Source organism: Cetorhinus maximus, chromosome 17, assembly GCF_964194155.1.
Source record: "Cetorhinus maximus chromosome 17, sCetMax3.hap1.1, whole genome shotgun sequence".
Lineage (NCBI taxonomy): Eukaryota > Metazoa > Chordata > Chondrichthyes > Lamniformes > Cetorhinidae > Cetorhinus > Cetorhinus maximus.
Window position 1 is genome coordinate 58,257,999 of NC_135895.1, and position 140,227 is coordinate 58,398,225.

The 140,227-nt window shown below is 43.9% G+C and overlaps 1 protein-coding gene across 2 annotated transcripts; it reads left to right on the forward strand.

The window, feature by feature from the left end:
* The first annotated feature begins 43,678 nt into the window (after window positions 1-43,678).
* LOC144692425 (DEP domain-containing protein 1B-like) lies at window positions 43,679-114,571 on the forward strand. Of its 2 annotated transcripts, XM_078561257.1 has the most exons (12): window positions 43,679-43,883; window positions 45,485-45,750; window positions 52,993-53,140; window positions 74,963-75,084; window positions 76,625-76,755; window positions 90,047-90,094; window positions 92,362-92,502; window positions 92,861-93,946; window positions 99,529-99,701; window positions 104,211-104,387; window positions 104,546-104,731; window positions 114,159-114,571. In XM_078561257.1, the coding sequence occupies exons 1-12, from the start codon at window positions 43,836-43,838 to the stop codon at window positions 114,315-114,317; spliced, it is 2,685 nt and encodes an 894-aa protein (XP_078417383.1). In that variant the 5' UTR covers window positions 43,679-43,835; the 3' UTR covers window positions 114,318-114,571. The 2 variants fall into 2 exon arrangements, with proteins under 2 accessions (XP_078417383.1, XP_078417385.1); XM_078561259.1 differs by lacking the exon at window positions 92,861-93,946 and having other exon boundaries at window positions 43,681-43,883; window positions 114,159-114,564.
* Window positions 114,572-140,227: the final 25,656 nt, after the last annotated feature.

The following is a 140,227-nucleotide window of genomic DNA, read 5'->3' on the forward strand; positions in this document are numbered from 1 at the left end:
GGTTCACTAATGCCCTTTAGGGAAGGGAATCTGCTATCCTTACCTGGTCTGGTCTACATATCTCTCCAGACCCACAGCAATGTGATTGACTCCTACTGTCCTCTGAAATGGCCTAGCCAGCCACTCTGTTCAAAGGCAATTAGGCATAAGGAACAAATGCCCACAATCCATGACAGAGTAAAGTGTTCACTGCATTTACTTGTACCAACTGCAGAGGCATGGCTTATCTGAAAAAAGGGTTTTCATCTGTCAACCTTTTTTTTAGCCTCTTTCATGCATCTTTAGATGCTAGCCCATAATGTTGGATGGTACATCTTCCACCTGCTAAGAAAACCACCAACTGATATTTCTTACCAATAAGAAAATTATATGCAGTAATGTAACTTCCATCAATTACCTGGTGATTGCTGAACACTTAATGATTCATGCTAATGACTCATTGGATTACAAGATGGCAATTGCATGACAATGTCTGAATTCCAACAATTCACTTTTTATCTGTTTGCAGGAAAAAGCAGCTTATAACAAGATGGTACAAAACCAGTCGAGAATTTTTGGTTAGAGAAATTGACTGATATGGTCCCAGAGCCATAAAAGAAGCAGTATTTGGGGTTTTAACATCCCAATAAAATGGCACTCTACCAACTGTAGAGCCAATTAATAGTGACACACTGCTCCTTCCGTCTCCAGGCATTTTCTCCTCTTCTGACCTACCCATTTCTTGTTGAAGCTCCTCCCCTTTAAAATCAGTTCAAACTGGTACCATTCTTCCAACCCTTCCCTCACCTAGCATTCATTAATAAGATTGAGCAGGTTGAGCCTATGCTCACTGAAGTTTAGAAGAATGAGAGACGATCTTACTGAAACAGCCCGTGAGAGAAAACATTAAAAAAATTCTAAGGGGGCAAGACAAAGTAAATGCTGAGAGGATATTTCCCCTCATGGAACTGGAATGTAAAATAAAAGGTCTCTATCTCTCTTTGTCGCCACCTTCACCCTCTCTCTCTTTTTCTCTTCCCCCGACCCCATCCCCACCACCACCTTCCTCCTCTCTCTCCTTCTTCCTGTTTCCTCCATTCAAGCTGGAGTTCTCCTTTGTGTGTCAGATTTGGCTGAGTAGTAACGCTCTCACTGCTGAATCAGGAAGGCATATATTCAAGACCCGATCCAGAGACAAAGGTAATAATTTCTGGATTATGTGGACCACGAGCAAATTCGCACAGGGTAAATGAGATCAGAGAGTTGAATGTGCGGCTCAAAGATTGGTATGAGAGAAATGGGTTCAGATTCATGGGCCACTGGGATCTATACTGTGGAAAGAGGGAGCTGTAACATTGGGAAACCCTTCATTTGTATCACGCTGAGACCAGGGTCCTGGCAAATTGTATAACTAGGGCTGTAGAGAGGGCTTTAAATTAAATAATGGAGTATGGGGGTGTAGCGTTCAGTTGAGGGGAGATTTAGAAAGTTAATAAGAAAGGATAAGGCAATAGTGCAGGGTACCTATAGGGGTAATGAAAGCTAGAGTATGACAGGGAGGGACAGAGTGCAAAAACATGTTTGACAAATTTATTAGAATTCTTTGAGGATGTAACAAGCAGGGTAGATAAAGGGGAACCAGTAGATGTGGTGTAGTTGCATTTCCAGAAGTTATTTGATAAGGTGTCACCTAAAAGGTTACTACACATAAGAGTTCATGGTGCTGGGATGATATATTAGCATAGATAGAAGTTGGCTAACAATAAGTAAACAGAGAGTTGGGACAAATGGGTCATTTTCAGGTTGGCAAACTGGAGTGTCACAGGGATCAGTGTTAAGGGCTCAACTATTTACAATCTATATTAATGGCTTTGATGAAGGGACGGACTGTATTGTAGCCAAATTTTCTGATGATAGAAAAATAGTTGGGAAAGCAAGTTATGAGGAGAACACAGTCTACAAAACAGGTATACAACAGGTTAAAAGAATGAGCAAAAGTTTGGAAGATGGAGTATAATATGGGAAAATGCGAGGTTGCCCACTTTGGTGAGAAGAATGGAAAAGCAGAATATTATTTAAATGGAAACTGCAGAATGCTGCAGTAGAGGGATCTGAGTGTCCTTGTACATGAATCACAAAAAGTTAGCATGCAGGTACAGCAAGTAATTAGGAAGGCAAATGGAACGTTAGCCTTTATTGCAAGGGGGTTGGACTAGCAAGGGGCGGTGGACTAAAAGTAGCAACTGTACAGGGCAACAGTAAGACTGCACCTGGTGTACTGTGTACAGTTTTGGTCTCCATACTTAAGGAGGGATATACTTGCATTGGGGGCAGTTCAGAGAATGTTCACTAGGTTGATTCCTGGGATTATAGGGTTGTCTTATGAGGACACTTCGGGCCTATATTCATTGGAGTTTAGAAGAATGAGAGGTGATCTTATTGAAACATCCCATGAGAGAATAAATTTTTTTAAACTTCAGTGGGGCTTGACAGGGCAGATGTTGAGGATATTTCCCCTCGTGGACTAGAGGGCACTGTTTCAAAATAAAGGATCTCCTGTTCGAGACGGAGACGAAGAGGAATTTCTTCTCACAGAGGATCATTAATCTTGATATTGCTGCCCCGTACAGTACTGGACACTCAGTCACTGAATATATTCAAGGCTGAGTTAGTCAGATTTTTGATCTACAAGGGATTCAAAGGTTATAGCGGGTAGGCAGGAAAGTGGAGTTAAGACCACAATCATATCAGCCATGATCTTACTGAATGGTGGAACAGGCTTGAAGAGCCAAATGGCCTGCTCCTATTTCTTATGTTCTTGGTATGTTGGGTTAGACCCGAGAAACAGCACTATTTAGGTAGGATGCATCATACACTTTCATCAAGAAGAAACATTAGTAAAAAAGAACGAAAGTGGCAGATTCACTAGTTGATTGTATTTTAACTGTGTCCCAAAAGTTCTCCTCTGACAGGCAATAGTAAGAGGACAACGAATGAATAGATGGGTAATGATAGTCTACATGGGCCAATTGATTAGGCATATGGTCAATATCAGAAACCAGGACAATAAGTAAAGATCTGTGGAAGAAAATAGAGGCCTTTGAAATGCGGATGTTAAGACATATGGTCTGCATATGGAATTTTAAGCATAAGACAAACAATGAGGTATTTGAAATTTCAGAGCAAAAAGAGCTCTAAATAGTGACATCCAGAAAAGAAAATGTCAGTATTTTGGCCATTTGATCAGAGCTGAAAAGCTACAGAGATCTCTCGTAGAGGGCAAAATGGAGGGAAAAGTGGAGGGCAGCAGAAAAATAAGTCAACCTAGGAGCAGTTGGATGACAGACAGTGGATGTGAGAGGATGGCGCAAGACATGCAAGCGTGATCTACCATAACCATAGATCTTCTGGTGGGAAGCAGCAGCAGCATCATCATATAAGTACGTAATCAAATTGGCAAACATTGTCTATTACATTTTCTCAGGCTCATTGTTGTCCTTCATTTCCTGGGTATTCTGTCCCTCCCCTTCCACCTGCTGCATGCTGATTCCTCTTTTTTTAAAAGCAAAATTGTGCAGTATCCAAAATATCACCATGATTTTGAAAAGTTTTGAGAGGCTGTACTGCAAAACCCCCTCAGACCTTCCCAAGCAGCAGAGTCTGTGCTTCAGCATATAGATGCATGTGTCACTTGAATCCTTAAGCCTGTACCTCAGTAGCCTTCTTTTCTAATCATGGTATTTCCATACCTTGGAAGTGTCATTGATCATGCTTTTCTGTAGAGGCCACATTCTTGAAATAACAAAGGCGCAGAAAGTTATGAAACCATTGTGGCTGTTTCCAGTATACCTTGCATTTACCTACAAGATTTGTTGTCAATGGTTACAAACCAAATGAACATTGATGGAATGGCACAATTTTCTGTTCCTGAAAGCCATAGCATTGGTAGAAGATGTCTGGATGGCCACATGGGTTCCATCAATGAGAACCTACATTCTTGGGAAATAAGCCACCCTTATTGCTATCGAAAAAGTTATGGAATCATCTATCCTGACAGACAAAGCAGCATTGACCTGATTCCTAGTTTGTGCTAACTTAGCACATCTCAGTCAAGGCAGTGGGTGGGATAAAGGAAATTGTTCAGAATTCTGGCTTCTGATGTAACTTGGGAGCACACATCTATAAATGTTAGGTAATGACAGAATGAAGCTCGGATATAAGGCCATCTCTAGTCAAATTTCCCACGAACATTCACTGTCACATTTTGCACATAAAAATTGTCAGTTAGATGCCAGTGCTATGGTTGTACTGGAACAGCTTGGTTAGGGAGCAGATAGCTAGTTCTACTACCATGTTTTCTGCAATACAACCTACAGTAAGACCACTTTGGCTGTCTTGATAATGTGGCAGTACCACTTATTGGATATATTCTATGGATCTATTTAAATGGCCCCAACTTGATTTTCCTTAGCAACTATTGCTTTACATTGTGCATTTCAATGTCTAGTAATTACAACAACCAGATCATTTTCTGACACCTTATTTAAGGCATACTTCTGATTTTAAACTCTCATTTTCTATTTTTAGTAGCAAATTGAATTACCTGATATCTAATTTCAAGTTGTGTAAACCCGGTGGGAGCTTGGTCCTTGGAAGACTGTACACAATATTAGTAGTTCCGATAGCTCACTATGAAATCTTTATGAAATAAGTAAGAGCAGAAAATACAAAGTGGTTGTGACAGACCAAACGGCCCTACAGTGTTACAATATACATATATCTGTAGTTAGTCCTTAAAAAGCCCATAAATCTACCAAGTCACTGCCATAATAAACCATGCACTAAAATATATTTTAATCTGGATTACTAGATGGGTAATTGGTGTAGAGTGTACATAAATTCGATCAAAATTACCAACTAGGCAAATTGGGAATCGTTGAAATTAACCTGAAGAAAAACACAATGAAGGAGACCAAAAGAATCCAAGAAAATGTACCATGTTGCTATGGCATACCGTTTCACTATCTGGGGGGACTATTTGACTAAAATTTGGCTACCACGGCCATATTTAAAATAAAGACCCGCATGTATTTCCTGCATCTTAAATGTTACTGTAACACGTAAATCTGTATTTTTTCCTACTTAAACATTTTCATTGGTCATATTCATATAAAATGTTTACGCTAAAATTCAGCAAACCAATCAAAAGATTACGGCAGCACCTCCCAATCCGGGGACCCATAATCAGTTTTTAGACCACGATTTCCCCCGTAGTCTATTGATTAGCCTGATTCTTCCATATGAAGCGCACATACCTGCACCCTCTATTGCTCGTATAACATCTACAAAAATTATGTATCTAATGTTGCTAATTAAACTTTTGGGGCTAAACCTGCAATGAACATATTTTATAGATGCTAAACCAGATGAACCCACGTGGTTAAATAATTTAAACGGGATCAAGCCTACCGTTTAACGATGCTCTACATCTTTGTAGATGCTCCCAAGGTCGCTGCAGAAAGGTGTCTGACGTGCATGTCCCCCTCGATCCAAGATCATAACGAACCTGATTTGCAATTTTCACATGGCAATCATATAGTTTTGTTATTAGCGTTCATTTTAAATACACAGATTTTCCGTTTATTTTTCTGGATTTTAGCTTACGATTGATTAGTTTGTTAACGCGTAATGCGTTTTATAGGTGTGTTCTCAGGATTGCTGCGATATCGTGCGGCTCGCGGGAAAAGACACAACGTTCAACCGGAGTTAGGCTGTCAATCAAACCATTTATTCACCGAAGTCTTGCCCAACTCATGCAACGATTGGCGATTAAAAAGTAGCGTCATTCCAATGGAACTCCTCAGTGGCTACATCTAGTGTCATTTGAATGAGTTTTCACAGGGCTTCCTAAAATGTAGAATACGTCGGGGCTTAATATTTGTACACTTTAAACTTGAATATATTGAGTGTTGGTGGGGTATGTTTTATTTTTAAGGGGGTATATCTGGGTTCAGAACTGATACCCCGAAAGGCACCTGTTGCTAAGTCCCCTCACCTTTCGATGAAATTTCAATCATTGAGCCTATGCACAATGTTAGTGGTCGCCCTAATCTGTGAAATTGACTTACAAACATACATTTCTCAAATGGATCACTACTAATAAAGGGTCATTTTATTTTGCATTACGATGGAATAACGCAATTAACTTGCAACCCATGTCCAGCGAATTGTTCTTGCTTTGTGTTCTTTTTCATATGGTAACGTTTCCATTCTAGACTTGTAATAAAGAACTTAATCGTGTAACATACACTATAACTGTTTTGGGTAAAAATATAAAGGTTGTTTCTTACAACTGTATCATTGTTGCCTATTAAAAGGAACTCGTGAGTTTTAAATGCCTTGCAATTGTGAATAGAAGACTGGAGAGGCGATTTCTATCTCGGCCCGGAGTTGAAAACGGAACGCCATAGTTCACTACCCATAACTCTACAATTAGTTTTCTTCCTTGTTATTTTCTTAAAAGTAATTTTAATTGGTTACGTAAACGTAAAATCTCGGTGTGATCAATGGTCTACCAACTAAAACGTTTTAAATTTAATTTCAAACAGAGTAACTGGCTTGATATCCTGTCAGACTGACTGAATACAGCTACACATTGCTGCCACCTGCAGCCTCGTAGTTTCATGGGCTGTTAAAGTGAGCTCTGCATCAAAGTGTTAGTTCTCGCACAAGAGCAGAAGCTGTGACATTGGGCTCCAGTTCAGAAATGCTACTCCATAGCACTAGGCTTTTTTCTATGACCCCATAGAAACATTTTATATTTAAACTTTCATCCCTCCTCAAAATTTGTATAATGTAACTATTTCTTTTATCTAAGTAAAATGTCTGAAATGTTTAGAAACGATCTATATTCGGCAGTACTAATTTCTGGTTTCTTGGCAGACATGCCCCATCAGTCTACTCTCAATCACCAGCAAAGTAATGGAACAACATGTGTTATCAAGTGCCTTTTACTCAGCAATGACCTGTTCACTGACGCTCAGTTTGGCTTCCGCCAGGGCCACTCAGCTCCTGACCTCAAAACAGCCTTGGTCCAAACATGGACAAAAGAGCTGAACTCCAGAGGTGAGGTGAGAGTGACTGCCCTTGACATCAAGGCAGAATTTGACTGAACATGATATCAAGGAACCCTAGCAAAACTGGAGTCAATGGGAATCAGGGAGAAAAGTCTCCACTTGTTGGAGTCATACCTAGCACAAAGGAAGATGGCTGTGATTGTTGGAGGTTAATCACCTCAGTCCCTGGATATCGCTGCAGGAGTTCCTCAGGATAGTGTCCTAGGCCCAACCATTTTCAGCTGCTTCATCCAATGAGCTTCCTCCATCGTAAAGTTCACTGATGATTGCACAATGTTCAGCACCATTCACAACTCCTCAGATACTGAAGCAGTCTGTGCCCATATAGCAGCAATACCTGAACACTATTCAGACTTGGGCTGATAAGTGGCAAGTAATATGCGTGCCACATAACTGCTAGTCAATAACCATCTGCAACAAGAGAGCATCCAACCATCGTCTCTTGACATTCAATGGCATTACCATCACTGAAACCCCCATTATCAACATCTGGGAGTTACCATTGACCAGAAATTGAACTGGACCAACCATATAAATACTCTGGCTGCAAGAGCAGGTCAGAGGCTGTGAATTCTGCAGAGAGTAACTCAACTCCTGACTCCCCAAAGCCTGTCCACCATCAACAACACACAAGTCAGGAGTGTGATGGAATACTCTCCACTTGCCTGCATGGGTTCAGCTCCAACAATGCTCAAGAAGCTTAACAACAACCAAGACAAAGCAGCCACTTGACTGACACCCCATCCACCACCTTCAACATTCACTCCCTCCATCACCGATGTACCATGGCAGCAGTGTGTACCATCTACAACATGCACTGCAGCAAAAAAAAAGCTCTAATTAATGGTATCTCATTAAAACACATTTAAGATCTCAATCTCAGCTTTGGAAATGGGGAAATCTAATTTAAAATCTGCTTTTGACACTGATAAAGTTTGAAAGGATTAATGGTGGAGGAAGTGTAGCCTTAAAAAAATGACTTGCCATTGGGTCAGAGAAGAATGAATTTAGGATAATACATTAGACGCAATAATAGTAAAAGATATTGGAACCGCCAAAATGCCGCTGGTACGTTGGAATAGTACAATCTACATTTAAGATCACAGTCAGGTTCTCCAATCTCAGCCAACCCATCCCATACATTCTGATGAGTAGAATTTGGCACTACCCATAAGAAAGAAGAGAAAGGAAAATAGACAAATCAACTTGATAAAGCTTTGGTCAAAACCCACCTATAGTCTTAGGCAGACTCTACCTATCTAGAATGCTGCATTCTGTTTTGAGCACCCCACTTCAGAAAGGATACACCAGCCTTGGAGGGAGTACAGCAAAATTCACCACAATAATGCTGGGGCTTAGAGAGTTAAATTATGAGGACATGTTGCATAAATTTGGCTTCTATTCCCTTCAATATAGGGAGTTGAGCTGATGGGGCAGTTGGGCAGATGGGAAGGCATAAAATTGGATGCTATGGCAGCGACGCCATGTTCGTCAAATACCTGCCCTGCTTGCCCCCATGGGTATTTTACCTGCACTGGGGGAGCTGTCAGGCTGCCTGCTAACCCATTTAATGGCCATCTAAGAGACTCCTCCTGCCACCGCGGCAAGCACCCAGGCTGCTGGGTGGTGCCTCCTGTTGGGAAGCCTGTGCCCCATGTTCCCCCCTTCCCTGCCCTGTCGATTCTAGCCCCCACCCATTTGCCAGGGTCCCAGTGAGCCCCAGAATTACCTATAAGTCTGGGCTCCATAACTGCTTGTCTTTGAAACGAGATGCAGTCCCAGCAGTGGCCACCTCTCCCAGTGGTGCTGCTGGGAAAAGAGGACTGCCAAACATTTGATTGGCCAGCAGCTTTCGCAGGTGGGGCTTCCTCCTCAAAGGGGGCCAAAGGTCTGCTTCGAGCCAATTAATGGCCCAATGACTGTAATATGTCTCTGGGGCGAACCAGCAACTTGGAGGCAGGCTCGCCCATCCTGACATAGGTCACTGCCCTCCAAGTAACATTTAGCCCATTATTTCCTCTGACGGGAACACCAAGGGTAAGGGGGCATAATCCTAAAATTAGAGCCAGGCCATTTTGAAGGGAAATCAGGTGCACGTTTCACACCAACGTTAGTCCAAGTCTGGAATTCTCTCCCTCAGAAGCCTGAAGATGCCAGTACAACTGGAATTCGCAAGACAGATTGTTAGATTTTTGTTAGGTATGGTTATTAAGGAATGTGGAGCTAATTGAGGTAAATGGAGTTGAAGTACAGGTAAACCATGATTTAATTGAATTCACTTACAAAATCCCACATCCCATTACCTAATCATCCCCAAGCTTCATTGGCTCTTCATGCCCCAGCATGCCAAAGCCAAAAATTATCACCTTTCAAGTCTTTTTAGCCTCACCACACCCTAACTTTCTGATCTTCTTTTGCTTTCTATCTTCACATGCATCCTCCTTTCCGAGCTTCTCTTCCTACCTGCACTTTCTGCTCCATCACTGACAGTTGCTTGATTAGCCACCATGCTTCTGTCCACTTGAACTTTCTAAACAACATTCTCTGCCTTGGGACCCCACTCTCTGATTTCAAAAATATCTTCAACTGTTCTTTTGGTTTTCTAACCTAAACTCTTTTTTTTTCATTTTCCTATTTTTTGTGTCCAATGGGTCTTTTTCTTCCTTATTGTAAAGCACTCTGTAATGCCTCCCTACATGTGAAGAGCAGAAACTGAACTGGAATAGCTATATAAATACTGTGGCTACAAGAATAGGTTAGAGGCTAGGAATCCTGTGGTGAATAACTCACCTCCTGACCCCCCCAAAGCCTGTCAGGAGTCAGGAGTGTGATGGAACCCCCTCTACTTGTCTGGATGAGTGCACCTCCAACAACACTCAAGAAGCTTGACACCTTCCAGGGCAAAGCAGCCCAGTTGATTGGCACCCCTTCCACAAACATTCACTCCCTCCACTTCCAACGCACAGTGGCAGCAGTGTGTACCATCTATAAGATGCACTGCAGAGGCTCCTTAGGCAGCACCTTCCAAACCCACGACCGCTACCATTCAGAAGAACAAGGGCAGCAGATACATGGGAACACCACCACCTGAAAGATCCCCCCTGAGCCACTCACCAACCTGACTTGGAAATATATCACTGTTCCTTCACTGTCGCTGGGTCAAAGTCCTGGAACTCCCTCTCTAACAGCCCTGTGGGTGTACCTACACCACATGGACTGCAGCGGTTCAAGAAGGCAGGTCACTACCACCTTCTCAAGGGCAATTAGGGATGGGCAAAAGTTTGCTGGCCTAGCCAGCAATGCCCACATCCTGAAATGAATTTTAAAAACTATATAATAGTAAATTTATGCTGCATAGGTGTAGAATCTGGTGAAGGGAATAGCACAGATGTGTTTAATAGGCAATGACAAAAATTAAGCATTTTTATTTATAATCTACCATGATAGCGATTTATTTTGAAAATTTATCTAATACACATATTCATCTATAGAAAACCAGCCTTTTTTACCTTACTGGAATACACTTAAGTTGCACTCTTACAATTTCCTGATTATATATTTGGCATTATTTAAGTAAGAGGATCTTAACCAATTTTTTCCCCTTTATTTAATCTGGACAGGTCTCTTTTTTATATCACGTTTATGATTTACTGATTTTACCAATCAATCCCCTGTCCTTGACTTCTTTTTATATTCTTATATTGGATTTAATTATATTCTGGTCACTGCTTTTCAAATGTTTCCTCCTTTTAGGTCACCTACTTGATCTATTTCATTAGAAAGAACCAGGTCAACAGGCACTTCATTCCTTGTTGAATTAGTATATTGACTGAGAAAACAGTCCTGCAAAAAAACCTCCAGCTTCTTCACCACAATGATTTTCCCAATACCAGAATTTTTGTGGCAAATTGAGATCTCCTATAATTACAACCCTATTGTTAACATATTCTAATTTGTCAAAAAAAATTCCTAAGTTTACTTTCCACTATTTCATCATCTATAATATGCTATCAGCATGGAAGCAAACTCTTCCTAATCCTCAATATAATTCAGAGATTCCACTTAATCAATTTCTCAATTTAAATCCTTAAGATTTAGCACTATGATGTGTTAATGGTTTGTTGAGTATGTTGTTAACGATAAATAGGTGATCAGCATTGTTTGGTTAAGGACTGGAATCACTTATAAAGAGAGTCAGCTGGGACATTGGGGTAGTAATTAGGAAGCAGAGTCCGTAAGGCTGCATTTTGTGAATAAACCTACTTTGAAGGAAAATAATTGTATCTTGTTTTGTACTTCACCATTGGCTTGGAACCATTTAACATGGTAGTAGAGAATGGTTGCCTAAAGGTGAAGATTGGAAACTAAGATTTTTTTGACAGAAGACTGTAATTGGAGTTACTTTTGAGAAGAATGGCTAAAACCACGTGTAAAGTGCTAGGGTGTGATTTCCCACCGATGTTCTCTGAATATGAACCTTCTGATCAATGGAAAAAATGAAATAGATATGTGTACACAGGTTACATCGTTACCAAAGAAAAAGCAAGGTATGGCCTTGGCACTGTCGCTTCCTGCCAAAAGCAGGATCAGGTGCAAAGCATTTTCAGAGCTAGAGGCTTGTCAGTTGAACATGAAAGGAGCTTTGGACATTATTAAAATTTATAAAATTGGCAACATTTATTTAAATCTGTTAAGTGCATATAAGGCATGGTCAGACTTTGAAAAAATTAGAAAGATGGACGGTTATTCCATAGAAGAAAATTCCATGAAATATAACAGACTATATTCAAAATTGTAGAAATTCTATTTGGAAATTCTTAATTCAGTTCTTGTTTTCAAATTGTTGGATTGTGCTAAAGTGTTTCACATGGATAGACTTCTGGTCAACTGGAATTAGAAAGACACACTTTTGGATCAGATGTCTGAAGCTTTGAAAAAAAATTCCTGGGAAAGCATTCGTTTCCAGTGGCCTTTTTAGCACAATGGGACATTCGGCGGTGTCACAAAATATGGAGGATTCAATGTTCATGGCATTTCGAAACCATTCAGGTATGGGGTTCAAGCTTCAATACAACAGAAGAATCACAGATAAAAGAAATAAGGTTGGAGACCTTTTTGGCAGATGATGGGAATGGAGTAATAATAACAGAAGAATGAGCTCCAGGAATTATTAATATGCACGTCAGATGTGATTTGAAATATCATTATTGCAGTAAATTGTCCAAAACAGAACAATAGGGTTTTCAAGGCGACACATGACACAGAAGTTCCGAAGGGAAAGATGATGATATTGATCAGTCTGAGGGAATCGTACTGGTCACAAGCAGATTCAGTCCGGTAATGAATCTACTAATGATTGATTCATTTAATTGTGCAGTCTTGGACAGTGATTGTACATGGAAAGGATTGGTTGAAGTGTTATTTGGATTCACTCAGTAATAAGGATCGAAGTAAGGTCAAGGAATATTCGCCTTTAGGCAGTATCACCAGCATCAACACCCCTTCGACCTTCTGTTTATTACATCTTTTGCAATCTCTCCTTTGCCTCCACCTATCATTGGCCTTCTATCCAGCTTCATCTGTCCCACCCCTCTTATACAGTATATATTTCACCACATTTCTACTTCTCTTTATTTCTGAAGAAGAGTCATCTGGGCTTGAAACGTTAACTCTTTCTCTCCACAGTTGCTGTCAGACCTGCTGAGTTTTTCCAGCAATTTTTGTTTTTGTTTCAGATTTCCAGCATCTGCAGTATTTTGCTTTTATGTTGAGTATGAAAATTCTTCTTGGTTCAGGGATGACAACACGTTAAAGTCACTGAAAAGAATGGTGATTCCATGTAGAATAGCTGGGGTAAACCATTTTACTTGTACTGAATTGTATCTCACTAAATGCTACATACTGCTGAGAAAGTCATCCATGAATAAGGCACAAATGAAATTGGACATGGAACATGAAAAATGCCTTTGGAAAGTTAGTAGGTTTGCCATTTACCCCATTTACAGGACATCACTTTAACAAAACATAGCATCTCTAATCAGAATGTTAAGTAAGTGTTACTGGCATCAGGCGATAAGAATTTGAGACAAAAAATGCAAATTGTCTTAAAGTTACACTGACAGTTTATTCATCCCTCTGGTCACAGATTAAAAATCCTATGAATGATGAGTACACAAAGCTTATTGAGAGATTTGTGAAAAATGTGATATATGCAAAGGGTATCAGTGGACACCATCATGGCCTATTGTAAGTCTTCCATTAGCACAAGACTTTAATGAAGCAGTAGCTATAGATTTAAAGGTGTGGGACAAGGATAGAAACATTTTCATTTTACAATTCATAGACATGGCAGATTCAATCTGTCTACTGTAATACATGGTAAAGAAAAAAGTGATCATGGATAAAATCATAGAAAAATAGACTGAGGCACTGGCTAAATTCCTAAATGACAATGGCGGGGAGGGAATTTCCCAATGATTGACTTAGAGACGTGCAAAAATATAAACATTGTAGTGATGAACACCACAGCTGAAAGTCCTTTCAGTAATGGGCTTTGTGAAAGAAATCGCATGGTGATCTCAGCTGATTGTAAGCTAACATCTGCTCTGGCATAGGCAGTCCATATGAAGAATTCCCTTCAAATGGTTGTGGGTTATAGTCCACATCAGTTGGTCTATGGGAGAAATCCAAGTATACCTTCTATGATGTGTGATCCTTCCCTGCTTTGGGAGGGACTGTGGTATATACGACCACAGTTCACCTATTAGTTTACATGGACTGTATACTTTACTGTCAACATTAGAGTATAAGATAGTTTTGGTAACTTAATATCTTTATGAGTTTGTATATGTCTGAAAGGTATAGTTGGGGTAAAGAAGTAATGTAATATAGTTCATTTTTTCTTGTTTAATACATGTTTCACTCTTTTGTTAAACATTCATCATCTGTGACACTGTTCAGTAGCTGCCTTCCATGTTTCTAAACAAAAAATAAAAGTTAGGATCTATCAAGCCAGGTTCCACCCTGGGATCTGACTTGTCCAGTAGTAACATCAGCTGGTGATCATCAAGCATGTCATAATAAGTTGTGATGTCTTGTGGGATTGGAAATCCTTGAACTTCAGTGGGATCTGTGAATCCTTAAAGAAACAAGGACACGGAGTTACCGTGCATAGGAACAGGATTTGTTGTGAAGTAATATATGGGTTGGAATTCAAAAATGGCTTTGACTGTTGCTAAGACTTTTCTGGAAGTAGAAGATGTAACAGTGGATTATTTGAAATCCATGACTAAGGCTAAACTTAGAGTTAGCAGGTGAATTGAATGTAGAAATAAAAGCTGGATTTTATAAGGATATGATTAAAGTACTTACCCAGCATTTAGAATTAAAAGGAGCGAAACCTGAAATTGATGTATCACAGCTAGAGTTAGCTAAGATTAAAATATAAATGACAAAAACTTGAATTGGAGGAAAAAGGGGAAAGAAAAATGAAAAGATTTGAATTGGAAGAAAAAGAGAAATGAAGAAAAACTCAAATTAGAAAAAGACAGAAATGTAAAAAATGATTTAGAAAGGAAAAAGAGCAAAAGAAATGGAAAAAGCTTGAATTGGAAAGGGGGAAAGAAGAAAAAGAAAGATTACAAGAAATGGAAATGCGAAAGCTTGAGCTTCAAAGAGAGAAAGAGCTCGGGCAGCATCCATTGGCCAGAGATAAGCTTAGAATAAAGGAAGAAAGAGATAGCAATTCAGAAGATGATACTGATTCCACTGAGAAATTTGATTTATCTAAAATCTTTTTTTAGTGCCTAAATTTACTGTGGATGGAGTTGAAAGATATTTCACCTCAGTTGAGAAGATAGCTATGAAGTTGAAGCGGCCAAAAGATGCATGAACTTTAATGTTACAAAATTTCCTGTCAGGTACAGTTATGAATGTGAACACTAGTTTGTCAGAAGAGCAGTCTGCAGACTACAAAGTGGTTAAAAGGGCAATACTCAATGCTTATGAGCTTGTCCATAAAGATTATCAATTAAAGTTTAGGGACATAAGAAAGAAACTCTATCAAACATTTGTAGGATTTGCCAGGGGTAAAAAATGCTATGGGATCAGTGGTTTCAATCACTGAAGTTGGAGAACTTTTGAGAACATGAGGGAAATCATGGTCATGGAAGAATTCCGAAATAGTATTTCAGTAACCATTAAGGCTTATTTAGATGAGCGTCAAGTATCAAAGATATGAGAAGCGGCAGTTTTGGCTTATGCCTATGATATCTCAAACACAGTACCTCCCACGTAACTTGTCATATGCGAATCAACAGGAAAATTGGAGGAACAGACAATCTGAGAATAGGAAAGATAATAGGATCTAGCCTATCTCCTCATTTATTTTGGCATCCTTCTGCCTGTTCTCTAGAACAAACAGCAATGTAAAGAAAATGGTATGTTTCTACTATAATAAACCTGGACATACTACAGCTAATTGCTAGGAATTAAATGGGAGACCTATTGCAGTAGTAGGAATGCCTAACGAATCCCCAAGAAATGTTACGCCAGAAAAGGGAATGGTTATTCAAACTGTAGCAGCGGTACAGGTGAAATGTATACCCTCAGAACTTACAGAAAAGAAGGATGCGGCTCATGATGATAGAGAATTCTTCCTTGATTACTGCTAGAGTCAGGCTACTGGACGTTCTGGATGTTTTGTCTCCTCCAACAAAATAAGTAAACAAATGAAAATTTTTGAGATACTGGGACAGATCAGTCCTTGATCGTGTTCCACAGGTTTATGAAGGAAGAAGTATTAATAAGGGGTATTAATGGAATTTATGAACCTGTTTCTTAGTATCAAGTCAATTTATGAAGTGATTTCATAAACAGAACTGTTACAATGGGGATTATTCCTCGATCACCTAAGGAAGGGATAGATTTTATTCTGGGTAATGATTTGGCTAGTGGAGACAGAATGTTGTGCCGACCATTGCTGATTTTAACCAACGCCTGAAAATTACTGTGGCCAAAAATGAGACACTTATCATCGATAATAAGCAATTGAAGGAAAACCTGATCAATGTAGAGAACCAACTTTCATGTAAAAAAGAGGAGTTTGCTAATGAAAAAACAAGAATTGGTGAGAAAATTGAGCGTCAGTCACAAAGTAGAACACTTGACTAAGGACTCAATGTCTAAATGATAAGCTTGTAGAAGCAAATTTGATAAAGGTCGATCTTCAGTTAAAACTTGATGAACTTCAAGCATCAGAAGGCGCTATGAAATATCATGGAAAATGCCTTGAACAGGAAAAGGAACTTCTGGTGAATCGGAACAGTTGGTTGGATGCAGAGTTAAAAATTAGCGAACTTTTAGAACTTCATGAAAAGAGTAATGAGGTTCTTGAATCTCGACGCAATTGGGAGATGATGAAAGATGTGTGGTATGAAGTGTCACAATTAGAAAGTTGTTCCTTTGAGTAAAAACTCCTTGCTGAATTGTGACCCAGTTGAGCAAAGAACTGATCCAAGTAACATCACTGATGTGACAACCTCAGTGATGGGTAGTATGGAAGCAAATGAAGTTCTAGCAGAATTGGAAATTAAAAATTGTCAACGAAGAGGGCTGAAACCGCAAAATGATCTGGAAGGGTCAATGACCAGAGACATTGATTTACAGGTGCTTACTAGTGCTAACACACAAGATGCAACAGCTGGAATCCAGGTAAGTAGACAGTTTTCAAAAGACCATTTCAAACCTGCAGAGGAGTGGAATGATATAGTTCATGAGCTATGTAAAAGAGTTAAAGTATTAGAACAAACAAAAGAACTCCAGAAGGAGGAAGTAATTGACATTGCTTAAAGAAAATTGAAGATCCATTTGAAATGGGATTGGGAGAAACAACAAGATCGTAAAATGTTCAACGATCAATCCTTATGAAACCCTATTGTGTGAACATATAAAGCGTCCCAATAACATCCTTGAGATAGCTAAAAGAGATTTTGGCCAGAGGAGAAATTGGATGTTAGCACACAAAAATGCCATTTTGAGCTTATTATCTTGAAATGAGAATCTACCACATGTGAGTTCGGAACATGAACTTAAGGATGGAATTACACCTACAGCTAACGAAAAGGATGATTGGTCTGTGGACTTAAATTAAACATTTTTTGAGTTAAAGATTGGGAATAAGAAAAAAAAGAAACAAAAGGTTGAGCTATGATAATTCTATGATATGTAAATTCTGCAAGTCTTCCTTATTACATTTGTTTACTTTTATTTTGGTTAAGTCTTTGTAATTGTACAATATAACATGTAGTTGAGAAACAAGACGATAAGTTTATTTGTATAGAACGTAATAAGCGATGTGTTAGAAGTTCATGGTGTTAAGTTCTTGTAAAGAAATCATCACTCTCATAAAGTTTTCTTTCTTTTGGAAGGAAGGTATTACAAACCTTAAAGAAAAAATGGAAGAAAATCTCACCTTTTGAAATGGAGAGCGATCTCTGCACATATGCCGGCCCTGGAACAGCCATACATGCACAGAGTTCTTTTTTACGTTATTTGGCTTCTGTACATGTGCTGTCCAGAGAATGGCTGCACATGTGCAGTTTGTGAATGTTCACGTCTTCAGGTCCTGCACACATGCGCAGTTTGTTTCTATTTTTTTTTAGGTGGAAACTGTTCCTTCGCACCTGCACAGAAGGGAAACAAGACCCGAAAGTGAAACAACATGAAAAGGTCAGAGAATGCCATTCGGAAGTAAGTGCCAAAAGAAGCAGGACATGAGCTGCAGAGAGCAGGTCCCAAAGAACAAAAGTCCCAAAACCAGGGAGTGGGACAGAAAAAGGTCCCAAGAAGACAGTCAAGGGACAAGAACAAGAATCTGAAACAGGTCTTGTTAAGTAGAATTGAAAGTAAGGAGCAGAAGAAAAGCCTCCGAATTAAAGAGGCAAAACTGCAGAGTGCAGACATAAAGCAAAGTGGGCTTAAAGGAAGCTAGAGATCCAGGGAGACAGCTGAAGGTTGATGACTCCCTGCTATGGGCTTTTGGAGCAATGGTATTCTGCTTGGCATGGCTGAATATCAGAGTGCGTGTGGACGGTGAAGCTTGAATGCATGAAGAGGTCCAGAAGAAGGAACATTGGAAGGAAAGCTTGAAATTTTGGAGGTGGATCTTTGTTGGAAACGTTAGAGTGAAAGCCTCATTTTGGGAGAGAATTCCAAGGCAAGTTCTTTGAGCATGGAGATTGGAAATCCACAAGTGAAAGACAGACTGGGTTTCAGTGAGACCAGTTGGCTTACCGTAACAAGCGTCTGGGAAGCAGCAGGTTGGGGGCGGAGGGGTGGTTGGCATTAATGGGAAACCCATAGAAACTTGGTTTTGGACAGTGGTGTGTCTGGCCACAGTTTGTCTATTAGTTTACATGGACTGTATACTTACTGCGAACATTAGAGTATAAGAGAGATTTTGTAACTTGTTTTATCTTTCGAATATGTAAATCTCAGTAAAGGTATAGTGGGGTGAAGGAATAGTGTAATATAGTTCATTTTTTTCTTGTTTAATAAATGTTTTATTCTTTTGTTAAAAGTTCATCAGCGGATTCCTGTGCCACTGTTCAGTAGCTGCCCTTCACGTTCCTAAACAAAAAATAGAAGTTAGGATATATCAAGCCAGGTTCCATCCTGGGATCTGATTTATCCAGTAGTAACATCAGCTGGGATCATAACATTAAATGCAGCTGCAGATTTAAATATAGTAAACATATCATCCACATATCAGAAATATGCAAGTGGTAGGAGGTTGGGTGTCATTCTGTTGAAGACAAGTTTCTCATGGAATCCAACAAAGATGTTTGCAAGAGCTGTGCCTAGAAGAAATTCCATGGCAACACCATCTATTTGGGCATACATGGTGTCGTTAAAACTGATTTCAACCATGCAAGTTGACGAGTTCATAAGTTCGATGAATACTGATTCCTGCAGTGTTGGCGGGTCTAGATTGCCATGTTATAGTGCTGCAGCACAAATATCTATGGCTTCCTTAAGCAGAACATTGGTGAATAGGCTAGCAATGTCAAATGAGCACATGGGCACAGCATTGCTATCGATATGCAAGTCCTGTATGGTCTTTGCAAATGTGAAGAAATCTTTCACTCTGTATGTGGGAACGCTTACTTAAAATTGGCTGTAACAATTCACCCATCATTTGGCCAATTCCTGTTGTGCAGAACCAGTCATAGGTAAGAGCATAAAGGGACATCACTTGTGTCTTTAGCAGTGCTCTTGCTTGCAGAAAGGAGAAAAGCCAAACTGGTCAGAGACAGGCACATTTTTATCCCCTGAGCCTAATGGAAGAGATGGTGCTTTGCATCATGGTTGTGACAAAGCCATTAGTACCCAAAGCCAGGGCTATACGTTACTGCCTTATACTCCTTCTCAACTCCTCACCTGACCCCTACTTATTAGCATAATGTGAAAGCTGCAGATGGTGTGACCATGGCCCTCTTACTTTATGCCCAACCTTTCCCTTCTGATTTTATGCTTTCAGGTCTCCAAATAATGCCACCTGCCCAGCCATAGCAGCCACAAGAAGAGAGAAAGTAACAGTATGAGTGAAAAAAAAGTCATTTGATTTGCACTTACAGCCACCAGCTCGGATACTGACACTATGTAAAATTTAGAAGGTAATATAGAGTCTAGGTTTGCATGTGGTAAATCATCAGGCACAAGTAAACTGCAGCCAGGTGAGATGGAATCCATGGTTTAAAAGCTTATATTTTTTGAGAGACAGGCCCTAATTGAAAAGGAGAAACTGATAATACATTGGAAAGGAACTGGGAAAGGAAACTGACCCTTCCTTTCTCGAAGGAAACATAGACCAAAACTGAGACTGGAAACCAAAATTTCTGGGGACACTGAAACTGATTGGAACCATATAATCAGATCAGAGCTCAGAAGATGATCTCAGCGGTGCAGTACAGATAGGCTGTACAAAAGACAGAGGCCAGATCCATAAACTGAGAATAGGCAAACCTTCAGTTGCTTTAGCTGTTTCTGTTACTTGAAGATAACATTAGTGGATCTATGTCATCCAGACTGTCGTAAGCAGAGTTGCGGAGGTTCTGCAGATGTGTGCCATTTTTGGTAAAGACCGTGTCCATGGAACTCAGGTTGGTCATGTACTGCTGTCGGCTGGGATTTGGGCTAAATCCTAGCAGAGGAGCTGAAATTTTTCATGAGGAAGACCGGGTTTTGAAGGGCTTTGTGACTGAGATTGATGACATATATATTTTGAGTGGAGTGCCGAGACAATTCATAAGGTCTGTCTTAGTTGTATCTGCCATTAGGGGAGGCGATGGCGTAGTGGTATTGTTGCTGGACTAGTAATCCAGAGACCCAGGGTAATACTCCAGGGACTCAGTGGAATTTGAATTCAATTTTAAAAAATCTGGAATTAAAAGTCTAATGATGTCCATGAAACCAGTGTCGATTGTCGTAAAAACCCATCTGGTTCACCTTATGTCCTTTAGGGAAGGAAATCTACCATCCTTACCTGTTCTAGCCTACATGTGACTCCAGACCCACAGCAATGTGGTTGACTCTTAAACGCCTCTGAACAAGGGCAGTTAGGGATAGGCAATAAATGCTGGCCTAGCCAGCGACGCCAACATCCCATGAATAAATGTTTTTTTTATTCAATGTGTAATTTATAGTTTATAATCAACAGTATAGGTGGTTACCCAAGGTAATATTTAGTGTTTGTTTTGTTTGACTTGTAGAATAAAAATTACTTTGTTTTAAATCGTGGAATCTTGTGGTTTCACTCTTTCAGTAAGAACTGGGATTTTGAATTTCTTGTTTTACTGGTCTTGACTGAGATCAAAACACAGGCCAGAGCAAAAGAACAAATCATGCCAGCTTGCTGGAGGCAAGGTCGCAAATGCATTCTGCTACAGGAAGCTCTGTTGAAGACTTTGATGGGGCCACATATAGGAGAACACTGATGAATATGCATGCCAAGATGCCTAATGAACTGGCATCGGCCAGGCAGCCTCTTGTCATTTGTGAAGGAGCATGGAAGAATCTGGTTCCAATAGTAAACAGGCCACAGCTACTCCCAACTTCCCGCGGGTTCCCGTATTTCCATTTTGCCAATGGTAACTTCGAATGACCGTCTCCAGGCTCTGTCCTCAATTTTTGGAGAGTTTCTTAAAACCACCAGCAGCAGGAAAGTTTGTTTCGATAATTCTTGCCCCGGCCATGCCAGAACAAGTCTTCCAGAATCCATAAAATGCTGCAGGATGCACCTCTTCAAGTAGAGACGTCTCCCTCCCACATACAGCTGTGATAGCTTGCAAAGTCAAGCAGCCTTTTCTCTCTGCCGACTATGTGGAACCTCTACTGTCTGTCTGATAGTTATTAATTTGTAGGGAAGCCTGTAACCTGATCTCAAAAATGACTTCCTCTGTCCTCTTCCCTATGGCATTTCATTAAGCTTGCATCCAGGTAGAAATGCTAATTAGCTATCCTTGATCTCAATTCCCTTTCATCCTAGAAGTAAATGGGCAGTTTACAGCACAACTCTTTGCAACCTGATAACTATAACCCCTTTCTTGGATTTTGGGAGAGTCAGAATCTACTTATTGTAAATGCTGAGACTGCTGCCATTGTTTCCATGCATAAGTACTTTGTACCTTCTCAGTATAACAATCTAAACCTTCCTTTGATCTCTAACAATGAAACTCAGGCTTACTGTCAGGCAGATTTCAGAGCAAGTCACATAACCACCTTCATTGAGCCTAAATTTAAAGCTACAGTCCCAAACTATAATAATCTTGTAGACCTCGATTGTAACAGCTGGAACATTGGGCACAAGGAAACGTGTAGCTTGAGAGAGAAAACTAAGGGGGGAAAAGCAGGGGAGAAGATCACATTCTGACAATCATGTTCATTCATTAGAATGAGCCTAAAGTCACCCCTTCCAGTAAAGTGCAAAATCCAGTTGATTCTTAAATCATTCTGGGGGATTTTGCCTTAAGTACTCTATTGATCACTGACGAATAACTGAATCCTGTCCAAAATTTACCTTTTTACTTGTTTCGAATGTGTGGCCCTTTGGTTCTACTCTTTCAGGTAGTGCTTCCATTTGCATTTTCTATATTGTTTACTGTCTTGCATGCTTCTGTACGATCACCACTTAGACACCTCTTTCAAAGCTGATAAGTTCTTCTGCCGTTCCTAGTTCAGAGCTCTAACAATAGAAATTAGTCTTGTGACTTTTTTCTGCACTGCTTCCATTAATGCAGTGCCTTGGCACCCAGAACTGAATGCAGTACCACAGATTGTGATGTCTTTTGAGTTGTATTCTACTGTTTCGACTGTGCAGTTTAACATTTCCTTTTTTTATATCCTCTGCATGGTTGCACACATTGAACGTCCTAGATTTCTTTCAGCTTCATTATTAACTATTTCAACACCACTAATGGAGTTATGTATATTTTACATTTTTACTCCATATATATGTATATATATATATATATTACTTGTACTAAGTTTTGTCTGTAATTGTTCTGCCCACTTGTGTTTTATCCAACTTTGCTGTAATTTTTTTGACCTGCCTTCTCTGATTTCGCTGTCCTCCTAGTTTAATATATCTGTAAACCTGAGCAATTTGCTTTTGATTTCTGTGCCTTAAGTTATTATGCAAATTAGAAACATTAATGGTCTCAAAACCTGGGGCACCTTACTCGATATGATCTAGATGAAGGAACTGAGGGCATCCTGGCTAAGTTTGCAGATGATACAAAGATAGGTGGAGGGACAGGTCATATTGAGGAGGCGGGGAGGCTGCAGAAAGATTTGGACAGGTTAGGAGAATGGGCAAAGAAGTGGCAGATGGAATACAACGTGGGGAAGTGTGAGGTCATGCACTTTGGTAGGAAGAATAGAGGCATAGACTATTTTATAAATGGGGAGAGAATTCATAAATCTGGAGTGCAAAGGGACTTGGGAGTCCTAGTTTAGGATTCTCTTAAGGTTAACTTGCAGGTTGAGTCGGTAGTTAGGAAGGCAAATGCAATGTTGGCATTTATTTTGAGAGGACTAGAATATAAGAGCAGGGATGTGCTGCTGAGGCTTTATAAGGCTCTGGTCAGACCACATTTAGAACGTTGTGAGTAATTTTGGGCCCCGTATCTCAGGAAGGATGTTCTGGCCATGGAGTGGGTCCAGAGGAGGTTCATGAGAACGATCCCAGGAATGAAAGGCTTAACATATGAGGAACGTTTGAGGACTCTGGGTCTATACTCGATGGAGTTTAGAAGGACGAGGGGGGGATCTGATTGAAACTTACAGAATACTGAAAGGCCTGGATAAAGTGGACGTGGGGAAGCTGGTTCCATTAGTAGGAGAGACTAGGACTCGAGGGCACAGCCTCAGAGTAAAGGGAAGACCTTTTAGAACAGAGATGAGGAGAAACTTCTTTAGCCAGAGAGTGGTGAATCTATGGAATTCATTGCCACAGTGGAGGCCAGGTCATTGAGTGTATTTAAGACCGAGATAGATAGGTTCTTGATTGGTAAGGGGATCAAAGGTTACGGGGAGAAGGCGGGAGAATGGGGTTGAGAAACTTATCAGCCATGATTGAATGGCGGAGCAGACTCGATGGGCCAAATGGCCTAGTTTCTGCTCCTATGTCTTATGGTCTTATGTGGTGCAGGGCATCATGCAGAGCTTGGAGCCCATTCTTTCCACCATGGAGTGGTGGCCAACTCCATGACAGCACATGTAGACCCAACCATGATGCTGTATCTGGTGGCCGAAGTTCTGGCTTTCATTGCAGCATAGGCAGATACCACCTAACATGAGTGTTACGGTGGAAATTCATACAGGGGTCATGACAGCTTTGCTCACTGCTCATCATGGTCGTAGATCTGTGTTCAAAAGGCCATGAAAGCTCTGACAGCAATCTACCCTCATAAGGCTAGTAGGAATGCTGCCCAGTGGGAATGGCAGTGGCGCTGTGGAGCATAAATCTGCTGTCCTCTCTCAGGATGACCGCATTTGTGCTCCCACCATTGCCACTTCCCCAGTATACCTGTTGGTCTCTCAGCCTGCAAACTCAGACTGATGTCAAGGTAGTGTAATCGGAGGTCGCGCATTCAAAACCCAGAGCTGCTTGAGGGAGTCCGACAAGGTCATCTGTGGTCTCCACCTTTGAAAGTCAGAAGCCTTCCACCAGCTATACTGCAGCCACTGCAGTAGCACTGCATAACAGCACTAGGTCAGGTAAAGGCACCTGCAGGGCAGACATTAAAGTAATGCAGAAGGGTGAATGGTTTATTTTTCCCCTTGTTCTTAGGTACGTTGTTTGATGAAGATGTCATGGCAAGGTTTTTGTTAGTGTCATTTACTGCAGGATTTTTCCCAAGAGGATGCTGTGATGGAATGTTGCTGTGAATGCAAAGGTGTTCCCCTTGGTTGAAGGATCAGTCACAAGGGGACACAAGTTCAAGATGAAGGGCAGGAGGTTTAGGGGGGATGTAAGGAAAACCTTTTTTACCCAGAGGGTGGTGATGGTCTGGAATGCACTGCCTGGCAGGGTGGTGGAGGCAGGTTGCCTCACATCCTTTAAAAAGTACCTGAATGAGCAATTGGCACGTCATAACATTCAAAGCTATGGGCCAAGTTCTGGTAAATGGGATTAGGTAGGTAGGTCAGCTGTTTCTCACGTGTCGGTGCAGACTCGATGGGCCGAAGGGCCTCTTCTGCACTGTGTGATTCTGTGAGATATAGCATAGCAAGGCTGGTGAAGGAATGCCATCCTAAGGGGAGCAGAGTCTGAGTAGACACTCATGGGCAGCTTGTCTGTCATAAAGGCATCCTGCATGCCTCCTCTACTTCCTCCTCCTCCCTCTGCACAGAACTTTGCCTTGCTGTAGCCTTTGCTCCATCTCCCTGTCGCAGGACCAGAAGCACTAAAATGATAGCCTCCATACCTTTTGCAGCCTTTGGGCGGAATTTTCTGCTCCAGAAACTAAGTGTGGTGGCAGGCAGGAAAGGCGGTGTGGCTCCCCTCGGCCAGGTGGCAGTATAAACGTGCAGCACACCGTATCTTGTGGCAGGGTGCACTGGGATTCATCCACTCCGCAGTTACCTCATAGGCTCATATTTCCAGGTGCCATATTTAAACAGCACACGTGCGCACATTCACTCTCTACAACCCAGGACTTATTGTGCCGAGTGATGGCCCCTAGAAGTGACAAACACTGTGCACCCAAATTCAGCAACAAGGCACTGGTGGCACTCACAGAATGTTACGCGCCAGCTCTCCGAATGAGCATAATGACTCAGTGCCATTCCTATGCCTTTTCCCTGTACACTTCACGTTGTTTCTATTCAAATAATCATCTACTGCCCTCTTGAATGTCTCAGCTGAACCTGCTTTCACCACACTTCCAGGCAGTGCATTGCAGACTCGAACCACATGTTGTGTGAAAAAAAATTTTCTCACATCATATTTGCTTCTTTTGCAAATCACTTTGAATCTGTGCCCTCTCATTCTCGATCCTTTTATGAGCAGGAACAGTTTCTCCCTATCTACTCTGTCCAGCCCCCTCATGATTTTGAACACCTCTGTCAAGTCTCCTCTTAGCCTTCTCCTCTCCAAGGAGAACAGTCCCAACCTTTCCAATCTATCTTCATAACTGAAGTTTCTCATCCCTGGAACCATTCTTGTAAACCTCTTCTGCACTCTCTCGAATGTGTTCACATCCTTCCTATAATGTGGTGCCCAGAACTGTACACAATACTCTAGTTGAGGTCTAACTGATGCCTTATATAAGCTCAGCATAACTTCCCTGCTCTTGTACTCCATGCCCCTATTAATGAAGCCCAGGATACTGTATGCTTTATTAACTGTTCTCTCCCCCTGTCCTGCCAACCTCAATGATCTATGCACAAAAACACCCAGGTCCCCCTACTCCTGCACTCCCTTAAGAATTGTACCCCTTATTTTATATTGTCTCTCCATGTTCTTCCTACCAAAATGCATCATTTCACACTTCTCCACATTGAACATCATCTGCCACCTATCTGCCCACTCCACCAACTTGTCTAAGATCTAGATCATTAATGTATATTGGGAAAAGCAAGGGTCCCAATACTGACCCCTGGGGAACTCCACTACAAACCCTCCTCCAGCCTGAAAAACGTCCATTGACCATTACCCTCTGTTTCCTATTACTCAGCCAATTTTGTATCCATGTTGCTACTGACCCTTTTATTCCATGAGCTGTAACTTTTCTCACAAGTCTGTTGTGTGGCACTGTATTGAATGCCTTTTGAAAGTCCATGTACATCACATCAACAGCATTACCCTCATCAACCATCTCTGTTACCTCTTCAAAAAACGTCAGCAAGTTAGTTAAACATGATTTGCCCTTAAGAAATCCATGCTGACTCTTCCTTATAAACCTACATTTTTCCATGTGACTATTAATTCTGTCAAGAATAATTGTTTTAAGAAGCTTCCCCACCATTGAAGTTAGACTGGTCTGTAATTGCTGGGCTTATCCTTACAGCTTTTATGAACAAGGACATAATGTTTGCAATTCTCCAGGGCTCTGGCACCTCCCCTGAGTCTAAGAAAGACTGAAAGATTATGGCCAGTGCCCCGCAATTTCCTCTTTTACTTCCTTCAATATCCTTGGATGCATCTCACCCGGTCCCGGTGCCTTGTCAACTTTAAGCACCGACAGTTTATCCAACACTTCCTCCTTATCAATTTTGAACCCTTCTAGTGACAGAGTTTCCTCCTTTGTTACTGTGGCCTCGTTAGCATCTGTTTCCCTGTAAAGACAGACGCAAAGTATTCATTTAACACTTCAGCCACGCCGCCGACCTCCATGTGTAAATCCCCTTTTTAGGCCCTAATTGGCCTTACTCTTTTTACCACCCTCTATTTGTGTGCCGATAGAAGACTTTCAGATTCCCCTTTATGTTGGCTGCCAGTCTTTTCTCATAATCCCTCTTTTCTTTTTCACCTCCCCTCTGAACATTGTGTACTCTGCTTGGTTCTCAATTGTATTTTCTACCTGACACCTGTCATAAGTACACTTCTTCTTTATCTTAATTTCAATCTCCTTTTTCATCCAGGGAGCTCTGGATTGGTTTGCTGTACCTTTCCCTTTTGAGGGAATATACCTTGACTGTGCCTGAACCATTTGTTCTTTGAAGGTAGCCCATTGTTCAGCTACAGATTTCCGTGCCAACCTTTGATTCCAGTCTATCCGGCTCAGCTCCGTTCTTGCCCCATTGAAGTTAGCTCTCCCCAGTTAATTATTCTTACTCTGGATTGAACATTGACCTTTTCCACCTTCATCCTAAAATCTTATGATACAGTGATCACTGTCTCCTAAATGTTTCCCCACTGACACTTGGAAGTGAGTTGGGCCAAGTAGATCAAGAACAAGGTCCAACAGTGCATCCTTTCTTGTTGGATTGGACACATACTGCTGTAGAAAATTCTCCTGAGCACCATCTAGGAACTATTTCCCCTCTCCACCCTTCACACTACCACTGTCCCAATCTACATTCAGATAATTAAAGTTCCCCATTATAACGACTCTACAATGTCTGCATCTCTCTGTAATTTCTCTGCTTGTTCCTCTACATCCTTCCCACTAGTTGGTGGTCTATAGACTATACTGAGCAATACAATTGCACCCTTTTTGTTCCTTAGCTCTAGCCAAATTGATCCTGTCATTGAACCTGATGGGACATCCTCTTTCTCCAGCACTGCAATGTCTCCTTAACCAATACTGCCATCCATCCTCCTTTTCTTCCTTTCCTATCTTTTCTGAACACTTTGTACTCAAGAATATTTAACAACCAATCCTGCCCTTCCTTGAGCCAGGTCTCTGTTATCGCCACGACATCATATTTCCGCATGGCAATCGGCGCTTGTAACTCCCCAATCTTATTTACTATACTCCGTGCATTCACATACATGCACGGTAACTCTGGTTTAGACTTCATGACTTTCTCCCTTACTCCGACTTTACCTAACTTACTATTCTCTCGTGCTATCTGTCTCTCCCCGTATTTTGTGCACCCTGCTATTCCTCTCTAATGTTCTCTCCTGATTCCCACACTCCTGCCGAGTTAGTTTAAAGCCCTCCCAAAATGCCCCACAAGAAACTCAGTCCCAGCTCTGTTCAGGTGGAATCCATCCAGCTTGTACAGGTGCCATCTTCCCCAGAGCCAGATCCAGTGTCCTAGAAATCTGAAGCCCTCCTTCCTGTATCATCTTTCCAGCCACACATTCATCTATCTTATCCTTCTATTTCTGTACTCACTTGCATGTGGCACTGGAAGTAATCTGGAGATTACTACATTTGAGGTCCTGCTTGCTAATTTATGACCTAGCTCCCTAAACTCTGATCACAGGACCACAACACCATTCCAACTTAAGTCATTGGTACCAATGTGGGGCACAACCTATAGCTGATCACCCTCCCCCAGAAGAATGTCCTGCAGCCGCTCGATGACATCCTTGGCCCTGGCACTGGGGAGGCAACATACCATCCTGGAGTGATGTCTACGGCTGCAGAAATGCCTGACTCTTCCTCTAATTAATGAATCCCCTATCATTATTGCTCTTCCTTCCTTCTTCCTCCCGTTCTGTACAGCCAAGCCACTCGTGGTGCAACAAACTTGGCTCTGGCTGCACTCCTCTGAGGAACCAGTGCCTTCAATAGCTTCCAAAAAGGAAAACCGATTTGTAAGCAGGATCCCAGGGGACTCCTGCACTACCTGCCTCCTTCTCTCGGACCGCCTGGTAATCACCCAATCCCTTTCTGCCTCAGACTCCTAAGCTGTGGTCTGGCGACCTCTCTGAATGTGCTATCCACTCAGCTCTCAGCCTCCCGGATGTGCCACAGTAACTCCAGCCACCGCTTAAACTCTGAAACCCGGAGCTCAAGGTTCTACAGCTGGCAGCACTTCCTGCACATGTAGTCTAGGACACCAGTAGCATCCATGACTTCCCACATATTACAGGACACACATTCCACTTGACCGAGTTGCCTTGCCAAGTCTTAACTTTATTTTACTTTGGTTTATTTATATTACTTCATTATACTGGTACTGATTTTCCCTTATTCCTGGTGTTTCTCACTTAAATCCAAGTATAGCTACTTCTTTAAAAAGTAATGCAAGTTTCTAATTTTCAGCAATTTAAAGGTAGTCCCTAACAGAAGTGTCTTACCAACCAATGAACTTGCAGTTTTCCTGTGGTGTCACTATTTGATTTTTTTCTCACTCTCTTTTCGAACTCAGCGCGGGCTGGTTCCAAGCAGCTGACTGGTCCCGTCACCTCTCCAACTCCCAGGTAAGTGGTGTAGGCCTCAAGCCTCAGTCCCAATTTATACTCTCCTGCTCTGGGTTGCTTCTTTGCAGGTCCTCTCTGACTCCTGTTAATTATGCATTCCCGGGAAACATGCCATTTCGATGGCGGGCATGCTCTGATTCGCCTGCCACACCATCACCTCACCGCTTTCTTCTCGCGCCATATTTAAAGTGCAGCCTTGCGCACACCTCTCAGCCCTTTCAGCCCAGGGCTGCTGCATGGCAGATATTGCCCCAAAAGGCAAGAAGGCTGCAGTCCCAGGTTTAATGACGTGTCCCTCAAGCGCCTTTTGGACACAGTGGAGGCCCAAGCTCTGCAAGAAGACAGCCACCCAGTGTCGAAAAAGCATGAATGATCTCCTCCGTTCCACCAGATTAAGTTACACTTCTCATCATTCTCAAAACACACATTCACAAACCCATCACACATCCACAGGGATCTCACTCACTGTCAGTTCAAGGGACAGCACCATTCACAATCTCACACACACCTTCATTGTCCTCATTCTGTCAATGGGACCATTCACCACCCACACATGCCAGGCATACTTATCATTTGGCCTGGCAGGCATCCTGCTTACACTCTCTCCATCTCTATTCAGGCAGGACAAGCTGGCACACAAGAGGAAGAGGTCACAGACTGGTGAGGAATGCCTGAAATCAAGGTCCTCACGGACTTTAAACACAGAGCCATACAGCTCGTTGGTGAGGATCTGGGCTGTTCCTGTGCTGACAGTGATGTCGGCGGTGCTCTACCAAGTGAGGATCCGGCAGTGCAACAACCATCAGACAACCATGCTGTGAGTGATGTGTCCTGCTTCACAGGCCACTGCCATGCACTAATTATCTTTCCTTGCTTTTGCAGACAGATCTGGGAAACAACCAACAAGAGTCCACGATTCAGGGCCACCAATGAAGCCCCAAAGGAAACTCTGAAAAGGGATCTGAAGGCACCATTATTGAAGACCCGTCACAGCCCTCATCCACACCCTCCACCAGTGCAGAGCCACACCTCGGTGGGACCTAGTTTTAGAGTAGCCTCGGGATCACAATCTGGTGAGCACACTGCACTTTCTGATCCACAGCAGGCGGCGGCAGGGACTTCCCAGGTCTCCTTCACTCGGAGGGCCGCTGGTGGCCAGAAATTTGCTGAGTATGAGTCAGATGACGATCCTCCAGGGAATGAGGCCAGGAAGGAGATCCTTTACCACCGTGATGGGAGCCGGAGGCCAACCAACCTCACAACCAACGCTTGGGAGGAGGTTGCCAGTGCGGTCAGTGCCAGCACTCTGCAGAAGAGGACCACTATCCAGTTCAGGAAGAGGATGAATGATCTAATCCACTCCGCCAGGGTAAGTCAAACTTCTTCTCAATCTCAACTCACACTCTCAAGGCCATCAGACATTTGCAGTGTTACAGTCCACAGTGCTACGAGCACAAGGAACATTATCACAGATTCTCTCACACACACGTTTACATTTTCATCTCTTGTCACATCCTGCACAAGTCACATCTTCAGCCCCTACATAGGTCCGCTCAGCACACACAGAAATCAGGCAAGCTTATCATCTGCTTTAGCATCCATCCTGCTCACAGTCTGTCTATCTATCGTTATGCAGGACAAGATTGCCACAACAACAGGGAGAGATCCTAGACAGAAGGGGGGATGCCGGAGCTCAGGCCACTCATCCACTTTGAAGAGCAGGCAGCAAAGACTGGCTGATGAGGACCAGGACCATGCCAAAGGCGAGCTCAGTTTCCCCAGCATCCCGAAGTAAGCCAGTGAGGCTCCATGGGATCGGAGCTAAGCTCCATCATCTGATATGTGCTGTTCATTATTAACGAGTTAACTAATTAATGCTGAAATGCAGTGTCTGCATTCTCATGCCCATAGATGGAAAGGCTAGGCTGCATGGGAAGATGGGATACTCCTGACGAAGACACGGGGCGGAATCATCCAGTCCTGTTTGCAGTGGGTGTCATGGCGGCATGAGCAGACAATATGGCAAGGAGGCCAAAAATTGATTTCACATCATTGTGAAACCAGCTTGCCATTGATTGCTCCACCCGTCAATGGCTGGCCGCGTTTTCCGCCTTCCAACGTTGGAAACTTAATTTTAATGCATCTGCATCACGTTATTGTTCCCTCATGCCGGAATCGTCCAACCACATCAAATTTACCGTCCACGTTGGTGTGAGTTCAGAATGGAGTGCTTCACAACGGCCTTTAAAAGGCATGCATCTGGCGAGCAGAGGGGAACGCAGAAATGAGTGCACACAACCTTGCACTGTGCTATTGAATATTGCCCGTAAGACATGCAGGAAGAGGTGCTGGGCACTTTCGGGGGGGCATAGACAAGTCGCTTTTTCCCAGTTGGCTTTCAGTGTAGTGCCGGGGCAAGGGCTCCAGTGCAGGTGAGGCCAGGGGGTGCTGGGTAGAGGCCTGGTGCAAGGCAGCACAGAGAGAAGGAAGTACATATGCTGGTGGGGGGAGGTGGGCAAAGGAGGGTCAGAGAAACGGCTAGGCAATTGGAAAAACATGTCAAATGTGAACATTCTTCCGCAGCTGAGGCCGTAAAGCAGCAGCTCCATTGACACGCTTGTAATCGGGCCTCTGAAGCTTTTCTGTCCACTCAAGCAACGCAAAAGCATGAATGTGCCACCAAACGCTCCAGAACTTTTCACCCCTCTGGCGCAAACTGCAAACTACTGTGTGTTTTAGGGGACAGCGAAACAATTGGTCGACTGGGCAAGGTGTAGAATCCCCTTGTGGCGCAGTCACTGCTGGAGGCGCTCACAGCCCTTTGCAATGTCTTTATTAAGGTTTGGACCAGTATCCCTCATGGTTCAAGGTAACAGTGCAGCCTTGCAGTGCAGGTTTGGAGAATGCCTGCGCCTAAGCTGAGAGCACAACATGCAGTCCAATGGCCGAAGCTGCTGCAATCAGTCAAGTGGAATGAGGCAGAGGTGGGTGGGGTTTCAGACAGCTATGAAGTGCACTATACACTGGCCATCCAAGTGGTGGCCAGCACTCTCCTGCATTGTGAACGGGCCTTCATGTTAATATGGCAATCATCTCGTTAAAGCCAATTGTTAGTTAAATAGGTGAAGGGCATTAATTATCCCATCTAAATAAAAAGGTACAGCTGGAACACTTTGTATGGAAGCTACTAGGAAGTTAGTAGCACTGAGGAGTAGTCTTGGAAATAAACCAGCTTTAGCCAAGAGACCAGCCTGGATTAATTCTTCCACCACAACCTCTTATTGTGATTAACATGGTAGCAGAGGATGAACTTTAAGCTTTGCTGATTGATTGCTGTATATGAATATTTCTGTCTCAGTCCTCTGAGGGAAAAGAAGTGTACTGTTGCTAACAATTTAAGTTACGGAATGGTGGAAGGATGGTGCAAAATCGCAATCTTTGATTATCCATCAACTGTTTCTGACTCTGAACCTTAGCAGCAATGGAAGGCTGAAGTTGAAATGTAGATCCAGGTTACTGCTATACCCCAGAAGAAGCAAGGTATGGCTTTGCTGTTACCATTACCAGCCAAAAGTAAGATAAGAAGTAAAGTATTTTCAGAGTGGAAAGTGGGTGACTCGGATCATGAAGAGGGATTAAACCGTCTGATACAATTTTTGGATAACTTCTACAAAAAGGATGAGTTATTGGAAGCATATGAAGCTTCGATGATCTTTGATAGGTTTAGGAAATCAGATGATCAGTCCATGGAAGAATGCATCATGGATTTTGATAAATGGTACAGGAGGCTACAGCGATTTGAACTTGAAATTCCAGAATCGGTATCGGCATTTAAATTACTGGACTGTGCTCGCATTTCCCATGTTGATAGTCTTTTAGTACTAACAGGGGTTCAGTTCCAGGAGAACGAATCTCTCTTAGATCAAATGGCTACTGACCTAAAAAAATTTCTGGGGAAACAATCATTCCCTGCCACTTTTTTAGCAAATGCAAACAACTATGTTGTAAAACAAAGGATAGAGGATTCAATGGTGACTGAAATTCGCGGTCGACCAAATACTAGATGAAGATTCCAATACAAAGATGGGGTTAATGACAAGAGGTCTGAAAATGGTCGTAACCCTAGCCAATTTGAGAGTCGGGACAAAAAGCGTGTCTGGGATAGTGACTGTAGAAGTTTAAACCCAAAAAATGCACAGGGAATGATTAATCAGTGTTTTCGGTGTGATTCCCAGTACCGTTACGTAATGAACTGCCCATAGTGAAGGAATCGTGTTTTTGAAGTGACCCACGAGACAGATTCATCTGAAACTGAAAATGATGATGGTGACTGCCATGAAGGAATTGTATTGATCAGTGAGAGTTTGAATCCGGTGTTGAGTATCTTAATGGTAGATGCTTTCAACTGTGCAGTTCTGGACAGTGGCTGCACTTCTACGGTGTGTGGCATGGATTGGCTTGACTGCTAGCTGGAGTCTCTCGATGAGGCAGACCGGCAGAAGGTCAAGGAGTATGAAAGCTCTACTTGCTTCAGGATCGGAGATAACAATACATTAACATCCTCCAAACGGGTGGTCCTCCCTTGTAAGATAGCAGGGATCAATCTGTTTATCAGTACTGATGTGGTTTCTAGCGATATACCGCTACTGTTGAGTTGATCTGCAATGAAGAAAGCTCAGATGACGCTAGATATGAAGAATGATAGAGCAGTTGTGTTTGGAAAAAATGTGGATCTACATTTGACTCGGTCAGGCCATTACTGCTTGCCACTAAGGAAACCAGAGATTTCTCATCAAAAAGTTCATGAAGGTTTGTTAACTGCTGAGAATGAGAATTTGGTGGACAAAAAAAAATCTGGAAATTACATAGACAGTTTGCACATTCGGCGCCACAGAAACTAAAGACTCTACTTCGAGATGCGGGAGTAGTCGATAAAGGATATGATGATCTTATTGAACAAATCACTGCTCAGTGTGAAATTTGCTTTAAATATCGCAAGATATGCTTGCCACTAGCAAGGGAGTTTAACGATGCAGTTTAACGATGCAGAAAGTTTGGGACAAGGATAGGGGTATTTTTTTACTACACATCATAGATATGGCAACCAGATTTAGTCTATCCACTGTGATACATAGCAAAGACAAAAGGACCATTGTCGATAAGGTCATGGAGAAATGGGTAGGAACAGGATTAGGGACACCAATGAAGTTCCTCGCAGATAATGGTGGGGAATTTGCCAATGAGGAATTTCAAGATATGTGCGAAAATTTAAACATCATAGTTACGCACACTGCAGCTGAGAGCCTGTTTAGGAATGGTCTTTGTGAAAGAAACCATGCAGTAATAGACGACATGTTACATATAATATTAGCTGATCAACCAGGTTGTAAACTGCAAACAGCACTAGCATGGTGGTGCACACAAAGAACGCTCTGCAAATGGTTGGGGGGGTACAGTCCGTATCAGTTGGTGCACGAAAGAAATCCAAAGTTACTTTCGGTGTTGTCAGATGCTTCCCCTGCTCTAGAAGGGACTAGCATTAGCTCCACTTTTTCTGCTCATCTGAATGTTTTGCATGCGGGCAGAAAAGCTTTTATTAAAGCTGAGGTTTCAGAGAAAATTCGGCAGGCGGGCCATACGGCACTGCATAAGACAATCAGGAATACAGTTTAGACAAGGAGACAAGGTATATTATAAGAGGGAAGGCCAGAGTGGAAAGGACCTGGCAAGGTTATAGGGAGTGATGGGAAAGTAGTAATTGTGCAACATGGTAATCAAACTGTTAGAGTACATACTTCATGGTTAATTGGTACTCACTATACCTTAACAGGTTCTGAACAGGACATAGAACGCAAGGAGGCACCATGTACTTCACATACACATACACTGGGTAGTTTTGAGGAGCAGACGACGGCAGATACAGGGTTGACTGACTATGAATAAAGTAACACTGAGGTTCAGGACAACGCCATTCGTCCAAAAGGGCAATTACCCAGAGTAGGAAAAAAGGTAACATACATGCCAGAAGGGACCAGTGTGTGGAGGGATGCCACCATCATAGGGAGAGTAGGGAAGGCCACTGGTAAATAAACATTGGCTAAATGTGCAGGATGAAGGACAGGAGACAAGACCTATCAATTGGCAAACTGAGGTAAAGATGTGGAAACCCAGTAAACGCAGTATGAGTTCTGACAGTGGACCAGAAAGTGGTCGTGACCCTAGAAAAATAATCACAGACTTACGAACGAAGTTCTGGTCACATGGGAGGACGATCATATAGTAGCAGTCCAGAAAGGGAGAGGAATGTGAGGAGATGCCATAGCTTAATAAGGAGGACTAGAGAGCAAGCTAGCAATCTCAATAGAAGTAGAAGTCCTTATGACAGAGAGATTCTAGTAGCTGCTAATAAATTGGAAAGGAAGATGATAAAGGAAGCCAAACGGAATTAGAAAGTTGGAAGGAATTTAGGGTATATTCTGAAATACTTGACAGAGGACAGCCAGCTTTATCTCGCACATGGATCTGTACAGAAAAGGTAATCCCAGATGGCAGATATAACGCCAAAGTGAGATTAGTAGCCCGAGGCTTTGAAGAGAGACTAGGAGATCAGGATGTCAGAGTGAATTTGCCTACTGTGGGGAAAGTGAGTTTGAAGGTTTTTTTAGCTATTTTGGCACCCTATTCCTGGGAGTGCAAATCGATTGATATAAAGGCTGCGTTTTTACAGGGGGGGGGAAGTTTCAAAGGGAAGTGTTTTGAAACCACCCAAAGAAGCCGGGGATGTAGAAGGAAAGGTATGGAAATTGAATAAGTGTGTTTATGGGTTGAGTGATGCATCAAGAGTATGGTACTTTTCCGTGAGGTCTGTCTTGTCGAAAACCGGTTGCATTCAGTTAAAGGTAGACCCTGCGATGTTCTACTGATACCATAAGGAGAAACTAGCTGGGATCTTCATCATGCATGTTGATGATTTCCTGTGGAGAGGATCTGTAGAATTTGAACAATGGGTATTTGAGAAGATAAAGAAGGAATTCCAGGTTGGAAGTCAGGCTTCTGGGGCCTTTAAATACATAGGTTTAGACATTAAGCAGAGCAAGTTAGGAGTGACACTGAAACAACAATCTTATCTAGAAAATGTTAATTATATCCCAATAACTCGTGGTAGATCCTCACAAAAAGAGGATCCTGCTACCAAGGAAGGAATGGAACAGTTGAGAAGTTTGATTGGGCAGTTGAACTGGTTGTGCACTCAGACTAGGCCTGACGCTAGTTATGATGCGTTGGAGCTGAGTACCATGATGAAACATGTTACAGTTCAGCAAGTTCTGAGAGCAAATAAAACACTTAAAAAATTAAATTCTGAGAGATGGGTGCTCGAATTTCCAGCCTTGGGTGATCCAGAAGATGTGAGGTTGGTCATTTTTAGTGATGCTTCACATGTTAATCTTCCAGATGGATACTCTAGCACAGCATGGTTCATCATATTCTTGGTGCCCACTGGCTTGGGAGGCCAAGAAAATAAAAAGGGTAGTGAAAAGCACCTTAGCTGCTGAAACGTTAGCCTTAGTAGAAGCACTAGATATGGGGGTTTACTTATCCAGTATATAGACAGAAATATTATATAAGGGGCAATGTAGGAAAAGTTTGCCCATAGAATGTTATGTTGATAATCGGTCTCTTTGGAACAACGTTCATTCCACGAAAAGTGTCACGGAAAAAAGGCTACGAATAGACCTAGCCAGCATAAAGGAGGTGTTAGAGAGAAAAGAGATCTCTAAGATAAAATGGGTTGACACAAGCCACCAACTAGCAGACAGTTTTACAAAAGAAGTGCCTGCTCTTAAAAAATTATTAAATGTGTTGGAAAGAGGGGTGTCTTATAATGATGCAATGAAAAATTGTTTTAGTTTTATAATTGTGTGAATATATATGTGGTAAAAGAAATTTGGGAATTATGGACATGGAAATACGTGGCATTATTTCCTTCTGTTTGTTTAAAAAAAAGTGTTCAAGTTCTTTTTAGTTTTAAAAAGAGGCGAATCTGTTAATAATGCAATTGTCTTGTTAAAACCAATTGGTAGTTAAACAGGTGATAGGCATTAATTATCCCATCTAAATAGAATAAAAAGGTACAGCTGGAACACTTTGTGTGGAAGCTACTAGGAAGTTAGTAGCACTGAGGAGTAGTCTTGGAAATAAACCAGCTTTAACCAAGAGACCAGCCTGGATTAATTCTTCCACCACAACCTCTTATTGTGATTAACACTTCAGACTTAACCAAGAGAGGTTCTTAAGACACATATATAACCCACATGTCTCTCTCTCTCTCTTTGATCCTGCAAGGAGAACATCAGGATCATGGAGCCTGGTGATTTAGCAGTATGCCTCATGCTTACAGGGGACAGAGAAGAAGAGGAGTGCAGTGGATGCGCCTGGCTCAACAAAGGGAGGGGAACGCCCTCAAGATGAAGGGGCAGCAAGGCCTGCTGTGCACACAACTGTAGATCCAAAGCGACCTGTCGCTCATTGGCACCTTGCTACACTCAGGGTCTATAGGCGGCACTGTCATTCTTGCAGATGACTGGGCATGTATAGGGAACTGGTTGGTCACATATGCTGCCAGTTTTAGGATTTGGTGCCATGGGGACTTGGAGGGCATCCACTGCCAGTGGCCGTGAAAATGACAGCAGCATGTTACGCCACCAGCTCCTTCCAGGCTCCTGCCGCATCTGGCCCGTGCTATGGCCTCCTCATCCTCAAGAGCCCCAGCTTCCTCGCGCTTATTGAGCTCAGCCCTCTCAACATGCAGCACCTCCATCTCTCCATCTGGCAAGTCATCCTCCCCTTTGTAGCGCCAGGTTGTGTAGAGCGCAGCAAGCCAGAATGATGCGGGCGGCCCTTTGGGGAGAGTACTGGAGAGCGCCGCCTGACTAGTCCAGACATCTGAAACACATCTTCAACATGCCAATGGTCTGCTCAATCAAGGTGTGTCACAGAATGAGCCGCATTGTATCTCCCCTCTGAAGCACTTTGTGGTCGCCTAACGGATGTCATTTGCCACGTCTTTTGCGGGTAACATTTGTTTTCAAGGACCCAACCCTGGATGTGCTGAGGCACTTGAAGATTTGTGGCACTGAGAGTTACTCGAGACGTAAGAGTCATGGGACCGCCCAGGGTATCTTGCACAGACCTACATAATCTGCTTCTGGTGGTTACAGATCACTTGATCACACAGAGAGTGGAAGCCTTTTTCTGTTGATGAATCATAGTCACTGTTGCCAGGAAGCCTTTAAAGCCACATGAGTGCAGTCGATGGCATCCTGAACCTGTGGGAAGCCAGAGAGGTTGCAACCTTCATTGTTCTGGCAGCCTGGCTGACCTCAACCAGGGCAAACTAGACATAATTGTGTGCCTTGTGAAAAAGGGCTCTGACAGATTGACTCCTTTGGATTACATTAGAACCCAACCTTGCACTGATGTAATGACTGTAATTGGGGAGGCATGCAAAGCCTGGACCTCTTCGCTCTGAGGTGTGGAGGTCTTTGGGGCATTCGGCATATAGTTTGACCATTGTCCATTTACAGCTGGATCCTTCTGAGGGTTGCACTTTCCTTTGAGAGGGACAAATGGTCATTGGGACACAATCAAAATCTGGCCCCAGAGTGGGATGGAGTCTTGCAAGAATAGGCACCATGAGTTAAAGCGCCCAAATCCTTCAGTTGGCATTTGAGTGTTCCTAACATGTCTCAGCTGTGCAGTGATCTCCATTTGGTAAAGCACAAACTAGTATGGTGCGCCATCACTTAGCCCAAAGTTGATAATTGCTTATAAAGTCAATTACAGATTTCCTTGCTCCCTTCTTCCCCCACTTCTCACTGCTTCACTTGACTGGTCCAGTCCAGTCTGATGGTAGTGGTAATTGTTGATACTTGATATTTCATCAGCCCAAAAGTGCAGTATTCAACTCCTCCCACAAGCCCTTAGGCCCCTCCCCTGGTGATTTTACTTCTGTACTAGGTCATTGCATCGGCTTTCAATATGGTGGAGCTCAAGTTTTACTACGAAACCAGCTTCAACCCTTCCGTCACTGTTGAAGTTCCTCCCATCGTGTTGGAAAGAGCATAATGTGAAATGGTGAAAAGCTAGTAACAGTGGAGGTGCAAAGAGATTTCGGGGTCCAGGTACATTGATCTTTAAAATGTCATGAATAAGTCATGGTTCAAGCACACCTGGAATGCTGTGAGCAGTTCCTGGCACCATGTCTTAGGAAGGATATACAGTATTGGCCTCAGAGGGAGTACAGCCTAGGAGTACCGGGATGATATCCAGATCCAAGGGTTAAATTATAAGGAGAAATTAGATAAACTAGGGTATTCCCTGAAATTTAGAAGGTTAATAGGTGATTTGATCAAAGTTTTCAAAATATTGAGAACAGATAGTTTCTTTCTGTCTACCCTATTTCCACTGGTTAGGGTGTCTCAGACTAAGATGCACAACCTAAAAATTAGGGCCAGACCTTTCAGGAGGTAAATCAGGAATCAGTTCTACAAACAAAGGGTGGTAGAAATTGGAACTGTCTTCTACAAATTGACGTTGGATCAATTGTAATTTTAAACTGAGATTGATAGATTGTTGTGGTCTAAGGCTAATTTCATGAATAGCAGTTATATTTGCTATTTTCCAACCCATTGGGTGGGTTTCTAAAATCCAGGAAATTCTGGAAGATCGTAACCAATGTATCCACTGCCTCTGAAGTGCTTCTTTTAAAACCGTGGATTTAGGGAATCGGGTTCAGGTGATTTATCAGCTTTTAGCCCCATTTAATTTCTCCAGTATTATTTCTTTACGAATACTAATTTCTTTAAGTTTCTCATTCTCAATATATCCTTGGTTCACCACTAGTTTTGAATGTTTTTTGTTTTGTCTACTGTGAAGACAGATATGAAGTATTTGTTTATCATCTCTGCCATTTTCTTATTTCCCATTATAATTTCTCCAGTCTCTGCCTCTAAGGGACCTATGTTTACTTTCACTAATCTCTTCCTTTTTATATACCAATTGAAGCTTTTACAATCTGTCTTTTGCTAGTTTATTCTCATATATTCTATTTTCTCTTTTTTAATTAATTTCTTGGTCATCCTTTGCTGATTTCCAAAATTCTCCCAAACCTCATACTACTCTGTTTTGGCAATATAATAAGCCTTTTTCTTTAATCTAATATTATCTTTAACAGCTCTTGCTAGCCATGCTTTAGACTACTTTTCCCATAGGATTGTTTTTCCTTAAGGGAATACATTTTCATTGTGTACTATGAATTAATTCTTTAAATGTTTGCCATTGCTTATCTATTGTCCACAAAAAGCAGGACAATTTTAATGAAGCCAATCATCAGTCTACTCTTGATCATCAGCAAGATACAGAATTGTTACAGTACAGAAGGAGACCATTCAGCCCGTTGTGATGGAAAGTTTTGTAGAGAGTGCTATCAAACGATACTTACACAGTAATAACCTGCTCACCGATGCTCAGTTTGGGTTCTGCCAGGGCCACTCGCTTCTGACATTCCAGCCTTGGTCCAAACATGAATAAAAGAGCAGAATTCCAGAAATGAGGTAAGAGTGACTGTCCTCAATATCAAGGCATCATTTGACAAATTGAGGCATCAAGAAGTCTGGCAAATTGAAGTCAATGGAAATCAGAGGAAATTTGGTGTGTCACAAAATGGTTGTGATTGTTGGAGGCCAATCATCTCAGCCCCAGAATGCAGGAGTTCCTCAGGGTACTGTCCTAGGCCCAAACATATTCAGCTTCTTCATCACTGACTGTTCCTCTATCAGAAGGTCAGAAGTGGGATGTTAGCGATGACTGCACAATGCTCAGTACCATCTACAACTCCTCAGATACCAAAGCAGTCTGTCTCCATATGCAGCAAGACCTGGACAACATCCAGGCTCGGACTGATAAGTGGCAAGTAACATTCATGCCACAAAATGGCAATGACCAGCTCCAATAAGTGAAAATCTAACCATCTCCCTTGACATTCAACAGCTGAATGCAACACCATCAACATCCTGAGGGCTACCACTGACCAGAAACTTAGCTGTACCAGCCTTAAAATATAGTGGCTACAAGAGCAGGTCAGAGGTTGGGAATTCTGCAGTGAATAACTCCCCAAAACCTGACCACCATCTACAAGGCCCAAGTCAGGACTGTGATAGAATACTCTCCACTTGCCTGAATGAGTACAGCTCCAACAACACTCAAGAAGCTTGACACCATCCAGGACGAAGCATCCACCACCTTAAACATTCACTACCTCCTGCACCAGCACACAGTGGTAGCAGTGAGTTCAACCACAAGGTGCACTACAGCAACTTGTCAAACCTCCTTCAACAGCACCTTCCAAACCTGTGACCTCTACCACTAGGAAGGGCAAAGGCAGCAGATGCTTGAGAACACCACCATCTGCAAGTTCCCCTCCAAGTCACATACCATCCTGACCTGAATCATATTGTCACTCCTTCACTGTCGGTGAGTCAAAATCCTGGAACTCCCACCAACCACACTATAGGTGTGCCTACACTACATGGACTGCAGCGATTCAAGGAGAAGGCTCACCGTCAGGTTCTCAAAGGAAATTAGGGATAGGCAACAATTTCTGCCTTGCCAGCAATGCTTGCATCCAATGAAAGAATTTTTAAAAAGCGATTCTTACCTGTGAAGTTCTACAATCTAAGTCTGCCCATGCACCTTAAACTCACTCAGCGAAACTTCATTCCTTGTTCTACATATGTCATTGATTCCTTCCTACATGTCCCATGGCAACTGGATCCTCCCGCTGCCATACGGAGTTCTTCTCCAGCTTCAAGAGATGTCCTTATCCTGGGCACAAGGTAGGCAACACAACTTTCGAAATTCCGGTCATGGCTGAAATAACAGTATCTATCTATGTCTGCTACTGCTGCCACATTCCTGCCTGACTTGCAGCCAGGCCCTCCTGTCCCTGATCACTAACCAAGCCTGCAACACTACCTAACCCAAGGAACGTGACTGTCTCCTGAATCAGAATATCCAGGTAACTCTTCCCCATCCCCGGTGCCCACAATCTCTGCACCACAACTCTTGAGCTGACATTCCTGGAGATGCAGACATTTACTGCAGAGATGATTGTCTAAGATCATGATATTATTCAAACTTCCAGTGGAATCCATTCTCCAGTTTGCAGTAGCTTCATTCTCATAGGAACTGTGCTAGCATAGGCAAAAGAATTGGGAAGGCAAGTGCCATCCAAAATCAACGGATGCCAAAACACCAGTGTTCAACCAAATACAGATAATTGGCATATACGCACAGAAATCAGGAAAGAGAACCTTTTTAATTTTGTGTTTTCTAGTATCTCTGCTGTTCCCTAGCTGAAATAAAACGTATAAACAAGGAATCTTACAATCAGGTAGTAATTGTAGTAGATTGCCACTTCCTTGAAAGCATTAGATATTTCTACAAGTGGCTACCTCAACTTGCTCAGAGGGAGAAGTCAGGGGTGTTATAGAATACTCTCCACTTGCCTGGAGCAGCTCACTTATCAGCCCCTATCCACCACCTTAAATATTCACTCCCTTCATTACCCTGCAGCACACAGTGGCATCTTGAACCATATTAAAGATGCAATACAACAACTCACCAACGTTCCTTCAACAGCACCTTTCAAACCCAACCTCTGCCACTTAGAAGGACAAGGGCAGCAGACTATGGGAACACCACCACCTGCAATTCCCTCCAAGTCACACACCACCCTGACTTGAAACATATCGCCATTTCTTCATTGTGGCTGGGTTCAAAATTCTGGAACTCTCTTCCTAACAGCGCTGTGGATGTACCCAGGCCACATAGACAGCAGCAATTCAAGAAGGCGGCTCAGCACCACCTTCTCAATGGCAATTAGGGATAGGAAATAAATGCTGGCCTAGCAAGCGACACCCGTGAAAGAATTTTTTTAAAGTATTCTCAGAAAATGTAACTAAAATACTTACGCTTAGATAGTAACTATCTAAAATAGCTGCATTGTTTAATAAATAATATCCGACTTTCTGGACTTGAGCAGAGAAACAAACGGCTTATCTCCATATTAGGAGATATCACGTGACACCTGGACCAATGAATCGCAGCGAAGCGCTCGAGCTCGGAATTCAAATATGTGGCGATGGCCTTGCTCGAGCTCGGACTGAAGGAGCAGCGGCGACAGAGATCAGGACAGTAACAGTGTGATAGGTATTGGGATTATAATGTGCCGGCGCTTTGATCACTGACCAGGCCGACAGTGTATTTCAATTTGGAAAATCATGGAAAGCCGTATTATCACACCAGGCCCTTACAGGGCTACGAAACTTGTAAGTTACTTTACTTCGTGGTTTGGTTCGTTGTTCGCAGTAAGGAAGATTTTGAACTCTGGGTGCCGAAAATACAAGGAGCTGGTGCTCTCCTGGAGGGGGTTGTGACGAGAGTGGGGGAGACGAGGGGGTTGGGGAAGAATTCGGGGGCGAGGGGTGGAAGGGGAAAGAGTGGAGGGAGGACGGATGGAAGGGAGAAGTGGGGGGTGCGAGGAAGAGGCGGGGGGAGAGGCAAGGGAGGACAGGGAGAAGAGGTGCGTGAGGGGAAGAGGTGGGGAGGACAAGGGGAAGAGGTTGTGGTATAGGTGGGGGGAGGATGGATGGGAGGGAAAAGAGGTGGGGGGAGGAATGGTGGAAGGGGAAGAGGTGAGGTCAGGAGGAAGAGGTGAGGGAGGATGGGTGGAAGGGAGAAGAGGTGGGGGAGGACAAGTGGAAGGGCAAGAGGTGGTGGGGGGGGAAGAGTGGGGGTGGGAGGCGGTGGCAGGAAGAGTGCAGAGGAGGAAGTATTGGAGGAAGGAGGCAGTGGGGTGGAAGAGTGAGGGGGACGTGGTGGGGGGAGACGGGAAGGAGTGGACGGTTGAAGAATTGGGGGAGAAGAGTGGGTGTGGAGGTGGGGGGAAGCGTGGGGTGGAAGGGGGTACTGGAGGACTGATCCTCTGGAGGTTTGGCTTGGAAGGGAAACAACAATCTTCAGCCAGAGGTGCTGAGTGGATGATCATCTCGGAGTGTGGTGGATTACAGTTGGTGGAGTACAGTGGTGGAGTGTAGCTCAACAACATTCAAGAAGCTCAACAGCATCCAGAACAAAGCAATTGGCACCCCATCCACCATCTTCAACATTCACTCCCTCCACCACTGACACACAGTGGCAACAGTGTGTACCATTGACAAGATGCACTGCAGCAACTCACCAGAGCACTTTCGGCAGCACCTTCCAAATGCACAATTCTGAAGGACAAGGGCAGCAAATGCATGTGAACGCTACCATGTTTACATTCCCCTCTCAGCCACACACCATTCTGACTTGGAACAATATTGGCATTCCTTCACTGTCACTGGGTCAAATTCCTGGAACTCCCTCCCAAACAGCGCTGTGGGTGTACCTACACTACACAGACTGCAGTAGTTCAAGAAGGCAGCTCACCACCTCCTTCTCAAGGGCAAGTGGGGATGGGTCATAAAAATGCTGACCTAGCCAGTGACACCCATGTCCCACGAAAGCAAATTTGTTTTTAATTCTGAGTACTCTGACGTGATGTTGGCTTGAGGTTATGACATCATTACTTTCAAAGGGGCCACTCCAGTCAATTTTCATGGAGTGGTCTGATAGTGAGGAAGTGACCTGATCTGGTGGGTCTCTAGTCAAATAAAAATTAAATGCAAAAAAAAAAATATGCATTTAGTTCTTGTGAACTTGAAATACTTCCTCCTCCTGTCATTTTGATTTGGTATTGTACTTGTTCTGAGTTGTTAAAAGTGTAATGCAATGACGAGGTGACCTTTTAGTAATGCTTTGGACTATATTCTAAAACGGCTTCTGTCCAGTTGTAATATGTTCCAAAACTGAAAGAGCTTTCTTCCTACTTTTTTTTTCTCTCCAGTGGAATGAATTGACCAAGCTTTTTAGGGCAGGAATGCCTCTGAGAAAACATAGACTGCACTTGAAAAAATACAATAACTGTTTCACAGCTTCTGAAGCAGTGGACTGGCTACATAAACTGCTAAGAACTAACAGTAATTTTGGGCCAGAAGTGAGTAGACAACAAACTCTACAATTATTGAGGAAGTTTTTGAAGAATCATGTAATTGAGGATATAAAAGGAAGATGGGGAGCAGAGAACCTGGATGATAACAGCCAATTGTACAGGTGAAAAAAGAAGGGGGATGGGGAAGGAACCTGCATTTATATGTTGTTATATTGTATTTCTTGGTATATCACAAAATGCATTACAAACAATGAATTACTTTGTATTGTAGTCATTATTGATATGCAAATGTAACTATTTTGCAGACAGGAAAACCCTCCGAGTTGTATTGAGATGAATGCCTTGTTAATCTTGTGATAGATAGTACATTTTGTGGTTTAATTTATATGTTTGGATAAAGTAGGGATAAATACACTTAATATAGTAGCTATGCTAGAATTGTTAAAAGCACCGGCCTCAAGTCCTTTATCTTCTATTAGTAATAAGTGATGTATGGTAGCAAAGGTTAGCATCTCTTCTATGAAAAAAATTGTTTTACTTTTACAGCGTCAACTTTTGTGTTTTTGGCCTCTGTCAATCAATCTAGGGTTCATTCTTAGTTTTCGCTGCTCCCGCCACACAGTAACTTCCCACAAATAAATTTTGGGAAGACTAAAGACATTGGGTGGCATCGTCCCAGATTTGAAGTGCAGTAGCAGGCAGGAAAAGGACGTTTTACCCGCTAGCTGCAATGGCAGGTTTTCACGCTGTATTGTCCCATTCCCACCTCATTAATTTTGCATTCCAGGGAAACACACCGGGTCGCCAGCAGGGCATTCTCTGATTCCCCCCCCGCCCCCCCCTTACCGTCACCTCAGTTCTTCAATAAACTGGGTGCCATTATTTAAAGGCTGCCCCTGCACTGATGGCTGCCAAATGGTCGAAACATGCTGCTCTCCCCACCCCCATCCCCCCACCAGATTTAGCGACGACTCCCTCAAGCACCTACTGGACACAGTGGAGGCCTGCCGTAATGTCCTCTACCCATACTCTCGGCAAAGGCCAGCAAGCAAGGTCAGCAATCCTGCATGGAAGGCGGTGGTAGCAGTGGTCAGCATCAATGCTTTGTAAAAGAGGACAGCCACACAGTGCTGCAACAAGATAAATGATCTCCTCCATTCCGCCAGGGTAAGCCACTCTTCTCATCACTCTCAACTTTCACACTCTCAAACCCACCACACGTCCACAGGGATCTCATTCACTGCCAGTTAAAGGGACATCACCATTCTCTCTCTCTCTACACCTTCATTTTACCTGCTGATCATGTCCTCATCTCGTCCATGGCACCACACACCACCCACACATGCCAGCCATCCTTATCATCAGGCCTGGCAGGTGTCCTGCTTACACTCTCACCATCACTATTCATGCAGGACAAACTGGCAGATAACAAAAGGGAGAGGTCGCAGACTGGTGGAGGAATGCCTGAAATCAAGATCCTCACGGACTTTGAAAATAGTCATCCAGCTGTCCGCTGACGATCTGGGATTTTCCTGTACTAGCGGTGAGGTCAGCAGTGCTCAACCAAATGAGGATCCAGCAGTGGAACATCCGTCAGACAACCATGCAGTGAGTTAGTTCCCATGTTCCGCTGTCATGCACTAATTATCTCTCCTTGCTTTCGAAGACACATCTGGGAAACAACAGAGGGAATCCACAACCCAGGTCCTCGACTCAAGCCCTGAAGAAACCTCAGCAGAAAAATCTGATGATGCCCTCATTGAAGACCCATCACAGCACAGAGATGCACCTCGGTGGGACCTAACTTTAGAGTAGCCTCAGGGGCACAATCTGGTGAGCACATCACTGCCTGATCCACAGCAGGCGGCAGCAGGGACTTCTCAGGTTTCCGGCGCTCGGAGGACGGCTGGAGGCCAGAAATCTGCTGAGTCCGAGTCAGATGATGAGCCTCTGGACTCGATCATACCTCAGTTGCTGGACCTCCAAAGGCAAGCTCGGGAACATCAGGAAGGGATGTCCGCTGCACTCCTCAGATTGCAAGGCATGATGGATGATTCCGCCTGCCTTCAGTCTGAGGTGATAGTACCAGCTTGCCATTGCACTGAGGTCAATACTGGTAGGATGGTGGCCGCCATGGAGACCTTGGTCCAGGACATGGGTCCTGCACTACTGTGCAGGCTGAACTCCATCACTAATGCCATAGTTGGCCTCCAACAGTGTCAACGCGAGAGGGGTACAGGGCAACTCAATCTCACTCCAGCTTCCCCTTCTCCTCAAGGAGTCAGCCAGGGGCCCTCTGGCATGCATAATGAGGAGGATCTGCAGGTGCACACTCCAGGGCTATCCACCCAGGTGACTGGGAGTGTATGGCCCATCCAAATCCCCTCGTCTGGCCAGTCCAATGGCCTCATTGCCATCACCCTCACCTTCAAGGATCTTCTCGCCTTTCCCCCCCATTGCAGCACCAGGTTGTAAATAACGCAGCAGGCGATGACAATGCATGACACCTTCTGTGGCCTTTACTGCAGGGCTCCAACAGATCAGTCCAGGCACCGGAAACTCATTTTTGATATTCTGATGGTTTGCTCCACCAAAGCGCGAGTTGCAGATTGAGCCTCGTTGTACCTTCTCTCCACTGCAGTCTGAGGCCGCCACACGGGTGTCATCAGCCACATCCTCCGCGGGTGCCCTTGTTCCCGAGGAGCCAAACCTGCGGCCTCTGTGGACTCTGGAAGATGTCAGGGATATGAGACCTCCTGAGAATGTAGGAGCCATGGACACTCCCTGGGACCTGTACGCAGACTTGTAGGATGAGTTTGTGGTGGTCACATACCAGCTGAACATTCAGCGAGTGGAAGCCCTTGCAGTTGACGTAGTTGACCGCTTGTTGCCATGGAGATATGTGCGCCATGTGAGTGCAGTCCATGGCACCCTGCACATGTGGGAAACCTGGGATCTGGGCAACTCCCAGTGTTCTTGCTTCCTGATCCCAGGGGCAATGCACAAAAAGTTGTGTGCCTTCATGAATATGGCATCTGTGACCTCCTGGGTGCATTTATTTGGAGGCTTGCAATATCCCACAGAAGTCACCTTTGGAACCACGAAAGGAGCCACTGGCGTAAAAAACTGAGTGCTGCATCACTTTCACGGCCACTGGCAGTGGAATGCCCTCCATGTCCCCAAGGTGCCAAATCCTACAGCAGGTGGCAAATGTGACCGACCAGTTCCCTGGACATGCACAGCCTTTGGCGACACTGGTTCTCGGTCATCTGCAGGAATGCCTAGCTCCATCTATAGACCCTGGGTCTAGCTAGGCGCGACCAGCGATGGCTCGCTGTGGCTCTTCAGCAGTGTGCACAGGAGCCCCAGCTGCCCCTTCTTGAGCCTGCTGCTCCTCCCTCTGTTGCTCTCTTCTCCTTCGTCTCTGCTCCCTGTAAGCCATGAGGCATACATCTAGGTCACCAGGCTCCAGGCTCCTGCAGCGTGAAAGTGAGAGATGTGTGGGTTTGTATGGATGTACTAAGAATCTCTCTTGGTTAAGCCTGAAGTCACCTTAAATGCACCCTGGAGAATGCTGGCCACCAGTTGGATGGCCAGAGTTTAGTGAGCTGCACGGCTACCTGAAACCCCATCCACCTCCGCCCCACTCCACCGGACCGATTTGGCGGCAACTTCGCCCACTGGACTGCATGCTGTGCTCTCAGCTCAGGCACAGGCATTCTCCTAACCCACACTGCAAGGCTGCGCTGTGTCATGACTGCGGACCATAGCCCGAATTCCTTACGGACATATTGAACTTTTTAAGTAAGATGTGTGTTTCTTTTTAGAAAAAAGGACATACAAGCAAGTACTGGTTGAGACCGTAAAGTAACCACTTGCCGGAAAATTCCTTTGTGAATTGCACTTGACCAACTAGTCCAAAGAGCGGAATGTCGCACGTAAAAAGGTGTCAAGGCCTACTTTAAGCAGAGACACCTCAAAGGAAAAGATGCAATGCAAAAACTGAATTGTAATCTTCTGTTGTCGCAGAGATAATGAAGGCTGATTACCATCTCAGCAGAAACCATATCCTGTGAGTTGTATCCCAGACTGTGGACATGATGTGAGTTGAAAAGAAAGCAGATCTGGGCAAAAAGATGTGTTTGTTTTTTACCTTCCAAGAATACACAACAAAAGGGGTTAAAAGCCAACTGCAACCGTGGTCTCTGTGCTAGTCTTGGTGTTTCGGGCCTGGTGTGTGCTGTGAAGGTCACAACTGAAAAACATCAAATAGGCATCCCTGCACTTGCAGGTTTTAGAAAAAAAAAAGCCCCTCTTTTCTGCTGGCAGGACGTCACCAAATCAGCAAAGCCACAGTCGAAAAGGAAACAGGACAACTTCATTCAGCTAATCTGCAGAACCAAGAATCTCCAGATCAACTCAACTGCTCAAAGTCAGCTGTACTGGAATCACCCAACATAACGGCTGCAACATTTCATCATCTACTCCTCATAGACCAGCCAAAGATTGATTCATATACCTTTTTATTTCTGGACTCACTTCTCATTTCTAACCTGTGTGTATGTGTGTTGCATTTTTTTTTTCTCATGTTCTAGTAACTAATGAACTCGCTCTTTCTTTAGCTCAAGTTAAATGGCTCCAATTGCCTCCCTTCAGGTATCCACAAGGGAAGGGATCCTTTTTAAATTAACCTTGTAGGGACCAACCGAGGGGGCTCATCTCCTCTCCCCCACCCCCCCCCCCTTCCCCTCACCCAGGAGCATAACAATTTGGAGTACCTCATCCGGGAGCATAACAAATTGGGACAGCCTTGTCCAGGGACCAGTCGTAACAGCTATTAGCTTGAACCAATGGGGAGACTGGTCCAAACTTCAATGATAACATTGTAAGGGGCTGTGAGCACCTCCACCAGTGACTGCTCTATGGCCAGCTTTCGCAAGGAGATTGTACAGCTTGCCCAGTCATCCAATTTTATGCCTCTACATTGCTTGAGTGGGCAGATAAGTTAAAGGCCCGACTCCAAGCATATTAATGTAGCTGCGCTTGAACTGTCTCAGCTGCGGAGGAATGGTCACTGTATACAATGTTTCCCTAATGCGTGGTCCCACCTCCCACATCACCCCTCCCCCCACCCCTCCCTCAACCCCATCCTCACATAGTTGTACACTACCATCAGACCAAGCTGCCTTGCACCACCACCCCTGTCAACTCTCCTCAGATGCAGTGCAGCCCTTGCACCCCCCCCACCCCAAACCCACCTCAGAACAATGTTGCATTTTCACCCAGTCATAGCGCAGCCCTTGCCCTGGCACTGTACTGTCAGCCAGTCAGGAAGAAGCAACTTGCCTGTGCCCTTGCCTGAATGCGCAGTACCTCAACCTTGAAGTCCAATGGGCAACCCTTGCAAGCGCCGTGCAACGTTAGTGTGCACTCGCCTCTGAGTTCCCCTTGAAGTTCAGCTCATCAGGTGCAGGGCTAATGACGTGTAGATGTATTAAAATGATGTTCCTGACATCTGGCAACAGGAAATGTGGCCTGGTGTTGATGGGTAGAGCGGATAACTGCAAACTGGTTTCACTACGTCATGAACCTAATTTTTGGCCTTCCCGCCATATTGTCCGCTTGCACCCACCATGATGCTTGATGCCAAAGGTGACAGAAAATCCTGGCCATTGCCTTTGGTACCTATTACAAACTCCATCCTGGCCACTTGATGAGGTTGAGCAAGATTGTTCACATCCTTGGTATCTTATTCGCCCTGAGCTGAACTTCCTCTGCATCAGCAAGACTGCCTACTTCCATTCCATAACATCACCAGGCTCTACCATGCATGTAATACACAATTTTCCTTTCCAGAGAAGCCTGATTCAGAAGGGCAGGAGCAAGCATTGTGCTTTTTTTATTGTTGCTTTTTTGAATCTAATGCAAACAATGCTTCAGGGTTTTGGTGTATGACATTAATGGTTGACTACTTCAAATCACAGGGTAGCATGATGAGTATATAACCTACTGTCTTCCAGCCATTGTTTATCTCAAATTTATGGTGGCACTTTCTCATTTCACGTGAGAGATGGCCAGGAAAGGGGTGTAAAGTCAGCAGGTCTGGCAGCATCGGCGGAGAAGAAAAGAGTTGACGTTTCAAGTCCTCTTTTCTTCTCCGCTGATGCTGCCAGACCTGCTGAGTTTTTCCAGGTAATTCTGTTTTTGTTTTGGATTTCCAGCATCCGCAGTAGTTTTTTGTTTTTATATAAGGGGTGTAAAGTCCCTCTCATACCTGGGCTATACATTTTCTAGGTTGTAGTCTTACCCTGGATACACAACAGCGCAGAACAGCCATGTGGTTTAATCAAGCTTTTCTCTGAGTATCACAAGTCACTACAAGTACTCAAACTGGCTATTGGCTTTCCTGCGTGCAAGAGTAGCATCCCAGGGTGGTTACTCCACTAAACAAGTTGTCTTCTGTGGCTGACTGGCCATTTTACATTTCTTCGGTTATGTTGTGTTCTTCTGTTTCACCACCCTTTGTCCGTCTCTGCATGCAAGACTTCCAAGTGCCGTTTACAAGTATCATTATTGTACCTAAAGCAACTTCATCTACAAGCATTAGTAAACATTAGATTAAAAGGAAACGGAGTTAAAAATGGGATTAAAAGAAAACTTTTTTAAAAAGTGGGTTGACCTTAAGTCTTACAGGGGCTGAAAACTAACCTAGAGAAAGGTTTCAGGATCTTTATCCTTTCTCAGGATGGGAGGGGAGGGACAGGAGCTAGGAACATGCTTGGTGGAGGTGGAACAGTATTTGGGGGAGATCTGAAACTGTACCATTTAGAGTGTATCCTGTTTTCTTCAGGCGTCTGTTGCTATCAGCCCACCAACATTTTCAAATGAAATGTTTCATTTTCTTCTCTCCAGTGAGGTTTCATAGGTGTTTTTTGATTTGCATTAAATTTTTTACTATATTACCACCTCCTTCTGTGGCCATCATATTGGCTTGCTTACTTTTCCAATACGTTCCTATTGTTCTTTTTTTTTTTTTGCTGGTTTGAAAATTCACTTGGGGCTATCTAGTAACATTTTATTAGTTTCCTTTTGTTTTCAAATATGTAACACCTATAGATACAGTACCATTTTAGAATTATGAGATTACTCATGTTTTCAACAATAATACATTAAAAACCAATTGTCTAATGATTAGTGTAGTGGCTGCTATTGATGTAAATTGTTGGGCACGAATTTATATTTCGTTGAGGTAATATGACCCTTTCACTTGTGATCTTTAGTTTCCAAAGCAAGAAAATTTTGGGTGTATTCTTTGGATTTTTTTGAATGTGCTTTGCATTAACACAGCTTGTTTTGGTTACATGATTTTTAAGCAAAATAGTATTAATGTACCTTTTGAACAGATTTCCTACTACATCTCCACTGAAAGTTGTTCCTAGTCATCCTCCATTTTACAAAACAAATGCTACAAGAGCAAGTACCAAGGCAAAAGGCGGCTTTTGTGAATTCCCCAGGAAAATGCCCAAGGAGAGAGAATCTCTACAATTACAGGTATTGTGTTGGTTTCCTTGATCTAGAGATTAACAAGTAAATTTAGATTGTACTTCATTGTTTAATTATTTCCATTTTCACATTTGTCCTCTGAGAAAGTACAACTGGTTGTTTTGTTGCAATGTGATTTTAAACTACATATTCTTGCCACTGGATGTTGCTCATGTTCTTTGAAATGTGGTGCTCCAGAGTATTTACAAATGCAATAATGAAAGGGTACAGCCATTCATAATCTCAACCACTGTATTTATTTTGGAATTGTCTAGGATTTCTAGGCCTGCAAACGCCATCCCTGAATTTTTAAAGTAATTTATACTTTTTTTTTTAACAGTATCACTTTATTCTGGGAAGCTATAATTGATTCTACATAAATGTGTTGATGTCTGTAAATGGTCACAGCTGCTTAATTAATCTTATCTTTGACCAAGTATGTGCCAAAATGGTAAGGGTGTTGTTACAGTCTCCATGTTGAACAGTTTGTTAAAATTTGGACCTAGTCACATTACAACACTGACTACAATTTAAAATTGCTTCCTTGGTTATAAAGTGATTCAGGATGCCCTGAGGGTTGTGAAAGCTGCCATGCCAGAAATGCAAGTCTTTATTTCAAGAGAGAGTGGATATTTATCTGTTATTACTACTTCACCTACATTCTTGTTTACAGATAAAGACATGGCATAAAGTTCAGTGTGAGATGGGCATTCACTTTGCCGAGCCTGTTTCATCAAGAATCCATGTATGATTCGATAATGGAGTTCTCCAGCCCTCCCATCTGTGGATATCTCTCTTTTTATCCATTCATGGGATGTGGGCATTGCTGGCTAAGCCAGCATTTATTGCCCATCTCTAATTGCCCTTGAGAAGGTGGTGGTGAGCTGCTGCCTTGAACCATTGCAGTCCATGTGGTGTAGGTGCACCCATAGTGCTGTTAGGGAGGGAGTTCCAGGATTTTGACCCAGTGACAGTGAAGGAACGGCGATATGTTTCCAAGTCAGAATGGCGAGTGGCATGGAGGAGAACTGCCAGGGGTTGGTGTTCCTATGTGCCTGCTGCCCTTGTCCTTCTAGATGGTGGTGGTCAAGGGTTTCGAAGGTGCTGTCTAAGGAGGCTTGGTAAGTTCCTGCAGTGCATATTATAGATGTCACCGTGCCTCGATGGTGGAACAAGTGAATGTTTGTGGATGGAGTGCCAATCAAGGGGGCTGTTTTGTCCTGGATGGTGTTGAGCTGCTTGAGCATTGTTCAAGCTGTACTCATTCAGGCAAGTGGAGAGTATTCCATCACACTCCTGACTTGTGCCTTGTTGATGGTGGACAGGCTTTGGTGAGTCATGAGGTGAGTTTCTCGCTGCAAGATTCCTAGACTCTGACCTGCTCTTGTAGCCACAGTATTTATATGGCTAGTTCAGTTCAGTTTCTGGTCAATGGTAACCCCCGGGATATTGATATTGGGGGTTTCAGGGATGGCAATGCCATTGAATGTCAAGTGGCGATGATTAGATTCTCTCTTGCTGGAGATAGTCATTGCCTGGTACTTGTGTGGCACTAATGTTACTTGCCACTTGTCAGCCCAAGCTTGGATGTTGTCCAGGTCTTGCTGCATTTGGGCATGGATTGCTTCAGTGTCTGAGGAACTACCAATGGTGCAACATTGTGCAATCATCAGCAAACATCCTCACTTCTGACTTTATGATGCAAGGAAGGTTATTGATGAAGCAGCTGAAGATGGTTGGGCCTAGGACACTATCCTGAGGAACTCCTGCAGTGATGTCCTGGAACTTAGATGATTTGACTTCCAACAACCACAGCAACCTTCTTTTGCGCTAGGTATGACTCCAACCAGTAGAGAGTTTTTCTCCTGGATTCCTGTTGACTCCAGTTTTACAAGGGCTCTGTGATAAAAGTGAGGTACCCTGTCCCTTGAAGAGAATGCAAGCCTTCTGATCATGTGACAGCACTGATGAATCACTACAGCGTTGTCAACTGGGGACTGTAAGTCTAGTTCTGGAGGTTTCTGAGTGAGCACGTATGATCTGGTGCTCTGCCCTACGTCTCAATAAACCATCACTGTTTATTTTTATATCAGTCTTTCCCCGTTATTGATTGCAAGCAGCAATTAAGGAGAACATAGGAAGGCGTGAAGTTAGAGTTCGGTTGGCCAACAAGCTCATTTACCCAAGATATAAAAGTGGCGATAAGGATAAAAGCATTGCAAGACCCCTGAGTGAGAGTTCACAAGACGGGTGAGCAAAGCATTGGAAAGAGCATCTGTACTTGTAAAATAAGTGACAGCCAGCAATCGGAGCAGAAAGTAGTGCTGCAGTTTAAAATTTTTTAAAAACCCTGCAGAATCGTGATTGCGGGGATCCCATCAAAACTCAAAGAGCACAAAACCTGGCAGAGAAAAGCTGACAGCTGCAGAGACAAGTTAAAAGAAAACGTTGACTGGTCTTAAAGCGGCAATACATTTAAAGGGGAAAATACATGAAAAATGGCTATGGACAGAAAATTATAAGAGACCCCAGAGAGAGGAAACTCCCCGGTAAGCCAAACACCTGAATTTGTCGTTACCTGGAAAGCTCATTGGAAGTTCAGTCCTCTTGCAGTTGTTCACGATGCCGCAGTTCAGATCCATTCGACCCCATTTCAGATGGCTGGTCTCAGTATGTCAGGCACCTAGTGTGCTTTTTTACCGCTAACGACATCGCGGGGTGGAGAAGAAGAAGATGATTATTTTGTCCTTGTGCGGGAATGAAACGTACGGGCTGATCCGCAGACTCACGTCACCTAGCACCCCAGACTCGAAGACTTTCGATGAGTTAATAAAAATTGTACAGAGTCACCTGAGTTATTATGCAGCGCCTAAAGTTCAATTCAAGGAACAGGATTCCGGAGGAGACAATGGCTGACTATGTGGCCGTTTTAAAGGCATTAGCTGAGCACTACGAATTCGGAACATCCATTAGTGATATGTTGAGAGACCGGCTGATATGCGGGATTGGAGATTATACTATCCGAAGGCGTTTGCTAGCTGAACCTAGTCTAGACTTCAGTAAGGCATTAGAATTAGCTACTGTGATGGAGAGTGCTGTTAGAAATTCTAAAGTTATAAAAGGTACACAAAATGGCACCATCCATCTGGTCGAGCGGGACAATCCGGCAACAAAAGGCACGAAAACTTCGGACTCCACGAAAAGACGGGAAAAGCTGTCTAGCTCCAAACCATTGAAAAACAACAGTACTGCAGTGAAAGCCTACAAAATGAATGAGAGAAATACACCCAGGTCTCCAGTGAGTGAATGACAACTCAAAGAAGTTGAGTGCTTTTTCTGCCACCGCAATGGCCACATAAGGCGGCACTGCAGAGAAAGTCTAAAACAACACTATAAAGGCAGAAGGAAAAATCATGAAATATGCCTCATGAAAGAGCCAGAAAAAATAGAATCAGACATCCATTTGTTATAATGGGAGAACCGAACCAATCCAAGTTGCCATTACAGTTAACGGACAACCCATTTCAGATGGGAGTTGATACGGGAGTGTCGATGTCCGATTTTGGAGAGCATACATTTAGATATCTGAGTAAAGGTACCCATCCTTTGAAGTTAGAAGTTTCAGACACAAAGCTGAGGACATACACGGGCGAAGAAATAAGACTGAAAGGGTTATGCCAAGTCTTGGCGATGTATGGAGATCAACCTGAAAGGTTGTCCTTGTTAGTGGTAGCTGGAGAGGGCCCCATAGGCCGCAACTGGCTTGAAAATATTTAATTGAAATGGGCCGAAATTTTTTCAAATTACAATGAAAAGCTTACAGGAATGGTCTCCATTTCCTTATTATAACTGACCACAAACCCCTACTGGGAATATTTGGAGAAGGTAAAGCCTTACCACCTATCGCATCAGCTCGCATCCAGAGATGGGCACTAATATTAGCTGCCTACGAATACACTTTTTTGTTCACCATTTGGGAACTCAAATCTCACATGCCGACGCACTAAGCCACCTTCTCCTGCCAGCTAATAACGGGGAAGCTCCGATTCCCCAGGAACTGGTCTTATAGTGCTAAATTTTCTGGATTCCTCCCCTGTTCAGACAAGACAAATCTGTGAGTGGACAAGCCGGGACTCATTGTTGTCTAATGTCGGGGAGCAGGTCTTGAATGGTTGGTCGAGTGGATCTAAATCCGAAGAGATGAAGCCCTATTCTCATTGCAAATATGAACTCTCCTGCCAGGACAGCATATTACTCTGGGGAGCAAGGGTTATCATGCCCCCGAGAGGGCGAAAGCCGCTATTAGCCAAGCTACATAGAGCTCACCTGGGCATTAGCAGAACGAAAATGCTCACATACAGCTATTTGTGGTGGCCAGGCATGGACTTGAATATAGAAACCCTGGTTAAAAGCCGGCCTCGATGCCAGCAGGTGCAAAAGCTCCCCTGCACACCCCCCCACCCCCACCCATCACTTAGCTCCATTGCACCCAAGGGAATGGCTGGGGCGGCCATGGGTGCGCCTCCACGTCAATTACGTGAGACCCTTCTTGGGCACAATGTTCTTTTTACTGATTGACTCCCACTCCAAATGGATGGATGTCTATGACGTCCGGTCGTCCACATCGGTTGACACCGTAGACCATTTGTGGAAAAGTTTTGCAGTGCACAGGTTGTCGGAGGTCCCCGTGTCCAACAACGGGACCACTTTTACCAGCAGGAAGTTCCACAGATTCATGACTCTTAACAGCAATACCCATATCAAAACCTCACCCTACCACCCAGCATCGAACGGCATAGCTGAGCAGGCAGTCCAAACCTTTAAATCCGGGATGATAAAGATGGAAAGGGATTCCTTTGGCACGAGATTGTCATGGTTCTTGTTCACACACTGGACCATGCCACAAATGACGACTGGCATTGCACCTGCAGAACTACTAATGAAGAGATGTCTCCGCACCCACCTGACCCTTATGCAGCCAAATTTAGAGGGGAGGGTGGAGAAAAGCCAATAGGCACAGAAGACCAGGCACGATGGTCATGGTCGCGAAAGAACTTTCACAGTGGGAGATGCGGTCCTCGCAAAGAACTTTGGACATGGGCCCAATTGGCTGTTAGGCAAGGTGAGTGCGGTAACTGGACCCCCTCCTATAATGTTCCTATAAAGGGCCAAATAATTAGGTGACAAGTGGATCATCTCCGCAAAAGTGCACCAGTCCCACGAGAAAAATGCAGTCTTCATCTACCCTTGAGCTTGTGCCGCATGTAGAGGGGAAGTCACATGATTGGGAAGCACTGGTGGGGCCTGTGGGACCTGAGGGAGTCTGGGAGACAAACTTGCCAATTTCCACTGAGGAACTTAGTGGACAACTGTGCCATGAAAAGGGGGTCTCGGAAAAACCAGCCGAGGTTGTTGAACTGAGATGCTCAACACGTCCGAGAAAGCCTCCTGAGAGACTTGACCTGTAAATAGTTATTGTGTTTTAAGCTTCTTAGCTGTAGGGAGGGATGTGGTAAAGTGAGGTACGCTGTACCTTTAAGAAAATGCAAGTGTACTGATCATGTGACAGCACTGACCAATCACTGTACAGCGCTGGGAACTGTAAGTCTAGTTCTGGAGGTTTTTGAGTGAGCACGTATGATCTGGTGCTCTGGCCTATGTCTCAATAAACCATCACTGTTTATTCTTACACCAGTCTCTCCCCATTATTGATTGCAAGCAGCAGTTAAGGAGAACATAGGAAGCCGTGCTGTTAGAGTTCGGTTGGCCAACGATCTCATTTACCCAAGACATAAAAGGCTCCTTGATCCCACACTTGGTCAAATGCTGCCTTTATGTCAAGGGCAGTCACTCTCGCCTCACCTTTTAAGAAAGGGTTAATTCTCAGCTCCCTCTCCTCATCTGATTTTTGGAATGATGGTGATAATTTTATTTCAGATAGCCAAACAGTGAAGGATAGAACTGGATGCTAATCTTTCCACACTTTGTAAGCTCTTATTTACAGACACACATTACAAACATGTACCTCCAAACACAACAACCACAGTTTCAGTCGTCTGCTATTTATCAGAGCATAAGTGAATCCCCAGTTAATTCCCACCACCTGAATATACAATTAAACACCTAATTACCAATAACAATAGTAGTGAGAAAGTGAACCTTGCTTGACTGACTGAAAATATATTGGCACAAAGCATCTCCTTGGTTGACTCGTTCAATGAACCAAACTTTTGGGGGACAGTGGAGTTTGACAGGCATGAAACACATGTTTAATGATCTCCAAAGCAAGGTAAAAGCCATCCAGCTAGTTTCTGATCGGAAAATTGAGCTTTATGCCCTCCACTTGTAAATTTCAGTTTCTCTAACTCCATGGACAGGATTTTATGTCCATCAGGCGGACACATGCCTCACCCAATCTCGCATGATGACGTCGGATGAGCGTCCCAACATCATCACGTACTCTTACGATCTTTTGGTCGGTGGGTGCGCGCGAGAGTCGGCAGTACGCCTGCCAACAATTAAGTCTAGTAAGGCCCTTAAAGCATTCATTAAGTTGTATTTTTCGCTGCCCACTCAACAGTTCGGTTGGTGGGCAGACGGAGAGGCCAGATGGTCTTTGCATTTTTTACAAACCCTCATCCATGGGCGGGATGAGGTTTCCAACTGTAAGTAAAAAGAACTCAAAAAAATGTTTCCACTTCATTTTAAACATATGCCTCTTCTGGCGACTGACTGAGTCACATGTGGGGACATGTTTATATAATTTATTAAAGCTTTATTTTCCTTTGTCCAAATCTTCAGCTCCCTGAGGCAGCTCTGTGCCCTCAGGGAGCTGTCAGCGCACACTCACGCATGCGCAGACTTCTACGCTTGCCCTCCTCCCGCCCCCACCCTGGCAGCGCTGAGCCTTTCAGTGCTCCTTTCATGCTGGCTGGCCGTTAGTTGGCCAGCCAGTGTGAAATTGTGGTCGGGGCTTGATCGCGGGCAGCAGTCCATTTTGCAGCCGCTCCCGGGCCCGCCCGACGAAGGGAAAATTCTGCCCCATATCTTTTCTCAATAGTTACTGATCAGGTCTCTTAACAATGGTGTCAGTTGACTTAAATCAAATACCTTCCCTGGAAATCTGGTTTCCCATATCTCTTATCCTATGTGAGCTTGATGCAGATTAATATCAATAAGTACAGTATCATTACTGCTGTAATTTTCTGGGTATTATTTGCACCAAAGTACACCAATAATTGGATATTGGCTCAGTTGGCCTGCGGCTTGCATTGGCAAGATCAGAAGAATGTGGGCTTCAAATTTTCAGAAAATATACCTGGTCAAGCTCGAGGCTCATTTAAAGGTACCCTACTTTTTGGGTCCATTTGTCATTGGATGTGTTCATCAATGATGTATTGAATGAGATGATCTGTACATCTAGTGCATCAAGATGAGAGATGTTATTGTTGATCAATAAATACTTCCTGTTTCAAGCACCCAGTAAGCGTTCAGGATGCTCTCTGGTCCAAGATAATATAGACAGATGCAGAGTAAATTGTATCATACCGCTGCAAGATGGTATTTGTCCATTGGAAATGGCTAATTGATAATGAGTAAGTATAGTTTTGTGCTGTAGGCCATTGCCAAAAAGGAAGTGGATTGAAGCCATCTAGACTCAATTGACATAGGATACTTAGAACCCATTACAGCAGACAGATGTTTGACCCATCGGTTTGGGTTGGATTTGAACACAAGGCTCAGAGCTGTAAGGCTAATGTCCAGCACTTTGTGTTGACCGACTCCTTTTGGGGATCTATTATGCTGCACATCCTTGAACAATAGACTGACAAGGCGATTCATGGTAAATGAACTCAGGTGCAGCATTATGACTTTGCACAGTTTTTAAGAAGGAATCACAAAACTTATATGAGGCGTTTGTACCGATTGTTAATTCATGCCAGTACCTAGGATTTTGATGAATGCTAACTTTGCTTCATTTGAAACAGGTGAAAGGTGCTTTCACCTTTCCTTTACTTAAGTAAATGAAAAATCCCAATGTATGCTCAATTTCTGAGATTGATTTGTTCATCTTGGCCTGGACCTATATATGTGTATCCTGTGTATAAAATGTAGGACAAAACTGAGAGGTAGATTTAAGATCATAAGACCATAAGACATAGGAGCAGAAATTAGGCCATTCGGCCCATCGAGTCTGCTCCGCCATTCAATCATGGCTGATAAGTTTCTCAACCCCATTCTCCCACCTTCTCCCCGTAACCTTTAATCCCCTTACCAATCAAGAACCTATCTATCTCGGTCTTAAATACACTCAATGACCTGGACTCCACAGCCTTATGTGGCAATGAATTCCATAGATTCACCACTCTCTGGCTAAAGAAGTTTCTCCTCATCTCTGTTCTAAAAGGTCTTCCCTTTACTCTGAGGCTGTGCCCTCGGGTTCTAGTCTCTCCTACTAATGGAAACATCTTCCCCACGTCCACTCTATCCAGGCCTTTCAGTATTCTGTAAGTTTCAATCAGATCCCCCCTCATTCTTCTAAACTCCATCAAGTATAGACCCAGAGTCCTCAAACGTTCCTCATATGTTAAGCCTTTCATTCCTGGGATCATTCTCGTAAACCTCCTCTGGACCCTCTCCAGGGCCAGCACATCCTTCCTGAGATACGGGGCCCAAAATTGCTCACAATATTCTAAATGTGGTCTGACCAGAGCCTTATAAAGCCTCAGCAGCACATCCCTGCTCTCTTGAAATAAATGCCAACATTGCATTTGCCTTCCTAACTACCGACTCAACCTGCAAGTTAAGCTTAAGAGAATCCTGGACTAGGACTCCCAAGTCCCTTTGCACTCCAGATTTCTGAATTCTCTCCCCATTTAGAAAATAGTCTATGCCTCTATTCTTCCTACCAAAGTGCATGACCTCACACTTCCCCACGTTTTATTCCATCTGCCACTTCTTTGCCCATTCTCCTAACCTATCCAAATCCTTCTGCAGCCTCCCCGCCTCCTCAATACTACCTGTCCCTCCACCTATCTTTGTATCATCTGCAAACTTAGGTAGAATGCCCTCAGTTCCTTCATCTAGATCATTAATGTATAAAGTGAAAAGTTGTGGTCCCAACACTGACTGCTATGGAACTCCACTAGTCACCGGCCACCATCCTGAGAAGGACCCCCTTATCCCCACTCTCTGCCTCCTGCCAGACAGCCAATCTTCTATCCGTGCTAGTACCTTGCCTCTAACACCATGGGCTCTTATCTTACTGAGCAGCCTCCTGTGCGGCACCTTGTCAAAGGTCTTCTGGAAGTCCAAGTAGATAACATCCATTGGCTCTCCTTTGTCTAACCTACTCGTTACCTCCTCAAAGAATTCTAACAGGTTTATCAGGCATGACCTCCCCTTGATGAAACCATGCTGACTTTGCCCTATTTTACCATGCACTTCCAAGTATTCTGAAATCTCATCCTTAATAATGGACTCTAAAATCTTACCAATGACTGAGATCAGGCTAATCTGCCTGTAATTTCCCGTCTTTTGCCTCACTCCCTTCTTAAACAGGGGGTTACATTAGCGATTTTCCAGTCCTCTGGGACCCTCCCTGACTCGAGTGATTCCTGAAAGATCACCACTAACGCCTCCACTATCCCTTCAGCTATCTCCTTCAGAAGTCTGGGGTGTAATCCATCTGGTCCAGGTGATTTATCCACCTTCAGACCTTTCAGTTTTCCTAGCACCTTCTCCTTGGTAATACTCACCTCTTCCCCCGACTCTCTTGAACTTTGGGGACGTTACTCGTGTCTTCCACCGTGAAGACTGACACAAAGTACCTATTCAGTTCCTCCGCCATTTCTTTGTTCCCCACTACTACTTCTCCAGCGTCGTTATCCAGCGGCCCAATGTCCACTTTTGCCTTTCTTGTACCTTTTATATATCTAAAAAAAACTCTTGCAATCTTCTTTTATATTACTGGCTAGTTTATCCTCATATTTAATCTTCTCCCTCCTTATTTCTTTTTTAGTTGTCCTCTGCTGGTCTTTGTAGGCTTCCCAATCCCCTGGTTTCCCACTGCTCTTTGCCGCATTGTATGCTTTCTCTTTAGCTTTTATGCTGTCCCTGACTTCCCTTGTCAGCCATGGTTGCCTCGTCCTCCCTTTAGTATGCTTCTTCTTCCTAGGGATGAATTTTTGCTGTATCTCCCAAATTACTCCCAGAAACTCCTGCCATTGCTGTTCCACTGTCTTTCCTGCTAGGCTCATCTCCCAGTCAATTCTGGCCAGCTCCTCCCTCATGCCTCTGTAGTTGCCTTTATTCAACTGTAATACCGTTACATCTGATTCCAGCTTTTTCCTTTCAAATTGCAGGGTAAATTCTATCATATTATGGTCACTTCCTCCTAAGGGTTCCTTCACCTTAAGCTCCCTTATCAAATCTGCCTCATTACACATCACTAAATCTAGAATTGCCTGTTCCCTAGTGGGCTCCACCACAAGCTGCTCCAAAAAGCCATCTCGTAGACATTCTACAAATTCCTTTTCTTGGGATCCACTACCAACCTGATTTTCCCAGTCTACCTGCATTTTGAAATCCCCCATGATCATTGTAACCTTGCCTTTCTTACACGCCTTTTCTATCTCCTGGTGTATCTTGTGCCCCACAGCCTGACTACTGTTCGGAGGCCTGTACATAACTCCCATTATGGTTTTTTTACCTTTGCGATTCCTCAACTCTACCCACACAGATTCTACATCATCTGACCCGACATCGTTTCTTGCTATCATCTTAATTTCATTTCTTACTCACAAAGCAACCCCACCCCCTCTGCCAACCTGCCTATCTTTTTTGAAGGTCTTGACTGCATCTACCTCCACCATACTCTCAGGCAGTGCAATCCAGATTCTAACCACTCTCACTGCATAAAATTATTTTTCCTCATGTCGCTGTTGCTTCTTTTGTCCATCACCTTCAATCGGTGTCCTCTGGTTCTCAATCCTTCCACCAAAAGGAACAATGTCTCCCTAAAAAAGCAGTCCAGGTCTCTCATGATTTTGAATATCTCTATCAAATCTTCTCTTAATCTTCTCATCTCCAAGGAAGCAGCCCCAGCTTCTCCAATCTAACCACATAACTGAAGTTCCTCATTCCTTGAACCATTCTCATGAATCTTTTCTGGAACTTCTGTAATGCCTTCACATCCTTCTTAGAGGGAGGGTGCCCAGAACTGGACCCAATAATCCAGTTGAGGCCGACCCAATGTTTTACACACTTTGTTATAACTTCCTTGCTTTTGTACTCCATGTTCCTATTTATAAGAAATGTCGGCATTAGAAAAATTAAAGTAGGAATTCATGAAAATAAGTTGAGTAAACTAACATCTGTATATGGTGACAGATGAGAGTCTTGTGCTAAGAGGTACAGAGATGCAGCTGAGTTCCCAATCTCATAATTGCCAGCCGAGGGAGACAGAAAGCAAATTTCATTATAGGCACATGGACCAATTGTGGAGAAACCACCATTGCAGCTGAGAACACAAGTAGACATTCAGCTCCTCGCTGTCCACCAATTTTGCTCTCGATTCAGCCACTAGAAGACAGCGCTTACTCACGGTTTCCACCAGCGCAGAGGCACACACCTCGGGACCTAAATCTGGTGATCACCCCACGGACACGTGTCCGCAGCAGGAGGAGGCACGTTCAGCCGAGCTCCCGGGCACTCGGGGGACTGCTGGGGAAGGGGCATCTGTGAGGTCTAAGTCAAATGACGAACCTCTGGATTTGGCCTTCCAACCCATCCTGGAGAGTCAGCAGAAGACAGGAGAACATCATGCAGAGCTGCTGGAAGCCCTCAGTAGAGTGGCATGTGAGTCCAAGGAGTGCATTCACCTGCTCTCTGATGAAGTGGTACCCACACGTGCACGTATGGAGGTCTCCATGAGGAGGATGGTGGATGTCATGGAGACTCCGGTCCAGCAGGACGCGAAGATGTGTGCAGACCTGCACTCCATCGCAGTAACCATGAGTGAGTTCCTGCAATGGCGACGTGAGAAGGAAACGGGGCCCCTTGATGTCACCCCAGATGCTCCTTTCCCTCAAGGAGGCTGGGGTTCTTGGGCACCCAAAGGCGAGGAGGAGCACCAGCTGGACACCCCTGGGTCATCCATTCAGGACTCTCCACTCCCGCTCAGCCCTCTTTGCCTGTGACCCCCCTCAACCTGGTCCTCTGTCATCGCAGAGGGAGTAGCTGGCCCACAGGAGGACAGCCAAAGCACGCCGGGGCGCCTAAGGCCTTGGCTCTCCAGAGGACCCACACCAAAAGCAACAGGGCCAACCATTGCAGAGGCTGTCTCCACCCCTGTTCAGGATTTCAAGGCAGCAACTAGAAGTCTAAGGCATTTAAAAGTTAAGAACTTCAGATCACAGTTGGTTGCATGAGTGAACACATTTTGTCACTTTACAATCTGGAAATGTATTCACTTTCACTGAATAATGTGTAATAGTATCTTTCAGCTTCATTGATAGGCTTTGCAAATCCTCCTACTGCATCCCCCTGCCACTAGCAGTTCAGCTGTATGCAGCTGGCCCATGAGTGATTCTGGAGGGAGCAGTGTGTGTGTGGCAGGGCCTTTCAGAGCCTCATGCAAGCATTCTCCCAGGCATGCGGATCCTTCCTCCATCACACTCATCTCAAATGTCCTTAGCATTTTCAATGCTGCCTGCTGGGATTCGTTTTCAGTTGACCATCTGAGCTGACCTGCATCTCCGCCCACCCACTGATCACACTTCCATGCAGCACCTGATCTCGCCCACCACGACTCTCGTTTAACTTTTGATTTAGCCAGCATGGTAGTGCGACAGTTTTTCTTCTGCTCCCCCGTCGTTTCCCCTCCCCCAGTCACCCATTTTCTTTCCGCCACCACCGTCGACACCATCCCCCCACCCCCGCCAGCATCACCTGCCACCTCCCCTCCGTGACTTACCAGCCACAACCCTTTTCTTTCAGGGAAGACCAGGTGAATGTGCAGGTTCCCTTCCTTCCCGAAAATCCCACCCCCATCCGCAATAAACTCCCTGACCTCCTCCTTCGCACTCCCAGAGTCCATGGCTGCCTCCAAGTCCCCACCAACTGTCCTCATCATCACTCCTATCGATACCAATGAATCCTCACCCTCCCACCCTACTGCCTCACTCGGCCCTCGATCGTTCTCACCATTCCCTCGTACCACACCCACCCTCAGTTCACACCCAAGGAGGCAGTCATGGACTCATCAGAGCCCTCCCTTGCATGTTGACCTGGACAGTCCCACTCTGGAAACCTTCCCCCTAGGAACTCCTTCCCCACTCCGGATCCCTCCCCACTGCCACCCCACCTCCCCCCACCCCTAACCCTGACATCCCCTTAGCCCTTCCCCCTTCCTGATTCCTTCAGACACCCAGACACCCTTACTTCTTCCTCCACCCTTACTCCTTCCTTTTTCCCGACTCCTTCCTCCACTCTTACTTCTTCATCCACCCTTACTCCCTCCCCTCTGTGAACTGCTTCCACCCCCGGACTCCTACCTTCCCTGGACTCCCACCCCTGGACTCCTTCCACTCTCTGCACTCCTTACCCCCTCCGAATTCGTTCCCTTACACCTACCTCCCCTGCTGCCATTTTCTCCCCCGTTACCCCCTGCTCCTCCTGTTGTCCCTCTCCCAACCTCACCCGTCATGACACCTCTTCCTTTCCCAGTTGATTCTAGACCTTCCTCTCCCACACACCGCACCTCCAGTACATCTTCCTCTTCCAAACACAACTGGACCTTCCTCTCCACCCCCTTGACTATCACCCATTGTGAGCAGACCCTCAACCTTGACTTTCCAACTTCCATGAGCTGCTTTGCAGCAGAGCCATGTCCATGAGACTCCACCCAGCAAGCCATGGACATTGTTGTTGGACCACAGCATCTTCTGCTCCTCAGCTGACTGTGATGGGTAAGTCCCGAATTCTGCACGTCACACTTGTCAAGACGTGTTCTGCACAGGCATGTTTTTCCGTCAACGTGGGCAGTGATCCAGAGCGGGGGGATAATTCCAGTGCGCTGGCCTTATAATATTCAGATGTATTACACTGAGGTTCCTGAAGTCGGGAAACGTGGCCCGCCATTGACGGGCAGATGATTGCAAACTGGTTTCATGACGTTGTGAAACCAATTTTTGGTCTTCTCACCATGTTGTCCGCTCACGCCACCGAACACACCCGACACCAGCAGGCACGGAAAATTCCGCCCACAGCGTTTATCAAGTTTCAATGTCATTGATTAGTATATAAGTAAACTTATTTAGTTAGATTCTTTTTAAAAAGTTCAGAATTTATGAAACTTATTATTTCTCACCTTTTAATCTGAGCAAAGCCAGTTACCAGTGTGGTCCCATACAAAGCTTTAAACTCCAGGAATCTACTTCCATCTGTCAAACGACTCAGAACCAGTTTGATATTTAAGGGACAGAACGGGGAAGCTTAAGGGACAGGGGCTCTGTGATTTCCCAACCTCCTCATTGATCACCCTGGAGGGCGTCAGTTTATGGCAGATGTGACTCTTGCCAAAGCCCCTCACGTAAGGATCTCTCTTTAGACTTTGGTAAGTGCATTTCTACTTTACAAGAAAAACACATGTTGGGGGGGTGGAGATGGAGGCGCAGTGGTATTGTCACTGGATTACTAATCCTGGAGATCCAGGGTAATCTCTGGGGACCCAGGTTCGAATCCCACCACGGCATTCATTAAAAATCTAACGATGACCATGAAATCATTGTTGATTTGTCGCAAAAACCCATCTGGTTCGCTAATGTCATTTTTATGGAAGGAAACCTGCCGTCCTTACCTGGTCTGGCCTACATGTGACTCCAGATCCACAGCAATGTAATTGGCTCTTAAATGCCCTCCGAAATGGCCTAGCAAGCCACTCAGTTGTACCAAACCTCTACAAAATCTAAAAGGCATGAAACTGGGCAGACCACCTGGCATCAACCTTGGTCTGGAAACGATAATGGAAGACTCAGCCCCGTCGAGCCGGCAAAGTCCTCCTTACTAACATCTGGGGTATAGTGCCAAAATTGGTAGAGCTGTCTCACAGACTATTCTAGCAACTGCCTGACATAGCCATACGCACGGAATCATACCTTACAGATAAGGTCCCAGACACCACTATCACCACCCCACCGGCAGGAAAGACCCAGCAGAGGTGACAGCACAGTGGTATACAGTTGGGAGGGAGTTGCCCCGGGAGTCCTCAACATTGACTCTGGACCCCATGAAGTCTCATGGCACCAGATCAAACATAGAGTCATAGAGCCCTACAGCACAGAAAAAGGCCTTTTGGCCCATCGAGTCTGCGCCGGTCAAACAAGTACATAACTATTCTAATCCCATTTTCCAGCACTAGGCCCATAGCCTTGTATGCTATGTCATCGCAAGTGCACATCCAAATACTACTTAAATGTTATGAGGGTTTCTGTCTCTACCACCCTTTCAGGCAGTGAGTTCCAGATTCCCACCACCCTCTGGATGAAAAAATTCTTCTTCACATCCCCTTTAAACCTCCAGCCCCTTACCTTAAATCTATGCCCCCTGGTTATTGATCCCTCCTCCAAGGAGAAAAGTTCCTTCCTGTCTACCCTATCTATGCCCCTCAGAATTTTATACAGCTCAATCATGTCCCCCCTCAATCTCCTCTGCTCCAGGGAAAATAACCCCAGTCTATCCAATCTCTTCTCATAACTAAAACTCTCCAGCCCAGGCAACATCCTGGTAAATCTCCTCTGCACACTCTCTAATGCAATCACATCCTTCCTATAATGCAGATTCCAGAACTGCACATAATACTTTAGCTGTGGCCTAACTAGCGTTTTATACAGTTCCAGCATAACCTCCATGCTCTTATATTCTATGCCTCGGCTAATAAAGGCAAGTATCCCATATGCCTTCTTAACCACCTCCTCTACCTGTCCTGCTACCTTAAGGGACTGGTGGATATGCATACCAAGGTCCCTCTGATCCTCGGTACTTCCCAGGGTCCTACCATTCATCGTGTATTCCTGTGCCTTGTTTGTCCTGCCCAATTGCATCACCTCACACTTATCTGGATTAAATTCCATTTGCCACTGATAAGCCCATCTGACCAGTCCGTCTATATCCTCCTGTAATCTAAGGCTATCCTCCTCTCTATTTATCACCCCACCAATTTTCATGTCGTCCGCAAACTTACTGATCAACCCTTCTACATTCAAGTCTAAGTCGTTTATATATACCACAAACAGCAGGGACACAACACCGATCCCTGTGGAACCCCACTGGACACAGGCATCCAGTCACAAAAACACCCCTCGACCATCACCCTCTGCTTCCTGCCACTCAGCCAACTCTGGATCCAATTTGCCAAATTACCTTGGATCCCATGGGCCCTTAGTTTCGTTATTAGTCTCCCAAGTGGACCTTATCAAAAGCCTTGCTGAAGTCCAAGTAGACTACGTCAAATGCATTGCCCTCTTCTCCACACCTGGTCACCTCTTCGAAAAATTCAATCAAATTGGTCAGACATGTCCTCCCCTTAAAACCATGCTGACTGTCCTTGATTAATCTCTGCCTCTCCCAAGTGTAGATTAATTCTGTCCCTCAGAATTGCTTCCAATAGTTTCCCAACCACTGAGGTTAGACTGACTGGCCTGTAGTTCCCTGGTTTATCCCTTCCTGCCTTCTTGAATAACGGCACTACATTGGCTGTCCTCCAGTCCTCTGGCACCTCTCCTGTGGCTAGAGAGGTATTGAAAATTATTGCCAGCACCCCTGCTATCTCTTCCCTTACCTCACTCAACAGCCTGGGATACATTTCATCTGGGCCTGGAGATTTATCTACTTTTAAGACTGCCAGACCACTTAGAACATCCTCCCTTTCTATGCTAATTTCTTTAATTATATCAGAGTCCTTCTGCCTGATTTCCATACCCATGTCATCCCTCTCACTTGTGAACACCGACATAAAATATTCATTTAGAACCCTACATACGTCTTCCGACTCCACGCACAAATTACCACTATGGTCCCTAATGGGCCCTACTCTTTCCCTAGTTATTCTTATTCTTAATGTACTTGTAAAATAACTTTGGATTTTCCTTTATCTTACCTGCCCAATGTTTTTTCATGCCGCCTTTTTGCTCTCCTAATTTCCTTTTTAAGTTTCCCCCCTACACGTTCTATACTCCTCTAGGTCTTCCGCTGTTTTGAGCCCCCGGTATCTGCCATAAGCCTCCCTTTTTCTCTTTATCCAATTCTGTATGCCATTTGACATCCAGGGTTCCCTGGATTTGTTGGTCCCACCCTTTATCTTCACCGGAATATGTTGGCACTGTACTCTCCTTATTTCCTTCTTGAATGAGTCTCCCTGCTCTGACGCAGATTTACCTAAAAGTAGCTGCTCCCAGTCCACTCTGGCCAAATCATATCTGATCTTATTAAAAGCAGCCTTCCCCCAATTTAGAACTCTGATTTCTAGCCCATCCTTGTCCTTTTCCATAACAACCTTAAATCTAATATAGTTCTGATCACTGTCTGCAAAATGCTCCCCCACTGATACCTCTACCACTTGCCCGGCTTCATTCCTTAAAATTAAGTCCAGGACCACCCCCTCTCTTGTAGGACCTTCTACATACTGGCTTAAAAAGCTCTCCTGGATGCATTTTAAGAATTCCACTCCCTCTAAACCTATCGCACTATGACTAACCCAGTTAATTCATGCCCCCTTTTTGCTCTCCTAATTAATGGGGGAAGTTGAAATCCCCCACTATTACTACCCTATTATTTTTACACTTCTCTGAAATTTGCCGACATTTCTGCTCTTGTATTTCTCTCTGATTGTTTGGGAGCCTATAGTACACTCCCAGCAATGTGATTGCTCCTCTTTTGTTTTTCAGTTCTACCCAAATGGCTTCATTTGAGGAGCCTTCTAAGGTGTCATCCACCTTACTGCTGTAATTGATCCGTTGATCAATATTGTGATACCCCCTCTTTTACTTCTTCCCTGTCTCGCCTGAAGACCCTATATCCTGGAATATTGAGCTGCCAATCCTGCCCCTTTCTCAACCATGTCTCTGTGACAGCAAAGTGCAAGGAAACCTCCTGCTGATTACCATGTTCCCCAACTCCCTCCACCCCTCAGCTGAAGAATCAGTACTCCATGTTGAACACCACTTGGAGGGAGCACTGTGGGTGGCAAGGGCACAAAATGTACCCTGAGTGGGGGACTTAAATGCCCATTACTGAGAGTGGCTCAGTCATTGCACTACAGACTGAGCTGGCTAGGTCCTAAAGGACATAGCTACTAGACTGAGTCTGTAGCAGGTGACTAGGGAATCAACAAGAGGGAAAAGCATACTTGACCTCATCCTCACCAGCCTGCCTACCATGGATGCATCTGTCTATGACAGTATCGGAAGGAATGAGCACTCACAGTCCTTGTGGAGACAAAGTCCCATCTTCACATTGAGGATACCCTCCATCGTGTTGTGTGGCCCAACCTAGGTGCTAAATGGGATAGATTTCAAACAGATCTAGCAACTCAAGACTGGGCAACCATGAGGCGCTAAGAGCCATCAGCAATAGAATTGTACTCAACCACAATCTGTAACTCCATGGCCTGGCATATCCCCACTCTACCATTACCACCAAGCCAGGGGTTCAGCCCTGGTTCAATGAAGAGTGCAGGAGGGCATGCCAGGAACAGCACCGGGCATACCTAAAAATGAGGTGTTACACTGGTGAAGCTGCAATTCGGAATTACTTGTGTGCCAAACAACATAAACAGCAAGTGATTCCAAAAACGACGGATCAGATCTAAGCTTTGCAGTCCTGCCACGTACAGTCGCGAATGGTGGTTGGCAATTAAACAACTCACTGGAGGCGGAGACTCCACAAATAACCCCATCCTCAATTATGGGGGAGCCAGAAGTACCAAATGGATGATCCATCTTGGACTCCTTCGGAGAACCCAGCATCACAGATGCCAGTCTTCAGCCAATTCCACATGATATCAAGAAACAGCTGAAGGCACTGGATACTGCAAAGACAATGGGCCTTGACAATATTCAGGCAATAGTACTGAAGACTTGTGCTCCAGAATTTGCCATGCCCCCAGCCAAGCTGCTCAAGTAAAGCCACAACACTGGCATCTACCCGGCAATGTGGAAAATTGCCCAGGTATGTCCTGTACACACAAAGCAGGACAAATCCAACCCGGCCAATTACTGCCCCATCATCAGTAAAGTGATGGAAGGGGTCATCAACAGTGCTATCAAACGGCACTTGTTTAGCAATAACCTACTCACTGATCATTTTGGGTACCGCCAGGTCCATTCAGCTCCTGACCTCACAGCCTTGGTGCAAGCATGGACAAAAGAGCTCAACTCCAGAGGTGAGGTGAGAGTGACTGCCCTTGACATCAAGGCAGCATTTGACAGAGTGTGGCATCAAGGAGCCCTAGCAAAACTTTATTCAATGGGAATCTGGGAGAAAACTCTCTTCTGGTTGGAGTCATAGCTAGCACAAAGGAAGATAGTTGTAGTTGTTGGAGGTCAAATCAGTTCCAGGACATCACTGCAGGAGTTCCTCAGGGTAGTGTCCGAGGCCCAGCCGTCTTCAACTGCTTCATCAATGACCTTCGTTCCATCATAAGGTCAGAAGTGGGAATGTTCACTGAGGATTGCACAATGTTCACTATTTACAACTCCTTGGATACTGAAGCAGCCCACGTACAAATATCTAGGCTTGGTCTGACAAGTGGTAAGTAACATTCGCGCCACACATGTGCCAGGCAATGGTCATCTCCAGCAAGAGAGAACCTAACCATCGTCCCTTGACATTCAATGGCATTGCCATCACTGAATCCCCCCACCATCAACATCCTGGTGGTTACCATTGACCAGAAACTGCACTGGACTAGCCATATAAACGCTGCGGCTACAAGAGCAGGTCAGAGGTTAGGAATTCTGTGGTGAGTAACTCGCTACCAGACTCCTCAAAGCCTGTCCACCATCTACAATGCACAGGTCAGGAGTATAATGGAATACTCTCCGTTTGTCTGGATGAATGCAACTCTAATGACACTTGAAGTTTGACACCATCCAGGACAAAGCAGCCCCCTTGAATGGCACCCCATCCACAAACATTCACTCCCTCCACCACCGATGCAAAGATGCACTGCAGGAACTCAGCAAGATTCCTTGGACAGCACCTTCCAAACCCATGACCACTACCGTCTAATAGGATTAGGGCAGCAGACACATGGGAACACCACCACCTGGAAGTTCCCCTCCAAGTTACTCACCATCCTGACTTGTAAATATATCGTCATTCCTTCATTGTCGCTGGGTCAAAATCCTAGAACTCCCTTCCTAACCGCACCGTGGGTGTACCTATACCACATGGACCACAACAGTTCAAGAAGGAAGTTCACCACCACATTCTCAAGGGCAATTAGGGATGGGCTATAAATGCTGGTCTAGCTAGCAATGCCCAAATCCCATGAATGGATTTTTTTTTAAAAAGCTCCATTTTCAGGTAATCTAAAATGTTGTGGCCTTTGTAATTTGGCTTGGACACCCTAAACCTGGTAATAGATTTCATGAATGTCAGATCCCTGGCTGTGTCCCCACAAAATTGGTCCCACCTGTAAGGTTCCCTAATGAGTTCAACCAGACCAATTCACCTTTTGCGTGTGGTTATGCTTGACGTATGCCAATTCATTTTTCTGTCAGGCTGGGATGTATTTCTACTGGTCTGAAATCCAGTGGCAACCCTGCTGTGGCCATTTCAGGGAGCCCCAACAGGATTATATGCCTATCAGGCAATTAGCTGCCTCCTGTCAGATTTCCCAGGCCTTTAAAAGGCATGAGGAGCCTGCCTCCATGAGCTGCTGGCCAGTCAGAGGGCTGGCAGCTGTTCAGTCCCAGCAGCATAACCAGGAGTGGTGGCTACTGTTAGGACTGTGGCAGGCCCCAGTGCAGCAGCTAGTGATGGATGCCCTGAACGCAAGTGAATAGTCCCAGCAAGTCCACCAGAGCTGATCCCAATCAGACAGGCCTTGGAAGTGGGGTGGGGGCGATGTTGGTGGAGGAAGGGAGCAGTCAGTGAATGCTGTGGGTGTCTTCCAGCAGGACACCCCTTGCCGATGGGGGCTGGGTCACTCTGGCCCATGGTGCCCAATCAGGATGGCACCCCTGAGTCCATAAGGAGGCTGCCAAGCATACTTCATGGCCCAAATGGTATGGACCCCCATTTAAAATAAAATACTAGTGATGGCAGAATGAGGCCTTTGGCCTAGGGATGGGAAGGCAGTCCTTGACCTTCCCTGAACAAAACAAAAACAGAATTACCTGGAAAAACTCAGCAAGTCTGGCAGCATCGGCGGAGAAGAAATCAGTCAACGTTTCGAGCCTTCATGGCCCTTCGGCAGAACTGCTTGACCTTCCCTGCCCTGACTTAATCGGGGGGTGCCGGGAAGGCAATGGGCTCTCCACTCCATGCCTCCCTATCTGAATATACAAACCCTAACTCCCAACAAACTATTAAATTCCACCCCCAGTGTCCAATTTGGAAGTTTATTTTGAAAATTACTCGCTATGGTGTTACACACTTGAGTATAGCAAGTCAGTTTTCCACTTTTTTACTTGGGTTTAGATAAAGAGGTAATCGTTGGTCTTAATTTTTCTGTGCTAACTTTCTTTAAAAATAAACTAGTTCCTAACTTTTTTGAAATTATAACTTTTAGTTTTTTATTTCATAAACTTGTATAATTCTTACAAGGTGAATACAGAGGAAACGGATAAGGAGATGCCAGGGATCATTTCTGAGGGACAGACAATACATGTCAGACAAGTTACACAAACCGACGTTGAAGAAGCTTGGAGAGAAATTGTGCTTAACCAGTAAGTAATGTAAAATCACAGAGAGAGTCCACAATGAAGGCCTACTACAATAGGGTTGAATGGCTGTCAACTTCCCAATGGGATTATTCATGTTGATTATTGGACAGCATTACACAAACTCCTTTTTGGTAGTGAAATAATATATTTCCTTCTAACCCACATTATTTTGAACTATAAATTATAGCAATCATATAGTCTAGAACTTTATACTCTGAAGCTTTATGTAAACAATGATGTTCCCCTACTTCCAAGCTACATTTAAAAAAACTATCCACGGATAAGTCCTATCCAAGATTATTGTTCTCCCCTTTCCTGTTGAAAGTTGTTCTTCCCTCCTGAAGTAAGAAAAGTACATCAATGTTTTTATCTGGAATCAGCAGATTCCAGCTGGCTAAGTTTCAGCATCTTCCCCATCTTAGATTGACTGAAGCTGATGCAATTTGAGTCCTTAATTTAATAAAAAAAATCCTTGCATGTATCTGCATTTATCTTCAAAGTTTGCAACTTAGTCATATTCATTATTCAATTTGATATATGCACTTACAAACCTAATTCCAAAGAATTGGCATTTCAATCAGAAAGACCTTCCAGTTCAATTCATCGAACTTTACAAAAGAAGTGTCTTTGATTTCTGTGCTAGCTCTTACAAAGTTTTTTTTCTCTCTTCAAATAAGTAAGGGCATATTTAAGGTAAGTAATTCTTTTCCAGATTTTTCATGCACATAATTGCAATGCAAAACCTGTGATTTGTTTACTTGTATCTTGATACAACACTCCAATTCTAAGCTTCCAACAAGCTTAAACTTGTGACATCCTTACAGTTGCCTTGGCTATGCCCACTTATGTCACTGTACAATAAATTTGGCGTTTGATAAATTTAGTGACTGCCACCATTCTTAATAGAGTTCAAAGTAATTATTGTATCAATAATATAGAGAGCCTTGGTTGTTAAACATCTGTCATGGTCAATGCTGCTAAAACAAAAAATATGAAAATGGAGAAAACCATTCTTATTAAGGCTCAACTCCAGACTAGTTTTATATTAAGAATTGGGGATGAACAAATGGATCTGAAAGACCAGACCTCGGCACTAGCCTTAAGTTGTCGTAACTTTAATTCCTATGTACATTACAAGTGGACTATTACAATTTGAGCCATATTTGACATTATATTCAAAAATGTATCTAGTGTCCATTTTTGTGATCTTTTTGTTTTAGTAGGAAATTATTGGAAAATTTTAACTATTGAAACTTTTTGTAGATGGGAAAATTCCACAAAGCTAAAAGGATAGGTGCATGATGTGGTCATTTATTTATACATTTGTGAGAATATCTTTAGTAATTTTGAACAGTTATCAGCCAATTAATATTAGAATATGACCAATTCAGGAAATATATTCTCGGTAATTCTAACTCTGCTCCACTGATACAGCAAGAGAATATAAACTAATTAAAGCCTGTTCTTGTACTTTGACAGCAAAATGGTTTGTAATAGTTCCCGAATATCCATTATTTCTGTATTGTGATGTGTTTTATTCCAGCCTGCAGAAAATCTTAGGCTTAGCTTCATTAGATGATGTCCTGGATTTCTCCCAAGTCATCCCTCAGCACATTTTATACAATGTGCGTAATGTCAGTAAACACGGAGTTGTAATACTACAAGACAAGTCAGGTAAGACTTTCATGTTTCTAATGGCATACACTGTTTTCTAATAGAAGATGGAGGCAGGCTATTCATTCCATGACATAACGTCTGCTGTTTGCTCACTATGTAGGAACCTCCTATTCTGCATTCTATTACGGATAGGAGCAGGGTTAATTTAAACAGCACTAATTTTTCCTCTCACCACCTGACGGTAAACAGAAAGGTGTTTTTGATTTGCTTCCCTCTTTATAAGCAGTGGCGTATTTCCCAACCTCTCGGTTTTGGTGTGATCCAATTTCTATTAATAACCCCACAGCAAACTCTAGATAGGATGAACTCAAAGGGTTAGTTTATTTGCACACACTCAAAATGCAGGAGGAGGTTTGCAATGTTGCCTCCTTTGCATTCATACAGTAAAAGAGGGATAGAGAAAGAGATATAGTGCAGAGACCACAGAGAACAGAAATATTGTTTCCCGTGGGTTTTAGAGTCCAAAATCAAAGTCCAATGAGGTATTCCTTCATGGAGGTTGGTGATCTGAAAACCAATGCTGTAGAATTTTTCCAATGGTGTTGACTTCACACGGTGAGGTAGGCATGCAGAGATAAATCAGTCTCATAGGCGATGGTACAGAACTTCCACAGAAGCAGTGTAGATGGGGCCAGATGTCCAACATGGGGCAGAGCTCCTTGTCTGTGAGGCTGCTAGTCAGATGGTAAAAAAACAGTCTGAGACTCTGCAGCTCAGCAAGGCAATATTACAGCTTCCATAAACCAGAGGCCAAAATCACATGACTCCCACCTCTCCACACGCCCTTTGACAAAGGACATGTATCCGTCGCCTGAGTCCCTGAGATTGTTAAACATCTCAACCATTAAGAATCAAAAGGAAGCGGTTCATCTTAGCAGACGTGTAGACTCCTGGGTTATGAAATGCAGGTGGCCTTTGTGTTGCTCTCTTTGAATTTGGTCTGTGCAGCCCACAGGGGATCGTTAGTGGCTCTTCAGGGATAACGATGTGCCAGTTTCCCTGATACTGCCAGGTAGCTTCTTTTGTTCGGGATCACAGCCAGATATAGATTCAGCCATTTTAGGTCTTTGTCCAGTTTGAAATTTTTAGAGCAATGAGCATATCTCTATATATATTTTATAAAAAAAGAGATGCAGGGTGAAGTCTTAGCCCCTCACAATTTATTTATTACTGGTCACTGGTGGATGTGGTGTTTTGATTACTTTTTGAATTTGGACTATTATCCATTTTTCATATTACAATATAATTTGATAGCTAAATTATTTTACAGCTGTTTAAACCAAAATCTTACTAAACTTAAAAAAAAAACCTTCTTCTGTACAATGGCTGCAGTATGTTCAACCTAAAGAACGCTTTGCACCATCTTTAAAGTGGAAAAATATTCCAAGACACCAGAGGTGTGAGTTGTAGATACCAAAGCAGGAGAAATTAGAGGGATAATAAGAAGCTTGTTTGGTAAAATTACTACATGGAGGTTAGCAGCACTGAATATTTGGTCAGTAGATTTTCCATTATAACTAGGAGCAAAATTTTTCCGTTGGTGTGCAGGGGGTGGAACCCGCACGCCAATGCGTAAAATGACCCGCGGTGATGTCACCATACGCCATCGCGATATTTCGCTGGGCGGGTGCGTGACGATGTCCATTGCGCGGCTGCCAGTAATTACCGGGTCAATTAAGGTAGTTGAGGCTCCAATTGTCATGGATTTTAAGGCACCCATGCGATATTCGGCTCATTGCACAGGCGCAACGGGCTTGCGGCTATCCGAAACTTTAATGATCTTCATCCACGGGCGGGAAAGAGGGATCATTATTTTTGTGAATCTAGACATTCCAAACAGTTAGTGCCCAGAAGTTATTGAAACTTGTGTGTGTGAGGTGGAGAAGTTTCACACGCATAGCAGCTGCTTGGACTGCACTCATAATCTTCAGGTCAGCACTTTTCAGTGAGGATTTGTTTTGGGGCCTGTAGGTTTCAGCAAACCTCCCTGAGCCTGGGAATGGGAAATGACCTCTCCACTGGAGGCACCTCATCTGAGGAGGAAAGGAGGGCTAGAAGGGGGAGGGGGCCAGAAGTGCACATTCAGCCTCCAGGGGAGTCACCTTTGGGAGGACAGATGCAGGCACAGGGGGTGCAGGCACAAGGGGTGCAGGACCAGGAGGTAGTCCAAGGCGCAAGGGGCCGCATAAGACACCACTATCCTGCTGCCAGGGTATACAGAGCGCAAAGCACCTACCTCTTTGTCTGAGGTGCAGTGCCGAAGGAGGCTCCGTCTTTCAAGGGAGACAGTCAACACTATCTGTCAGATGATTGGTCCAGAGATATCAGCTAACTGTGTGGGTGGACACCCCATGCCTGTGTCTCTAAAGGTCACAGCTGTCCTCAACTTCTGTGCCTCCGGCTCTTTCCAGGGCTCAGTGGGTGATCTCTGTGATGTCTCCCAATCGGCTGTCCACACTTGTGTCAAGCAGGTTACAGACGCTCTGTTCAGGCGTGCACTGACCTTCGTCCGCTGGGATGAGGCCAGCCAGACCGAGTGAGGCAGAGGCTTCGCGGCCATTGCTGGCTTCCCCTGCTTCCAGGGTGCAATAGACTGCACACATGTGGCCATCAAGGCGCCGGCAGGTGAGCCCAGTGCCTTCATCAACAGGAAGGGCTTCCACTCCATGAAAGTGCAGATAGTGTGTGATCACAGGATGCAAATCCTGCAAGTCTGCGCAAGGTAACCAGGCAGCTCCCACGACGCCTACATCCTCAGACACTCCCAGGTGCCCGGGCTCTTCAGTGTTCCAGCCCGGCTAGAAGGATGGCTGCTGGGAGACCAGGGCTATCCCCTCAGCAGGTGGCTCATGACGCCTCTCCGCCATCCAAGAACTGAAGCTGAGCAGTGGTATAATAGAAGTCACGCCTCCACAAGGGCTGTGGTGGAGAGAGCCATTGGTCTTCTCAAAATGCGCTTCAGATACCTAGACCGTTCCAGGGGCACACTCCAGAACCCTCCAGATCAACTGTTGCTTCTAGTGGTTGCATGCTGCGCTTTGAACAATCTAGCACTGCAAAGTGGGGATGCTGTGGTCGAAGAAGAAATAGACGGAGTGGCTGAGGCTAAGCACGATGAGTCCAGCAGTGAGTCCGAGGATGAGCACGCACAATGAGAAATGATGAGGGGGCACAGGCTGACCCGGGCATGCTCCAGGGAGGCAGGGACACCCGGGACACTCTAATCCAATGAACCTTAGCTAGCACAGCACATATGGATTTGCAACGCAAGCCTGGCATGCATCCTCCATCCTGGAGACCTCATCTGTCTGGATAGGAGGATTGGCGATGGGCGCCATGAATAAATCTAAAAGACACACAAATCAGTCATCAAATCTCAGGAATCCATGCACCTTCCCAAAAAAAGAGGCACCCACAGCCATTTGAGACGACATAAATTTAATATTGCAACCAAAGTCCCTTCACATAACAGAAATAAAATTGTATTGGACTTCACGCAAAGCTCGAAACAACTCTTGGGTGGGGGGGGGGGGGGGGGGGGGCAACAGGAAAGCACCAGTGATGAACCTGGGGTGTGCCTAAGGCGCCTTCATCTTTCATTTTCAGGCGCTACGTCTTTGTGGTGCCCCGTCACTGGCAGTGGCATCTGAGACAGTCTGCTCTCTCTGTCCTGTTGGCCTCAATGACCTTGGCGGACGTCCTCTGGCCCATCGAGCCTGTGATGGACCCACCTGGGAAGGAGCTGGCATCTCCCCAGTCGTCACAACCTCATTGGATGCCGCGGTCACTGGCAGAGGGGCGGAGGAGCTGCTGCCCTCATCAGCAGCACCCTGAGAGGCGCCAGCAGAGACAACAGGCAGCTGCTCCTCCGACGTGAGGTCCATTTGGCCCTTCCTGTTCACCGTAGATGGATGGGCGCCGAGATGGGATACCTGGTGGCCAAACCACCGCCCACACGGGCACTGACCAGATGAGGTCAATGCCCCTGTGAGAGCATGCAGGTCCCAGCGCAACCCCAGAAATCCCTGATCCTGTCCCTGGGGCTGCCTGTCCATGAGAGCCGCCAATCTCCCCATGGAGGAAGCTTGGCGCTCAGCCATGACACTCAATGCATTGGCCACGGCCAGCATAGATTTCCACCGCTGACATCAAGCCAAGCAGATCCTCTATCTCCAACAGATGTTCCTGAACACCCGGCCGCATGTCAGCACTTGGCTGCATCGCCCATGACACCAGAAGCTCATCATCTGCCATGGACTGAGCATATGCCTGGACCCCTTCAGACTGCAGGTGCCGTCGGCTGCTCCAGTGACTGTGAAGTGCCCTCACCGCTGTGACCCGGGACACTAGCTGAAGATATGATGCCCACCGAGGTGCCAGTATCTGCGCTGGTGCCTGCCTGGCAGAGATGGTGTGACACTTCTAAAGGTGCAACTTCATGCTCCTCAGGTGTCAGGGGGCCCCTGCTGCTCCGTGCGCCAATGAAGCTGAAAGGAAGAGTAAGGAAATTCGATCAGTTAGCCTGTGGGCAATGCCAATGTACATGCCTGTCCCCCAGCTCATCATTCCACACGCACTGGGCAAGCCACATTGGTAACGTCACTCACTGAATAATCAGCAATGGCATGGATGGTGGAAGACTACTGGTGACATGAGTGCTGGCCATACATACCTGCCTGTGGAACCCCAACCTCTCTGGCTCCAGTGGACCTGGGCTCTGTAGGTCCACTGCCTCCTGCTCAAAGTAGCTGAGCATCAATATCTGGCCTGGCCCACCACCAGTCCTCAGCCGCTCAGCGCTGTTATGAGAATTCTTCTCCTGCAAATGAAAAAATTGCATTGATAAGTGATACTTGTACCATCAATCTCCTCGCGGCCGGCCCACCCCAAGCCCGGTTGGTCATTGCAGATCTGCAGTGCATCCTTCCCCCGCTGGTGGCTGGTACTCACACTAATATGCCTGGTGTGTCCTTTCCCCCGCCCACATGCTGCCTTCATCACAGTTGGGAGCTCACAGTTGTACCAGCCGTTGCAAGGAGGCACAATGACGTGGACCACAGAGGGCAGCACATCCATCTGTGCCACAGTACCTTGAAGATCCCCTCACACCATGTCATCACCCTGACTTCCACATGTCGTGGAGTTCGACCAGTGCACCTGGGTGTAGCTCCTCCAGGTTGACCCCACCACAGCCATGTGGGTGTCACTCCACCACATGCTGCGGGTGCAGAACCCATCTCATCCCAACCCTCTCATGCTGACGAACGCATAGGCAATATCTGGTGGGCCACCCAACTAAGGACACATGCAGTTACTGACTCATGGCACTCAGGCCACACAGACATGGGTGGTCCGCCAGCAGGGGAGAAGGTTACATGATGGGTGCAGTGAATGATGCCAACATGCTACTCACCCTTCGCATACACAGCAGGTCGTTGAAGGGCTTGCAGCACTGGGTCCATGAGTGCTGCACAACGTCGTGGGAGCTCACTACCTCCGCAACCTCCTTCCACGCACGCTTGGTCAAGTGGGGTGGTCTCCTACCGTCCTCGGGGACAAGCACATCCCGCCGTGCTGCCATCTCCTCAAGGAGGGCAGCAAGGCACTCATCGGAAAACCTGGGCGCACAGTGGCCACCCGCCCTACCCTCTTGCATGGCTGTTTCAGATTTGCCTTGCCCCCAACCTCCGGCCATGTACAGCAGCCTTGGTGCGGCTGCAGCTTGGCCTTTAAACAGGCTGCCGGGTCGCCATTGGACCCAGCGGCGATTGCCGTTCCACCTGCTCCCACCGTCCCTGGAAGTCGCCAAACACGCTGGGCCGGCCTTAATTGGCCCGCTCACGCAAAATGGCGGCGTGGTCCTGATCTCAGAGGCGATCGCGACCGCCAGCGCCCGCTCCCGCACGGCCCACCCGATATGGGGAAAATTCTACCCTGTGTGAAAATACACACTGATTGGGGCAATTTACATTTCACTTTTGGTAAGCTGAAAATATATTATACACTTCAAATAATCAATTTGAAAGCAATGGCTATAGTGTTACCATCTCTAACTCTGTTAGTACTTTATGCTTTTCCCAGTTTCTGGTAACTTGTACCTTGGTTTAACTCTTTCTTACTCCAGTGATTTCTCTCCTGTGCAAAGATGTCTCTCTTTGAATAATCACCTGTGTGAGCTTTAATTTAAAATGTTTTGGCTAGAAATGTTATCATTTTTAAATTCAACTTTCTTGGCTCTAATTATGACTTTGAAGAAGTAAGAGAAGAAATTTACTAGAATGATTGGGTTTCTCTCCTTTAGAGCAGAGAAGGCTAAGAGGAGTTGAGATTTCAAGTCCAATGTGACTTTTCTTCAGAACTGAAGAGAGATAGGAATGTAATGTGTTTTGTGCTGTTGAGAAAAGGGCGAGATAGGAGGTACAAAGGAGAAAGTCAAGGATAGGTTAGAGGGCAGAGGAGATAAAATGACAAAAGGCAAAGGGAGTGGTAATGATAGTATTAAAGAAACAAAGGATTGGCCCAGAGTAGATGCGAATAGCAGAATAAAGGTCAATGGTGTCTGAAAGCAAAAACATGGGAACAAGATACAGACTGGCACTACGAGGAAATAAATTCAAAATGGAGGTCTGAAGTTGTTGATTTCTATGTTGAGCCTATGTTGAGAGTATCTAATTGGAAGATTAGGTGCTGTTCCTCCAGCTTGCATTGGGCTTCACTGGAACATTGTACAGGCCGAGGACAGAAGTGCGAGCATAAGAGCATGATGGTGAGTTGAAATGGCAAACGACTGGACAGTCCGGGCCAGGCTTGCAAACTGAGTGAAGGTGTTCCACAACGCAGTCATCCAGTCTGTTTGTAGAGGAGACCCTATTGTGAGCAGCGAATACAGTAGACTAAATTGAAAGAAGTAAGTTGCTGCTTCACCTAGAAGGAATGTTTGGGGCCTTGGACAGTGAAGAGGGTGGAGGTAAAGGGGTAGGTGTTATACTTCCTGCAATTGCATGGGAGGAGGGTAAGAGAGGAGTGAATGGGGGTATTGCAGAGTGAACAGCTCTTTTGAATGCTTAAAGAGAGGAGGAAAGGAAGATGTGTTTGGTGATGGCATCATAGTGTAGTTGGCGGAAATGGTAGAGGATAATCCTTTGCATATGGGGGCTAGTGGAATGGAAAGTGAGGAAAAGGGGAACCCTATTGTGGCCCTGGGAGAGAGGGGAAGGGGTGAGGGCAGATGTATGGGAAATGGTCGGACACAGTTGAGGGCTCTGTCAACTACAGTGTGGGCGGAGTGGGGAAGGGGGCAGGAATCCTCGTTGAGGACAAAGGAAGACATGTTGAAAGCACCATTGTGGAAGGTAGTATCAGAACAGATGAGACGCAAAAACTGGGAGAATGGAATGGAGTCCTTGTAGGAAGCAGGGTGTGAAGAGGTGTAGTCAAGGTAGCTGTGGGAGTCAGTGGGCTTGTAGTGAAGAGAGAGAGAGACAGAAGTCAAGGAAGGGAAGTGTCGGAGATGGACCATGTGAAGGTGAGAGAGGGGTGGAAATTGGAAGCAAAATTGATTAATTTTTCCAGATGGGTCGAGAGCATGAAGCGGCACCAATATAGTCATCGATGTACAGGATAAAGAGTTGTGGGAGGGGACCTCTCCTCACACCCTGCTTCCTGTAAGGATTCTATTCCATTCTCCCAGTTTCTGTTGCATCTGTTCTGATGATGCTACCTTCCACAATGGTGCTTCCATCATGTCTTCCTTTATGCTCAACCGAGGATTCTCTCCTTGCCCACTGTGGTTGACAGGGCCCTCAACTACGTCCGACCCATTTTCTGCACTTCTGCCCTCACCCTTTCCCCTCCCTCCCAAAACCACAATACGGTTCCCATTGTCCTCACTTTCCACCCTGCTGGCCTCCATATGCAAAGGATTATCCTCCTCTATTTCTGCCAACTCTAGCATGATGTTACCACCAAACACACATTTCCCTCCCCTCCCCTGTCAACATTCCAAAGGGACCATTCCCTCCCTGACACCCTGGTCCACTCATCTATCACCCCCTTCTCACAGCACCTTCCTGTGCAATTGTAGAAGGTATAACACCTGCCCATTTACCTCCTTCCTCCTCACTGTCCAAGGCCTCAAACACTCATTCCAGGTGAAGCAGTGATTTACTTGTACTTCTTTCAATTTAGTCTACTGTATTTGCTTGCTTACAATGCAGTCTGCTCTACATTGGCAAGACAACACACAGACTGACTGTGTTGCGGAACACCTTCGCTCAGCCGACAAACATAACCCCAATTTTCTGGTCACTTGACATTTCAATTTACCATTGTGCCCTCGTGCTCACATTTCTGTCCTTGGGCTTCACTGGAACATTGTAGCAGGCCAATGCAAATTGAAGAGCACCTCATCTTCTGATTAGGCATTTTTACAGTCTTCTGGACTCAACATCGAGTTCAATAACTTCAGACCTTGAACTCTGTCCTCCATTTTGAATTTCTTTCTTTGTAGTGCCAGCCTGTATCAACATGTTTTTTCTTTCAGACACCATTGACCTTTATTCTGCTATTCACATCTTGTTTCTTTAATGCTATCATTGTCACTCCTTTTGCCTTTGGTTCCATGACAACTTTGTTATTTAATCTCCCCTGCCCTCTAACTTACCCTTGACCTTCTCTCTTTTCCACCACCTGTTCCTGGCCCCCATTTTCATGAGCATAAAACCCATTACACTCCTACTTCTCTTCAGTTCCAAAGAAAAGTCACAGTGACTTGAAACGTTAACTCTGTTTCTCTCTCCACAGAAACTGTCAGACCTGCCAGCACCTATTTTTAGTCCAGATCTCCAGCATCTGCAGTATTTTGCTTTTATATTAAGGCTAAGAGGAGATCTGACTGAGATGTTTAAAATCATAGAGTTGTTACGAAAGTCAGGCTTGCCTTGGAGGCGAGAGCGGAGGTCAGGAACTTCAAATCCTGACAGACCTCTGAGTTTCTCCGGATGCAGAGAGCTGGAGTGGGTTGCACATGCGCAATTCAGCAGTGTAAGTTATTTTGGCCGTGGATGGGCCCAGCACACATGCACAGAGATGGAAAACAGTGTGAAAACCTGAGTCATGCAACTGGGTGCAGAGCACCATTGAAGCAGGGTGCCCTAGGCAGGGGACAGGGAGAGGTTCCAAAGGGAGAGGGGACAGGGAGAGGTCTCAAAAGAAGAGTCCCAGACAGAGACAGGAAGACGTCCCAGTTTTGTTAAAAAGAGAAACAAAAACAAAAATACCTGGAAAAACTCAGTAGGTCTAGCAGCATCTGTGGAGAGGAGCACAGTTAACATTTTGAGTCCGCATGACTCTTCAACAGAACTAAGGAAAAATAGAAAAGGGGTGAAATGTAAGCTGGTTTAAGGAGGGGGATTGGGACAAGAAGAGCTGGATAGAGGGCCAGTGATAGGTGGAGATAACCAAAAGATGTCACAGACAAAGGACAAAGAGGTGTTGAAGATGGTGATATTATCTAAAGGAATGTGCTAATTAAGGGTAGAAAGCAGGATGAGCAAGGCACAGATAGCCCCAGTGGGGGTGGGGTGGGGTGGGGTGAAGGAATCGAAAAAGGCTAAAAGGTAGAGATAAAACAATGGATGGAAATACATTTAAAAATAATGGAAATAGGTGGGAAAAGAAAAATCTATATAAATTATTGGAAAAAACAAAAAGAAGGGGGAAAATCGGAAATGGGGTGGGGATGGAGGAGAGAGTTCATGATCTAAAATTGTTGACCTCAATATTCAGTCCGGAAGGCTATAAAGTGCCTAGTCGGAAGATGAGGTGCTGTTCCTCCAGTTTGCGTTGAGCTTCACTGGAACAATGCAGCAAGCCTAGGACGGACATGTGGGCATGAGAGCAGGGTGGAGTGTTGAAATGGCAAGCAACAGGGAGGTCTGGGTAATGCTTGCGGACAGACCGAAGGTGTTCTGCAAAGCAGTCACCCAGTCTGCGTTTGGTCTCTCCAATGTAGAGGAAACCGCATTGCGAGCAACGAATGCAGTAGACTAAGTTGAGGGAAGTGCAAGTGAAATGCTGCTTCACTTGAAATGAGTGTTTGGGCCCTTGGACGGTGAGGAGAGGGGAAGTGAAGGGGCAGGTGTTGCATCTTCTGCAGTTGCATGGGAAGGCCCCTTAAACCAGCTTATATTTCGTCCCTTTTCTAATTTTCCTTAGTTCTGTTGAAGAGTTATGTGGACTGGAAATGTTAACTGTGCTCCTCTCCACAGATGCTGCCAGACCTGCTGAGTATTTCCAGGTATTTTTGTTTTTGTTTTGGATTTCCAGCATCCGCAGTTTTTTTGCTTTTATCTTTTGTTAAAAAGAGAGGAGTGGAGAAAAAGGCTCCATGTAGGAAATAGGCTGCGGTTAGCAGACACTTGTGACCCCCAGCTGAGGTTACCAGTGGACAAGCCTGATCCCAGGTGGAACCCAGCTTAATAGATCCTAACCTTTATTTATTTGTTTAAATACGTGGAGAGGGGCTACTGAACAGTCACTGAAGTTGGCTAATTAACTTTTTAAAAAAGCATAAAACATTTATTAAACGAGAAAAGATGAACTATATTACAGTACTCCTTCATCCACATTATACCTTTTACAGATATATACAGATTTGTAAGGATAACACAAGTTACAAAGCTATCTTATAGTCTAATGTTCACAGTATGTACACAGTCCACGTAAACCTATGGCGACCTGTGTTCAGACACACCACACTCTGAAACCAAGTGACAGATACACCTCAACCAAATGCTATGGATCTCTCCTCAACTCCCCCATCTTGGTTGTCACACCGTGAGCCAACCAGTCGCACTAAACTCCGTCTTTCACACAAGAGTTTCCACTCTCCAAGAACTCGCTTTGTAATCTTCTCCCAGACTGGTGCTTTCTCCCAGAGGCCTTCCGCAAAGGTTCACCTCCAGGGTTTCAAACTCTCCTTCCAATGTTCCTCTTTAGTGCTTAATGCACTAAACTTTAAGCACTGAATGCTGGATACTTTAATGACTGGAAGCCAGTGTCCAGTGGCGTACCACAAGGATCTGTGCTCGGTGACCTATTATTCGTCATTTATATAAACAACATAGATGACTATGTTGGGGGTAGGATTAGTAAGTTTGCGGATGACACAAAGATTGGCTGGGTGGTTAACAGTGAGGTTGAGTGTCTTGGGCTACAGGAAGATATTGATGGGATGGTCAAATGGGCAGATAAGTATCAGATGGAATTTAACCCTGATAAGTGTGAGGTGATACACTTTGGAAGGAGTAATTTGACAAGGAAGTATTCAATGAACGGCATGGCACTAGGAAGTTCTGAGGAAAAAAGGGACCTTGGTGTGTGTGTCCATAGATCTCTGAAGGCGGAGGGGCACGTTAGTGGGGTGGTGAAAAAGGCATATGGGACACTTGCCTTTAACAATCGAGGCATAGATTATAAACGTAGGGAGGTCATGTTGGAGTTTTATAGAACCTTGGTGAGGCCACAGCTGGAGTACTGTGTGCAGTTCTGGTCGCCACATTATAGGAAGGATGTGATTGCACTGGAGGGGGTGCAGAGGAGATGTTGCCTGGGATGAAAGATTTAAGTTAAGAAGAGAGGTTGGATAGACTTGGGTTGTTTTCGTTGGAGCAGAGAAGACTGAGGGGCGACCTGATCAAGGTGTACAAGATTATGAGGGGCATGGACATAGTGGATAGGGAGCAATTGTTCCCCTTAGTTGAAGGGTCAGTCACAAGGGGGCATAAGTTCAAGGTGAGGGGCAGGAGGTTTAGGGGGGATGTGAGGAAAAACTTTTTTACCCAGAGGGTGGTGACGGTCTGGAATGCACTGCCTGGAAGGGTGGTGGAGGCGGGTTGCCTCACATCCTGTAAAAAGTACCTGGATGAGCACTTGGCAAGTCATAGCATTCAAGGCTATGGGCTAAGTACTGGTAAATGGGATTAGGTAGATAGGTCAGGTGTTTCTCACGTGTCGGTGCAGATTTGATGGGCTGAAGGGTCTCTTCTGTACTGTGATTTTGTGATTCTCTGGGTCACCACATGCATTCAAGCTGTCTTCCACGCACACTCTCTCACTCTCAATTCCTCTCCTCTTGTTTGTTTACCTCAGCTGCAACAGTCATAAAAACCTCATTAGAAATGCAAGCACCTTTTAAAGTGAAACCAAAACCCTTTCTTAACACACAAATACAGAAATACAAATCAAACTTAAACTTTAAAGCTAAAACTCATTCCTAACACCCACAAATACCAATATAACTTACTTAAACTATCTCTATTTCCTAACAAGACTTTAATTGAAGAGGGTTCAGGATAAACCCTGGCAACCAAAGAGGGTTCAGGAGAAGCCCTGACGATCCAGGAAGGCAACAGAAAGTTGGTGACACTGTGCTGCAGGCTATTGGGGTGAAGGTACCCCTTTGGAGCAGTAGTGTTTTGCCTGCCACAGCCAAGGAGTTCGGAGTTGAATTGTGCTTGAGTTCGTGCCCAGGTGCATGCTCTGGAATCCAGGGGAACGGAATCTTAGGAGACGAGTTTGAGACTCTGCAAGGTGCTCAGTCACTGATGCCGTCTAAGCTGGAACGACTTGTGGATAGAATTCCAAGTCAAGATCTTTGAAGGTGAAGACTGGAATTCCTAGTGAGAGGGACAATTTCTGAGATTGGTTGGCTCAGTGTTTACTGATGTCTCGGTGGGTTGTTAAAAATCTGTGAACTTTGTCCTGGTCGCATTTGCCATTTATTGTGCAGTGTGGTGTGTTCAACCACAGTTTCTGTTAATTCGTATGTACCTCACACTAATCCTGAATGTTAGAGTATTAGATAGATATTGTAAATCGTTTTATCTTTCTGATCTCGTATAGTAAAGTTTATTTTTGTTTGTTCAAAACCCATGGAATCTTGTGGCTTTTTTCTATCAAGACAAGTGTTTTGAATCTCAAAATTTGTCTACTTTAAACAAAACGTTATTGGTCTCTAACCGGACCTTACCAAAACCTTGGCGATCTGGTCCAGGATCATAACAGAGTAAATAAAGAGAAACCTGGTGGAAACTGCTTTCCACAAGATGGACATGGGGATGGGAAACAAATTTTGTAAGCTGTTAAAATTAAATTTGGTAATTTTAATATGCTGAACCATGGTGGATGATGAAAGTTAGTACAATAATGCAAGTTTTCTGAAGTGTCAACACTTTTTTTTTAACATGTAGGTAGAATTTGTTCCTCAAATATTTGTCTTTCTTTGCAGAGGACCTGCCTCATTGGGTGCTGTCAGCTATGAAGTGTCTAGCAAACTGTAAGTTATCAATATACAATAAAATAAAGGGTAAAATGTGGTCAAATAAGCAGAATTGGCACAAAGATGAATTTTCCAGCTACGTATGTCTGTACCTTTAATTCTGACCTGCTTAGGATAGGGTAGAGCAGAAAATGGAGAAAGTTGTTGGGCTGTGGAAAGGGTACATGGAAGGAATGGGGTCAGAATGCATAACAAAAGAGAGAAAGGTAATAGGTGGGGTGAAGGAAATATAGTGAAAGGGAGTGGGCATGTGAGGTGAAAAAGTGGATTGAGTCAGTTTATCAAGGAAAGGCTTCTTTAGGAGGAGGCAAAATGTTGATGCAGAGGTAGGGGAGTGAGAACATAGGTACAGAAGTATTTAGGGTGAAGGTGTAGAGAAGTGCAATAAGAAGGGGAGAGGAAATATCAGGGCATGCATGTGTCGGGTGAGGATGGGAAGAAATAAGGCAGCAGCACCATTCATGGAGGGGCAGGTGGTCTGTGGACAGGGGGAGGTAGAAGAGGTGAGAGGGAGGGGCAGTGAGAGGGTGGGGAGGAGAGGAATTTTTTTTCCCCCTGGTAGGGATTTGGAGTTGGGGGAGAACGGGCTGTCCCCATCCTACACTTTCACCAAACTTCTGAACGTCACTGTTCCCCCACCTTGGCAAAGCTATGTAAATAGGATAAGGACAGGGGTGACACATCATGATGTTTGCATGGAACTAGATTGCTCTACAGCTATTCATGTCTCATCCCACACCCCAATATCCTAAATCCAATTGACCATCTTTACACATCATCTTGCTGTGCATTCTCGGCATTATAAATGATGAGGAATTAAAATTAACTGCATGAGTAAAGTAATCCATTTAAAATATAATAGTCACTCACATTTCCACAGAATAATGGGCAGATTTGCAAAATTCGACCCCAAAATAAGAAAACCCAGGACTGCATTAAAAAAAAAATGGAATTGGCTTATGAGTCACTTTAGATCAGTGTTAACTCCTATGTGGCCTAAATACCTCTATTATTATATAGACAAATTTGTTTATTACCTTAAGCAGGAGGTAGGAGGAATGGCTTTGCAGAGTATTTCTTAAATGGTGAGAGATTAGAAAGTGTAGATGTACAAAGGGACCTGGGTGTCCTCATCAATAAGTTACTGAAAGCTAACATGCAGATGCAGCAAGCAATTAGGAAGGCTCATGATGATATGTTAGCCTTTGTTGCAAGAGGATTTGAGTACAGGAGTAACAAAATTCTTGCTTCAATTGTGTAGAACCTTGGTTAGACTGCACCTGGAGTACTGTGCGCAGTTTTGGTCCCCTTATCTTAGGAAGGATATCATTGCCATAGAGGTAATGCAACGAAGGTTCACCAGACTTGTTCCCGGGATGGCAGGACTGTCCTATCAAGAGAGATTGGGGAAATTGGGCTTGTATTCTCTAGAATTTTGAAGAATGAGAGGTGATCTCACCAGAACCCACAAAATACTTAAAGGGATAGATAGGGTAGATGCAGGTAAGTTGTTTCCCCTGCTTGGGGAGTCTAGAACCAGGGGATACAATTTCAAAATAAGCAGGAAGCCACTTAGGACCGAGATAAGGGGAATTTTCTTTCTCAGAGGGTCGTGAATCTTTGGAACCCTCTACCCAAGCGGGCTGTAGAAGCTCAGTCATTGAGTATGTTTAAAGCAGAGATTGGTATTTAAAAATCTGTCAATGACACAAAAGGATACGGGCATAATGTGGAGAAAAGGCATTGAAGTGGATGATCAGCCATGATCACATTGAATGGCGGAGTAGGCTCAGTGGTCTACTTCTATATTCTAAGCAATGCCACAGGGAAACCTAAAAATATATTCAATTTGTCTATGCTTTCCAATATAAATTTGAACATAGGAGTTTCTGATATCCATTTCTTTGCATCCTCTCTGTGGTGGAAGAGCTGTACTGGATGTCAGCATAGATTATATGCTCCAATCCCATAGTGAGGCTTGAAACCACAACTTGCTGACTCTGGTGAGGATAACACCAATGGAACATTTGAGGTTGTAAAATTTGTAACAAAAAATGTTTTATTCCTGTTGGAAATTGATTTGAATTTGTAAATTGCATTCCTATTTAGTTTCTTACAGGTCCTCTGAGATTATCTTCAGGATTGTCACTCTCTGTATTTCTGATTTTAATATTTATAATAATATATAAATAAAAACAGTAAAATAAAAATAAATAATTTATATGTAAAAAATTTAATATTTGTGATTTTTTTTTTAAATTCAGGGCCCCGGAACAATGACCTGACCCAGCCAAGTTATCCTGGTTTTGAGCGAGATGTATTTAAAACAGTTGCAGATTACTTTCTAAGTCTTCCCGAGCCACTACTTACATTTGAACATTATGAACTCTTTGTGAATATACTGGGTAGGTACATGAAAGCAAGAATAACCAGAACTGTAAAATGAATTTTAACACTTCGATTTGCAGTACTGGTAATGTCTTGAAAATGAAAGGTTTATTGTACTTAATGAAAGGTTTATTGTACTTAATGCTTCTTTTAAACTGTGATTTTACGAATGCTTTTGAGAAGGGGTAGTTAAACACAAAAGTAAGTTGTACCCTTTTGTAATTGTTGCTGTATGTATTTTTCAGTCTGCTTTGTGTTTTCTATGTTACTAACACATTTTGCAATGTGTATTTTGTTGTTCTTGCTGAGCTCATTGCTAATGTTTATTGTTTATTTGCACTCTGTGTACCTAAATCTGTTCTGGTTTTCTGCTAGTTTTATGTGGTTACATCATGGTCTCAAACAGACAGCAAGGAAAGCGCAAGAATTTGGATGAACTCGGTTGTCCACAGCCAGCAAAATCACAGCATTTGAATAGCCATATAAATTCTTTCAAATCAACAGAGTGCCTGTTACTAAGCTTAATTCGCAAAGACATTTCAAAAGAAAACAACCCTTTGTTTGAACCAGAACAGCAACAGGAGGAAATGCAATGTACATCTGTGGAAAAATTAAATCGAAATGAGCACAACCTTCAAAAAGGATGTGCTAGACGTCTAAACCAGTGTGCAAAAAGCTGCAGAAAAGCTGATGTCAAAGAGCAGCAGATGGGAGGCAGCTGTCAGAATCTGACTAATTTAAAGAATGATCACAAACAGCACAGTTCTATCAAGTCTAAATGCTACTCAGTAGGCAATATTGTGAATCTTTCAAGTGGAGACAAACTACACAAACCACTGTGCCACACTGACCTAAATGAAGCAAGACATCAAGATGATAATAAACAGTACCATGGTCAGGACATGCAATACCTTGCGAAAAGTAGACCAAAAGCAGAATCCATGTCAAATCTTTATTTGGAAAGTGACAGACAACAAATTTCTAACTCAACTTCTATGTGTAGCTCAGCATGGACCTTGGCTGAATCTGGCAAAGAACCTTGGACTAATTATAAAAATCAAGAATTGCTCAAAGGGGAGTCAACCAATGCCATCAACCAAAAATCAGTTCATTGTCAGGACCAGCAAAATTGGAATATACAATCGCGGAGATTGCATCACTTATCTAAAATGAGCTGCCAAGAGTTAAAAACAACCAGTAACAGTAAAGTATTCAAAGATATAGGCAGCCACTACAATATAAATGCTCCAGTTGCTGAAGTCACTGTGAAACCTGATTTTTCAGCTCAACTAGGACTAAGAAGACCGAGCACGTTCAGCTTAGCTGCTACAGTGGACTGTGACTATCCAGCTTTAGATGGGGCACTTGTGTTCCAATGTCACAAATGTGCTGAGCATGGATCTGAACACCCTTCAACTGGTTGCCACTCGACATTTGTAGGATGTTTAAATGGCACACAAAGTAAGACAAATGCTGAATATTGCATGTATTGCTTGGTGCTTTTGTCTGAGCTTGTGTATTTTTGTCCATGTGTACTTGAAAAAGACCAGTTAAATTTAGCTAAATTTATAAAATTTAATGGAATAGAATGTTTTAAATTAGTATAACTAGAACGATTAATGCAATCACAGGGCGGGATTTTCCGCACCTGCCCGCAGCCGGGATCTTCAGTCCCTCTCAAGTCAATGGACTTCTGGCTGAGGCGCCATCTCGCCCACGGCGGGTCCCGCCCGCGACAGGGCCAGAAAATCCCAGCCACAGCGTTGGTGTACTTTGTGAAATAATTAGATTGTTAGGATTATAGGGCTGGTTGCTGATAGCTAATCCAAACTACTATCAGCAGCCTGATGGTGGCAGCATTGATAGATTATAGTCACTGTACTTCATTCAGACAGGGTAGAGGGAGGTTTGATGTTTGTGTGTTAAGAGTATACCAGTACAATTATTGCTTGAAAAAGAAAGACATGCTGTAAAAGCTTCTCATCATGTGCTCAGAACACAAGAAATAAGAGCAGGAGTAGACCACATGGCCCGAATAGACTGCTTCACCGTTCAATACGATCATGGCTGATCTTGGGTTTCAACTCCACTTTCCTGCCCATTCCCCATACCCCTCAACTCTGAGACCAATTATCTGTTTATCCCAGCCTCAAATGTATTTGACGATGGAGCAACCACACCCTCTGGGGTAGAGAATTTCAGTGATTCATAACCCTTCTGAGTAAAGTAATTTCTCCTCATCTCAGTCCTAAACGATCGGTCCCTTATCCTGAGAATGTGCCCCTGCATTTTAGATATCCCGACCAGCAGAAACAATCTCTCAGCATCTACCCTATCAAGCCCCTTCAGAATTTTGAGGGTCTCAATTAGATCACCTCCCATTCTTCTAAACTCCAGAGAATATGGGTTCAATTTACTCAGTACCTCATCATAGGACAACCCCCTCATTCCAGGGACCAATTTAGTGAATCTTTGCTGTACTGTCTCCAATGCAAGTATATCCTTTCTTTAAATGTGGAGACCAAAACTGCGCACACTGCACCAGATGTGGTCTTGCCAAAACCCTGTAGAATTGTAGCAGGGCTACTTTATCCCTTTACTCTAATCCCCTTGCAATAAAAGCCATCAAGCCATTGACCTTCCTAATTTCTTGCTGTACTTGCATGCTAACTTGCTGCATTTCTTTTGCAAGCACACCCAAGTCTCTTTTTGAACATTAACACTTACAAGTTTCTCACCTTTTTAATAAAAGAAGTTCTGCTTTTCTATTATGACCAAAGTGAATGTCTTCACATTTCCCACATTATACTCCATCTGCTATCTTGTTGCCCACTCTCCTAAAAATCTATATCTCTTTACAGCCTTTCTGTGTCCTCCCTACAGCTTATCTTTCCATCTAGCTTTGTATAATCAAACTTAGATACTTTATATTAATGACTTAGATGAAGAGATAGAGAATAGATTGTAAATAGCTGAGGTCCAGCACTGATCCTTGTTGCACTCCACTATTCACTGCCTGCTAACTTGAAAATGCCCTATTTATACCCACTCTCCCCCTTCCTGTCCATTAACCAATCCTGTAACCATGCCAACATATTACCCCTAACTCCATGAGCCCTTATCTTGCCTATTAACCTTTAGTGTGGCACCTTAGCAAATGTCTTTTGGAAATCCAAGCATACTACATCTGCTAGTTCTCCTTTATTTACTGTACTAGTTATATCCTCAAAACACTCGAATAAATTTGTCAAACAAGATTTCCCTTTAGTAAAACGATATTGTTCTAATTACACTACACTTTTCCAAGTGCATTGCTAAGATTTCCTTAATATATTCCAGCATTTTACCAATGGCAGATGTTAAGTAAACTGGCCTGTAGTTCACTGTTTTCTCTCTCCTTGAAGAGGTGTAACATTTGCCAACTTCCAATCTGATGGGACTGTTCCCAAATCTAAAGAATTTTAGAAAATTGTAGTTAGTGCATCCATTATCCCTGCAGCTATCTCTTTTTAAAACCCTGAATTGTAGACCATCAGGTTCTTGGAATTTGTCTGATTTTAGTCCCTTCAGTTTCTGCAATACTTCTTTGCTGGTATTAATTTTGCTTAATTTCCTCTCACTTTTTAGCCCCTGGGTTACTGTCAATTTCTGGTACAAAACTTGTCTTCTCTGAAGACAGAAAATATTTATTCAATGCCTCTGCCATTTCCTCATTCCCAATAGTTTCTCCAGTCTCTGCCTTTAAGAGACCATTATTTATTTTAGTTACTCTAATTCTGGCTAGTTTACTCATTCTTTTTTTTCCCCTTATTAACTTTTGGTGGCCCTTTGCTGGTTTCTAAAACACTGCCAATCCTCAGACTTGCTACTGTTTTTTTGCAATGTTGTAAGCCTCTTCTTTCAATCTATCCTTAACTTCCTGAATAAGCCTCAGATGGGTCTTTCTTGCTGAGTTCTTGTTTTTTAATAGAATGCATTTTTTGAACATTTTGAATCGTTTAACTGTTGACCACTCTTTGTTTACCGCCATATCTTTTAGTCTATTTACCCAATTAACTACAGTCAGTTCTCCCCTCATACCTATATAATATAATTGGCTTTGTTTAAGTTAAGATTCTTCTTTGTGATAGTACTATGTCACTTCAAACTTAACTTGGGGATCATAATACCACTGAATTCTATATTTCCCAGTGGATCTTTTACTATGACATTACTAATTGTCCCTGCTTCATTACACAACACTAGATCTAAGATAGCATTATGCCTAGTTAGTTCCACAACGTATTGCTCCAAGCAACTGTCAAACATTCTACAAACTATCTAACCCACTCTTGCCAATTTAATTGTCCCAGCCTATATGAAGATTAAAGTCCCCCACAATTATCACATTGCCTTTTGTTACAAGCTCCAATAATTTTTTTGTTTAATGCTTTGTCCAATATTATAACAATGTTAGGGGGGCTATAAATTACTTTGTGTTTTCTGACTCTTGCTATATTTAATTCCTACCCATACTGATTCTGCCTGCCTTTGCAAATATTGTGTACCCTGGAATATTTATTTCCCAACCTTGATCACCTAGTAACCATGTTTCTGCAATGGTGATTAGATCTAAATCTTTTGCATCTATTTGTGCCACTAGTTTGTTCACCTTATTGCATTCAGATATAGAACTTTTTTTTACTTCTATTCTCTACAAGGACCTTTATACACTGATATACAATTTTTGTTAAACTCTCTGCCCCTTCCAATCCCATTCTGTTTCCCTTTATTCACATCACTATACTACTCCAATGCCTCAACCTTTCTCTTTGGATTTCTAAATCTCCCTTCACCCGAACCCCCAACACCCCACTTGTTAATTTAAACCCCTGTCCACAGTTCTAGTTATATGATTGGCCAGGACGCTGGTCCCTGCCAGGTTCAAGTAGAACCCATCCCAACAGAATAGCTCTTTCTTCCTGAGTACTGATGCCAGTGTTCCATGAATCAAAACACTTTCTTCCACACCAATCTTTGAGCCATGTGTTCTAATCTGCTTGACCCAATGCCAATTGGCGAGTGGCTCTGGTAACATTTTAATACCCATGCTGTTTGTTCCCATCTGGCCCACGACAACTGGATTCTCCCCCTCCACTGCAAGTTCCTCCCCAGCCGCAAGGATATGTCCTTAACTCTGGCACTGGGCAGGCAACACAATCTTTGTAGCCCCCAGTTGTGGCTGCAGAGAACAGTATCTAACCCCTGATTATATTCTATCCTCTCATTACCACATTCCCCTTTGCTCCCCCCACTTAAATGGCATCCTTTACCAAGGTGTGATGGCCAGTTCACTCATCCACTTTGCAGTCCTTCTCTTCATACACACAGTTGGCAAGCACCTCATAGCCGTTGGACAATTGCAAAGGCTGAGTCTTCCAACACTACATGTTGATTTACCCATACCTGCTTGACTCACAGTCACACCTTCCTATCCCTGACCATTGACCAACTCTGCCTCCTGAAATAAAGTGTCCAGGTAATTTTCCCCCTCTCTGCGTCACAGTGTCTGCAGCTCAACCTCCAGCTCAACGACTCTGAGCTGACGTCCCTCAAGCTGCAGGATCACATTGGTGTCCATGAGCTCTCACATTCTGCAGCTACCATACATCAACTAAATCACTCATTAAATTTTAATGTGTGCTTATATTCTTAAATAAATGTTCTATTTACCCTGATTTAAAATTTTTAAAAGATAAATAGGAAATCAAGAATTCATCAAGACAGATGCAAAAATGCCAAACTTCTGTGGGAATAGCAATTTATACTGCATGAGAAAAGGGTACTGATTTGTTGGTAAGTTGGCTCTGGTCAATGCTGCCATGATGCCTGCACCAGATCCTACGTATCATGTCAATATCACTGCTCATGTATTGCAAATACTCATGGACCTGCAGTCACCATTTTTGGATCTAGAAAGTTTCCAGTCTACCTCAAATTACCCTGGAAGGGCAAAGTATCTCAAAAATTTGAACAACCGGTGAAGTTGATGTTTCACGCTGCTACTGTGCAATGGCAATACAAGTGGTGTTTTCCACAAGCAGGGTGCTGCTGTCAAGCCAAAAATATGTTCTGCCTACCACACAAATGAGTAACATAGTGTATGAATTCCAGTGCCGGTGCAATGCCAGGTACATGGGCTGTACATCCCAACAATTGACAAATCGTATCAAACAACACACCCCTCTGGCTATTCACAATAGACAGAATACTGACCATATTCAACCTACCTGTGCTTGTAAAATTCAAAATAATGTCTAACGTAAAATGTGATTTTGCAATTGGACGGTACTTGCTGAACAATCCTGAGCGTGCTAAGAATTACACTAACAACCAATTTAAGATAATCAGCCAGGTTCACAATTTAGCTTACTGAAGCTTGCTAGAAGCTGTGTATATTCATATGCAGGGACCTGTGCTCTGCAGGCAAAAGGAATATGCCCAGACATTGCACTTTTTTGCATAAACAGAGCATGGGGGACAGTAGCTCCTTGGGCATTTGCCATGGCAACATTGGTTGGCTCTGGTCAATCAGCACCATTTTATTATGTAGTGTAAATTGTTTCCATTGAAATTTGGCATTCCTGTATCTGTCCTGATGAGTAAGACAAAAAGCTTTGACAGCATGTCTCTTTTTTTTTCAGCAATATTCAAGTCCTATACCACCAAGCGACTTTTTTTTATTCATTCACAGGATGTGGCCTTCGCTGGCTAGGCCAGCATTCATTGCCCATCCCTAATTGCCCTTGAAGGTGGTGACGAGCTGTCTTCTTGAACCGCTGCAGTCCCCGTGGTGTAGGTACACCCACTGTACTGTTAACAAATTCTTGTCTTGGTGTATTTGATTTGTTTTTAAGAAAATCTAATTTGTATAGTACATGTTCAAATTTAGCTTTAGAAGAAATTAGCTACACACATTGATTTCTAGAAATATTTTGTGTATTTATGCATCAGATGAAGGTTGGGGAAAATATATTAAAACTTAATTCCTAACCATGCTACAGGTTTGCTACAACCTCAGCTGGAGCAGGTTGCTGTAGAAGCCCTTCAGATATGTTGCCTCTTCTTGCCTCCGCCTAACCGTAGAAAACTGCAACTACTTATGCGCATGATATCTCGCATAAGCCAGAATGTTGATATGCCACAACTCCATGAAGCTATGGGAACAAGAATGTTGGTATGTGGCTACCTTAATATCACATTGACCTGGTAAATGAAATGTGACATGCCTTGGTGCCAAGCTGAATTCATACAAATTCTGATATTTTTTTCATATGTTTTCCATATGGTAACTTAAAACGGATTCTGTACTCCAGATGAGAATGACATGCATCCAATCTTGACATCAGGCACTTGCAGATCAGACACAGCCAATCAGCTGCAGAGTAAAGTTTCTTTTGCAGACCTCTGTCTACCTGCAGAAATAGTAGCTCCTATTGCACCATTGCACTTAGTTTCATTTTCCATATCAGCCATCTCACAATAAGAGATGTCCAAAATAAAACTCATGTAAATGTGATCTTAAAAAAATGGTCAAGTAATAAACTGGGAATAACTTGCACCAACCTGCATCATTGGTACGCTAGGAAGGAATAAAAGGGAAGAAAAGCATTCTTTGCCTCGTTATTCAGTGGGAAACAACATGTCATGTGGCACTCCTCTGTTCAAACTAGTAGTGTAACAGTTTGAAGTTTGGTCTCTGCTTTAGCTTATGGCATCCTGGATAGAAACAAACATTCAAGGATGAGAAGTTTTCACCGTTTGGTGAATTTCTGTCTTTTTCAAATATGGAATTCCGCCCTTGGAAATGATTTTCTGACCTCCGCCTCTCTGTAGTTGTTGTGCTCAACCATGATTTCATGTGATCTCAGCCAATACCTCAGCTAACCAGGGTGCAATCTATGAACTCCCGTGTGGGGAGCCCCATCGCAGCTCTTTTTTATTTTTGTTCATTTCATGGGATGTGTACATCACTGGCTAGGCCAGCATTTATTGCCCATCCCCAGGGATATAGGAACATAGGAGCAGGAGTAGGCTATTCGGCCCCTAGAGCCTACTCCACCATTCAACTAGATCATGGCTGATCTTTTACCACATGCCATCTTCCCGCACTATCTCTGTATTATGTCAGTGGTATCTAGAAGTTTATTGACCGCTGCTTTGAACAGATTCAATTCCTGAGCCTCCACAGCCCTCTGGGGTAGAGAATTCCAAAGATTCACCACGCTTTGATTAAAGAAATTCCTCCTCTCTGTCCTAAATGGCCTACCTCTTATCCTGAGCCTGTGTTCCCTGGTTTTAGACCTCCCACCACCCCCAACCAGGGGAAACACCCTGCATCTACCCTGTTGAGCCCTGTAAAAATTTTATATGTTTGAATGAGATCACCACTCATTCTTCTAAACTCAAGAGAACTGAGATCTATTCTCTTCAATCTCCTCATAGGACAATCCCAGGGATTAGTTTGGTGAACCTTCGTTCCATTCCTTCTAAGGCTAGTATATCCTTGGGTAAAGAGACCAAAACTGCACACACTGCTCCAGGTGTGGTCTCACCAAGGCTCAATACAACTGCTGCAAGACTTCCTTGCCCCTGTACACAAATTTCCAATGCAATAAAGTCTAACATACCATTTGCCTTCTTAATTGCTTGTTGCATTTGCATATTAGCTTTCAGTGACTTATGAACAAAACACCCAGCTGCCTTTGGGCATCAACACTTCCCAATCTCTCACCATTTAAGAAATGCTCTGCATTTCTGTTTTTCCTATCAAAGTGGATAACTTCACATTATTCCATCTGTCATATTCTTGCCACTCACTTAATCTGCCTGAATCGCCTTGAAGCCTCTCTGCATCCTCCTCACAACTCACAAGTTTTGTGTCATCAGCACAATTGCCCTTTAAGATAGTAGTGAGTTGCCTTCTTGAACCGCTACAGTCCATGTGTTGTAGGAATACCCAAAGTGCTGTTAGGAAGGGAGTTCCAGGTTTTTGACCCAACAACAGTGAAGGAACAGCAATATAGTTCCAAGTCAGGATGGTGTGGCTTGGAAGGGAATTGCAGCTGGTGGTATTTCCATGCATTTGCTGCCCTTGCCCTTCTAGATGGCAGAGGTTACGGGTTTGGAAGGTGCTGTCGAAAGAGCCTTGGTGAGTTGCTGCAGTGCATCTTGTAGATGGTAGACACTGCTGCCACTGTGTCGGTGATGGAGGAAGTGAGTGAATGTTGAAGGCGGTGGTTGGGGTGCCACTCAAGGGCTAATTTGTCCAGGTTGGTGTCTAGCTTCTTGAGTGTTATTGGAGCTGCACTCATCCAGGCAAGTAGAGAGTATTCCATCACACTCTTGGTCTGTGCATTATAGATGGTGGACAGGCTTTGGAGAGTCAGGAGGCGAGTTTCTCTGCAGAATTCCCAGCCTCTGACCTGCTCTTGTAACCACAATATTTATATGGCTAGTCCAGTTCAGTTTCTGGTCAAATGGCAACGTCCTCCCCGTGCTCCCCCCCAACCACCCCATCCAGGATGTTGATAGCGAGGGATTCCACGATGGTAGTGCCATTGAATGTTATGGGGAGAGGGTTAGATTCTCTCTTTTTGGAGGATAGTCAGTCATTGCCTGGCACTTATGTGGCACAAATGTTGCTTGCCACTTACTAGCCCAAGCCTAAATGTTATCCAGGTCTTGCTGCATATGGACACTGAAAGCTTCAATATTTGAGGACTCAGGAATGGTGCTGAGCATTGTGCAATCATCAGTGAACATCCCCGCTTCTGACCTTTATGATGGAGGGAAGGTCATTGATGAAGCAGCTGAAAATTGTTGGGACTGGGACACTACCCTGAAGAACTCCTGCAGCAATGTCCCAGGACTGAGATGATTGACCTCCAGTGACCAGAACCATTATCTTTTTGTGCTAGGTATGACTCCAATTAGAAGAGAGTTTTCGCTCCCGATTCCCGTTGACTTCAGTTTTGCTAGGGCTCCTTGATGCCACATGGTGAAATTCTGCCTTGACGTCAAGGGCAGTCACTCCTACTTCACTTTTGAGCTCAGCTGTTTAGTCCATGTTTGAACGAAGGCAGTAATGAATTCAGGAGCTGAGTGGTTCTGGCGGAACCCAAACTGAGCGTCAGCGAGCAGGTTATTTCTAAGCAAGTGTTACTTGATTCCCTCGTTTTCCTAATTTAGTTTAATTGGTTTCATCAAAAGAAAAGCACTGTCAATAGCATCTTCAATAGCTGATGATTGACCCTTGATGCCATTAATTGGCCTGGTTAGATTTGCCCTGCTTTTTGTGGACGGGCCATACCTGGGCAATTTTCCACATTTCTGGGTAGATGCCAGTGTTATAGTAGTACTGGAACAGCTTCACTAGCGGCATGGCTAGTTCTGAACCTGAACACCAACTGCCGCCACTCAGCCTTGCACCAGCCCAGACCCAGCTGTCTCACTCATCTCACCAGGAGGGTGTGCTCTGCTATTAGCCACATGGTGGAGCCGTGGGCTTCAGAAGCGAATGGGAGGGGTCATAGAGGAGGAGGAGGGAGCAGTGGAGCCCATGTCTCTGCTGATTGTAGTGAATCAGAGACAGTTTTCAGGCCTATGGAGTCCCAGGGCAGCTTGGTATTGTTATAAGGCTGTTGGAAAGGCCAAGCTGCTGAATAAACGATGTCACAGTCTAGCATGCTGCTGCAGTCACTGTACCGATTGACTGGGTGCAACATACTGATACCCAGAGGTAAAGTTATTCTTTGAAGTCCAATGAATTTCCAGGTCTGTATATGGTTGATGTGCAAAGGAAACGTTACACATTGCTTTTTTGTGTCTACATCCCTGCTAATATTTGGGTCAAATGTTGACCAAAGCGTCGACAAGTTTCTTGACTTTTCCTCCTTGTTCAGCTACTATTACAAATATGTGATCAGTGGGAGATGGGGGGGATGGTTGGGAAGAGGGGCTGCTGAGTCATTCATCGGGGGAAGAGGGATTGCCATATAACCTTTGTGTGAAAGGTGTCCTAAAATCCCATTTGCTTCCAGCATATACTTCAATTTATGACTCACCTACATTTGGAAATGGTCTTTCATTATTTACCATCTCAAAATTTTGATTTCCCCCAGTCTTCTATTATTTAACATTTTTCCCCAAGTCTCTTCATAAAGATGAAGAATACCACAACTGGGAGTGGAACACTTTTACATTTTTTTGTCATATGAAGGAAAAATCAGGCAGAACTTATGCTCATGATTACTCTACTCTCCAGTGTCCCCCACTGAGAATGTGTGTGTGTGGACACCAGGCAAGAACTATGTCAGGTCTGAGTGGTAATGCATAACCCATGACTCCTACTGTCATGATGAACATCATGTCATATCAATAGCCTGCTGGCACATATTATATAGACATAGTTATGAAGAGTGAGCATTTGAGTGAAGGATACTTACAGGAGGAGGAATGCCAGCAAGGCATCCCAGGGTCTTCATCCCATGACACTCCAAGGGTGCCCTGCTGCTCAACCTCCCCTCTGCCAATGACCCCATTGCCTCCAGAAAGGTGAGCTGTCACTATAACATTCTGAGTTTCTGTCCTGGGGGAGAAAAACTATTAAACAAAAAGGAGAAAATATTGAACGATGAAATTTGGCATGCTATTCGTTGACTGCACATTTTGGTTTACTTAATAGGTGGTTCAAACGTTTTCACATTGTATACTACGTTGTGAAAAAGAAGCTGACCTTGATGAATTACTAGGCACACGACTAGTTTCCTTTATTTTGGACCACCATCAAGAGATTTTGCAGGTACCACTTTATTTGAAGAATGCTGTTGACAACCACATCAATCATCTCCAAAGGGTCCAGGTAGGCTATACTTCCGTTAGTAATAAATTATTTTAAAAGTATGTGTGTTAGTGGATGTGTTTTAATTTCATGCAACATAGCAGTAACATGAATCTCAGTCAAACATACTTTTAACACTTTTGAGTTACGTGTATTAATTTTTCCTTATTGTTTTTCAGATTACATATCCATGCACAAACATAAATGATACGGTCCCAATGTATGCATTCTGCCAACAGATAAGTACAAAAGAATTTGAAGAGCAAAGGGTTTCTGTGTCTCAGGTTGCCATAGCTGAGTTGTTGGAAAATATTGTGGAAGACAAGAAATTGTCAGCTAAAGACAAGAGGAAAAAGCTTAAACAAGTAGGCAAAGGAAGTATCTTTTTGTGATGCAAGTTTTTTTTGATGGGCAAGATAATTGTACAAATAACCTAACAGCCAATTTAAGAAGTGATTAAATCAGTTGTACCATCCTTTTGCAGAAAAAGGCACAGTTCCTTAGACTCAATAGTCTTAAAATGTTACTTAGAATGTTACTTAGACTTTGTTCTATTGTATAGATGTTTCAAATCATTACTGCAAGGAGGTATAACTTCACATTTATCCAATTTTGGCTCCAGGACTGTTTAAAATTATACTTGCATCAAAGAACCACTTCAACAATAGGAGATTCTGTAATACCTTGTTTCCTGGTGTTGTGTAATGACTCTCATTTGTATACCTGTGGATTTCACTGGTTACAACTGAAAATTGTGACCTCAGTGGCCTGAGCTGTCCATAAGCATTACCTGGGAAATGGTGTGCTGCATCTCTTATGATATTCAAGCACTGAATGCAAGGATAATCTGTCTGCACAGGTTCCTTCTCATGCAGTATTTCATGAAATTTAATTTGCTTTCCTTTTCTAAGGAATAGTGGTTCAGAAATGGGTCATTCTTTTTTTGTTCATTTATGGGATGTGAGCGTCGCTGGCTGGCCAGCATTTATTGTCCATTCCTAATTGCCCTTGAGCTGCCTTCTTGAACCACTGTAGTTTCTGTGGTATAGGTACACCCACAATGCTGTTAGGGAGGGGGTTCCAGGATTTTGACCCAGCTTGTCTGTGCCCACGTTGATGTTCCTCACAAACCTCTTCTAACCCTTATCAGGCTATCTTCTTATTCCTTTCTCGATCATGTACTTATCTAGTTTCCCCTTAAGCGCTTCTCTGCTATTTGCTTCAAATAGTCGTTTTGGTAGCATGTTTCACCTTACTTTTCTGGTAAAGAAGGGATTTTGTTAATTCTGTATTGAATTTATAACTGGCTTACATTTTATGGCCTCCAGTTTTGAACACTCCCAGAAGTGGGAACATCTTCTGTCTACCCTATTAAACCTTTGTATTATAAGAACTTAAATAAGAGCAGGAGTAGATCATATGGCCCCCCTTGAACCTGCTCCACCATTCAATACAATCATGGCTAATCTTCAGCCTTAACTCCACTTTCCTGTCCATTCCCCATATCCCTTGATTTCCTGAGTCAAAAAATCTGTCTATCCCAGCCTTAAATATGTTCAATGATGAAGCATCCACAACCCTCTAGGGTAGACAATCCAAAGATTCACAATCCTCTGAGTGTAGAAATTTCTCTTCATCTCAGTCATAAATGATAAGCCTGTTATCCTGAGACTCTGTCCCTGTGTTCTAGATTCCTCCTCTAGGGGAAACAATCTCTCTGTCTATCCTGTTAAGCCCCTTCAGAATTTTGTATATTTCAATGAAATCGCCTCTCAGTCTTCTGAACTCCAGAGAGTATAGGCCCAATTTACTCAACCTCTCATCCCAGAAACCAATCCAATGAACCTTTGTTGCATTGCCTCCAATGCAAATATTTCCTTCCTTAAATATGGGGACCAAATCTGTGCACAATTCTCCCGGTGTGCTCTTGCCAAAGGCCTGTAACAGTTGTAACAAGACTTCCTTATTCTTGTACTCTAATCCCCTTGAAATAAAAGCCAACATGCCATTTGCCTTCCTAATTTCTTGCTGTATCTAAATACTGTGTTCCTTGTTTGAACCCAAGAGCCCGAGTCTCTCTGAGCATCAACATTTAAAAGTTTCATACCTTTTTAAAATATATTCTGCTTATCTTAAAGACCGCTATCAGGTCACCCCCTTCGCCTTTTCTTTTCAAGAGAAAACAGCCCAAGCCTGTTCAGTTTTTCTCCAAGTATATCCTCTCAGTCTAGTATCAATCGTCTAGTATCAGCCATGTGAGTACTTTTTGTACTATCTCCAATACCTCTGCTGTTTTTTATAATATGGAGACCAGAACTGTGTGCAGTGCTCCAATTGTGACCTAACTCAGATGCTATACAAGCTTCACATAACTACGCCGCTTTTTAATTCTTTCCCTTTAGAAACAACCCCTAATCTTACTAAAAATACCAACACAGATTAATGATTTGAATATCTGTACCACTAGATCCTTTTACACCTCTACCCATTCAGACTCTTATCATCTAAACAATAAGTGATTTTCTTATTCTTACTATCAAAACCTCACACTTTATATGAACTACACCCCAATTTGGTGTTTCAACTTTTTTGGAAATGTATGTATGATTCCTGCATCCAGTTCATTAATGTGAATAGTGGTTCCAGCACTGATACCTGTTGAACGGCACTTCTCACCTTTTTGCCAGTCTGAGTAGCTACCCTGAGGGCAGGATTTCCCCCGTTTGGGGGGAAGTTGAAGTGCGGGCAGGTCACCATTTTACGTGGGCGGGCTAATTAAGACCCGCCCAGCGTGACGTCAGCACGGAAACGCTGTGCGCCCCCTGTGTTGGGGGGGGGGGATCCCTAAACCCGAGAGTGTGCTCTTTCGTGCATGCGCACGAAAGAGTGCACTCATCCCCCTGAGGCTAAGTGCTGCCTCAGGGAGATCGGCTCTACAGTTAAAAAAAAATATTAAAAATAGAAAAAAATTCCCTAACATGTCCCCTCATGCGACACTGTCACATGAGTTGGGACATGTCCATAACTTTTTAAAAAACTTTAATTAAATTTTTAAAAAACATACATGAAACCTCATCCCGCCTGTGGATGAGGTTTCATGCTTTTTCTAATGCCTGCCAGGGCTCCTGGCCTGCCCACCAACCTTAAAGTTGGACGGGCAGGTCTGTTAATTACTTAAATGACTCTGTCAATGGCCTCAATTGGCCATTGACAGGTTGGCAGGCGCACAGCTGATTTTGCTGAGCCGCTGCCTACCTGAAAATTTAAATGGGACGCGGTGATGTCGGGTGTTCCACCCGATGTCACCGCACGTCATTTTACGCGTTGGTGAGCGGGCCCTGCCCCCTGCTCGCCGACGGGAAAATCTTGCCCTTAATTTCTATTCAGTTCTCTCGTCAGCTCGCTATCCATTCTGCTACCTGACTCCATATGTTCTGACCTTACTATGTGTTACCTTTTTCCAAGGCCTTTTTCAGAAGTCAAATATGCATTACATTGACTACATTACCCAAATCTACTTTTGTTACTTCTGCAAAGAATTCAATAAGATTGGCCAAACCTTCCATTTTGAAGTCTGTAGTGAGTGTTTTTTTTTTTTATTTTCCAGTTGGCTTTCTATTCATTACATCTTTGAGTGAAGACTCCTTCATCTTTCCTATCATGACAAGTGTTAAGCTAATTGGTCTATTGATCACTGGAGCAGAGTTTTTCCAATGGCCTACCACCAAAGAAGTCACTGGGAAAAACATGCCCGCCGCCGATGTCAGCTGTCCTACAGCCATTTAATTCTGAGTACTGCCACCAGAAAAAGTGGCCACTGCTGGGTATACAAGCAGTCATCAGAGTCAGAATGCTAAAGCCCCAGGACAGGGAAGCCTGGGGTCTTGTGGCAGGGTGGGAAGGGGAGGTCTGAGATGGGTGAGGGGATTGAGGGTGGTGATCTGAAGGGCAAACTGGGAGGGAACACCTGGGGACTCGGGCCCTTTTGTTTGGGAGGGGAGGGGAATCCAACCTCAAAAGCGGTCATTAATGGAGATGCCCTGTCGCACCTGAGGACCAACCTGCCAAGTTTCCCCATACACCTCCATCCCCAACTTTCCTTTTTCTCCCCTAATCCCCCCACTGCCACCATCCCTGAACATGTCCTGCTGGCCTTAAAATTGAGACTAGGGTGGGAAGCCTTTTTCTTTAGTTTCAATTTTATCCCTCATTTTATTTATCAATTATGTTTCATTATAGGCTAAGCTTATCCTTGTTTAGTGGAATTTATTTCCTGAACTCTATTATTCATTATTTTTAGGTATTTCCCTACTGCCATCCTCTGTCTTTGTCAGTCAAAATCTTCCTTCAGTTTACCTTCCATAGTTCCATTGTCATCTCGTCAAAAGGAGCTTTTTCCCAACTACTTATTTAGGTCTTAGTCATGTATATGGTTTTCTCAGTCAATATTTTAAACCTCACTGCGTTATGATCACTATTACCTAGATGTTCCCAATGCTTACTTCTCTTTTCTGCTCTGTTCATTTTCCATTATTAGTTCCAGTAGTGGTTCCTCGCTGATTTGGCTTCTTGAATACAGATTTTTTAAAAAGAGTCTTGACACATCTGTTTAAAACTTCTTTCCCTAGTCCCCTTTCCCACCTCTCTTTGCTAGTTTATTTGGGAGTAGCTGAAATTCCCCCAGATTCTAAATCCCTTACTGATTTCCTAGATTTTCCTTTATCTTTTTCCTCCATTTCTGTTCCACTGTTGGATGATCTGTACAATACCCGTCTTAGTGATTGATCTCCTCTTTGTCTCCATTCATATGAATTTGCTTTCTATCTTGATCTTAATTAGTTATCCTTAGTACATCTGATTCCTTGCTATAAATTATCTCCTGTGTCCTCATTCTGTTTTTTTTTCCTTCATGGAATGTGGAGTTGCTGGCAATGTTGTACTAATTGCCCTTGAGAAAGTAGTGCTGAGCTGCTGCATTGGAACCGCTGCTGTCCATTTGGTGTGGGTACACCCACAAAGCTGTTAGGAAGGGAGTTCCAGGATTTTGACCCAGCAACAGTGAAAGACTGGCGATATAGTTCTAAGTCAGGATGGTGTGCGGCTTAGAGGGGATCTTGCAGGTGGTGGTGTTCACATGCACCTGCTGCCTTTGTTTTTCTAGGTGGTAGAGGCCAAAGGAATCTTGGTGAGTTGCTGCAGTGCATCTTGTATATAGTTGTTATGACCCAGGTGAGAAGGGATGAACTGGCTCCTCTCTATTCAACCTATTCAGTTGACCAGAACAAAGGCTTAAGTTTCTTTTTTATGAGGATATGCTTCTTCTAAATCAATGTATTTTACCATTTAAGCCACCATCACCTTTTCTCTGATGATCGAGAATAGTCTGATACCCCTGTAATTGGCCGGATTGGATTTTTCTTTCTTGTGGATGGGACATACCTGGATAATTTTTCTTACTGTCAGGTAGATGCCAGTGTTGTAGCTGTACTGGAACAACTTGCTAGGGACATGGCTATTTCTGGAACAAAAGTCTTCAGTGCTATTGTCGGAATGTTGTCAGGGCCCATAGCCTTTGCAGTATCCAATGCCTTCTGTCATTTCTTGATGATATATGGAGTGAATCAAATTGGCTGAAGATTGGCATCTGTGATGCTAGGGACCTCCGGAGGAGGCTAAGATGGATCATCCACTTGTTACTGTCTTCAGCCAGAAGTGCCAAATGTTTCAGCTTTTATTTTACACTATGTGCAGGGCTCCCCCATCATTTGAGGATAGGGATATTTGTGGTACCGCATCCTCCTGTTAACAACTGGATGTGGCAGGACTGCAGAGGATTCATTGGTTGAGGGATCGCTTAGCTCTGTCAATCGCTGTCTGGCATGCAAGTAGTCCTGTGTTGTAGCTTCGCCACGTTGACCCCTCAGTTTTAAATGTGCCTGTTGCTGCTCCTGGCATACGCTCCCGGACCAAACCTTGGCTTGATGGTAATGGTGGAGAGAAGGATATGTCGGGCCATGAGGTTACAGATTGTGACTGAATCTGCGGCTGATAGCCCACAGTGCCTCATGGTTGCCCAGTTTTGAGCTGAATAATCTGTTCTAAATCTACTCCATTTAGCATGATAGTAGTGCCACACAACATGATAGACGGTATGCTCAGTGAAAATGGGACTTCGGCTTCACAAGGACTATGCAGTCACTCCTACCTGCACTGTCATGGACAGATGCATCTGTGACTTGTAAATTAATGAAGGCAAGGTCTAGTATATTTCAGCTCGGTCAATCGTGGTGCTACTGAACCACTCTTGGTGATAAACATTGAAGTTCCCCACCAAGAGTACATTTTATGCCCTTGCCACCCCCAGTGCCTCTTCCAATTGATGTTCAACACGGAGTACGGATTCATCAACTGAGGTGGGGCAGTGGGTTGTAATCAGTAGGAGGTTTCCTTGTCCGTGTTTACCCTGATGCCATTACACTTCATGGGGTCCAGAGTTTTGGTTGCTGTACAGGCAATTTAATTTGCTTCCATTCCAAGGTCAGAAGTGGGGATATTTGTGAATGTTTGCAATGTTTAATTCGGAACTCCTCATAATGGAGCAATCTGTGCATCAAAATCCGGACTATATTGGGCTGTTGTGTGGTGCAAATGTTGATTGTCACTTGAGTGCCAGGCAATGACCTGCTTTAACAAGAGACAATCTAATCATCATCTCCCCTTAACATTCAATAGCATTACCGTAGCTGAATTCTCATACCATCAACATCCCGAGGGTTACCATTGACCAGAAATTGAACTAGACTAACCATGTAAATACTGCAGCTACAAGAGCAGGTCAGAGGATGGGAATTCTGTGGGGTGTCACCTCCTGACTCCCCAAAGCCTGTCAAAATCTACAAAGTAAGTGTATGATGGAATATTTTCCATTTGCCTGGATGAATGCAGCTCCAACAACACTCAAGAAGCTTGACATCATCCAGGACAAAGCCACTTGCTTGATCCGCGCTCCACCTAACCACCTTAAACATTCAATCCACCACCAACGCACAGTGGCAGCAGTGTGTACCACCTACAAGATGCACTGCAGGAACTTGCTGAGCCTCCTTCAACCTTCCAAACCAGCACCCTGTACCACCTGGGAGAATGCAGGCAACAGATACATGGAAACCACCACGACCTGCAAGTCCTCCTTCAAGTTGGACACCGTTCTAATTTGGAAATATATTGGAGCTCCTTTACTGCTGGGTCAAAATCCTGGAACTCCCTTCCTAACAGCATAGATAGATGTACCACATCACAAGGTCTGCAGTGATTAAAGTGGGCAGGCTCACCACCATCTTAAGAGAAGTTAAGGATGGGCAATAAATGCTGCCTTGATAGCGATGCCCATATTCCATGAGTTAAAAACTGTTTTTGTTAGTTATTTGATTTCATTTTTAAAATTTTTAACAGTCATTTTGTAACCTCCACTTTATACTTGTGATCTGTAATTGTATCCATGACATTGCCTTTACTTTGACTTTGCCTGGATCTCTCTAGCCGTCTGATTAATTTAAAGTTCTATCCACAGTCTTATTTATCCTTATTCTGCTAGGACCTTGGCCCCACCATTCTGGTTCAGTTTGAATATAGCCCAGCAGTATTGCTCCTGCCTGCCCCAGTTGTGGTGTCACTCTCCCTTGAAATGGAAGCCCTTCTTTACATGGCAGCTTTTCAGCCATGAGTTCACCTTCCTGACCTGTCTATCCCTATGACACTTAACACATGACTCGGTCAATAATCTTTAGATTAATATCCATGAAATTTTCCTTTAAATTTAGTTTTTAACCTATAGTGGGCAGAATTTTGCTGTTGGCGAGCAAAGGGTGGGGCCCGCTCGCCGACGCATAAAATGATGCAGGATAACGTCGGGTGAAACCCCCGACAGTATCCCACCCCATTTGCTGCGGGCCCGCCGACCTGTCAATGGCCAATTGAGGTCATTGACAGGATCATTGAAACAATTAAAGGACCTGCCCATCCAACCTTAAGGTTGGCGGGCAGGCCAGGAGCCCCGGCAGGCAATAGAAAAAACATGAAATCTCATCCACTGGCGGGATGAGATTTCATGTAGGGATTTAAAAAGTTTAATAAAGTTTTAGTGTAATTTATGAACATGTCCCATCTCATTGTCACATGAGGGGGACATGTTAAGGATCTTTTTTTCTTCTATTTTTAATGTTTTTATAAGTGTCAGCGATCTCCCTGAGGCAGCAGTTAGCCTCAGGGTGATGTGCACTCTTTTTCGTGCGCATGCGCGAAAGAGCGCACTCTCGCTTTTGGGGAATTCCCCCCCCGCCTGCACAGGAAGCACATAGCGCTTCCCGCCTAATGTCATGCTGGGAGGACCTTAATTGGCCCACCCACGAAAAATGGAGGCGGAGCCCCGCTTCTCCGGCGGGGATCAGCTCCTCGCCTGCCGGAGTTTGGGTCGGGTCGGGCCTGCCCACCCGGCAGGCAGAAAATTCTGCCCAGTATTTCTTTAGCAGAACTTCTTCCTTTTTCTTCCACATCCCAATAAGGACCATGACAGTTGGAATGTCCTTCTCCCTATCTCAATTTCTCTCCAATTGCTCAGAGATATCCTTTACGTTTGGAGGTAGACAATATACCGTTCCAGACTGCTGGTCACAACTGCAGAGGATGCTGTCTATTTCCCCTAATTATTGAACCCCTATGACTGCAGCATTTCTATTCTCTTCTCTCCCCCTCACCCTTGTCCACCCAGACAGCCTCCTAGGTGGTGCTCTGGTTAGCATTCTGACCATCCTTACTGACGTCTTCGTCCTTATCAAATATATTGCACCTGTTGGATAGGACTAGTACTGGTGGGGTTTCTTCCACATCTCCCCTCGATTTTCCCATTACCTGTTAATGGTGGCATTTGCATTGTCACCTTCCTGAACCTGTGCTTTCCTCCTGAGGTGTGACTACTCTGGAGAAACTTATCCTCTCTTGTATCATTCTAATAAATCTCCCAAAATTGACCACAATACTCCACTTGGGGTCAAACCAATGTTGTATGAAGGCTTTGCATATCTGCCTTGTTTTTATGCTCTATGCTTCTATTTATAAAGCCAAGGATCTCTTATGCCTTTTTAACAACCTCCTAAATTCAACCTTCTCCTTTCAATAATCTGATTAGTGCAGAAAAACTGCAGGCAAAGCCAAATTTCTGATTTAGAACAGGTAGCTTCCCTTTATCAAATACTTCTCTGCATCTAATGAAAAGGCCATGTTGGGTACTTATTACATGAGCCTGAAAATGTATGAATTTCCTCAATGCCTGAGGAGTAACATCCTCTCAGATCCTAACTAATTTTTACGGATAATATGTAAAGGCATTAACCTCAAACGGTTTGCAGTTACTTTCACTAGTACTTAATAACAAGTTGGCCAACCATTTTACAATCCACCCAATTTTTTTTTTCCATTGATTGAAATGGGAGGAAAATTAGACAGGATGTAAAATAGGCAGTCAACTGCTGCCCATTTCCCACTTAACAGGAACGGTTAACGTTGAAGGGGTATAGATTAGAATGACAGTTTGTACATTGCTGAGTTGGGGCCACAATGAACTTGTATTTCTTGTGCAATTGGGTATGAATACAGCAATATTATGTTTTATATGTGAAACTTGAACTGCCAATGTTAAATTACCTACCTTGGAAAGAATCTTATTCAAATGTTTGTTCACTAGAAATAACTCTTAGAATTGGTAGAGATTCTTATTAATCCACTTTTTCCCTTCAGTTTCAGAAAGAATATCCAGAAATTTATCAAAACCGCTTCCCCACAACTGACAGCGAGGCCAAACTGTTCCTGGATAAACCCAAGATCAAGCCACCAATGCTGATTGCAATGAAGAAACCACTTAAGAGCCTTCAGAAAATGCAGAGTCTGAGATATTAAATAAAACAAGATCAGGATTTTTGAGCTATTTGCACAAATATTCAAGTAACATCCATGGTCCAGCTCAATGAAGTGAATTTTTTTCTGGAAAGTTTTCCTGAGTCACCTCTATAGAGGTGGAGGGACAAAAACAGAAGCAACAAATGAAGAGCACATACCTCCACCACAATCTGTTAACTCAACATTATTACAATTACACGTCAGTTTTTAGAGGCTTTTCCCTGTCTAGTTGATGCTCTGTAACGACAAAGCTGAAAAAAGAAATCTTTTTTATTTTAAGAGCTTCCATCTAACTGAAGAGGCTTCAAGCCAATCCATATCCAACAACCTGCTCTGAAAATTCCTACTTGCATTTTGACAGCTGTAACAAATTCCACCATTGTGGCTAAGACAATCCACAACATTCTAAATAAAACAATCCATGACACTTTTTTAAAAAGGATCATTTGACTATCTCCCAATGTTAACAGACCCTTTTAAAAAAATTCCAGGATACAGATCCACATCTTCACCAAAAACTAATCGGTTCTTCAGTGACCCATTCCCTATCTACGTACCAAGTTTTGTTGAATCCATTCATTAGTTTTTGAGATGTTGGTTACAGACTAACAGGCAAAAATATTACCACCACCCTAGGTAATGATATGCGCAATGGATCAGTCAGTATCTGCAAATAGATGTCAAGTCAAATTTGGGTGAAGCCCTTTTTTCTGAGAAGCTCTCTTCCCTTTACAGATGCTAACCTATTGAGTACTTGTACCAGTTTTGGATTCACAGCAGTTGTAGACTTTTCTCTTTTATTATAGAGTAGCTTTCATGTACACTGGCAAATATTACACTTTGAACATGACACCAATGCATTAACCTATTACATAGACCAATCTTCTGCCTTGCAATAACTATTGGTTTGTTTTAAGTCTTGCTAAAGCTGCCTGACAGAAATGGGATGGTGGATTGTTAAATAATCCATGTATAAAAGTGCTTTTGTAATGCATTGAATTGTTAATGTATTCTGCACACGTCAACAGTAACAGTTTGAAAAACAAGACCAAGCATAGTTACGTGCTACCGAAGTAACAGAATTATTGAATTCATTAGGAGAAGGTTGACTGCCTTTCTAGTTTAAATATTAAGTCATCATGCCATAACTATATGTGACAAGTCAATAGCACCAAATGTTGAAATGTTTCTGCTTTTTTAAAAAATGGTTTTTAACAATTTGCTGGTAGAGATTTAGAAACTTACAAATTGATAAATTATGTTGTGTAGTTTACTAGCTAATTCAGTTATTGTTTATTATAAAGATTAAGGAATTATTCAATGAAAGTTGTTGTAGTCCTAGAGGACCATAGGCTGTTCTCTCATTAGACAGAGACAACTGGTGGTGAGTTTAACCTGAGGGACACCTCACCTCAGGCAAGGGGCAAGGTTGAGAAGGCGGGGCCTTCATGGATGACCTCAGCCGGTATGGGGAATTGAACATGCACTGTTGGCATTAATCTGCATCACAAACCAACCATCCAGCCAACTGAGCTAACCGACCCCCTGGAATTATTCAAATTTACTATATGAACCCTTTTTACTGGTATGTTTTATCCTGTTAGCTTAAGAAATACTTTCTTAGTAAATCAAATGGAGACTGATTTTCATTTTCACATGCAAGTCTGCTTTAAGTGGTTCAGTACTAAACATCTCTCTGATACTGATGTGCACATAGTACTCAATTAAATTGGTATAATTATTCACAACTTCAGATACAAATTTGAACACTGGAGTAGACACAAATGATATAAGAAAATTGTATGTAAATTAAATTTAAGGAATGGGACAAATTAAAGGAAATTGAGAACCACCAGGCCAAAATAAAGAGAAATGAGATGTGTTGCAGACTTGAGCCTACAAGATAAAAGCCTGAGCAGTGTAGCAGCCAACCCTTCTTTAGCTGTATAGATAAGATTGTGCTGCTAGCAAGGAGATGGCACATTCTGTGCTCCTCCAAGGCATGATTTCACAAGCTGGTATGCTGCAATTGGTTGTAACCAAGTGCTGACTTTTTGAAAGAGCTGTCTCATTTAGTCCCACACCCAGCTTTTTATCCCTAACCTTGCAAATTGGTGCCCTTCAAGTAAGTGTCAAATTGCCTTTTGAAAGTTGTTGTAGCACCTGATTCCATCACCCTTTCTGGTAGTGTGTTCCAGATCTTAACAACAGCCCTTGGAGACAAATAATTATCACCTCTTCTAATTTTACCAGATATTTTAAATCTGACCCTGGGTTACTGACCCACTTACCAGAGGAGATTGTTTTTCACAATTTGTTCTATCAAAATGTCTCGAGGATTAATTAATAGCATTATTGGATCTCGTCATACCTTCATCTGCTCTAAGGAGAACAATTCCATCTTCTCCAATCTATCCCCATAACTGAACTCCTTCATCCCTGGTATCATTCTGGGAATATGGTGGCGTAGTGGTAATGTCACTGAACTAGTAATCCAGACGCCCAGGCTAATGCCCTGGGACATGGGTCAAATTCCACTGCAGCGGCTGGTGGAATTTAAATCAATTAATAAATCTGGAATATATGCTAATCTCTAATGGTGACCATGAACTATTATCAATACTTGTAAAAGCCCGTCTGGTTCACTAATGCCCTTTAGAGAAGAAAATCTGCTGTCTTTACCCAGTCTGGCCTGCTCCAGACCCACAGCGGTTGACTTAACTGCCCCCTGAAATAGCTCAGCAAGCCACTTATTTCAAAGGCAATTAGGGATGGGTAACAAATACAGGCCTTGCCAGCAACGCCCACATTCCATGAAATAATAAAGGAAATAAATTCTGCTAAATCTCCTCTGTACCCTCTTTCAAGGCCTTTATATCCTTCATAAAATGTGCTCACAATTTTACGCAATACTTCAGCGGAGGCCTAACCAGAGGTTTGTAAAAATTTCGCAGCAATTCTTTGTTAATTACTTTGCATATCCTATTTACAAAGCCAAGTCTTCTTACACTTTCTTAACTGCCTCATCAACACCTTGCCACCTTCAAAGGTTTGTGAACATGCACCCACACCCACCTCCCTCTGCTTTGAGAGGTAGCATCCATTTAGCTCAAATAGTACTAAATGGATGCTACCCCCCCAGTGTTCCTCTTAAAGTGCACTTCACATATACCTGCATTAAATTTCATTGTCAAGTGTTTGGTCATTTCACCAGTCTGGCCAGAAAAAATCTGTTCACCATTTTCTGCCACCTATCTCTTAGTTACAAATTAATAGCCTAATCATAAAAGATGTTCACTAGAATCTCTAAACTAGTCTTCTGATCGATTACAGTACTATAGATCATATGCTTCATCTGAATCTTAATCTACATTTCCCCCTATCCTGCTCTGAAGTTAACGATTTAAGAACTACATTTAAATGAATAGTGGCTTTTCAACAAATTACAGAGATCTTCCTCTAGCAGTATAGTGAGAAATCCAAAATGCTACTAACATTTGTTAGATCCTGCAAATATTACACCCCATAGACATTGTGTTTCGTAAGAGGTTCAAAGGAAAGCTGATTCGGCACTGCTCGTCAGTCAAGTGAGGAAAAATCAATACACAAGCACAAAAGTCAGAATTTGTAGCATACAACTTCCTATAGCCCTGGTACTTATGTTGATTTAGGGGAATTTAAAGAAATCTAAGAGAAACAAACCCCCTAAAGTTGCTATTAAACAACGCTGTTCTTGAAAAGAAAGGTTAAATGACATATCTATCTGGTAATCTTTTGTCTGGTTACCAGACATGGGTACAAACTAAGGCACAGTGGCATTCCATAGCCTGCTAATCTTCGCTACAGAAATCTTGATGCACTGAGATATTGAGATTACACCACAGCATGTTACAGCCCCAAATGGTCATATTAAATTTAATGAGTTAACTTTATGCAAGCAAACTGAATGTCAATTACACAGCCACTTGAGCCTACATCATAGCAATTCCTATCATGGAGAACCTCCGACAGGTTCTACCAATATAGGGAATTGGCAATTCCTCAGTTGTGTTTGCTGACTGAAGTCTATTAGGGCTGTGCTTTCCTACCACTTTCACCCCACACTGTTACTGTTACATTTGTCTGGATTGACACACTTCTTATTTGGTTGAGCTTGTACTAATGTAACCTCAATTGTGTGTGGTATGAGGGTGGTGAATTGGCATGGTGACCACACTTGAGTGCCTGTGCATCTTTTGTACATGTTCCCAAGATTTGCCTGCTTAAAAAGGTCTCACTGTTTCATAAAACTGTTCTCATCTGCTCAATGTACTAAGTAGATAGGTCTTTCTGCTATAAGAGCTTTGAAGATGAAATTATCTTCCATGTACACCTGCTACCCTTCAGGATAATTTGGGACTCTGGCATTTGTGTGTGTTACAAACATAGACATGCATGCTATTTTCACTCTTGATTGCAATATATTATAAAATAGTTCTTAGAGATAGTTATTCGCCCTCTGATATAGTAGTGCTTTTAGGGTTCCCTTGGATCTGGACAAAAGGTTTGTGGAATGCATATAAAAATGCATCTCACAGTTTTTCCTTTGGCTGCCTAATTAATAGCTTATGGAGTTAAGAAAAAAGACTGCTGTAGCTGATTGTGACATCAACTTTTGATTACTAATAACTGCACTTATTGTGATATTGAATAAACAGGAGTTATTGCTAGATTACATGTAAGCATTTTACATATTCTTGTATCTTACTGTGAAATATATAATCTGTATATAGCCTGCAAAGACCAAGTTCAGGCAAATGTGCCTTTTGTGTGTCTTGTGTCCTTATCGTAAGGCTTTAGAAAATGCATTTCCAATTATTTATATATTTAATAATGTTATAAATTCATTTATGGTATATTAAATTTAATATTCTTCAGTAATAGATCCCTAAATTAAATTAGAATCCACTTTGTGTCTGTTTTGCAGTATTAGGTGCAAAAAGAGTGTGACCTTTAATATTCTATGTACTAGAATTATAAACACAACGCTGTTGTAAGGATAATGCAAGATATCTTTGTTTAATTTAGCAATGGTTACTTATTAAATCATGGTCGTAAACTTTGTATTTGTCAGGGAACATGCATACTTTTTCACTTTATCTCTGCCTAGTTGTGGAGCAGAATATTTTCCTTGTATAGATTGTTGAACCCAATGTGCCAAAGAAATCTAAACTTCTTAAAAAAAAATTCTGCTTCATTAAAATTTCCATCTAGGTAAATAATTATCATGAGTCCATTGTACTGGTTTACGATTTAAGTACTTTAAACAATTTTACCTAATATATAATCACATAATCTGGTGAGAAGGACCTATAAAAAATTAAAAGCAAATGTGATGTGGGAGAGAAGCTGGACATTAGCAATTGACTGTCTTCAGAATGTAGGTTGCAGTTTCTGAATTGGTTGTGTAATTGGTGTGTGGCATAAAGGGATACATATGCACTGGAGTACTGCTTTGGGCTGCATTAGAGTGCTTAATTTGGAGTTTGGTGACGAGGGAAGGAGGTGATCCTTTCAATTCCTCAGCCTTCATTAGCTGGCTGTTACTTTGCTACAGGGAAAGCCCATAAAGCAGTGAGAGTTTGGTGAGAGAGAGCCTTTAAAGCAGAGGAGAGCGAACTGGTAGTTTATAGATTAAATCTAAAAGTGATGCCGCAGGAGTTCTGTAAATTGGTTGGTAAGTATAGGCCTTTCCGGACTCAGCACAGAGGAGATGATTGGTGAGTGATGGGTGAGTTATTATATTACACCATTCTGGAGCAAACACGAAGTTTAAGCTATGCCAGCGCAGCTTGGCCATGTGGAATGTGGCACCCTGTGGGATGTAGGAAATTGTGCAGGCACAAAGTGCCTTCGATGACTACATCTGCAGGAAGTGTCACCAGCTGCAGAAACTTGAGCGGTTTCACAGTGGAGTCACTGTGGTGAATCTGCAAGGCTGAGGATTATGTGGATAACATAGTTTTTAAAATTCATTTACGGGATGTGGGCGTCTTTGGCTAGGCCAGGCATTTATTGCCCATCCATAATTGCCCTTGAGAAGGTTTGGTAAGCTGCCTTCTTGAACCACTGCAGCCCCTGTGGTGTAGGTACACCCACAGTGCTGTTAGGGAGGGAGTTCCAGGATTTTGACCCTGCGACAATGAAGGAACGGCAATATATTTCCAAGTCAGGAAGGTGAGTGGTTTGAAAGGGAACTTCCAGGTGGTGGTGTTCCCATGTATCTGCTGCCCTTGTCCTTCTATAATCTGATGGTCGTGGGTTTGGAAGGTGTTGCTTAAGGAGCCTTGGTGAGTTTCTGCAGTGCACCTTGCAGATGATATACACTGCTGCCACTTCGTTGGTGGTGGAGGGAGTGAATATTTGTGGAAGGGGTGCATATCAAGCGGGCTGCTTTGTCCTGAATAGTAGTGTTGTTGGAGGTGCACTCATCCAGGCAAGTGGAGAGTACTCTATCACACTTAGAGGGATAAATTTTCTGTTTAGCGGGTGGTGCTGAAGCTATCGCAGGTGGCCACAGACCTGATTGCCGACGGTGATCAGGGCCACGCCGCCATTTTGCGCGGGCGGGCCAATTAAGGCCTGCACAGCGCATTTCACACTCCCGTGGAGAGCGGGACTTTTAAAATTGCGGCGGGCATGTGCAGACCGCCGGGTCCAATGGGGACCCGGCAGTCTGTATAAAAAAAGGCCAGGCAGCCTCCTTTAGGCTGATCACCATGGCCAGCTGCAGGTCATACCACAGTGGGTCTGCACCACAGGCCGATGACGGAGGGAAGGCCAGAGGAGGAGGGCAGGCCGCAGGGTGTGGGCCAGGAGCAGGGTAGGCCTGCGGAGGGCCAATGTGCCCCTCGCTTCTCTGATGACTGCCTTGCTGCCCTTCTCGAGGAGGTGGCAGCATGGCGAGAGGTCCTGTTTCCCCAGGATGGGAGGAGGTGGGCCCCACATGTGACGAAGCATGCCTGGGAGGAGGTGGTCAGTTCCCAGGATGTGGTGTGCCAAATGTGGATCCAGTGTCGCAAGTGCTTCAACAATTTGTTGCACTCTGGAAGGGTGAGCACCCTTAGCCTTTGAGGGCCACACCTCCCCCCACCCCTCCCAAAGTCTTAATGTCGTTCCTGCGTTGACTTATGTTGGGCATTTGGCACACACTGGGTGGTCAAGCAGATAGTCACCATGCTTACATCAGCCTTAGTGGTTAATGAGAAGATGAGTTCTCCCCATGTGTTGGTCTTAGTCGCACTTGAGTAGTCTGGGGGCAACCTGCAGGAGAGGCAGCTAGGCACATACTCATAACTCCAACACATGTCTTATTCATGGTGATGAGATGATGGAAGGGGAGCCTTAAGGTGTCGTGGCCAAGAACCATCTGGTGGCCTCAGCACTGCACCTAGTTGCGCCTCCTCGCCATGGGAGCTAAGACCCGCGTGTTATTGAAAGTGATGGACGCTGAATGTGGCCGTTGGGTGGGGCGGGGTTCAGAAAAGCAGTACCATCTTTTGGTGACCGATCACCAGTAGCGTGGACAGGAGACACTGGAGGCCTCAGGTGGGCCACTGTGGTTGGGGTGCAGCATGTGCGTGCAGAGTACATGAGTGATCAGCCCCAATAAATGGTGTTCTCTGTTCTGCAGGAGAAAAATACGCACAACGTATATGAGCATTTGCGTACTGGTGGTGGCCAGGCCCAGCTTCTCACCCTGAGCTGTTTTTAAGAGCAGGCCCTGGAGTTGGAAACCCGCCATGCGCCCAGGTCAACAGGTGTTGGTGAGGCTGGGGTGGAGCGGCCAGGTATTTGAGGCCCACAGTCCCATCTACTCTGTCTTCCCACCATCCAAAGCACTGATGATTGCTGCAATCGTTAATGCAGCAACGCTGCTCATTCACAGACTGATAAAGTCAGACGTGTGGGTCATACACAAAGATCTCTAGTACCTTCCAAAGTCGCCTTGTCCCATTTCTGACCACTATCCCCATGGCCTTACATGTCATGGCATCACTGCTGCACATCCAAATACTTATTGCTTTTAGGAGGGTTTGTACCTCCCCACCCTTTCAGCCACTTCACCTGTCAACCTCATGCCCCTCACCTTAAATAAATGCCACCAGGTTAGTCATCCCCCTGCCAAGGGGAAATGTTGCTTTCTGTCTACCCTATCAATGCCCCTCACAATGTAATGAAGCTCAATAATGTCACCCCTCAATCTCCTGTGCTCCACAGCAAATGTCACCAGTGTATGCAATGTTTCCTCATAACTCCAATTCCCCAGGCCAGCATGCATCCTGGTCATGAACCTCTGCACTCTCTCCATTCCAATCCCATCCCTTCCATGAAGCGCAGTTCACAACTGAACGCAGAAGTGTAGCTGTGTCCTTGACAGCGTTTTCTACACTTGCAACATGACCTCCCTTTTCCTACGTTCTATTCCTTGGCAAATAAAGGCAAGTATGGCTTTTACCTTGTTAAACGCTTTATGTTCCTGTTCTGCTACTTTAACAGGCCTGTCCACGTGCCCAGCAAGGTCCCTGTAGTTACCCTTACTTTCCACGGTCCTACCATTTCTCCTGTATTCCCTTACCTTGTTGTCCTGCCCAAGTGCATTACCTCACACTTATCCACATAATGTTCCAAGTGGCATTCCTTAGACCATCTGACCAGCCCGTCTGTATCCACCTGTAATGTTTGGGCCTCCTCCTGACTATTTACCACCCCACCAATGTTCGTCTCCTTAGGTATTTGAAGGTTGAACGCATTATGAGCCTGGGGGGAAAGGGATGAATTATGTTACTGAGTGAACGCTGACTTATCCACTGTCCTTGTTGTTAATTTCAGTATCACCACCGCATGGTCGCAATGAGGATGTCCAGATGCCCCCTTCCACACCTGAGAGGTGTCAATTGTCATGAGCGTCACACCATTTCAGCGAGGCAGGCACCAGCGCAGCTACGACCACATCGGTGGGAAATGTAACATCGGCTAGTGTCCCTGGGCACAGTGGAAAGGGCACTTCACAATCGCTGGAGGAGATGGCAGACAGAGAGTGCTGATGGTGCCAGCAGCCAGAGGACTGCAGGGGACCAGGCACATGCTGAGTCAGGTTGTGATGATGTGCCTCTGGAGTTGTCCGCCACGCAGCAGCTGCAGGAAAAGCGACTTGGTGTGTGGGAGCATCTGGGAGTGTTGCATGAGAGTGTACTTCACTTGGTCTCCATGGTGGAGGAATCCAGGCGGAGTGTTAGTGAAGGCATGAACCTCATGTCAGAGTGTCAGGCTTCCTCCATGGAGAGATTGGCAACTGTCATGGAAAGGGGCTTCCAACAGATTAATCAGCTTCTGTTGGGGTTATGCTCGGACCTGCAAGTCCTCACAGCGCTACTGGCCACAGGTGGTCATTGGCAATGTGGGAGATGTTATGGGCACCAACTGTCCCAGCTCGGTGCCCATCTATCTGCGGTGAGCAGGGAGATCTAAAGTGACCTCATGTCGGCGCAGCACCTGCCTGTCGTCTCTGTGAGCTCCTCTCAGGGCGCTCCGGATGAGGGCAGCAGCTCCTCCGCCCCTCTGCCAGTGACCATTGCACCCGTTGAGGCTTTGACAACTGGGAGGTGCCAGTTGTGGAACTGGCCACTCCCTCCCAGGCGGGGCCAGCACAGGCTCCACGGGCCAGAGGACGTCCGCCAAGATCGTCGAGGCCAACAAGACAGCAGAGTCAGCAGGCTGTCTCACAAGCCACTCCGAGTGATGGGGCGGCACCCAGACGAAGCACCCGTAAACATAAGCATAAGGCACGTTAGGCACACCATGGGTTTCTCACTAGTGCTTTTCTGTTGGCCCTAGATTAGGGAATTATTATTTTTTAACATTGGAACAATGTTTTGATTTGATTTTGTTGCACCATATGATGGATCGATGGAAATAAAATCCACATGTGTTACCATGGCTGAGGGTGGCTCCTTTGTGCTGCATTTGTATGTTTCACAGACATATCATGAGTGCTTGAGTCGACATTGAGGTTTATGTACTTAGTTGCAGCTGATGAAGTGGAAGATGTAGCACTTAAGTGCCGTGTATGGATACGCCTGGTAATGCTGGTCCTGCAGATCCATTTGTGTTGAGCTAGCTGAAGGTTCGTTGGATTGAAGTCTCCCAGATGTCCCTGCATTCTTGGTATAGTTGTGGGTCGGCGTGCAGCCCCTCATCATTGCCCTGTGCTCCCTCATCCTCCGAACCACTGCTGGAGCATCGTGTGCAGCTGCATCCACTGCGTCAAGATGTTCATCGTCCACTGCATCCCCCCTTTCCAACTCAAGATTGTGCAGAGTGCAGTATGCCACCACTATCACAGAGACACGATCCGGGAGGCACTGGAGTGTGCCACCTGAGCGGTCCAGGCATTGAAAGTGCATCTTGAGAAGACTGATGGCTCTCTCCACCACAGCTCTGTGGCTCCATTTGTAGCACTCCTCAGTTTCTGTTCTTGGATGGCGGAGAGATATCATGAGCCACCTTCTGAGGGGATAACCCTTGTCATCCACCAGCCATCCATCCAGCCTAGCCGGAGCACTGAAGAGCCCTGGCACCTGGGAGTGTTTGAGGATGTAAGCGTCGTGGGAGCTGCCTGGGTACCTTGCACAGATTTGCAGAATCTGCATCCTGTGATCACACACTATCTGCACGTACATGGCGTGGAAGCTCTTCCAGTTGACAAAGGCACCAGGCTCACCTGCTGGTGTCTTGATGGCCACATGTGTGCAGTCTATGGCACCCTAGACATGGGGGAAGCTAGCAATGGCTGAGAAACCTCTGGCTTACTGTGCCTGACTTGCCTGGTCGCAGCGGAAGTGGATGCACACCTGAACAGAGTGTCTGTGACCTGCTTGACACAAATGTGGACAGCTGATTGGAAGACACCACAAAGATCACCCACCGAGCCCTGGAAGGAACCAGAGGCATAGAAATGGAGGGCAACTGTGAGCTTCAGAGCTGCTGGTATGGGCTTTCCACCCACACAGTTAGGAGATATCTCAGGGCCAATCACCTGACAGATATAGTGTACTGTCTCCTTTGACAGTCGGAGCCTCCTTCGGCACTGCACCTCAATCATATTAAGGTAGCTGCTTCACTGCCTGTATACCCTGGCAGCAGGATAGTGGCGTCTTCTGCGGCCCCTTCCACCTTGGACAACCTCTTGGACCTTGTGCCTGTGCCTGTCCTCCTAAAGGTGGCTCCCCTGGAGGCTGATTGTCCACTCCTGGCCTCTCCTTATTCCAGCCCTCCCTCCTCAGAGGAGCTGCCTCCAGCGGAGATGCCAGAACCCATACCCAGGCTAAATGGAGGCCTCCGGAAAGCTGCAGGCCCGATAAAGATTCCTGACTGCAGAGTGCTGAGCTGAAGGTTCAAAGTATACAGAAAGCTGCTGGAATTCATTCTGAACTGCTACAGATCGCACAGGCAAGCTGAAAATACATTCTGCAATAAATACTTCACATAACACATTGACAGTCCCGCTGAGCCCACATATCCCGCCCGTGGATGAGTTTTGTTCAAAAGTCACTTACCCACCTGCCTGTTGCACCTGTGCGCCGAGCCGAAGATCACACAGGTGCCTCAAAATCGGCATCAATTGCTCATTTAAGGGCTTTAACAAGCCCTTTAATTAATGACGGGCGCGCGTCGCACTTCATTGTGCGCCCACCCAGCTAAATATCGCGATGGCACGCAGTGATGTCAGGACACTTGCCCAACATCACCATGTGCCATTTTAAGCGCTGACATACGGGGCCCACCCCCCCACATGTCACCCTGAAAATTCTGCCCAGAGAGTACGCAGGCAGAGAGGGAATGGGTGACCGCCGGAGTATCTAAGAGAAACAGGCAGGTAGTGCAGGAATCCCCTGAGACTATCTCACTAACCACTTTTCCATTTTGGATACTGGTGAGCGAGATGGTTCCTCAGAGGTTTGTAGCAAGAGTCAAGTTCGTGGCACCTTGGGTGGCTCAACTGCACAGGAGGGGAGAAGGAAGAGTGGAAGTGCTATAGTGGTAAAGGGATTCCATAGTTAGGGGAACAGACACGCGTTTCTGTGGCCATAGACGTGACTCCAGGATGGTATGTTGCCTCCCTGGTGCCAAGTCAAGGATGTCGCAGAGCGGCTGCAGACATTCTTCTGAGGAAGGGTGAACAGCCAGAGATCGTGGCCCACATTGGAACCAATGACATTGGTTGGAAAAGGGATAAGGTCCTGAATGCAGATTTTATGGAGCTAGGGAAGGAATTAGAAAGCAGGACCTCAAGTAATCTCAGGATTACTCCCAGTGCCACGTGCTCGCGAGCATAAAAATAGGAAGATTGAGCACATGGCTAGAGAAATGGAGTAGGAGGGACTTTAGATTTCTGAGGCATTGGGACCGGTTCTGGGGCAGGTGGGACCTGTACCAGGAAGTCAGGTTACACCTTAACAGGACTGGGACTTGCAGGTAGGCATGCTAGTGTTGTTGGGGAGATTTTAAACTAGATTGGCACGGGGATGGGAACCTGAGGGGAAATTCAGAGTAGAGGAGAAAAACTCAAAATGGGAAGTACAGAAGTATTAACTGATAAGGAGGATATATCAGAAAGTAGTATCAAAGTAAATAGAATACTTGGAGAGTTTGATGAAATTAGAGAAGGTAGTCAGAGTAAGGGGGAAGGTTAAAAAAAAGCCTAAATCAGGCTTAATGTGCATGTATACGAATGCACGAGTGTGGTTAATAAGATTGGTGAACTACAGGCATTGGTTGACAAATGGAATTATGATATTACTGCTATAACAGATTTGGCTCAAAGAAGGGCAGAACTAGGTGTTAAGTTAAAAGTAAAATACTGTGGATGCTGGAAATCCGAAACAAAAACAAAAATACGTGGAAAAACTCAGCAGGTCTGACAGCATCTGTGGAGAGGAATACAGTTAACGTTTCGAGTCTGAATGACTCTTTGTCAGAACTAAGAAATATAGAAATGAGGTGGGGCCTGTACAACTTGGACAGGTTCCACCTGAACTGGAACGGGACCAACATCCTTGCAAGGAGGCTTGCTAGTGCTGTTGAGGGGGTTTAAACTAATTTGGCAGAGGGGGGAGGGGGTGGAATACAGAGTGGAGGAACAGTAGGGGGTGATGCACAGCCAAATATAGAAGAGAAACTAAGTCCATCTGGAAGGCAGAGCAAATATAGACCTGTTAAGGCACAAGGGAATAATGCAAGGCTGGATTGCTTCTATTTTAATGTAAGGAGCCTTACAAGTTAGGCAGGTGAATTGGGGGTGTTGATTAACACATGGAAATATGATATTGTTGCTAACACAGAAACATAATTGAGGAAAGGGCAAGACTGGCAGTTCAATATTCCAGGCTGTAGAATCTTCAGTCATGACAGGGGAGTGTAAAAAAGGATGTGGCATTGCACTATTGATCATGGAGTCAATTACTGCAGTAAGGAGGGATGATATCTTAGAAGGTTTCTCAAATGAAGCCATATGGGTAGAACTTAAAAACAAAAAGGGGGTAATGACTTTACTGGGAGTGTACTATAGGCCTCCAAATAGTCAGGGGGAGATAGAGGAGCAGATATGTGGGCAAATCTCAGAGAAGTGTAAAAATAATAGTGTAATAATATTAGGAGATTTCAACTTCCCCAATATTAACTGGGATAATCTTAGTGTGAAAGGCTTAGATGGGGCAGAATTCTTAAAGAGCATCAAGGAGAGCTTTTTGAGCCAGCACGTAGAAAGATCTACAAGAGAAGGGGCGGTACTGGATCTAATCTTAGGGAATGAAACCGGGCAAGTGGTAGAAGTGTCAGTGGGGGAGCACTTTGGGGATAGTGACCATAACTCTGTAAGATTTAAGGTATTTATGGAATAGGACAAAGCTGGACCAGAAATAAAGGTCCTGAATTGGGGGAAGGCTGATTTCAATATGATAAGACAGGATCTGGCCAATGTGGACTGGGAGCAGCTGTTTGTAGGAAAGTCCACATCAGACCAGTGGGAGTCATTCAAAAAGGAAATAGTGAGACTTCAGGGCCAACATGTTCCCATAAAGGTGAAAGGTAGGACCAACAAGTCCAGAGAGCCCTGGATGTCAAGGGATGTACAAGATTGGATAAGGAAAAACAAAGGAGGCTTATGGCAGTTACAAAGGGCTGAAAACAGTGGAAGTCCTAGAGGTGTGTAGAAAGTGCAGGGGGGCACTTAAAAAAGTAATTAGGAGAGCTAAGAGGGGACATGAAAAAACACTGGCGGGCAATATAAAGGAAAATCCCAAGGTATTTTATAAATATATTCAGGGAAAGAGTAGGGCCCATTAGGGACCAAAGTGGCAATCTGTGTGTGGAGCTGGAAGACATAGGTGAGGTTTTAAATGATTACTTTTCATCTGTGTTCACCATGGAGAAGGACAATGTAGGTGTAGAAATCAGGGAGGGGGACTGTGTTATACTTGAACAAATTAGCAGTGAAAGGGAGGAGGTATTGGCGGTTTTAGCGGGCTTAAAAGTGGATAAATCCCCAGGCCCAGGTGAGATGTATTCCTGGCTGCTATGTGAGGCAAAGGAGGAGATTGCGGGAGGTCTGGCACTAATTTTCAAACCCTCTCTGGCCACAGGAGAGGTGCCAGGACTGAAGGACAGTGAATGTGCTACCATTATTCAAGAAGGGCAGAAGGGATAAACCAGGTAATTATAGGCCAATGAGCCTAACATCAGTGGTAGGGAAACTATTGGAAAAAATTCTGAGGGACAGGATTAATCTCCACTTGGAGAGGCAGGGATTAATCAGGGATAGTCAGCATGGCTTTGTCAGGGGGAGATCATGTCTAACAAATTTGATTGAATTTTTCGAGGAGGTGCTTAGTTGTGTAGATGAGGGAAGTGCAGTTGATGTAGCCTACATGGACTTCAGTAAGGCTTTTGACAAGGTCCTGCATGGGAGAATGGTCAAGAAGGTAAGAGCTCATGGGATCCGGGGTAATTTGGCAAATAGGATCCAAAATTGGCTTAGTAGCAGGAGACAAAGTGATGATCAAAGGTTGGTTTTGTGATTGGAAGCCTGCGATGAGTGGCATCCTGCATGGATCAGTGCTGGGTCCCTTGCTTTTTAGTGTACATTAATGATTTAGACGTGAATATAGGAGGTATGATCAGTAAGTTCGCAGGTGGCACGAAAATTGGTGGTGTTATAAATAGTGAGGAGGAAAGCCTTAGAATACAGGACGATATAGGTGGGCTGGTAAGAAGGGCAGAGCAGTGGCAAATGGAATTTAATCCTGAGAAGTGTGAGGTGATGAATTTTGGGAGGACTAACAAGGCAAGAGAATACACAATGAATGGTTGGACCCTAGGAAGTACAGAGGATCAGAGGGACTTTGGTGTACATGCCCATAGATCCCTGAAGGCAGCAGCACAGGTAGATAAGGCAGTTAAGAGGGCATAAGGGATACTTGCCTTTTTTAACCAAGGCATAGACTATAAGAGCAGGGAGGTTATGTTGGAGCTGTATAAATTGCTAGTTAGGCCACAGCTGGAGTACTGTGTGCAGTTCTGGTCCCCACACTATAGGAAGAATGTGACTGCACTGGAGAAGGTACAGAGGAGACTCACCAGGATTTTGCCTGGGCTGGAGTATTTCAGCTATGAAGAGAGACTGGATAGGCTAGGGTTGTTTTCCTTAGAGCAGAGAAGGTTGAGGGGGGACCTGATAGAGGTATACAAGATTATGAGGGGCATAGATAGGGTAGATAGGAAGAAACTTTTTCCCTTAGTGGAGGTGTCAATAACCAGGGGGCATAGATTTAAGGTAAGGGCAGGAGGTTTAGAGGGGATTTGAGGAAAAATGTTTCACCCAGAGGGTGGTTGGAATCTGAACACACTGCCTGAGAGGGCGGTAGTGGCAGGAACCTCCACTACATTTAAGAGATATTTAGATAAGCACTTGAAATTCCATAGCATACAGGGCTAAGGGCCAAGTGCTGAAAAATGGGATTAGAATAGATAGGTGCTTGACAGCCAGCATGGACACAATGGGCCGAAGGGCCTGTTTCTGTGCTTTATAACTCTATGACTCAAATACCAATTTTTTTTTTATGTTACTGCTTCTGGGTCAAAGGCTGTTATATCTATTTTTACCAGTATACACAGATAGATGAGGTAGGAAGCAGTGCTCCATGTTTGCACATACCATGTAGTACATTCATAAAGAGGAAATTATTTTAAAAACTGGGCAACAGAAATATCTCACATCTTCAGTTTTCATTTTTAATGTAGAAAATATCCAAAATTAACTCAAGCATTTAGTTTAAATTGAACTGAATACACTTAAAATGAAACTCAGCTAAAAGTTTGATAAAATAAACAAGCCTTTCAAAAAAGCATTCTCAATGGATAAATGTGACGTACTGAGGCATAAAGGCCAGGTGGTTCCTAAATTGAATTTGTGTTCTGTGCTGAATTAATGGTCCCAGCTGGAGTATTATGACAAGAGCTTCATTGTCTTAAGTGGGAAGTGGGCAAAATCAGCCAGTTTACCTCACCACTAGTATGCTCTTCAGGAAATGTCAATATGAAGATATGAGCAGAGGAAAGGTCAGCCTAACTTGTTGTGGTACTCAGTGCCATATAGACAGCTAAAGCATTCTAAGATTTATGGTGTCATGAGACTATTTTATCATGACTGCCCTTTCTGGAGTGCACCAGTATGGGGAAAATATTAATATATTCAATCAATTTCATAGGGAGCAGGAGAAGGCCAGTCAGCCCCTTGAGCCTGGTCTGCTCTGATAATCTATCTCAACACTATTTTCCCTTGTACCTTGATATCTTGGAATCTATTGATCTCTGTCTTGAACAAATTCAATTTCTGAGCCTCCACAGCCCTTAGTGTAGAGAATTCCAAAGATTCACCACCCTCTGAGTGAAGAAATTCCTCCTCTTCTCGGTCCCAAATGGCCTACCTCTTATTCTGAGACTGTGTCCCCTTGTCCTAGATGCCCCCAGCCAGGGGAAAAATCTTTTCTGCGTCTATCTTGTTGAGCCCCTTAATGTTGTATGTTTCAATCAGATCACCTCTCATTCTTCTAAACTCTAGAGAATAAATGCCCCGTCTCCTCCATCTCTCCTCATAGGTCAACCCCGTCATTGCAGGAATCGGTCTGGTGAACCTTCGTTGGATTCCCTCTATGGCAAGTATATCCATCCCTAGGTGAGGAGACGAAAATTGTGCACAAAACTCCAAGTGAGGTCTCACCAAAGCTCTATGCAATTGCAACAAGACTTCTTTACTCCTGTACTCCTGTACTTACTGAACCCCTCTCCCAGCCTTTCTAGCAAAATATTTTCTCATGCTGTGTAGCAAGAATCTGAGTAAAATTAAAATTTTCTGAGGGGCACAAAGCAGGTATCTTCCTCTGCTGTAATTTCTAGTCAGTTGCCAGGAGAGATGCAATCCAAGGATTTAGGCCTTGCCATTCTGGTCAATTGCTGGGCAATACGTGAGGGCAACAAGGAAGGCAATGAACAGTACGAGAATTTTCTTTTGAGGTAAAAGGTTTTACTTTGCTCCATTAATTGCTCCAGTTCAACTGTTTCGTTTGGGGTTAATTGCACTGAATAAGAGACTTGGGATAGATAGTCCTAGGGCAACATCTTCCCCCCATCGGGGGGATGTGCAGGAGTGGGCACTAGCAGACGGGCTCCCGATCGGCGCCCCCGATCGGGGGCACGCCTCCATTTTACGTGGGCGGGCACGCGTGATGTCTATGAGGGCAAGGTGGGGGGGGTATTCCCTGAGCAAAGTGCTGCCTCAGGGAGATCAGCTCAGGTTTGAAACATTAAGTAAAGATGAGAAAAAAATTTTACTGCCATGTCCACTCATGTGACCATGAGTTAGGACATGTCCATAACTTTTATTTTAAAATATTCTGAAATTTTTAAATCCCTCATGAAACCTCGTCCCGCCCGTGGATGAAGTTTCATGTTTTTTCAGAAGCCTGTTAGGGCTCCCAGCCTGCCCGCCAACCTTAAGGTTGGACAGGCAGGTCCATTAATGATTTCAATTACTTTTTTAATGGCCTTAATAGACCATTGACAGGTAGGCAGGTGCGCAGCAGAGTCTGCTGCGCGCCCACCAACCTGAGAATGTAAATGACGCGGGGTGACATCGGGACCCCCACCCGATGTCACCCTGTGTTATTTTATGCGTCGGCGAGCGGGCACCGCCCCCCACTCGCCGACCGGAAGATGCAGCCCCTGGAGTACACAGTATGAAGGCTTAAAGTTGTGAGGAGCTTGTTAGCGGTTGATATGAAGCATGATATTAAGTGTGTGAGTGAGCCTGCTAGTTAAAAGACATTCTATTTATTACATGGCATTAATAAAAATCCTAACTGGTTTGATAAATTGCAATGCCTGTTAATATCAACTGAACAACGATAATTTACAAAATTACGGTGTTTTTTTCTATGTTTGAAAGACTGCACAATTTAGCCTGAGATTGACCATTTCCAATGCCTACATCAATTTACTTCTTAATGCACTCAGGAGCCATTGTTGAAAGTTGTGTAAGGGACAATTTCTCAAACAACAAAAGCAAAATACTGTGGCTGCTGGAAACCTTAAATAAAAACAGAAAATCAGCATGTCTGGCAGGATCTGTGGAGAAAAAAGCGGAGTTAATTCTGTTACCTTCTCAGTTTATGATCCATGTGTTAAATGGGATGTTAGCATGGATGGAGAAAGAAAGAACTTGCGTCTTTCAGGATGTCCCAAAGTGCTTAGAAGGCAATAAATTGCTTTTATTTTTTAGTGTAGTCACTGTTATATAGACAAATGCAACAGCAAATGAGATGAATAAGTACTTAATCTGTTTTATGATGGAGTTGGTTGAGGGAGGTGCAGGAAACTGGGAGAACATCTTATTCTCCAAATAGTGCACGCACAGATGAGGCCTTAATGTTTCATTCAAAAGGCAGCATCTCTGACAATGCAGCACTACCTCCAAACTATGCTGAGGTACCAGCCTGGATTACATGCTCAAATCCTGGTATGATTTTGAATCCATAAATTCCTAACTTGTAAATTAGAAAGCCACCAACCAAGGCAAGCCGACACTTCAATTTGCTGGTGTGTACACTTGCCTTTATTTGGAACAACAGGTCAGTTCTAATCTGAATTTAGAATTACGTTGAGAATTGTTTTGCTCCTATAATTGAGAGTAAATTTGAGAAGAGTCAGTCTACAAAGCCTGAAAAGGGGCAAACTTAAATTGCCTCCTCTAGAAATGGAAATAATAAACCTCTTGCTGTGCCATTTTTAAAATCAGTTCGGTCACTTTGCATCATTGCTGTTGTTTTCCTTTAGTCTCATTGTTACTAGTGGGCTGACATTAGCAATATTTGCCAGGATGAGGGATGTTAATCCGGGAAAATAGAACACAGTCCTTATCAGGGATCCAGCCAAGTGTCCTTTCCCCATGAGTGATTTGACTTTTATTCTTTTTGTTAAAACCTATGAGCTGCTTCACTTGCATTTTTGTGCTACCTGCTATCACTCACCAAGGGCCACCTTTGAAATTTTGTCGCTAAAATTAACTGTTAGGAAGTACACGAAGTAGCCCAGATAACTGACCACTTTTTGTTCCAATTCCTTCTCTATAAGGAGGAGTGGCTGTCCCCTGCTCCAACAACTGTGTAGCTAAATTCTGAAACTCAGCCATGGAGCATTCTAAGTGAATCTATGGACACCAACTCTCACTAGGCATAGCGCACTCAATTGCCTTAGACCATTCTCTTTTTGTCTTAAACTTTTATGTGCTTGTTGGTCCTACTGTTTGTAGGGGTTCCCCTATTCCCTCAGAGACTCTCCCCACACTCAGGTTCGTGACACCAAGTTCACAATTGTATGGCTTGAACAGAATGACCAGTAAGACAAGTTTCTTCTGATAATTCACAATTGCTTTACTGAATCAGCCACAACCCCACAGTACAAAACCCAAAATTTAAAACAACCTATTCCCAGTACCCGACACAAAGTCATCACGACTCGGTTAAACTTACAAAAACGCAGGCAAAACACCACGTCCTGTTCCGAAACCTTAAGAAAAAAACCCACAGACCAACATCACCAAGATATGGCTGAAACAAGTTACAAGGTACTGGCAAAAAACAGCAAAATTTCGCCCCAAGCTTTTAAAAACCCTCAGACGAATAGCACTACGATTTGGCTGAAACTTACAATCCTCCACACGGTTGGTACTTCTGGTTAGATCTGTAGGTCCGCAAGCCAGGTGGACCCTCCCTGACCTTCCTTCTTGACTGCAACCCAAATGCTCAGACCTGCTCTGCTTTTATAATAATTTAACTCACTCATGTCAAAACATATTTCCTGTTGTTCCAATGTCCATTTAGTTGATTCGATGCAAGGTCCTGACAAATGTCATCAGCTCCTGCTGGTTGAAGTAGTGCAGGGCTTTCTATGGAAGATGTATCCAGACAAATATTATCTGTTCTCATTGTATGAGCAATTCTCCTGCTATTTGATGTGGCACAGTAACAGCACCTGGCTCCAAAGTTAATGAGGAATGACCCTCTTCCAATAATATTGTCTGTGGTGGTTGGAAAATTCCTTGAGTGTATTGTATTGACGGGTCATCAGACTTCTTGATCACATTATTTCAAGGTCCAAATTGTTTTCACTAAATGTCCAAATTAACCTCTTGCTGCCCAGCCCTGTACTGCTGACTGCAGCTTATCCTTTTGAAATTTATAGTTCCATTCATGAGGTCAAAACATGTCCATGAGTTTGAAATTATGTTCCATAAATTTCCCAGTTGGATTTTGATCCTACATCTCCTCCCCTTTAGTATCTCTTTTATACTATAAATGAGATATTACTGCTGATGAATTCTCCGCAGTGATGAGGTATTGCAGGTCCCAGCCAAACCTTACATTTTTTACAGAATCTATACATTTAAATCTATTAACCCAAACCCCCCTTTAAATAACCCTTCCAATTTCACCCGTTTTACCTTATGTTTTAATTGACATCATAGCATAAGTAGATATAACACCATTACTAACTGTAAAATTACTAATACGTGTGAAACAATTCAAATTCAAAGGGGGCTTCGATATTGAGACCGATATCCCACCAAGGTGGGGTAGTTATCTCCCTGACCTTGTCTCTTGTTTTACTATTCTCCTGTTGGCGAGTATAATAATGTTGTTGTGAAAGCTCCACCTCTTTTACCAGTTTTGTTAAAGGCTCAGGCAGTGGTGGGATATCATACCCAAAATGAGATATTACTGCTTGGTCACATGACTTTTGTCAACCATGGGCGACTAAGTGTTTCCTCCCCCTTAACTAACTAAGTTACGTACGTACTTATTTAAGCAGTTACCCATTTTACAACATCCCTTCTCTTTCTTTGCAATTGCATATAATCATACAGATACCTGGCTTTCTTACATCTACGTCTTCTCAAATTACACAGTAAATATAATTCAATAATGAATTGCACAATAACAAAAAATGAGGAGCAATACAGATCCAGGGATGGATCTGAATATCAGTACCAAAATCCATCTCTAGTATCACTGATCTCTCTGGAGTGAAACAGCTTATCCATTGTAACTTGAATGTGATCTCTGAATAATATCAGCTTAGATTGATACTCCTTTCGGTATGACACACCCGACCTACAGATCACCTCACTCAATATCATTAAAATTACATTGTGCATGGTCTTAAAAGATCCTCCAGCTCTCCCTTCATCTATTCCTCTCTCGGGGGTTGCTCACTCAACTTGTGGATTCTCACTCAGGGGTCTTGCAATTTCTGTGCTTTTCACATCTCAAAATTGCCCTAAGTCCAAATGACAGTGTTGTTGGCAGACAGATTTCTTGTAAGATTTAATTCACTTCTTCCTCATATAAAAAAGTGGTTTCTTTTAAGTAGAAACCACCTAGATGGTCTGTGTATGCCTTTTTGTTTTCCTAAAATCCCTTTGAATTTCAGATAATTTTCCCTCAAAATGTTTAGAGTACCAACTCATATGAATTAAAATTAATTCATCACTTCCAATTTTTTGTGCCCAGACTTATTGGTTTTGAAAAGTCTGACAACTTATCCATTGTAACTTGAATGTGATCTCTGACTATTGGTCAAAGTGTTTACATCAGATTTCCCATACTCAAGCACTTAGTTTGGGAAATAGCTAATGGCCTGAATGGGTTAAGGCCAAATTCCTTAGTTTTCCTCTTTTAAAAAAAGGTCTTTAGTCCATGACTAATTTGTCAAAGCTATTGCAGATCTTGTTACTTGTAGTTTACCTGTAAGAAAAACACAGAATCACTCCAAGCACTCTTTTTTATTTCCCCTACTTCTGGCAGCCTGAACTCAAGTTCCAATTAGCATTATCCAATTTCAAAATTTTCCTTTTTCTAGGGACAACATTCCCAAATCCTTATATTTTGTAACAAGTTTCTAACCCAAAGCCAATCCAATTAGGATTAGCCATGATTACTTCAAATATCCCAGGTTCCAATCAACACTACCAAACATTAAAACTACCTCGCCCTTACATGTGCGAATTTGTATCCGGATTAAAATTCCCACATGTTTATCAAAATACCCTGGAATCATGATAAAAACAAAAAAACTGCGGATGGGCTGGAAATCCAAAACAAAAAATAAAAAATACCTGGAAAAACTCAGCAGGTCTGGCAGCATCGGCGGAGAAGAATACAGTTGACGTTTCGAGTCCTCATGACCCTTCAACAGAACTAAGTAAAAATAGAAGAGGGGTGAAATATAAGCTGGTTTAAGGGGGTGGTGAGGGGAGGGGGGTGGGGGGGTGGGGGGGGGGAGGGGGCGAGAAGGTTGGGGGGGGCGGTGGTGGTTGTTGGGACAAGCAAGCAGTGATAGAAGGAGATAACCAAAAGATATCACAGACAAAAGAACAAAGGGGTGTTGAAGGTGGTGATATTATCAAAAGAATGTGCCTGAGGCCCTCAACCGTGTCCAGCCCATCTCCCGCGCATCCGCCCTCACGCCTTCTCCTCCCTCCCAGAAACATGATAGGGTCCCCTTTGTCCTCACTTATCACCCCACCAGCCTCCACATTCAAAGGATCATCCTCCGCCATTTCCGCCAACTCCAGCATGATGCCACCACCAAACACATCTTCCCTTCACCTCCCCCTGCCCGGCGGCATTCCGTAGGGATCGTTCCCTCAGGGACACCCTGGTCCACTCCTCCATCACCCCCTACTCCTCAACCCCCTCCTACGGCACCTCCCCATGCGAACGCAAGATATGCAACACCTGCCCCTTCACTTCCCCTCTCCTCACCGTCCAAGGGCCCAAACACTCCTTTCAAGTGAAGCAGCATTTCACTTGCATTTCCTTCAACTTAGTCTACTGCATTCGTTGCTCCCAACACGGTTTCCTCTACATTGGAGAGACCAAACGCAGACTGGGTGACCGCATTGCAGAACACCTTCGGTCTGTCTGCAAGCATCACCCAAACCTCCCTGTCGCTTGCCATTTTAACACTCCACCCTGCTCTCTTGCCCACATGTCTGTCCTTGGCTTGCTGCATTGTTCCAGTGAAGCTCAACGCAAACTGGAGGAACAGCACCTCATCTTCCGACTAGGCACTTTACAGCCTTCCAGACTGAATATTGAGTTCAACAATTTTAGATCTTAAACTCCCTCCTCCATCCCCACCCCCTTTCTGTTTCTTCCCCCTCCTCCTTGTTTTTTTCAATAATTTATACAGATTTTTCTTTGCCCACCTATTTCCATTATTTTTAATGTATTCCACCGATCATTTATCTATACCTTTTATGCCCTTTTATGCCCTTTTAGTCTTATTTCACCCCACCCCCACTAGAGCTACCTTGCTTGTCTTGCTATCCATTCTTAATTAGCACATTCTTTCAGATAATATCACCACCTTCAACACCTCTTTAATCTTTTGTCTGTGACATCTTTTGGTTATCTCCTTCTATCACAGCTTGCTTGTCCCAACAACCACCACCACCTCCCCACCCCACCCCCCCGCCCCCACTTCTCTCTCTCCCCACCCCCTTAAGCCAGTTTATATTTCAACCCTCTCCTATTTTTACTTAGTTCTGTTGAAGGGTCATGAGGACTCGAAACATCAACTGGAATCATGATTCTGGCCAGTAATCATGACTCCAGGTTCAAGATTTTACTTCACTAATTACACCTCCCTTTTAAGATAGAATAAGTTTCAGAAGAAATTTTAAAACATACTCATCCACGCAAAATCTTTATCACACACATTCACTCACAATATTACAACTTTTGGAACACATTTAAAAACCAACTGTTTGAAAACCACATACAAAAACAGACTGCAAGGGGTTAAGCAACTTTTAAGTGACACAGACACTGGCTTGCAGACACAGGGAAATCAAAAAGACAAAGACCCACTCTTTCTCTCACTCAGTAGAAGCATACAACACAATTGGATTTAACACTTCCAGCATCCACTCATTGACAGGAGCACGGACACACAAATTCAAACAAGACACTCTATTAAAACACACAGACAGAAATTGAATCCACTCATATACACACAAGGTTTCTTTTATCGTTCACCCAGCATTTTGACTATACTATGGGCATACCAACTTAATTTCTTACTTTGCCCTAACTATTTTCCATGACCCCAAAGTTTATCTTATATCTCAGCCTTATGCAAAACAGTTGGACCATGGTCTTGCTGACAGAGAAGCTCATCTCTTATCTCAGTAGGGACCAGTGCCTGTTGACTGCCCATTTTTCCTTTTAAGTTCCCAATTCCCTTGCCCTGCATCTTACATTCTCTGACCCTGGGGCAGAACTCTCCGGTTGGTGAGCTGGAGCAGGGTCCATTCACCAACGTGTAAAATGATGCGCGGTGACATCGGGCGGGCGTCCCAATGTCACCGCGCGTCATTTAGATTTTCAGGTCAGCGGGCGCACAGTCAAGTCAGCTGCACGTCTGCCAAACTGTCAAAGGCCTATTAAGGCCTGTTAAAAAGTAATTGAAGTAATTAACTGAGCTGCCATCCAACCTTAAGGTTGGCGGGCAGGTGAAGAGCCCAGGCGGCCTTTGCATTTTTCATGAAACCTCATCTAAGAGTGGGATGAGGTTTCATGAAGGGTTTATTATTTAACTAAAAAATTTTTAAATAAATAATGGACGTGTCCCAGCTCATGTGACAGTTTCACATGAGGGGACATGTCCTTAATTTTTTTTCCCCACCTTTATTCAAATTTCCATAACTTAAACAAATCTCCCTGAGGCACAGAGGTGCCTCGGAGATTTCTGCACTATTTTGCGTACATGCATGAAAGAGCGCAGGGAACAACTCAGGGAATCCTTTTCCAGGTAATTCTGTTTTTATTTTGTTTTGGATTTCCAGCATCCGCAGTAGCTTTTAGCTTTTTGTTTTTATCAGGGAATCCCCCCTGCCCGCACAGGGAGCGCTCAGTGCTTCCAGGCAACTGTCACACTGGGTCAGCCTTAATTGGCCTGTCCACATAAAATGGTGGTGCATCCCTGATCGGGGGCACCGATCGGGTTTGCGCCCGCCCCTGCCCGCTCCCACACAACGCCCCCAGACAGGGGAAAATTTTTCCCCAAAAACCTTGCCTCATTTCTCAGCACAATAAACTTGTAACCAAAAGGTATGTTATTTTTGGCTCTTAGCTTTTTCTCCTCCATCCATTCTAGAATGAACACAACTTCTGCAAAAGGGACTCTGTGCCCCTCCTCCAGGCACTCAGTGAGCAGTGTCTGGACCCGTTTATTAGACAACTTCTCTGCTT

What these genes read in the sequence shown, in the direction of transcription:
- LOC144692425 (XM_078561257.1), top strand. Translation starts at nt 43,836, where the DNA reads ATGGAAAGCCGTATTATCACACCAGGCCCTTACAGGGCTACGAAACTT. An exon ending in AATACTACAAGACAAGTCAG is followed by an intron (nt 76,756 to 90,046) that starts GTAAGACTTTCA and finishes CTTTCTTTGCAG; the next exon opens with AGGACCTGCCTCATTGGGTG. An exon ending in ATGTTTAAATGGCACACAAA is followed by an intron (nt 93,947 to 99,528) that starts GTAAGACAAATG and finishes ACCATGCTACAG; the next exon opens with GTTTGCTACAACCTCAGCTG.